The sequence below is a fragment of the Equus asinus genome, chromosome 25, assembly GCF_041296235.1.
Source record: "Equus asinus isolate D_3611 breed Donkey chromosome 25, EquAss-T2T_v2, whole genome shotgun sequence".
In the NCBI taxonomy this organism is placed as follows: Eukaryota; Metazoa; Chordata; class Mammalia; order Perissodactyla; family Equidae; genus Equus; species Equus asinus.
The window spans coordinates 44,680,629-44,823,880 of NC_091814.1; the positions used below are offsets into that span (position 1 = coordinate 44,680,629).

Sequence of the window (143,252 nt, forward strand, 5' to 3'; positions counted from 1 at the left end):
GGGTTGGGCGGAGGCAGCATGACCAGAATGGCATTTTGGAAGAATCCCTCCAGCTAGAGTGGGGAGAAAGGATTGGAGAGAAATAGACCAATAGGAGTCTGTGAAAGTCCACATTAAAGATGATGGCATCTTGGACTAAGGTGATGATGTTGGGGAAGGGGAGAAATGGACCTTGGTGTTAGATTGGGTACAGGGGCGGGGTGAGGGGGAGTGAGAGGGAAATGTCAAGAGGACTCCTAGGTTCCTGGATAGATACTTGAGAGGAGGAACATCAAAAGAGAATTGGGTTTTGGCAGTGGAAGGGAATATGATGGGGGCAGAAGATTAAGTTTTGTACATAGTGAGACATCCAGGAGATGTCAAGTATGCACTTTTATATACCTGTCTGGTGCTTGGAGAAGAAGTGTGGCCAGAGATACACGTTTGTGAGTCACGTGCATGGAGGTGCTATTGATGCCGTGACATGGCTAAGATCGCCCTTGGAGAGCCTGTAGAGAGCAAAGAGAGTCTAGACTAGCCTTAAACAGTTTTCCTTTCAATAGAACTACAGAGTGTTTCGTGAGTGTGCTGTGGACCACTGAAAGAGACTTAGAGAGGTGTAGTTTGGTGATTTGAAATAAATCCCAAGTGGTTATAAGGAAGGCTGTATCGCACAGTGGATAAAACTGCATTCTCTCCATGGAGGGCCAGCGACTGGGGCTCTGAGTCCAGCTGTTTGACCTTGGGATGGACTCATTTTTTTACTTTTCTCACGTGAAAAATGAGGATAATAGTATGTGTTTTCTACCTTATATGGTTCATCTGAAGGTCAAATGAGATAATGTATGTGAAAGTGCTTTGCAAATTATCATTTTCATAATAGATTACAAGCTCGCCTAGTACCAGTGTGTTCAAAGTCATTTCAGAGTTGAAGCAAAATGTGCATTTTTCACCATGAGCTGGGATGGCGTGGAGCAAAAGAATTGTTTGATTTTTAAAAGTCTCTCTCAAATATTTCTACATTTTATTTTAGCTGAAGTCATTGTGTTCTTTTATACAGAATAATGGACAGAGTAATGGAGGCCTGATGATCTGATGTACCTCAAAGACATACAGAGCCAGACAAGGTCTGTAGAAGGACGCCTCAATTGATCCAGAGGGTAGGGAGTGTTCTTTGTGAGGGATGATAAAAGAATTAGGGCTCTTCATTCTGGAAAGACACAGGCTGAGAGGGGAATATGATTGAAATTTGTAAAGTAATGAAAATCATAGGATAAAAATATGAACTTATTAAATCCCAGAGCACAAGAACTAGGGACAACTTTATCATTTTAAAGAAATAGTTTTAGGGCAAAGTAAAAATAGCACTTCTTTACACAGGAATAGTAAGCCTATGGAACTTAACGACTCTCAAAATTTGCTAGGACCGAAACCAAATAGAAGAGAAAGACTTAAATTGTTGGAGGATAGATTCATAGGAGATTATAAAATAAAATTAAAACTATTTGGGTAAATCTCCCTAATCTTGGAGGATGGCACCATAGGCAGTGACCATTAAGCTTTCCCATCCCTATCTGGCCTCCTTGTCCAAATCAGGAGTTCTGAGTGGATATGCCGGAGAGGACAGAGCACAGAATTTGAGCTCAGAGGGTGTGGCTGCAAGTTTGACCTCTCTGATCTTAGGGAGTCACTTCTTTTTTATGTACCTCAGTTTCCCCATATGTTAAAAAAAATTAATATCAGCAATAAAACCTGCCTAACTATTGTGAGAGATTCAAATGAAGGGATGTTTCTAGAAGTGCTTTGTAGTTGATAAACAGATATTATTTGTAGGAGCATAAGAATTTCCACTTTTATTGTAGCATTTCCAGTTCTGTGTCCTCCAGGTGGACTGACCTTCACCTTGTGCTTTCTGGTCCTGACCTCATTAGGCAGCAGTATTTCCCAACTCGGAAATGCAGGAGTGGACTGAGGGCAGGGAACAGTCCCCTGTCCTCCAGGGAGGCAGAGAGAGCGCAGACCCTCTTCTCTCATCCCCTTTTCCTCCCTGCGAAGGTGGAGAATCACAGGTAAGGAGAACTTTGCAAGCATCTCTTCTCCTTTGGATGTTTTGGGTGGTTAAATGCCACTTAAAAGACTGGAGGGTTCTGGTGTCTGGGTGACTTCCAGGATTCTTGGGGATCTTAGGAAAACAAAAAGGCCAGTACACGGGCCAGATGAGGAAAACCATGAGGACTGGTTTCTTATGGCTTCTCATAGGTTTAGGATTTGAGGGAGAGAGAAAAATATGACTCTAAAGTCTCCTTTCAAGATGGCCATTGCAGTTCACTATGGCAGGAAAGCTGTTGGAGAGCTGGACGGAGAGAATATGTCTTACTGGGAGGGTCCTCTGAGTTTCATGTGTAGCTGTTGGGAATCTGACTCTGGCAGAAGGTATAGTGACAGGAGGAAGAGAGAACTGATAACAAATAACTTCTTATTTCCTCCATAGCAAATGTGAACTGTGTTACCTGGCTTCCCAGCCCTCCACCATACAACCTCACCTGACCTCATTTCCCATGGGGTATAGTGGAAAGAGAATGGCCCACAAGCCAGGCAGCCCTGGATTTGAATTTGGCTTCACCACTAATTAGCTGTGCGAGCTCAGTTTCCAATCCATAAAATGAGGATGATAGTAACCCCCTCATCCTTGGGTTGCAGTGAGGATCAAACGAGATTATATTTGTGAAGCACTCCGCATACTCCTGGCACATCATAGGCCCTACATCAATGCCAGCTTTTGTTGTGACCCACCAGCACCTCTACTCTAGGGAGACTGATTGCCAGCCTACAGGCTCTGTCAAAGCAGGGACCAGGTTGGGGCCGGCCCGGTGGTGTAGTGGTTAAGTTTGTGCGCTCTGCTTTGGCCACGCGGGGTTCACAGGGTCAGACCCTGGGTGTGGACTTATGCACCGCTCATCAGGCTGTCTGTGGTGCATCCAATGTACAAAATAGAGGAAGATTGGCACAGATGTTAGCTCAGGGCCAGTTTTCCTCACACAAAGAAGCAGGGACCAGGATATACTTTGCTCATGTTGTGTTTGTGGTGCACGCATAGCGCCTAAAGAAACAAATCTCTTGGCACCAGGAACCTGTCGTTCCCTTTCTCTGCGAGTTGTATCCATTCAGGGCCCAGCTGAAGGCTCACTTCCTCAGTGAAACCAGCTTGCATTGCTCTTGCTCTCCTAGGACCTCCCAGAGCACACAGTTGCGCCCTGAGACAGCCATGGGTTTGCAGAGTTGTCTTGTGGCATTGTGTAGGTTAGTCTATCCTTCAATGATGTTCAACAGTTAGTGAACATTTTGCTGTGACCGGGGCGCTGGGTGAGAGATACAACCAGGGAGTAAATTCCTTAGACTCAGGACCTATATCGGAGACTTTCCCCCAACATGGGACTCAGTGCAGGAGAGTGCCCATCTTGCCTCTGGCCTGTTCTGTGCTGCTTTTGACACGTGACACAGTGGGATGCTTTTCAGGAAAGGTCCTGGGAGACAGATTTTCTGGCACTTACAGCTGCTTCATTCCTGGCATCTTTGAGTTGATGGGAAAGCTGTGCAGGGGGTTTGTATTATTGCTGATTAGTCTTAAAAAACATAAAGCAGCACTCAGAATATCTTTTTACCTCATAAGAACAGCATTCACATGTCAATTGGTGCCACTTTGCTGTAACACAGGGCGATTGCTTAAAAGATTCCCTGACCTTTCCTTTTGTTCTGAAAATTGCAAAAGCTAATGGTAGAACCTGGAACACAGTCACTGAACTTCTTTCTCTGAAGAAAGGATCCAGGGCAATGTCTTTTTGAAGGCAGATATGGGGAAGTGGCGCTGGCACCTGCGTGCCTCCTGCCTTCACTTGCTGCTCATGTCTCAGGTCCACTTTCTGATGTCGATTCCAGGCCGCCCTTCCCAGTTCTGATGGAGCCAGGAACCATTGTGACCCACCAGGGACCCCTCCCTGCGGCTTCCTAGTCAGGGTCAATAACCTAGCTGTTCCTATTGAGCGGTTCCCTTTTGACTTCAGCTTGTAAAATTTCTGACATTTTTTTCATTTTTATCCTCTCCTTTTCTTTAAAGGTTATTTTTTTTTTAAGTTAAAAATACCCATAAGGAGACCTTGTGATCCTCTTCTCACTGACCCAGATATTTTAAGAGCTGGAGGATTGACAGCAGCTTCTCATCTGGGGATGCAGGCCGGCTCTCTGGAGCCGATTAGCTAAATGTAATAATAAAATATTAATCCTATTTCCCACACATAAAACACTCTCCTCGTTTTTCCTTACCTATCCAAACCCAACTCATCCTTCAGTGCATTGTAGAAAAAGTCATGGACTCAGGGACAAAGGACTTGGGTTTAATTCCTGACTTGGAAACTCACAAGCCATCTGACCTTGGGCAAGTCCTTCATGCATGTGAACTTCACTTTCTTCACCTTTGAAACAGATGCTGATGATCTCCTGGAGTGAGGGTTGAGGGTTCAGGGTCCAGCCCAGTGACTGGGGTGCACAGAATAGGCTCCGAAGAGATACTTATCAAACTCCAGAAAGGCCAATTTGAGTAATTCTGGAATCATTCATCTCTCTTATTTTTGGAATTCTGTATTTTTGAGTCTGTCTACACTGGACAATTTAACAACGAACTGTACCTTCTCTTTCATATGTGGCTTAGTTTCTTCACATGCTCAACTGGTGGACAGGTTCTTTGCAGGATGGTGCTGTGCGTTTTATTTTTTTTGTGTCAATGTTGCAATAATAGGCTCTCAATCCTTGATAACTGATTGCCAGAGGACATTACCCATTTAACTAAACTTGGGTTCTGCAGCTCGACACAGGCTATTGTCTTTGTCTCTGTCTCTCCAGTTTCACTGCTTGTTGTTAATGGTGAGACAGCAGGAAATCTTTTACGCTTTCATTATCCTGTCAATTTGTAGCTTCTCATCAAATATATGCTATACGTGTGTGTTCAAAGATACTGCTGACCTGCCACGAACACAAACTTTGTTTGAATTGTTTACCAACTATGAGGATGGCTTTTCCCTGAATCACATTGTTTTCCTACTGGGGCGGGGTTGAGGATGGCCCACCAAGCTGCGTGTGTGCCTGGTGAGACCACCCTTTGCTCTGCCCGGGCGCTCAGGTCCATAAGGGAGGCCCAGAGCAGCCCTGTTCTGCCATGACAAGCTCTCAGCGGATTTAACAGCAGCCCGAAGTGCCTTTGTTCTTTGGGTAAGAACACTGTTCCCAGCTGTCACATCACCTCCAGGAACTGCCTGTTGTGCATTGGATTGTGTCCCCCCAGAAGACATGTTGAAATTCTAGCCCTTGATACCTGTGAATGTGACCTCATTTGAAAATAGGGTCTTTGTAGATGTAATCAAGTTAAGATGAGGTCATATTGGATTAGGGTGGCCCTCATCCAGTGACTGGTGTCCTTTAAGTAGAGAGAGATTTGGATGCACACAGGGAAGATCTGGCCATGTGAAGACGGAAGAAGATACTGGAGTGATGCATCTACAAGCCAAGGAGCGCCAAGGATTGTGGGAACCACCAGAACCTACCAAGAGTCAGGAAGGATTCTCCCCTGGAGCCTTCAGAGGGAATGTGGTCCTGCCGACGCCTTGATTTCAGACTTCCAGCCTCCAGAACTGTGAGAAATAAATTCCTGCTGTTTTAAGCCACCAAATTTCTGGCAATTTTTATGGCAGCCCTAGGAAACTAATACACTGCTCAAGAGTCTAAATGAAATGCGAAAGGGAGGCTCCAAATACAATTGGTTACCCATCTTCCCCTGAAAGTCCTTGGTACTAATTCCGTCATGTCTTCCCTTGTCATCGCTTCAATCCAAGACCCCCGGATCCTCTTTCGCCACACAGCTCTGTACATCTCATTTGATGTTATCTCCCACCCACTTGACCCCCAAGCCCTTCCCCCTATGTCCTTGGCCTCTTCTCTGAGTCTCCTCCTCACCTTTTTGCTCTTACTGATACCTGATTCACTCCTGGGGACATGGGGACACCCCTCAAGTGTCCCAGGGCCTGATGGTGGGGTAGGTGTCTGCTTTGTTCCTCATGGCCACTCCCAGGCCATTGCTCCTTCCTAGCCACCCTCTGCACCCCAGCTTTGAAGCACAGGCCATTGAATCTCCATAAACCTCCCATGCTGTGGTCCTCTACCAACCTGTGGTCACTCGTCGTCATCCAGGGATGCTTTGAGCCCCACTGGCTCACTCTCACCTTCTTCCCCACCACTTCTTCCCTCACTCTTGGTGGTTGGTTCACTTAGATCAGTTGGTCCCAACCCCAGCTGCACTTTAAAATTATTTGGGAAACTTTTTGAAAAAGCCCAGGGACTACACCCCCTGCCTCCCAACCACTTGAGCCAGAAGCTTTGGGGGTTGGAGGCCTGTGTATTTTTTTTTCCCCGAAGATTGGCACCTGAGCTAACATCTGTTGCCAATCTTCTTTTTTTCTTCTTCTTCTCCCCAAAGCCCCCCAGTATGTAGTTGTATATTCCAGTTGTAGGTCCTTCTGGCTGTGCTATGTGGGATGCCACCTCAGCATGGCTTGAGGAGCCGTGCCATGTCCAGGCCCAGGATTCATACTGGTGAAACCCCCGGCTGCCAAAGCAGAGCGCACGAACTTAACCACTCGACCACAGGGCGGGCCGAAGACCTGTGTATTTTTTAAGAGCTCCCCAGGTCATTCTAGTATGTCACCAGCTTTGACACTACTGGCCTAGGTGATCCAAGTGATATACTGGCCTCTTGGATCCTTAACTTCTTTATTTCCAACAGTCCTTTCTCCCACCTTAGCTGCCCACTCTTACGGTAATACCGTGGAGCTTGTCCTTACTAGTACTTGCCCCAACTCAGAAATGTGGGTTTCCGGCATCCCACTCTGACCGCTTGCTCCTCACTTCCAGCTCAGTCCCTCTAGAACGCCAACTCCAATCGTTCTTTGACCTCACCAGGTCCACCAGTCCATCATCCCTACACATTTTCACTGAGACGCAGCGTTCCCTACACCAACATGAGTCCATGGCCCTGGCCCAACTCCCTTGCTCTCTCTCCCTCTGCTGCTCTCCCCTGGCAAAGCCCCAGACCTGGTAACACTCTACTCACCTGTTCACGCCTGCCCCCAAGCACCAAGTCTCAGAAAGTGGCTAGATGATATTGGTCTTAATTTTATGGACACAGATTCACGTGGACTCCCAGTGCTTCCTGGCAGCGCTGCCTCTTTTCCCTGGTCAATCCCCTTTCCTAATCTTTGAGAGGCTTTTTTACGTTTTCTGTCTCGGAACCAGCTCCCTCTGCTCCCTCTGACCGGCTTCCTCCTCCAACAGGCTGAACTCGTTCCTGCCTGGGGACCCTGGCACTTACAGTTCACCCTGCCTTCCACACTTTCCTCCAGATCTTGCCATGGATTCATCTCACTCACTGGATTCATCTCCCTTCTCAGGGGAATATTCCCTGACTTCTCTACCTGAAATATCCTCCCACCTCCACCCTGACGCTCTCTGTCCTCTGACTCTTTCTCATCGTCTTTATCGTACTCACCACCGTCTGATATTACCGGATGGGTTTATTTCTGTTTGCCTGTCTGTCTCCCTTGCTAGCATGTGGGTTTCATAAAGGTGGTTCCTCCTGGTCTGCCTAGTTCATGTCCAGATCCCCAACACCAGGTAAAACAGCAAAACAATTGATAAATTGGACTTTATCGAAATTAAAATTTTTTGCTTATCAAAAGACAGTTAATAAATGAAAAGTCAAGCCATAGACTGGGAGAAAATATTCCCAATACATATATCTGACAAAGGACTCACATCCAGAACTAGAACTTCCACAAATCAATAATAAAAACAAAAATAAAGTTTAAAATGAGCAAAATTAAAGAAAAAAAAAAAAAGAGAAAGGGGATAACAGGAGCTACTCCATAAGGCTGCTGTGTGGATTACATGAAATTATATATGAAAGACAATTAGCCCAAAGCCTGGCACATTGTAAGCGCTCAACAAATGGTAAACAATAGTAGCAGTAGTAATAAGGCTATAGAATAAGGCTGATTATTAGGCTGGAGGTATGAAGCACAGACGGCAGCACTTTTCTAAGTTCTTTACCTGTAGCGATCCAATTACTCGGGGTAGTTGCTATCAACCCCATCTTACAGATAAGGAAACTGAGGCCCAGAGAGATTCAGTGAATTGCCCTACGTCAGTGAAGCTAGGGAGTAGTGGAGGCAGGACCCCAGCCTGGCAGTGTGGATCCAGAGCCCACGCACGGAACCGCTGAGGTAAGTTGCCTATGCTCAGAACCTTTTGCATAATCTCTCCTGGGGAGTTCCAGATGTTCTCTCATCACCGGACTCAGTCTCATGGTGGGTAAACAAGAGATTTTTGGTCTGTCTTATAGAAGTAACTTAGTTTAAGGGATGGAGCTTAGAATTATTTCAAGGAGAGACATTTATACCTGTTTCCTGCCACGGGTTTTGGTACAGCAAAGCCTGAGCTGGTACCTCCAGTCTGCTGACAAAGCTGGGAAGAATGTGCCTACAAGACCCAAAATGTATGTGTCTGCGAGCTCAGCAGTCACTGCATTTTCCACTTCGTGGTCAGTTGTTTAGTTACATACAGACAAGTCTGTAACTTCCTCAATTTACCCGCGATGTCTGAGCCAAGGAAAATGCAAGTTTATGAATATATGAGTGTAGGTTTTTTGCACACTTTTCAAATATGTCTGCTTTTAAGTGAGTGGAATGTGTGGAAAATGAGACTGCTGGATTGTCTTCGGATTAGGGTCATGAGTCTCGTGTAAACTAAGGCCCAATATTGTCAATAATAACCTGAACAGTAGAAAAGTTCTCTGAAAAGGAACTTTGTATTGTTAATATTCTTTCCTAACTCTTTTTTCATTGATTTCTTTTCTCACCCTCAGAATTACCTGAGATTTATCTCCCTCTCCTGATCTCTTGGAGCACCTATGGCTGCCATCACGGATTTGGCATTTGTCTACATTCTGGTTTTATGGGTATCTGTTTGTATTCTTCATTTCATCTAATTGAGTGATTATTAACAAGATAAAGGAGAATAAACTAATTGTAAGACAAGATGGCACATGCAGGTCATAGTTAACTATGAATAAATCTGAGGAGGTGCTCTATGCATACAAAGCAAGAATGTGATAATTATGAGTGTCTTCTCTAGTTATGACAAGTCAGGTTGGGGTCTGTTCTTAATATTTACAGCACAATGTTGTGGGATGACCTCTGAGAGTCAGAAGTTCTAAGGTCCTACTGTGTGAGCTTCAGTCCTACTGAATCTGTAATTATTTCTACGTAAAATGATGGATTGAATTAAAGATTCTTTTAGGATAAAAAATTTTTTGGACTCTACTGTGGATTATTTTTACAACTGAAAGTAAAAGAGCAATGTTTCTTTTTAAAAAGTTATTTTTAAAACAGTTCTATAATTCAGACATTTTACCTAACTCAGGCCTTTTCCCCATTTAAGTTTAAAATTGAGAGCTTCCCCCACACCAGGGTAATGGATAAATACAAACAAGATATGCCTTCTGTTTCATCACATATCTACTTCCTACACAGCCTTTATGATGATGGGATACCTTGAATTTTCTACGATTACTCCAGTTGAAATAACCTCTGTGTTGATGTCCATAAAATTAAGATAATGTAATGTCCGAGTACATTCATATACCTCCCTTCATTTTAATTCAGAAAATGTGGCTGTGAATACATAGTGGCCTTTCTTGTGTTCTAATTACGTAAAATGTGTTGATTATTTGGTGATTGATCAATAAGAGCTTATTTCCCTGCTCCTGGCTCTGTTGCTGAAATACAGGGATTGGTTGGTGAATTCCAACTCCCTTCTTCTTTTCCTCAATTGGCATTTTCCCGAGTGATTTCTGAGTTACCCCTAGAGGCATCATCTGAGACAGTATGGCTTGAACAGCACTGTCAGCAATATCCCTCTGTGTGCCTGTGCTGTGGGGCCCTCCCCCTGCACCACACACCGTGGAAGGGCGTGAAGATGTGACCCACCTCTGACATCAATCTCAAAGGACAGGAGGGCAGTGTGAGGTCTGGGCTAGAAAAGGGTTTTACATTTCTCTTTGGCCTGGCCTGTCTGTTCCAGATAAGCACAAGAACCTCTTTAGAATTCTTGAGTGTATTTGGAACACAGAGAGGAAAAAAACCGGATCTGTTTAAGATTCAGCAGAGGAACTCAGAAGCACAAGAGTCCAGGCGAGCTACCACTTGTCAATAATTTTTACATAATAGAAACAGCTTTATTGTTTCTTCTGATTACATAAATAAATTTTGGGAGGGCCAGCCCAGTGGTGTAGTGGTTTAGTTCACATGCTCCACTTCAGCGGCCCAGGGTTCATGGGTTCAGGTCCTGGGCGTGGACCTACACACAACTCATCAAACCAAACTGTGGCAGCGTCCCACATACAAAATAGAGGAAGATGGGCACAGATGTTAGCTCAGCAACAGTCTTCCTCAAGCAAAAAGTGGAAGATTGGCAACAGATGTTAGCTCAGGGACATCTTCCTCACCAAAAAAAAAAAAAAGTTTTTCCTTGAAAAAATTGAAGTATACGTGAAATTACAGTCATGCGTCACATAATGAGGGGGATACGTTCTGAGAAATGAATCATTAGGGGATTTTGTCATTGTGTGAACATCACAGAGTGTACTTACATAAAGCCAGATGATTTAACCTATTATACACCTAGGCTATATGGTACTGATCTTGTAGGACCACCATCATATATGCAGTCTGTTGTTGACTGAATCGTCGTTAGGCAGCACTTAACTGTGTAGAGAATAAAATAAAAGTTACCTGGAATCCCACCAGATATATATCTTTTGTATACTTTTATCTATATAGATGCAAAATACTTATATATAATCACATATATGCATATATAATAGCATATGGGATAATATTATCCTTTTTCACTCAGTAATATGCCATAGAAACCCCTCCAAGTCAACTGGTATAGCTCTAACTTATTATTTTTTATTAGATATCCTAATATTCCACAACATAAATGTCTCAATCTATTCAACCATTTCTCTATCATGAGCACTCATTTTTTCATTTTTTGCCAATCCAAGATTGTAATTTTTTTTCCAGCTTAAGCCCATACTTTTTTAATGACCTAAAATCCTATAATGTTAAGAGTCTCTAAATTTTACTTTTTCACCTTCTAATCCTGATTTTTTTCTGCCAGTTATTAACTTGCTGTCATGATTGTTTAGAAAGCTAACATAATATTTAGGTTCTCCTTGGAACTCTGATTTAAACACACAAGGGGTTTGCGTGGTTTCTTTCTGTGATCTCAGGTAGTGGCCTCTTGTACTCAGACCTTCTCATTATGGAGGTCAGATCATGTTTCCAGCCTCAGGCTCTACATACAAAATCATTCCGTTGGGAAACTGTTGCTGAAGCAGAAAGATTCTGGGCGGCTGACGTGGCAGCGCAGTTTACAGCGTCTGCCAGTTGTGAGTAACAGCAGGCTGTCATGATGGGATAGAGCAGCGGCAGCAGCAGCAGCAGCAACTCCTGATTTAGGGGCAAAAGATGTAAGTACTTATTTTACCATTAACCAGTTAACCCAAATCAAACCCAAACTGAAGAATACTAAGAGGGAATAAAGTTCCCGCTAGAGACCTTTCCAGCAGATTCATTTGAGAAGCATTTATTCTCAACCAGATTAGTAAAGCGTCAAGCCAGCACATGGTTTTCAGCAAAATGAAGAACCTCACAGGGTCTTGTTTGAAAAACAAACTTCGACAGTGGTTAATGCCACTTTCAAACCCTAACTCCTCGAAGTGCCTGCACTCTGGCAGGGGCTGTCCCTGTGGGATGGAACGTGTCGCTAAGGTGCTAAAGGACGTGTAATTTCAATTTACATCAAGATTTTAGGCAGGTGTGATTATGGGAAGATGAAAGGAGGCTTAGCAGGTTTAGCGTTTAGGGGAGAGGAGAGAGCCTGTTAAATATTTTAAGGAGGATTCAAGCTGGTTAAAGCCGACTTAGAGGCAAGTGGAAACCTCTGTTCTCCAGCTGTACAGATGACGAGGGGCATGGTGCCTGCCAACCCAATGACAAACGAAACCCTGGCAGGGATCCATTAGCAGGAGGTGGCTCTACAGCTGCTGTTCCCAAGGTTTCCAGCCTGGAAGTCCTGTCTGGAGTTTCTGGAATTTTCAGAGTTCATAAAGCATGTGTTTATGGGTTGGTGATTTTTTCCTTTTCTGTGGAGACCTTTAGCTCTGATGTTCAGCTCTGTGTGAAACCTCACAAATGACGAACTGTGATCCACCCTGAGTGTGGTCAACTTACTGACACATATTTTTGATGGTCACCCTTATGCTGAGGATACGTAAGTGACAAGATGGACGAGGTCCCTGGCCCTGTGTCATTTGCTGCCCTGCAGGAAAAACAGATGTTCTGAGAGGAGGAAAGAATAGTGGGTGGGTGGCAGGAGACCTGGATTTGAGTCCTGGCCCTGATCCCAATTAACCATATGGCACCCTGGGCTTCAGTTTATGTGCTATAAAATGAATGGGTTGGAAAGGATAACCTCTTCAGTCATGGATTCCTCACCCTCTGTGAGTTTTTCCCCTGCTGAACAGCTTTTCACACAGCATTGAGTGTGCTCCCCATCCAATACGGAAACGGGTGCTTTATTTATGAAAGGGACCTCACATCTCACCAACCAGACTTCATCAGATTGTGAGTTTCTGTAACAGAAACTTGAAGGGTCCTCCTGGATGGGCCCACATACAATATGATACTAGTAGGAGGAAAGGCTGCTTCTGAGAAAGATGTCTTAAAGCTAGCGATTCCACACAGACTCATGTTAAATATCCGTGTTCTGGTTTTCAAATGGTTACAGATTGGAACAAATACCTTTCCAACTGCTGCTGATTGTTGAGGGGCAAAGACACAAGAGCCTGACACGAAGGAAAATGAAATTGCTTGAAATAGGTGTTATTCATAGGCTGCAGCTTGAAAGAAATTAAACTGAGTTAAAAAAAAAAAAGCCAGGCTGTGGTTTCAAACAGAATAGAAATTACCGAAAAAAAAAAAAAAAAAAAAAAAAAAAGCAAATAGCCACCACTGATGACTGTGCTGTGCATCGTTAGCTTCCTGAAACTCATCACCATCAGCTCAGTCATTTTTAGCTTTGGAAATTGTGGGAGTCTCATTAGCATGTTTTAATAGAATGAAGGGTAAAATCAATTTCTTTAACATAATTAGTACGCATACTTTTTTCCCATCGGCCTTGCCTAGCCTAGCTCACAAAATATCCCCGTGGGCATTCATATATCCCTTCCTGCCTCCGTGCTCCTCAGTGGCAGACGTGTGCTTCCTGACGCCTGAGTAATCTCTTCTCTCTGGCTATGAGCTCCATGCCCCTTGGCCTCCTGGGGAACCACGTCCATCCCTCATTTCCTTTATTCCTCCATCTCTTCAGTCTCTCCCCTACAGTGGCTTTCCACCATAGGTAAAAACGCATTTGAATGTCCCCCATTTATACCAACCAACCAGCCAGCCAATGAACAAACACTCATGGTCCCTCTTTACTGTCCTATCCTTTTCTGAGCATCCCACCAGCCCTATGTAATTCAGTGGATGCTCTCAAGTTCTTATATAGCTTGATCTCTTATTGTGTTTGTTCTCTTTACCTCACTCCTCCCTTCACTTCCTGGATGCTGTTTTGACTCTGCCTTCTCAGTCTTCACAAACTTCTCTTTCTCTGCCTTTTACCTTGGACTATTATTTTCTTACTTTGAAGTCTGTGCTCTTCCTTGACAATCTCATCCATATCCATGATTTTAATTATGATTTGTGTGCTGATCAAAGCATGTACAAATCTTCAGGAAAGAAGCAACGTATAAACAAATGAGTACTACCCAGTGCAAATGTGAGTCCCTGCAGACGTCTCTCAGGAGCTCCTGACTCATCTCCATTGCCTGAGACACCTCCAGTAGACTGTCCAGCAGGCAACTCCACTCACCGTGGCCCAGCCTGAGCTTACCTTGCCTCACAACATCTGCTTCTTCCAGTAAAATGCATTTCAGTCTTGTTCAGGGACATTACCATCTACCATCACTAGGCCAGAGCCGCGTAAATCCAATCAACCTCCAAATCCCATTTTTTCTGCTTCATCACTCTCTCCTGATTCTGACACCCACCCCCTGCTCACCTTTTCCCCTCTACCAGTGCTTTCCTTTGGCTTGCATTGACTTCAAAAAGGAGGATGATGGCAACTGCCCCATAAGGCTCACGCTGCCTGCAGTCTGGGGGTCCCCAAGCCATTCTCTACAATGGGACTTGTGTGGTTTTCCGAAATGCCAGCTTGATGGAGTCACTCACCTGCTTTGATCTTTCAGAAGCTCCGTCAGTAAGAATCCAAGGCCTCCGTGACTTAGTCCCAGCTTGGCCATCTGGCTTCCTTTCTCTTACCTTCCTGAATGGGGATTATCTTCCAGTCTGATTGAATATGGTGGGTCACCAGAACTTGCCCAGCTGAACCCCCTCTCCAAGCCTTTGTGCTTACTGATTCCTCTTCTGGAACCACCCCCATGCCCAAATTGACCCGATTAAGTCCTAATTATCCAACAAGTTCAATGAGTGTTTTCTTCCCCGGGAAGCCTTGCCTGAGTTGGCTGCGCCTTCCTGCACAAATAATAATCTATGTAACGTTGATCACGTGTTATTAAAGTGATTAGTTTACTTTATTTACCTCTCCAGTTGATGGTGAAAGCCTAAAGGACAGAATCATGTCTTTTATTTCTGTATCCCTAATGCCTACAAAAGCATGAGCCATGTAATAGTTATTCAGTCAACTATTATTGACTGAAAGACTGGAGGACAGATGGCTGCCTGCAGCTTCAGGTCGGTGTTCTGTCATCTCAGTGAACCCTAATGGAAAGCACGCTTCTTTCCTAGTAGTTCAAGCATAAGTTCTGGGCACATGCTTCTTGGACATGTCCCTGGACATACACTAGCCACTGAATTAATCACTATGGCCAGGGAGCTGCAAAACTCTTACTATCCAGGTATGAATTTTGTGTCCATTCTTAGAGCAAGGGATGGGGTCAGTCCCACACATGCTATATAAACTGAGAGGGGGCAGGGAAGTTCATCAAAGGAAAACTGATGATTTATTACCAGAAGCCAGAGGTTAGGATGCTGGGCAGGCTGAAATAGCACGTGCTCACCATAAGTGTGTGCACATGATCTAGATATTGGGGAGAGCTGGGCTGCACTCTGCTCTTCTTGGCCAGGTGAGGCAGCTAGGACAGTGTCTTCAGCATCAGTGCTCAGCACTTCTGTCTTAGTATGTTTGAGCCACTATAAGAGAATAACATAGGCTGGGTGGCTTATAGGCAAAGGAAACATTTCTCACAGTCCTGGAGGCTGGGATGTCCAAGATCAACGCGCTGGCAGACTTGATGCCTGGCGAGGACCTGCTTCCTGGTTCAGAGACAGAGTCATCTTCTCACTGCCACTTCACATGGCAGAAGGGGCAAGGAAGCTCTCTCAGGTCTCTCTTTTTTTTTTCCTATTTAAAAAAATTTTTTTTATTGAGTTTATGATAGTTTACAACCTTGTGAAATTTCAGTTGTACATTTTTGTTTGTCAGTCGTGTTGTAGGTGCACCACTTCACCCTTTGTGCCCACCCCCCACCCCACCCTATCCCCTGGTAGCCACTAATCTGTTCTCTTTGTCTACATGTTTAACTTCCACATGTGAGTGGAGTCATACAAAGATTGTCTTTCTTTATCTGGCTTATTTCGCTTAACATAATTCCCTCAAGATGCAACAGTGTTGTTGTGAATGGGATGATTTTATTCCTTTTTACGGCTGTGTAGTATTCCATTGTATATGTATATACCATATCTTCTTTTTCAATCATCAGCTGATGGGCACTTAGGTTGCTTCCACGTCTTGACTATTGTGAATAATGCTGCAATGAACATAGGGGTGCATCAGTCTCTTTGAATTGCTGATTTCAAGTTCTTTGGATAGATACCCAGTAGTGGGATGGCTGGATCATATGGTAGTTCCAGTTTTAGTTTTTTGAGGAATCTCCATACTGTTTTCCATAGTGGCTGCACCAGTTTGCATTCCCACCAGCACTGTATAAGGGTTCCTTTTTCTCCACAACCTCTCCAACATTTGTTACTTTTTGTCTTGGTTATTTTTGCCATTCTAACAGGTGTAAGGTGAAATCTTAGTGTAGTTTTGATTTGCATTTCCCTGATGATCAGCGATGATGAACATCTTTTCATGTCCCTATTGGCCATCCGTATATCTTCTTTGGCGAAATGTTTGTTCATGTCCCCTGCCCATTTTTTGATCAGGTTGTTTGATTTTTTGTTGTTGAGTTTCTTTTTTTTTTTTAATGGACATATAATTGACATATAGCATTGCATTAGTTTTAGGTGTACATGATGGTTTGATATATGCATATATCCTGAAACGCTTAGCACAATATGTTCCATCACCACACATAGATACAAATGTTTTTTGTGATGAAAACTTTTAAGATCTACTCTCTTAGCAACTTTCAAATATGCGATACAGTCTTGTTAACTATAGTCACCATGCTGTCCATCACATCGCCAGGACTTATTTATTTTATAACTGGAAGTTTGTACCTTTTGGCCACCTTCACCCATTTCACCTGCCCTCCACTCCTTACCTCTGGTAACCACCAATCTGTTCTCTGTACCTGTGAGTTGTTTTTTTTTTAGATTCCACATATAAATGAGATGATACAGTATTTGTATTTCCCTGTGTTACTTATTTCACTTAGCACAATGCACTCAAGGTCCTCCCATGTAGTGGCAAATGACGGGGTTTCCTTCTTTTTATGGTTGAATAATATTCCATTGTGTGTGTATCTATCACATTTTCTTTATCCATTCATCCGTCAGAGGATGCTTAGGTTGTTTTCATGTCTTGGCTATAGTAAATAATGCCACAGTGAACGTGGGGGTGAAGATATCTTTTTGAGATAGTGATTTCGTTTTCTTTGAATAAATACTCAGAAGTGGAGTTGCTGCATCATATGGTAGTTCCATTTTTTTTTTTTTTTAAATTTTATTTTTTCCTTTTTCTCCCCAAAGCTCCCCGGTACATAGTTGTGTATTCTTCGTTGTGGGTTCCTCTAGTTGTGGCATGTGGGACGCTGCCTCAGCGTGGTCTGACGAGCAGTGCCATGTCCGCGCCCAGAATTCGAACCGACAAAACACTGGGCCGCCTGCAGCGGAGCGCGCGAACTTAACCACTCGGCCACGGGGCCAGCCCCTGGTAGTTCCATTTTTAATTTTTTGAAGAACCTCCATCATGTTTTCCATAGTGGCTGCACCAACTTACATTCCCACCAACAGTGCACGAGGTTCCCTTTTCTTCACATCCTCGCCAACACTTGTTATTTCTTGACTTTTTGATAATAGCCCTACTAACAAGTGTGAGGTGATATCTCATTGTGGTTTTGATTTACATTTTCCTGATGATTAGTGATGTTGAGGACCTTTTCATGTAACTATTGGCCATCTCTATATCTTTGGAAAAATTCAGAAACTCTGCCTAGTTTTTAATCAGATTTTTTTTTCTATTGAGTTGCATGAGTTCTTTATATTTTTGGATATTAACCCCTTATCAGATATGTGATTTGCAAATACTTTCTCCCATTGTGCAGGTTGTCTTTTCATTTTTTTGATGGTTTTCTTTGCTGTGCAGAAGCTTTTTAGTTTGATGTTGTATCACTTGTTTATTTTTGTTTTTGGTGTCAATCCAAAAAAATCATTGTTAAGACCAATATCAAGGGGCTTACTTCCTATATTTTTTCCTAAGGGATTTATGGTTTCAGGTCTTATTTTTAAGTCTTTAATCCATTTTGAGTTGATTTTTGTGTATGGTGTAAGATAGTGGTCCAGTTTCTTTTGCATGTGGCTGTCCAGTTTTCCCAACACCATTTATTGAAGAGTGTGTCCTTTCCCCATTTTTATATTCTTGGCTCCTTTGTCATAAATTAATTGACCACATATGTGTGGATTTATTTCTGGACTCTTATTCTGTTCCATTGATCTCTGTGTCTGTTTTTATGCCAATACCCTACTGTTTTGATTACTATAACTTTGTAATATAGTTTGAAATCAGGAAGTGTGATGCCTCCAGCTTTGTTTTTCTTTCTCAAGATTGCTTTGGCTATTTAGGATTGTTGTGGTTCCATACAAATTTTAGGGTTATTTGTTCTATTTCTGTGAAAAATGCCATTGAAGTTTTGACAGAGATTGCGTTGAATCTATAGATTGCTTTGAGTAGTGTGGACATTTTAACAATATTAATTTTTCCAATCCATGAGCATGGAATATTTTTCCATTTATTTGTGTCTTCTTCCATTTCTTTCTTGAATGTCTTATAGTTTTCAGTATACAAATCTTTCATCTGAGGTCTCTTTTTAAAAGAAACTAATCTCAGTCATGAGGGTTCCACCCTCAGGGCCTAATCACCTCCAGAAGGTCCCACCTCCAAATACCATCAACTTGGGGATTAAGTTTTGACATAGGAATTTTGGTGTGACACAAACATTCAGTCTATAGCAACTTCCTTTTGCACTCTAGGCTCCAACCGCACTGAACATAAACCCATTGATGATGTGCTGAATGCACACGCCCTCCTTCACCCTGGAGCCCTTCTGTATCCCTCTCTCTGCTGGGAACATACAAATTCTCTCTTGCTCTCCTTCCCCTCCTTCCAGGCTGATGCTCTTGCACCCTTCAATTCTTACTTGAGATCTCTTTCTGCTGGGAAGGTTCTCTGACTAGGTCTGGCACCTTTGCTGTGTGTTTCATCTGTTTTTCACTGGCATCCTCTTCCAGCACTGATCATTGGAAATGCCCGTTACCTTGTTTGCATCTCTATTAGGCAGTCGGCTCCAAGGGGACAAGGAAGAAGCTCACCTTGGTCACTTAGTGTGGCCTGCATGTAACACCTAAAGCAATGCTTGGCACATAGTAGGCACCGATAGATACATGATGAGTGAAGTACTCGGTTTCTCACCCATTCCTGGGTTATTAAAGAGGAGCAGGGTCTTTTTGGGTTTCTTCTGCATAGTCCAGGGGCTTATAAGCTTTATTAGAGGAGCCATGGAGAGTCAGCTCATACAGGAGAAAACACTTTTATTATAATGAACAATGACAAGATTTGTCTAAAATATTATTTGTTGAATGAAGAAAATAATTTTTTTCTCTCCAGGGGTAAGACAATATACCCCAGTCAGATTAGTTTAGTGACATCATTCATTCAATGAATGACATTTAGACCAGCACTAGGACGTGGTGTCATAGTGGCATAATGTCATGGGGCATACAAAATATTGCATCCTTAGTGAAATAGGAAATATTCTTGGGAAGCTTGTACGGAAACTATGTCACAGAAGCAATGTTAAGATATGTACTTACTCAGCACGCAGAGAATCTATAGCATTCATCTATGGGATGCTCCCAGAAAATGATGAACTTTGTCCATCTCCTTTGTGATGGCTGCAGATATTTGTGCTTAGGAAAGAAACTTCTCCATCATCTTGTTGTGCCCTTCAATGTCCTCCAGAAATTGAAATTTGAACTTTGTGTTTTTGGCTCCTATGGGAATGGCCCTGATGTGCTAAATTCAGCATTAGAATGGCACTCCTGGGGATCTTTGCTCTATCTGCAGTCACTTATTCCAGATTGAGAGAATAGGGCTGTGAGGGCCACTAAAATACGTGCATGCACTCATGCTGTGCACACACACGGGCTGTTTCTGTACATGGAACAGTGGGCAGAGAATCGGAGCAGCGAAGTGCTGTGCACCTTTATTGACTGACAAATGGGACAAGGGCAAAATACAGAAATTAATCTTTCAGTTCTTATTTTGTGATTCTCTTGCTCTCTTTATATATATCAGGTTGAATGAACCTATTTACACTGGCTGGTAGCTTTGAAGATTGTAATCGTTGTATTTGCATGGAATGGATTTTTAAATAATTGCATTTTTGTGTTAAATATATCACCAGGCTATTACTAACCAGTGTCCTTTTCTGAAGAAAGCTTTGACTAGAAGTCCTGTGATTGCTTTTCCTCCATTTGATCACTGATATTGACACTGTGTGAGCTTGGTGAAATCTCTTACCCTTTCTGGTCTCACTTCTAATTACTCCCCAAATGGACAAACTCTCTACTGATGACACTGGGTAGTGAAAATAATGAGCCAAGGATGGGCGTCTCTGGGGATGACAAGCTGTGAATGCAGTGGATTACTATTATTTTTTAAAATTAATTTTATTTTTATTTATTTTTTTATTGAGGTTATGATAGTTTACAACCTTGTGAAATTTCAGTTGTACACTATTATTTGTCAGTCGTGTCGTAGGTGCACCACTTCACCCTTTGTGCCCACCTCCTACCCCCCTTTCCCCTGATAACCACTAATCCGTTCCCTTTGTCCATGTATTTTCTTATCTTCCATATATGAGTGGAATCATACAAAGTTTGTCTTTCTCTATCTGGCTTATTTCACTTAACATAATACCTTCAAGGTTCATCCATGTTGTTGTTAATGGGACGAGTTTATCCTTTTTTATGGCTAGGTAGTATTCCATTGTATTTATATACACACCATATCTTCTTTATCCAATCATCAGTTGATGGGCACTTAGGTTGCTTCCACATCTTGACTATTGTGAATAATGTTGCAGTGAACATAGGGGTGCATCAGTCTCTTTGAATTGCTGATTTCAAGTTCTTTGGATAGATACCCAGTAGTGGGATAGCTAGGTCGTATGGTATTTCTATTTTTAATTTTTTGATAAATCTCCATACTGTTTTCCATAGTGGCTGCACCAGTTTGCATTCCCACCAGCAGTGTATGAAGGTTCCTTTTTCTCCACAACCTCTCCAACATTTGTTATTTTTTATCTGGGTTATTTTAGCCATTCTAACAGGAGTAAGGTGAAATCTTAGTGTAGTTTTGATTTGCATTTCCCTGATGATCAGTGATGATGAACATCTTTTCATGTGCCTGTTGGCCATCTGTATATCTTCTTTTTTTAAACTAAAAAAAGTTTTTCCTTTTTCTCCCCAAAGCCCCCCGGTGCATAGTTGCACATTTTTTAGTTGTGGGATGCCACCTCAGCCTCCCTTGATGAGCGGTGCCGTGTCCGTGCCCAGAATCCGAACTGGTGAAACCCTGGGCCACTGAAGCAGAGCATGCAAACTTAACAACTCGGCCACAGGGCTGGCCCCTGTATATCTTCTTTGGAGAAATATCTGTTGATATCCCCTGCCCATTTTTTGATCAGCTTGTTTGATTTTTTGTTGTTGAGTTGTGTGAGTTCTTTATATATTAAGGTGATTAACCCTTTGTTGGATGTATGATTTGCAAATATTTTTTCCCAGTTGGTGGGTTGTGTTTTTGTTTCAATCCTGTTTTCCATTGCTTTGTAGAAGCTCTTTAGTCTGATGAAATCCTATTTGTTTATTCTTTCCATTGTTTCCCTTGTCTGAGAAGATATGGTGTCCGGAAAGATCCTTTTATGACTGATGTCAAAGAGTATACTGCCTATATTTTCTTCTAGAAGTCTTATGGTTTCAGGTCTTAACTTTAAGTCTTTGATCCATTTTGAGTTTATTCTTGTGAATGGTGTAAAAGAATGGTCTGTTTTCATTCTTTTGCATGTGGCTGTCCAGTTTTCCCAACACCATTTGTTGAAGAGATTTTCCTTTCTTCATTGCATGTTCTCAGCTCCTTTGTCGAAGATTAACTGCCAAGAGATGTGTGGTTTTATTTCTGGGCTTTCAGTTGTGTTCCATTGATCTTTGTGCCTGTTTTTGTACCAGTACCATGCTGTTTTGATTACTGTAGCTTTGTAGTAAATTTTGAAGTCAGGATTGTGATGTGTCTAGCTTTGTTCTTTTTTCTCAGGATTGCTTTAGCAATTCTGGGTCTTTTGTTGCCCCATATGAATTTTAGGATTCTTTGTTCTATTTCTGTGAAGAATGTCATTGGGATTTCGATTGGGATTGCAGTGAATCTGTAGATTGCTTTAGGTAGTATGGACATTTTAACTATGTTTATTCTTCCAATCCACGTGCACGGAATGTCTTTCGATCTCTTTATGTTGTCATCAATTTCTTTCAGAAAAATCTTGTAGTTTTCATTGCATAGGTCTTTTACTGCCTTGGTTAAATTTATTCCAAGATATTTTATTCTTTTTGTTGCAATTGTGAATGGGATTGTGTTCTTGGGTTCTCTTTCTGTTAGTTCATTATTAGAGTATAGAAATGCTACCAATTTATGTAAGTTGATTTTGTATCCTCCAAATTTGCTGTAATTATTGATTACTTCTAGTAGCTTTCCAATGGATTTTTTAGGGTTTTCTATATATAAGATCATGTTGTCTGCAAACACTGAGAGTTTTACTTCTTCGTTGCCTATTTTGATTCTTTTTATTTCTTTTTCTTGTCTAATTGCTCTAGCCAAAACCTCCAGTACTGTGTTGAATAAGAGTGGGGAGAGTGGGCACCCTTGTCTTGTTCCTGTTCTCAGAGGAATGGCTTTCAGTTTTTCCCCATTGAGTATGATGTTGGCTGTGGGTTTGTCATATATGGCCTTTATTATGTTGAGGTGCTTTCCTTCTATCCCCATTTTATTGAGAGTTTTAATCATAAGTAGATGTTGGTTCTTGTTGAATGCTTTCTCTGCATCTATTGAGATGATCATGTGGTTTTTGGTTTCTCATTTTGTTAATGAGGTGTATCACATTCATTGACTTGTGGATGTTGAACCATCCCTGTGTCCCTGGTATAAATTCCACTTGATCATGGTGTATGATCTTTTTAATGTATTGCTGTATTCAGTATGCCAATATTTTGTTGAGGATTTTTGCATCCATGTTCATCAGTGATATTGGCCTGTAGTTTTCCTTCTTTTTGTTGTCCTTGTCTGGTTTTGGGATCATGGTGATGTTGGCCTCATAGAATGTGTTAGGGAGTGCTCCATCTTCCTCAATTTTCTGGAATAGTTTGAGAAGGATAGGTATTAAATCCTCTTTGAATGTTTGGCAAAATTCTCCAGAGAAGCTGTCTGGTCCTGGACTTTTATTTTTGGGGAGATTTTTGATTACTGTTTCAATCTCTTTACTTGTGATTGGTCTATTCAGATTCTCCATTTCTTCTTGATTCGATTTTTGGAGGTTGTAAGAGTAAGAATTTATCCGTTTCTTCTAGGTTGTCCAATTCGTTGGCATATAGTTTTTCATAGTATTCTCTTATAATCTTTTGTATTTCTGTGGTATCAGTTGTAATTTCTCCTCTTTCATTTCTGATTTTATTTATTCAAGTCTTCTCTCTTTTTTTCTTCATAAGCCTGGCTAAGGGTTTGTCAATTTTGTTTATTTTCTCAAAGAACCAGCTCTTTGTTTCATTGATCCTTTCTACTGTCTTTTTTGTTTCAATTTCGTTTATTTCTGCTCTAATTTTTATTATTTCCCTCCTTCTACTGACTTTGGGCTTTGTTTATTCTTGTTTTTCTAATTCTTTTAGGTGTAGTTTGAGATTGCTTATTTGGGATTTTTCTGGTTTATTGAGGTGAGCCTGTATTGCAATGAATTTCTCTCTTAGGACTGCTTTTGCTGTATCCCAAATGAGGTGGTATGTTGTGTTTTCATTTTCATTTGTCTCCAGATAATATTTGATTTCTTCTTTGATTTTTTTCAATGATCCATTGGTTGTTCAGTAGCATGTTGTTTAATCTTCACATCTTTGCCCCTTTCCCAGCTTTATTCTTGTAATTGATTTCTAGTTTCATAGCATTATGGTCAGAAAAGATGCCTGATATTATTTCAGTCCTTGTAAATTTATTGAGGCTTGCTTTGTTTCCCAGCATATGGTCTATCCTTGAGAATGTTCCATGAACACTTGAGAAGAATGTATAACCTGCTATTTTTGGATAGAGTGTTCTGTATATATCTATTAAGTCCACCTGGTCTAGTTTTTCATTTAATTCTACAATTTCCTTGTTGACTTTCTATCTGGATGATCTATCCATTGGTGTTAGTAGGGGAGTGAGGTCCCCTCCTATTATTGTATTATTGTTGATATCTCCTTCTAGTTTTGTTAATAGTTGCTTTACGTGCTTTGGTGCTCCTGTGTTGGGTGCGTATATATTTATAAGTGTTATGTCTTGTTGGTGGAGTGTCCCTTTTATCATTATATACTGCTCCTCTTTGTCTCTCTTTATCTGTTTTGGCTTGAAGTCTACTTTGTCTGATGTAAGTATGGTGACATCTGCTTTCTTATGTTCACTATTAGCTTGGAGTATCGTCTTCCATCCCTTCACTCTGAGTCTGTGTTTGTCTTTGGGGCTGAAGTGTGTTTCCTGGAGTCAGCACATTGTTGGGTCTTGTTTTTCAATCCATCCTGCCACTCTGTGTCTTTTGATTGGAGAATTCAATCCATTTACATTTAGAGTTACTATTGAAATGTGAGGGCCTAATGCTTCCATTTTATTGCTCATTTTCCAGTTCTCCTGCATTTCCTTTGTTTATCGTCCCATGTATTTTGGACTACCAATTCAGTTAGGTAGTTTTCTATGTTGGTTTTCTTAGTTTCCTCCTTATTTGTAATTTGTGTCTCTGTTCTAATTATTTGTTTAGTGGTTACCATGTGGTTTGTATAAAACTTCTCATAGATGAGACAGTCCATTTTCTGATAGCCTATTTCCTTAGACTAAGCTGGTTCCATCCATTTCCTCTTCCCCTTCTAAGTTGTTATCATCACATCTTTTTTTCTCCTTGTGTCCTGAATTTGTGGTTAAAATGACAAGATTATATTTATTCTTGGTGTTGCCCTTACCTTTATCTTTAATGTTGTACTTAAGCATTTGCTAACCTGTTCTGATGGAGAGCTGCAATTTTCTGATTTTGTCTTTCTACTTATGTCCTTGCTTAGGGTTTTGTAACCCCTTTCTTTTCTTTTCTGTTTTTTAGGTATTAGGGCCTTCCTGAGGATTTATTGTAGGGGGGTCTTATGGTGATGAACTCCCTTAACTTTTGTTTATCTGGGAAAGTTTTTATTTCTCCATCATGTTTGAAGGATATTTCCGCTGGATAGAGTATTCTTGGCTGAAAGATTTTGTCTTTCAGAATTTTGAGTATATTGTTCCACTCTCTCCTAGCCTGTAAGATTTCTGCTGCAAAATCTGCTGACAGCCTGATAGGGGTTCCTTTGTAGGTTATTTTCTTCTGTCTTTCTGCCTTTAATATTTTATTTTTGTTGTTGACTTTTGCCAACTTCACTGCTATATGCCTTTGGTCTTTTTACCTATGGGTTGGTCTTTTTACATTGATAAAGTTTGGAGATGTATTGGTTTTTGTCACATGGATTTCCAGCTTCCTCCCCAGGTTTGGGAAGTTCTCAGCTGTTATTTCTTTGAACAAGCTTTCTGCTCCATTCTCCTTCTCTTCTCCCTCTGGGATACCAATAATCCTTATGTTGCATTTCCTAATTGAGTCAGATATTTCTCGGAGAGTTTTTTCATTTCTTTTTAGTCTTAGTTCTCTCTCCTCCTCTATCTGAAGCATTTCTATATTCCTATCGTCCAGACTGCTAATTCTGTCCTCCATATTATCAGCCCTACTATTCATGGAGTCCATATTTTTCTTAGTCTCCTCTATTGTGTTTTTCATCTCCGAGATTTCTGATTGGTTCTTCTTTATAGTATCAACCTCTTTTGTGCTGTAGCTCCCGAACTCGTTGAGTTGTCTATCTGTATTCTCTTTTAACTCATTGAGTTTTTTTAATGATAGCTATTTGGAATTCTTTGTCATTTAGGTTATAGATTTCTGTGTCTTTGGGATTGTTTTCTGGGTAGTTGTCATTTTCCTTCTGTTCTGGAGATTTAATATATTTTTTCATACTGCTTGATGGTGTGGATTTGTGCCTCTGCATAGAGATAGAGTTTGGCTACTGCTTCCACTTGCTGCCAATGGGGGGAGGGGGCAGGAGCTGTGTAATCTGCACCCACCAGGATCCCTGTCAGCTGTTCCTGACTGAGCCTGGGACACTCCTTGGGATTTCAGTGGTCCGTTGGTGTCTCCTGTAAACTGTGGGCACAATCACATGGGGACTTTGGGGTGCTGCTGCCTGCTCCCACAGACCTGCCTAGACACACTCCCTCCTTAGGGACTGTAACAGTGTTGTGGGCTTTCATGGCAGCCGAAGCTTGTTTGCCCAGACTCACAGCTCTGCTGCCATCTGGTCCCTCTGGATCTCACTTGCCCCCTCTGGGCTGCAGCAGAGCTATGGGGCATCTAACGTAGCCAGTGGTTAGCTTGCCCAGCTGTGCTTCATCTGCTCCTAGGTTGCCCAGCCTTTGTGCTTGGTGGGCGGGACCTCTCCATAGGGCCGAGCCAACACTCTCCCTGGGGCCGCTGTGAGATTGTGGATTTTCCCACTGGACCAAGAAGCAATCATGCTGGGGCTCCAGATTGTCACAGCCTGCTCATGTGGTCCCACTGGATCTCACTTGACCCCTCAGGGCTGCAGCAGAGCTATGGGTGGGTAACGCAGCTGGTGGGTAGCTCACCCAGCCCAGCCACTTCTGCTCCAGCCTTTGTGCCTAGTGGGCGGGGCCTCTCCACTAGGGCCAAGTGGAGACTCCCTGGGGCTGCTGTGGGACCGTAGATTTTCCCACTGGTCCACAGAGCAATCATGGTGGGCTTAGGGCTGTGGTGACCTGTTTCCACAGTCGTATCAATGTGCATGCCCACCCTTGGGGCCATGGCAGTGCTATGAGCATGTCAACTGGGAGAGAGTCACTCACAGGTACTAGGCTGTCTGGGGGCCCCAGAGTTCTCACTTATCTCCACCTCCTCCCTGGGGTAGTCCATCTATCTTCTGATGTAGAGCAGCGCGGGTCTCTCTGGCAGCCTGAGGTGCTGTGTGAGTATCCTCTGTTGATCAACGAATGCCCATTTAGCTGTAGTTCGAAGGGGGAGAGTCAAAGAAAACTGCTCACTCTGCCATGTTGCTGATGTCACTCCTCAAGCCACAATGGATTATTTTGATGTGAGAGAGGGCAGAATAAAAATAAAAACAATCACCTCATTTTAGATTCTATGCCAATGATAAAAAAAAACAGCTGAGATAAAAATTAAATATCAGGGGCTGGCCCCATGGCCGAGTGGTTAAGTTCGCGCGCTCCGCTGCAGGCGGCCCAGTGTTTCGTCGGTTCGAATCCTGGGCGCGGACATGGCACTGCTCGTCAGACCATGCTGAGGCAGCGTCCCACATGCCACAACTAGAGGAACCCACAACGAAGAATACACAACTATGTACCGGGGGGCTTTGGGGAGAAAAAGGAAAAAAATAAAATCTTTTAAAAAGAAAAAAAAAAAAGCATTCTTAAAAAAAAAAAAATTAAATATCAATTGCTATGATAAAAGCTAAGTAAGAACAGATCCCCTGAATAGCCCAGAAAGTGCTTCTTCTGCTCTACTCTTTCCAACAACAAAATTGACAACACCATTTGCTGAATGCTTACTGTGTGTGGGCACTGTGCTAAGTGCTTTTCCTTGACCATGCATTCATCTCTTCATCGAATGTTAAGTGAGCAGCTACCACATGCCATGAATAATACATTATCTCATTTATCCTACAACAACCTTGTGATGATATCTATTGTTATACAGTCATTTAATAAATGAGAACCCTCGGCCTGAGAGGTTTAGCACCTTGCCTGAGGACTCACAGCTGGTCAGTGGAGGGACTGGGAGTCACTCCAATTCTGACTGCAAAGCCTGCCTCTTCACCACTATCTGCTACCAGACCGTGAGCTTTGGGTGCATTCAGCTTGTCACACCTTTAACGAAATGTAAGGAGCCTGGAAGAGGGAAAGGCAAAGATTGATTGAAAACCCACTCCTCTATTTAACAGACACTTTGGTCTTTTTCCATATAGGATTTCTTTTCATCTATGCTGCAGCCTGCGAGGTATTTTTAGACTCATTTTAAAGATGAGGAGACTGGGGCACATAGAGATTGTCATTTTTTCCCCCAAGTCTCATGGCTGGGAAATGACACAGTTAAAACTGAATCCAGGTTTAAATTCCTATTTCTTTTTCCCTGGGCCTTTGCTGCCACGCAAAATGATTGCGGGAAGGAAATTTTATAAGGAAACCTACTAGGATTGGGATGATGGAACCTGGAAAGGAGCAGGCTGCTGAGGGGCACGATGACTGTTTTCCCCTATTCAAGAGTTCAAATGAGAGTTTGTCACCCGTGTGTTATACAGCAGGAAGAGCATCTTGATGCTAAAATATTGGGCTGTGTTTCTGTAAGGAGCCTGAAGACCTCCCTTCACTGGAGAATAAACACTCCCTGCCCAGGTGAACCGAGAAAGTCCCTGGACTCCTGGGTCCCCCAGACTGTCTTGTATAATAGAAGATTTTCATACAGCCTTAGAGAGCTTGGAGTGCTGGGTCTGTAAATGAAAGAGCTGTATGTGCCCAAGGGCCTTGGCCCCTGGTGTGGACACTGCCTCACCTGCAGGGATGGCCTTTTTCCAGCTCATCAGTTATGCGTCTGAATGTCTGCTCCTGTTCAGAATGGGTTCTCAAACATTTCCACCAGATGGCAGGCAGAGACTTCTGGGAGTGCAGGGTGTGTGTAGGTCAAGGTGTGCATCTGTCCCATTGAAAGTATGAAATTTCTTTGAAGTCTCATTCTTCACTGTAGAAATTAATACAAATTTGAATTTTATTCCATAATAGTCAATAATACAACATTTGTTTAAAATTAAAATACATTTTAAAATTGCTTATATAATAAAATTAATGCTTATCCTGTGGCATCCTGCATTGTCCTTGGGGCTACAAGTACTCCTGTGTGAGAAGCACTGGGCTATATTTTCTTGAAGTTTCTAATTCTGATGTTCTTAACTTAACCCATTCCTTTTTCCTATGTAGTCATGTGATATAGTTTCTCTATTTTCTCCTGATCTCATGGCTCAATGGGGCACTGAATTAAGAGTAAGGAGGAGCTGTGGATTTCACAGCAGTAATGGATCATCAATCCCTTTCTGATGTCTTCTGCAGAAAACTTCCTAGACGCTTTACAGTATTTCCAGGGAAATGATAACAGTTACCATTTATTGAGCATTTGCTAAATACCAAGTACTTTGCAGGTTTTTTTTTCATTCTATTTTTGGTGAGGAAGATTAGCCCTGAGCTAACATCTGTGGGAATCTTCCTTTATTTTGTATGTGGGACGGCTGCCACAGCATAGCTTGATAAGCCGTGTGTAGGTCTGCACCAGGGATCTGAACCTGCGAACCCCCTGGCCACCAAAGAAGAGCTCAAGAACTTACCCACTTCGCCAGCAGGCAGGCCCCCTTTGTAGGTTTTTAATCTAATTTTACCCTTGTAATGACTCTGTGAGGTGGAGTGCATCATTATTCCCATCTTATAGACGAAGTAAAGGAGATACAGGATAACTTGCCGACGTTCACATGGCCAGCAGATGGTGGAGCTGAGAGACACATCCACGCAGCCTTATTCTGGGGCCACCAAGGTCTACCACACCTCTGGGGAATTTATGTCCCGTTGGCCCCGGGGGCTCAGAGAACACTCAGAGCATGCTACAGCCCTTTATTTCATTTAGGAGGTGTGTGAATCACCAATGTCTGTGCATGTGGGGTCAGAAGTCACAGCAGCATCCATCTGCCACCCCACTTATTCTGGGTTCAGGGGCGTCAATAAAATGGGAGGGGGGAAGAGAGGTGAAGTTGGGGCCGCCTCTGCCAGCCCAGGGCTGAGAAAGAAGGATGGAGGTTTTCTTCCTCTTGACGGATGCACTGCTTCTCCAGCTCTCTGCAGCAGAGGTGGAGGCAGGGGGCAGGTTTGCAGGCAGCCAGGTAGGTGACATTTAAAGGAGCCCTTTTGTTGGGGCTCATTCACAGGGTTCCTTGAGCCTGTAGGAAACCTGCATTGTGCCCAAACTTTCACATCTAAGACTGAGGGAAGAGCAACAGTTCCAGGATTGGCACTGGTAGCTTATGGCGCCTGTGCCAGGCTAATTGTCTCTGGCCCTCAGACCATGTTTTCCTGGCGCAGTCCTTCCTGATAAATGGAATACTGACTGGCGCCTGCTGCTCTGCATCTGGCCTGCCACGCAGCTCACCAGAAGGAAGAGGTCAAAGCCTTGGCACCCATCACTGGCCAAGGCCACGAGCTCCATAGCTGTAAAGCTGGCTCCAAGTGGTGGCTTTCCTGGAGTCATGAGGCTGCTCTGCACCACACCTTCACCCCCTGACTCATTCTGGGAGTCAGGTATGAGACACTTGCTGACTGAAAAGAGCCTCAATGTATCAGATGTTGTGGGAAATGCAGATGTGGACATTAGCCAGTCACTCCCAATTTGACTGAGGTTTTGTTTTGCTTTTTCAGTTGTGGTTTCATGTTTTTCTTTCACTGTCCTATTGGAGTGTCTCAAGTATCGGTAGGGACCTCAGTTTAACCAGGTATGCAGATAACTTGCATCTGTTTTTGTCTCATTTGTGTCCCAGATGGCATCTCTTTAACCATTCTCTGGTCAGTCCCCTTAACTCACTGCCTCAACTTTCTCTAGAAACTGCCTGTCAAAGTTTAATTCTGTACTTAGGATAACGAGAAGGAAAACTGCTGCATGCCATCATACAGCCAGGCTGTTGCAGCTATACATTCTAGCTGTCTATTGATTCAAAGATGAAATCTGTGAGCTCTTGTCATCTGTCAGGCCTGAGGGTGTAGCAGAGAGCAAAGCACAGACGGTCAGTGTCTCCATGGAGCTTCAAGTCTGTTAGGTGAGCACTAACGCTGCATCTCCAGCCTGCTGGTTACTCTGAGCACGTGTTCCTAGTTAAAGCACACCTCCGTCTTCCACACCGGCCAGTCCAAGTCTTCACAATGTTTCTCGAGGCTCTTGCCAAATGCTCACCCTGATCTCTAGCCAGTAGAGCTCGGCAGTCTGCTCCACAGAGAGTTCTCCGTATCCGGTCCCTTTACGTGCAAATCTATGGGCCTCCATCTATGCCCACCTTCACCTCCCTTCATTATCCCTTTCTCTGAGGAAGAGGTGCCCTTCCTCTCAGCTGGGCTTAATTTTTGCTCCTATACTCTGGATCCCATGTGACCAGCCTCTTTTGAGATTTATTCTTTTAGTAATGATCTGTATCTCCATATGAATCAGCGTGTAACTCTCTTTTGTCTTTTCCATCCTAAACCCGTTCTTCAAACCTGGCTGCCTCAGAGTCTTCCCAGCTATTGCCCCCTTTTCTTCACACTCAGGCCTCTAGAAAGATGAATTTTACTTGGAGCCTCCATTTCCTGACTTTCCATTCTCTGTGTAAGTGATTTCTGTGTCTAATTCCTCACTCCTTTGACCTTAATTCTACTGAAATTGTTCATAATATGATCATCAAATCTTCTAATTGTTGAATCCAGTGAGGAAGAGAATGCTTTTGCTTATTGCCTTTCTCAATATTTCTCCTAAGTTTTGCGTTGTTGACCACTCTCACTTTTTTTTTTAAAGATTTTATTTTACTTTTAAATTTTACTCCCCAAAGCCCCCTGGTACATAGTTGTATATATTTTAGTTGTGGGTCCTTCTAGTTGTGGCATGTGGGACGCCACCTCAACGTGGCCTGACAAGCAGTGCCATGTCCGTGCCCAAGATCTGAACCAGTGAAACCCTGGGCTGCTGAAGCGGAGTGTGCGAACTTAACCACTTGGCCACGGGGCCGGCCCCCACTCTCACATTTTTGAAGCCACTACCTCTCTTGGCTCTGGGAACACCATCCTCTCCTGGCTGTCTGCTTACCTTTCTGGCATCTGCTTCTTGTCTTTCCTAGGCTCCTCTTTCTGTGTTCAGCTCTTAAACGTTGGTGTTCCTCAGAGCTCTCTCCTAGGACCTGTCTTCAAATTCTAAGCTTTTCTTAGGCAATACCATCTATGCCTGCGGCTTCATCACATCTCTCTCCTCAGACCTTTCTTGAGCTCTACACTCTTACAGCCAACTACTTATCGACCATCCTTACCTTTGTCAACACACAGAGACCCCTCACATTAGCATGTCCAAAACTGGAGCCATCTTCTTCCCTACCAACGCGGTTCTTCTTCCAAGAGGATTATCCAAAAAAAGGCAGCGTGGTCCCCTCTTTATGGCCTGAAAATGGAGCTGGACTTCACTTCTCCTTCACCTTCATTTTCTACGTTCAACAGAGTGTGGGTGCTATTTTGATTCTATTTTATAAACATATAATGCGTGTATACGTATATATTTCTCCCTCCCCTCTCCTGCAGCCTTTGTGCAGCTGCCCTAGTTCAGGTGTTCCTTTGTCAGGAATAACCTTGAATAGCACACCTCCCGGTTTCTACTCTTGTGCCTTCTCTTGTGCATCCTTCCTTTAGAAAAATCAGTGATATATCCATAGAGTAGTGATTGCATTGCATAAGGATTGCATATTTGAGTGTCTGCTGCTCCACTGGACTGAATGATTCTTTGGGACAGAGATTGTATGTTATTTATCTTTGTATCATCAATGCATGTGACAATGCTGGGCATAGAGTGGCTGCTCCATAAACATTTGTTTAGTGCATGATTTCCAGAATCTTCTTTCTAGAAGAGCAGTGTGAGCACAGTTAACTAATCTCGAACTCTTTAGGGAGTCGTTGCCCCATTTTAGCAACTTGGGTGCGTAATTACTTAATGATGTGACAGTACCACATTTGGATAGAGTATTGATTAAAAATAATGTTGATTTTGTCTTTCAAAATGATACATGCTTATTGTAGAAAATTAAGTTAGAAAATATGGACAAGCAAGAAGAGAGAAACAAAATCATCCACAATGCCATCACCCAGACTGGAGTAATTACTGTTAACCTGCTGACAGAGAGCCTCTTGGTTTGTTTTCTAAATTTTTACTTTCAGTAGAGGAATGAGATCAAGTCTGAGGGATGTCTCAACTGCTGAGCTGTCCCTTGCAAGCGTAACTAGTCATTAAGTCATAGTGCTCAGGATTCATGGCAAAGCTGACCTGGATCTAGGTAGGTGATCACATCCAGCAGTGTTGACCTGGTGGGTAGGGATTAGCAGCATCATTAGTAGTGATGGTAATTTTGTTAGATGTCAAACTAGGGAAGGTACTCTTGTTTGAAGCAAGATCTTCTCAGTGGTCTGGCATTTGGAAAGGGGAGCAGGGTCTGGGAAAGGAAATTCAGCAAGGGGCCAGGGCTCCAATTCTGGTGACTAGTTGGGAGGCAAAGCAGGAGTCAGGCATGAGGACAGGACACTCAGGGGAGGGATCCCATAAAGACTATAGCTGTTCTGGCACCAGGGAGGGAACTGCAACCAGGACTTGGGGTGGCAAAACTGATTGTAGCCTATCTCTTGGTGGAGAGGAGCTGCTCATGTACTGTCAAGCTGGATACATTTGATTGGAAATCAGGAGGAATTGAGCTCCCAAGTTGAAAGACTTAGTAACTGTAGATATGTGGGACTGGGGAAAGCAGGGACTGATAAATAAATCCCAAGCCTTTTGGAGTGATAAGATCCCACTACAATCTATTTCATTCCATGACCCATATAACTGTTGAATGCCATATGTCTATATAAAATAATTAAAGCTAATTAAAATTAATTTTGGTTAGTGAATGTTTGAAGAGTTTCATAATAACTCTTGAGATAATTAGAGATGTTTTGGAATGTCACAAAAGGAGCATTTGGAATAACTGGGCTAGATGTTTCAACTAGAGATGTGCAATGAAGGCTAGTCACAGAATGACAATTCTGTAGTTGAAAGAACACTGAATTAGGTACCAGGAGTTTGGGGTTATAAGCAGGATGCTGGTAAACTGCCTTTCTGAAAACAACAACCTTGCTTTGTAGCATTTGCCAATTTCTGTGTAAATATTCCCATATGGTGGATTTCAAATTACCAATGTTTTAACTATCGGTACACACGATTCCTGAATATTTAATAATCAGCTCTTGTAATTCTGGTGCGAGCTAACTCCAGCACACCAATATAATGCTGCCTGAGCTTCTAGTTAGCTTTGTGATCTTGGGTAAATCACTTCACTTCTCTGGATATTAGTTTTATTATCAATAAAGTGAAGTTGCTAAAATAACCTCTAAGGTGCCCTCCAAAGTTAACATTCTGGTAATGTAGCTGGTGTTATAGGTGCAGGACTAACATCACCTTATAAGTCAAAAGGGTTACAGCAGACTCTCATGAATGTTGTTGTGACATATCAGAGCACGTAATTTGATATCTGAGTTTGTGTCATAATCAATCAAGTTTTGATTTCTGTTTTTTTTTTTTTTTGAGGAAGATTAGCGCTGAGCTAACTACTGCCAGTCCTCTGCTTTTTTTGCTGAGGAAGCCTGGCCCTGAGTTAACATCCGGGCCCATCGTCCTCTACTTTATATGTGGGACGCCTACCACAGCATGGCGTGCCAAGCAGTGCCATGTCCGCACCCGGGATCCGAACTGGCGAACCCCAGGCTGCCAAGAAGCAGAATGTGTGAACTTAACCGCTGCGCCACCGGGCTGGCCCCCTGATTTCTGTTTTTAAGGTGTGTGCCCTTCTCCAGTTATCTCTTCCCAGGAGGATTAAAAGTGGCAGTGTAGCCATTAATGAGACAAGTTTCACAGCCCACTAGTGGGGTAAGAAATCCTTAGCCACAGTCAGAGAATTCTGCACTCAGTTGTCAGGTCCTAGGAGTCAGTTGAGGATCTGAGACAAAATCATATAGTTTAGGTTCATTACACGATCTGACCACGAGACCAACCATGTGGTCTTCCCTGGACGAGTAACAACATGAGAAGTGAATTTGCTCCGAGCTTTTTTTTTTTTGCTAAGAAAGATTAGCCCTGAGCTAACATCTGTTGCCAATCTTCCTCTTTTTTTGCTTGAGGAAGATTAGCCCTGAGCTAACATCTGTGCCAATCTTCCTCTACATTATATGTGGGTCACCACCACAGCATGGTTGATGAGTAGCATAGGTCTGTGCCTGGGATCCAAACCTGTGACCCCGGGCAGCCAAAGCAGAGTGCACGAACTTAACCACTATGCCACCAGGCCAGCCCCTGCTCGAAGCTTTTTTGAGGGCAAGGACTGTGTCTTATGTATTTATGTGTGTCAAATCATGACACACAGTAGGGACTCAGTAAGTGTTTGTTGAAAAAAAGAATAGACTATTTTGGCCTTTTTAGAGCAAATTCTAAATTTTGTTTATTTTTTTCCCAGCTTTATTGAGATGTAATTGACATATAACACTGTGTAAGTTAAAGGTGTAATAACATGATGATTTGCTGAATTTTAAATAGTAACTCAAAAGTAGACATGAGTTTCTCTGTGTTTACCTTAATAATGATGAAAAAATGCATTTTTCGAACATGAAAAGTATTTTCTTGTTGTGAGAGAAAACTTTTCAGTGCCTTCAGTTCAATATTGGGCTTTGGAATTTGCCTTCCATCTGGATAACACAGTTGATATACAACCAGAACCCAGTGGATAGAAACATGGATGAAAAAATCCCAAACCAGACAAAGCGGGTATTTACTCCCCACCTGTGAGTACTCCTGCCTCACTCAGTGGAATAGCTTATCTCTTTTGAAAGGAAAAGATACTACTTATGTATAGAACATACATATTTATATATCAGGTGCCATTTTACCAACATTTAATCCTCATACTGACCTTGATACGCTAAGCATTGTTATTCTCCTTTCAGAGAAGAAGAAATTGAGACTCAGAGAGGTTAAGTAAGAGAGCCAGCCAGTGGGAGAGCCATGAGTCAACAGCCCAAAGATGGTTCCCCTCTCACCAGGCCAGGCTGCCTCAGGGCTTTCTGGATGTCCTCTCCTCATGTCCCTGTTCCTTGTTTGTGTGGGGTTTGGATCCTTTCTCATGTGAGTATGTCTGGTTCAGCCCTCGACCAGGCAAACAGAAACACGAGTCTCCGACAGTGTTCTGAGCAAATATGTCAAGTCACGTCAGTTCCAGACTGAGGTAACTGAGCTGTACTTTGCCCTAGTGAATCAGCTCCCTGGAGGCCGGGCGGTTGCAAAGGTAACTGCCAGGCTGTAGATCTGAGGGCCAGGTAAGTCTTGGTAGATGTGGCACTCGGACTTTGACAGTCTCCAAGAGGAGAGGAGACACTCTTGGGCCAGGTTCCGGAGCTGTGCCGAAGGAAGGTGGGGAGCCCTCAGAGCAGGTGTGTGGGGGCGCTGGCTCCGTTGTTTTCTGTCTTTTAGCTGCGCTTGCTGTGCTGTAGATTAGGAAAGGCGATATTACTCTTCCTGGGACCAGGGAAGGTCATTTACGTGAATGCACGTGTGAGACTTCTCAACGTAGACGTAGTTCCTTCATTTTGAGAGTCTGTGGTGCTTTTCTCTTGGTGTCTTTAATTATAATCCGAGGTCTAACCTACTGGAGTTGAAACATCTTGGCAACAAGATGATGTGATTCTGGTGGAGAGATCCGGTATTGTGCCTTTGCAGTCGGGGAAGGCTGGCTGATGAAAATACGTGGGGACAAGGTGAAAGAGGCTTCCTTCTTGTTAAGATTACTTGCGTCCAAACGGTGCCGAGTTCCGTGGGCTTCCAGGGAAGAACTACTCACCCTTTTCCTGTGTCTGGGGCATTTGGCCTTTGCTGGGGTTTACTGGAAAAAGCTTTTTTGCACCTGGTTTTTTCAAGGAAGTGGGCTGACACGGAAGGAAAGTGCCAGCTCCCTGAACCGTGATTGATGTTGAAGTGGAAGTCACTTCTGCGCCTTGCTCTTCTGGCATGTTCTGCTTACAGCTCTTGGCTCAAAGCTGCGGACCCCGGCTCCACGGCATTCAAGCAGAGTGACGTTTTGATTTCGACACACACCCTTTGACCTTTTGTTCCAACAAGAATTTTTATATTGGTCTGGGAGTTTCAGGAGCGGGAGCAAGTTAACTGGATTCAAGCAGAATCTTGCAACCGAAAACAGTCCCTGGGAGAAAAAACGCGGGGTCTGACTGAGCTAACGTGTGTTCTTGACACAGGAGGATCCCCGAGCCAGGGTGGGGTCTGTGTGCTTTCCTTTTGGGAGCAGCTGGAGGCAGGCGCTCCTCTTGATGTGGGCAGATGAGCTCGGAAGGCAATCCATGCTCTGGCGCTATGTCCCATTTTGGAGGATAAGTGGAGAATATTAGTTTGATTTGTGGAGAATTCCAGGGTTTAAAAATCTCCAGCCAGGAAGATGACTGAGACGTGACTCTCTGGTTTTTCATGTAAGCAATCCCAAACCTAGAGGGGCAGGCGTGCCCACATCGTAGGGCCTAGTTTTTCTAAGAGGTTAATTTAAGGATTTAGAAAAGAGGTCTCCGAGGTCAATTTAAGTTTCTTTTTGTTTAAAATGTCTTTAGCCACTCACACTACCCTGTCTTTATCTCTGATAACACCACTATTTATTGAATGATTACTGTTTACCAGGCAGTGTTTTGGGCAATTTTCATATATCTCCTTTTTTTTTGGTGAGAAAGATTGGTACTGAGATAATATCTGTGCCGATTTTCCTCTATTTTGTATGTGGGATGCCTGTCACAGCATGGCTGGATGAGCGGTGGGTAGGGCCATGCCTAGGATCCAAACTTGCGAACCCTGGGCCACCAAAGCAGAGTGTGCGAACTTAACCACCACGCCAGCAGGCTAGCCCCTCCTACCTTATCTCTTGATGGAGGCTTGAAAAAATTAATTTTCTAGTAAGTGGCAGAGTTAGGATTTGAACTCTGGTCTTTGAAGGATCTGGACTCTTTCCAAGGCCCACTCTATTTCTCTGATAGCATGGGGCCTCCCTGGGAAGTGTTGAATAAATATTTGCTGGTGGAGTAAATGAACAAACGCTTATTTAACTGGAATGCTTTGACGGTGTTTTGGAGTTTCTCTGCTCTGTCTCCCACGCCTCCCACATCCATTATTGCTCCAAATAGACTTTAACATCTTTTAAGCCACATCAACGTAATCGTCTAGCCTGTTAATTATTTCATGTATCTGCCTGAGATTTTTTCCCCAGATATCTCTGTATCAGTGCCCATGTGGTTTGTTTTAGATAGAAGATTTTGAGGCTCACAGGTGCTTTTTTCATCAAACCTAATCAACCATCACATTTGGATATAGGCCTAAAATGATGATAATTTTTTTGTCTTTTTGTTTTGTCTACAGGAAGATAAAATAACTATACAACTGACTCAAAACACGAGAGAAATTCTGAGAGTCAAGGATGGAACCTTGGGTCCCCCAGTGGCCACCTCGGCCCCGGGGGTGGCCCACAGCACCGTCAAAGGATCCAGACCGAGGGCTTTGGAGAGATGGATATCATCGGCCTGTTCCTCGCTCTTGGCACGATGGAGAGAGGTTCCAGCAATGGCAAGACATCCGCCGGAGCCCCCAGCCACAGCAGGACCCCAGGGCAGACCACCAGCAGCCTCCTTATGCATCCAGGCCTGGGGAGTGGCGTCAGCCTGGGTCTGAGGTTGACTATTATGAAGGCTATTATCCCAGTCAGATATATTCAAGGTACGGTTTTAGAGCTTGGAATTGACCCAACTCTCCTAAACGCTTATAAACAGATTGTTCTTTTCCTTCTTCCTTTTCCTTTTATTTCTCCTCTTTTTCTTCTTTTTCCTTCTCTACCCTCCGACTTTGACTTAGCTAAACCCTTTCCCCTCCCAAATTGGATTTTGGCGACTGAAGATAGTATTTCCCTCCTCTGTATCCCCTAGTGGGGCTTCTTAAGGAAGCCATCATAATGCGATTGGGTGTTGGGGGCTAGGGAGAGGGTAAGAACGGTGAAATTCAAGATGGCACAGGGGTCCCTCTTACTCTGGGATTGCAAAAGGCAATGTTTGTAGACTATGGAAAAGCCTTTCCTCCTAAACAGAGTTTTGTGCCATCTTTGGATGACTCTGACCCAGGGGGAGCGTGACACCACCAGCACCAGGAAGAGCTGTGGTGCCTGGGACAGTACCTAGAGTGATGGGCAAACAGAACAACGAGCGTGGAATGAAGGAATGGGAACTTTAAAAAAATCAGCCTCTGAGAAAGCAGATAGAAGCGTGCAGCCTCCAAGTTCAGAATGAAGAGGTCTCGGTGAGGTTGTTCTGGGAGAATCTGGAATTTCTGCTCCTAATTCTGACTGATAGCACTGGACTTAATATTTTATGGAATATTGTAAGCCATCTATGTTCTAGCTTTTGAGGTAGGGTGATACTTACCTGTCTACAGATTTAGGGTTCAAATTATGACAATTATTGTGAAGAATTTTGCCCCTATGAAATACTAAAGAATTATTAATTGGTGTAAACACTAACAACAGGATGTTCCTTTCCCCAATCTTTCTGTATTGTTGAGTTCTCGATGGAAGATAGGTTAAACCCAGAGGTGTTAAAAGCAATCAGATTTAAGGTAGTCCAACTTAACTTTTTCATCTCTTTCCATCTGCGACATGCATGGGAATTACGATGGCATATTGAGCACTTATACTGTCATCCCAGGAAGGGGTTTTCTAAGATAATATCAGGGCAGTGTTTTCTAAGATAACATTGGATGTGTGTATTTGAGGAGAAAGCGGGATCATGGGGAAGGAGAATGAGACACTTGGCTACGGTTTTGCTATAAAAATTCCAGCCTTGTTCTGAAACAGAGGTCCTACTCCTGCTCTGGTTCTGAATTTTGTGTTTATAGGATCTAGAATTAACTGTGGTTTTAAAGCAGATTTTTTTTTTAATTTAAAGACTTTATTTTTTTTCCTTTCTCTCCCGAAAGCCCCCCGGTACATAGTTGTATATTCTTAGTTGTGGGTCCTTCTAGTTGTGGCATGTGGGCTGCCGCCTCAGCGTGGCTTGACGAGCAGCGCCATGTCCGTGCCCAGGATTCGAACTGACAAAACACTGGGCCGCCTGCAGCAGAGCATGTGGACTTAACCACTTGGCCACGGGGCCGGCCCCTTAAAGCAGACTTTTGAGTGGGGTAGTAATTCTGTCCTCTAAAATTGTTTAGTTTGTCAAGTCCTCCAATGGTTTCTCTCTTTACCACACTCATCCTTGAATGACCAGCCTTCTTTGTGCTATTTTAGGCCAGGCATCGAGGATCCATATCAGAGCTATCATTCTCCAACCCCAAGGGAAGAATATGCTTATGCAAGTTATTATTACCACGGATATCCACGGCAGCTACAGGAAGAAAGAGGTATGGAATAATCGCCAAGAAGCCTTTGGGATGGTGCGGCTGGTCTGATAGGCAGGGCAGAGGCCAGAGGAGCCGTGCTCAGAGCCTCTGCTTGGGCATCCTGCTCGGCTGATGTACAGCTCCTGCCCCCAGCTGCTTCTTTCTTGGCCAGACCAGGCCATGACAAAGACACTGCTGCTAGATGTCCTGAGGAGAAGAGATAGAAAGGAGTCATTTTTGTTTGTACATGTAGATGGTAGTACTGAAACTATCATTATGTTACTAGTATTGTGGATAGTTTGTACTTCATCCACATCTTTTGTTCTGCTCCTGATTATAGCCAAGATTATAGTCTCTGACCAAGTAACAGTGAAGTGAGTTCTTAACGGTGATGTCATCCAGTGTGTGGCTGAGCTGTAATGAGTCTGACCATTATTTACCTTGAGGGTGGCAGAAATGCACCAATAGAAATTTATACCCTACACCAAGAGTAAGGCTTTAGGTATGTGCTAATGGCAGCTTCTGACCTGCTGGCAAAGCGAAATCTGTTTCAAGATAGAAAACACAAATAGACACACACACACGATCCCCACCGTTGTACAGTTGTACAAAGCCATGCTATTGGTTCAGAGAGAACTGAGGGGCATTTATGGACTTTCATTGGTAGCTCTCACTTGTCAATTTTATTCCATTTGGCAAATACGTTTTTATACCAATAACAGCCTCACAGCTTGCTAGTGTCTTTCTGAACTTCTAGGAAGAGGAAGTGACCTGTCTTTATTTTGTTTTCTCTGAGGGTGCAGTGCCAAGGCAAGGGAGTCCTTATATCTGGCATGAGGATTATCAAGATCAAAAGTACCTCAATGAACATCATCATGAAACCCAGAATAATCTGTTTGGAACAAACAGTGAGACCCGGTTCCAGTAAGTGTGAAAGGAGAGGCTAGTTCAACACGATTCAGCCAAACTCAGACTATGTTAGGCAAATCTATGGCATCTGGTGCTGGTCCCTCATCTCTGGATGCCTTGTTGCTTTTGTTCTGGCCACAGGGACATGGGAATAGCCTAGGATGGCCTGGGACTCTTAAGAGGGACCCTGGGAGGAGAGATGCTTAACTCTGAGAGGAAGTTCCCACACCTGGGCTAGTCCGAGTCCTGGGAGGTTACTTGAGGTCCATCCTAACGGAGGGCCTTAATTTACGTTGGCCTCACAACAGATGTGGCCTTGCAAACGTCCTCATGATTGGGTCCTGCCTGGGGCTGGGGTGCTTCTCCTCTACCCACTCCTGTGCCCCGAGAGTGGGATGAGGCGAGCAGGGAAGTGTCTTTTGCGCAAGTACCTGTCCTGGTGCCCTTAGGCCTGGTGACTTTACCCTGCTTGGAACTCACCTACCCAGCTCCTCCCATAAAAGCCATTCCTGGCTGTCGGGCTGCAGAGGCCAACCCTTCTCTACGGGGTTTGGGGCCACTTCTAGCAACTGCAGTATTGAACCCAGGAGCTCCTGTTTTTCTGGTGTTGATAGATTGAGGAGCTGAACAGCAGGACAGTGCTTTTTGCTGTGGCACACAGGCTGACCTGACACCTGCCGGTGCAGAAGAACAGCCTCCAGCAGAGAGCAGCTCAGCCTTGCTGGCTTGCCCAGGACCCCCTCTCATCTGCTCCTGTCATTTTGCTGCAGATCTCAGAGTCGGAACCCTTATAAAGACAGTCCTGCTTCTAACTCTGGACAGGAGAGGCCTGGGGACCTGCTTCCAGAAAGTCTGCTAACTGGGGCCCAGAAGAATAAGGTAACCTGAAGTGACATGGGGCTTGGTGGCCTGTGACAGTGCATCAAAACTGACATCGTCAGTGGTGGGAGGGCAGGGCCCTTGGGGATGGGGGTCTCTAGCGGCCATCAGTCTGAGAGGTCCCATTCCTCCTCTCTCGGCAGAGCCTCAACTCCCACCTCCTCCTTTCCCTGCGTTCTTGTCTCAGTATTGTGGGTCTGGGGCCCTGATCTGACCTTTTTGCACTTATGTCAAGTTGGCTGGATCAGGAAATGTCACCCAAGTCACTCCAAGGTGCTGGGAAAGAGGAGAAGAGGCTGCCACCAATACTCCAGTGGACTAGCAATTGGGTTTACCCAGGGAGTTGCAAGAATCTTTTAATTTAGGTCTGAAAAGCAGAGGTTGAAACCTTTCTTGACTTTTCCATCTCTTCTAAAATCTTACTGTGTGTACCAGCTGGGCTTTAATTTGGAGATCTTAAATTTATAAAAATAAACTTTTATTTTGGAATAATTTTAGATTTACAGAAAAGTTGCAAAGATACTATAGAAACCAGCTCTTTAATTTTTGACAGTCTTGTGTTAATTTTGTTTCCCTGATTGGATTTACATGATTTTGAGAACAGTTTCTTCCGTATAGCTAATGCTGAACAGGGCAGGGCACATCTCATGTGACTAAGAGTGACAACCACAATAACAGCAGCCACACACGTGTACAGCACTTTACAGTGCACGGAGAGCTTTTGCATCCATTATTTCATTTGTACCCTCCCAGGATGTAAGTTCCGTGAATTTCTCATACACCTGTATTGTCAGGGGAAGGACGGTGCCTGCAGCATAGTGAGTGCTCATTAAATAGTTGGTGAATGAATGCACGAGTACGTACTTGAACTGTAGAGGGCAGATGTGATGGCTGTGTTACAGATGAGGGTACTGAGCTCAGAAAGCCTAAGCCGCTTGTCCAAAGTCACAGCAGCTAGGGGTTGACAAAGCTGGGATTTGAATTCAGGCCGCCGGACCTGCACTCATTCCCCTAGGACATAATGGATCCTTTAGCAAACACACGTCAGTTGAATTATCCCTTCTTCTCCTTTCAATACATCCACCTTAACTGTATTTATTTGAAAGTTTGAATTTTGTTGCTTTGGAGGAACCCTTGGGAGAACCATCTCTTTAAAACTGCTTCTGATTCTTCTCCTATGTTCTCATTGTTTTTAACTCTCAGTCATCACTGACCGACGAGTCCAACCTTCTCCGGCAGCACGAGTCTGGTCTCAGCTCCAGCAGCTATGAGCTCAGTCAGTACATGGCAGATGCCTCTGAGCCGTATGACCGCATGGCTTCAGCAGCTTGGAGTCCCATTCAGGCTGGTGGGTCCTGAAGAGATCAAAGGAGTTGGTTGAGTCTGATGAGAAGAGGGTTGGGTGGCAAGTCTCTTGGAAAGTCGCCCTTAGCCTGTGTTTCCCAGAGTGGATCATTGTCCACCTCATTTGCTTATGTAGGTCTCCTGGGCAGAGAGGCCAACTTTGGCTCCATTTCCCACCTTTTCTCTTGAACTGGATATTGCATCACAGCTGATTCTTGGAAGGGAACAGCGCCCCTAGCCATCTTCAGGCTGGGAGAGGAGGCCCTCGGAGGTACTTTTAAGGACCAGGCCAAGACAGTGAAGACCAGAGTCAAGGTGGTAAAGCAAAGGCAGCCCACAGGGCGTAACTGCTTTGTCTGGATATAGGAGACTCGTCAGGAGTATCGGGGCTATGAAAGCCAGCGAGTCCCCAGCCTCTCCCTGTCACTGAGAGTCTGGGCCTGATGCATTATAATTTGGACCAAACCATCAAATCCTTGCATTATATTCTGACATAGTCTTAGAGGCTTAAATCTGACTTGAAGCATGGTCTTCTTATAATGATGTAGCCCTTCCAGAATCTTATCTTGGTCCCAGATGGAATTTGGACAGAAAGGTGTCTGTGGTCTATTTCTAAAGTAAAAAAGAGCAGTGCCAGTAATGCTCACAATGTCCACCTGTGTCTGTTGGTCAGAGGAAGTCTCGGCAGCTGGTCCCAAGGCACCCATGAAGTTCTATGTCCCTCATGTGCCTGTGAGTTTTGGACCAGGAGGTCAGCTGGTGTGTGTGAGTCCAAGCTCTCCCCGTGATGGACAAACGGCCCTTGTTGAACTGCACAGCATGGAGGTAAACAAGATTTGGTGTCCCTGGAATGCCAGCATGCTGCTCCCTGCTTCCCTTTACCTGAGCCTGGGCATCTCCAGGAATGGGGTGCTCTCATGGGGAGCTGGGCCATGCACCCTGTGGATTGGGGAGTGTATGTGTGTGAAGGAATGGGTGGGGCTCTTCTCTGAAAGAAGTGACGCTAGACTTATGTTTTTCCTGATATGCTATTGGCTCATTTTCAGCAACTGGAGAACTCACTTTCATCCTCTGCTTTCTCCATGAGGCACTGAGCCACATCCTAGGACCACGGCTTGGCTTCTGATACTAGACTTGGCTGAAAGGAGCATTGAGTGGCCATAGTCTTGAAGACCAAATCTTATTTTTGTTCCAGATTATTCTAAATGATTCTGAGGAACAAGAAGAGATGAGGACTTTCTCAGGACCCCTGATCAGGTAAACTGCCATACGAGCTGCCGAGTACGGGCTTTTGAAAGCTGCAGAATCTTCCGGCACAGCAAATGTTTCCAGAACAGCATTTTGGGATTTGTTCTCGGCTTCCTGGAAAGAAAATGTCTATCCCCATTGGAGTAGAATTCTCTGTGCTACAAGATAGAGCTCAATGTGGCCTGAGCCATTTTGACAAGCAATTCGATAGTTGAAGGGCAGAAAGAAAAATTAACTTAAAGGTTTAAATATCTGAAATCAGTTCCATTTTGCAGGGGCTACATGACAGGAAGTTTTAGCATTCCGTGTACTTAATAGATATTAATGGAAAAGCGGAGGACAGCCTGGGAAATCATAGTCAAATGGATCACAGTGGAAAAAGCGCTTGCCTTGTTCTAGAGAGAACACGGTCAGTTTGTTACTGGATAGTGTGCAAGTCTGCCCTCTGCAGGATTGAGTTAGAACTGCTTTTAAATTCCTAGTCATTTCTGCTAAGTATTTAGGGCTGCCATTGTTGTGAAGAGTCCTGGCCTGTGTCAGAGGACCTGGGTCCTAGGCCCAGGCACCCTGCTAGCTAGAGGTACCATGGCGGACAGGTCAGTTAGCCGTCTCCGAGCCTTAGTTTTCTGTTTAAGAAATGATGTAAAACCGGCTGTGCCTACTCCAGGCAGTGACTGTGCACGTGGAAGCCCTTTAAATATCATCACTGTTATATAAATGTATTCTTATCCTGAATCTCCTCCTCCAAGAAAATCCCACATAGTATTTTGACAGTTCCTTCTAGTGAAAATGAGTGTTGTCTCCATTTCTTCCACACAGGTACACAGATGTGGGGTACAGACGAGTTGGGTATTTTGACACTGGAGTACTGGGCCCAACTTGGCGTTGATTTTATGGGATGATCTGGAGTAAATTATAATGCCCGTTTATTGAGCACTTCAAATATGCCACACAATTTGCTAAGGCCTTTTTGTATGGAGATAGATTTTTTAAAAATTATCCCTATCTTGGCGCTGGCCCCGTGGCCGAGTGGTTAAGTTCGCGCACTCCGCAGCAGGCGGCCCAGTGTTTCGTTAGTTCGAATCCTGGGCGCGGACATGGCACTGCTCATCAGACCACGCTGAGGCAGCGTCCCACATGCCATAACTAGAAGAACCCACAGCGAAGAATACACAACTATGTACCGGGGGGCTTTGGGGAGAAAAAGGAAAAAATAAAATCTTAAAAAAAAAAAAAAGTATCCCTATCTTAGGGGGAAAAACTGAGGCTCAGAGGAGAGAAGAGATCGTGTAAGCCTAGAAGCGCAGGCCAGATTTAAGCCCGGGGTATCTGACTCCAAAGTCTGTGCTTTGACCTGCTACCTTCTGTAGTCATTTCCGGTACCTGGGCATCAGCCTCCTCATCCGGAAAATGGAGAGGGTGTGTGAGAGAATGTCTGGAGTCCCCTCCCGTTCTACGAGGAAACCACTAGCCTGTAGCCAGAGGCTCATTCCCCAGTCCCGGGTTGTCAGACTTGCACCTCAGTCCCAGCGCCCCCGGCGCCCTCATGCTGTGGGAGGGGCCCCCGGTCCTGTACGGGGAACCGTCTGCCCCTCACTCTTTGCTCCCTGAATCTCTCCCCAGGGAAGACGTACACAAGGTGGATATCATGACGTTTTGCCAGCAGAAAGCAGCTCAGAGCCGCAGAACTGACACACTGGGGAGCAGAGACTCGGCTCTGCTGTGGCGGCTGTTGGTTCTTCTTTGTCGGCAGAATGGGGTGAGTGTCACCGCCCTGACGCGTGGGTACAGGCAGGCTGGGTTGAAGTTGAAGTCTTCCCGGGACGGATAAGATTCGGCTTATGGGATGATTATAAAAGGTGATATTAAAGAAGCAACAAATGGCCTCAAGGGAAAAATTGCTCAGATGGCAATGCCAGTCTGCTACTGCTAACCTTTCCCCTGCCCTCTGCCGTGGCCTGGGGTTATTGTACGGTTCTTGGGTTACCGCCCCAACCAAGTAATACACCTGTGAGAGTGTGAATATTTCACAGAACCTTTGTGGCCTCTGACAGGCAGAGAACAACCATGAGAATGAAGCTGCAGCTTGAAATACAGCAATCCAAGAAAGGACTGCCTTGTGTTTGCCTGTTGGCCTCCTCATGAAGGAGGCAGGTGTTCTGGCGCCTCCCTTCTCAGCCTGCGCTGCCAGCGTGGGGACGAACAGGAGTGTTCCTCAGGATGTCTGTCTCTCTTTGCCTTGCAGTCCATGGTGGGGTCTGACATTGCGGAGCTGCTGATGCAAGACTGCAAGAAGCTGGAGAAGTACAAGAGGCAGCCCGCTGTGGCCAACCTCATCAACCTGACCGATGAGGACTGGCCGGTGCTGAGCTCGGGGAGCCGGAACCTGCTCACCGGGGAGATTCCCCCCAGCGTGGAGACGCCCGCGCAGATCGTGGAGAAGTTCACTAAGCTGCTGTACTATGGAAGGAAGAAGGCAAGTCAGGGCCCCCGCACGCTGTTTTTCAAAAGTCACCACCATCCCCACTACTCCCCCCTCCCCCAATTATATGAGTACCAGATACTCATTTTACAGCACTGTAAGTTCAGAAAGCTACAAAGAAAAAAACATCCACAGTCTACCATTAAATAATCGTGCCTGTTAACATTTTGATATATTTACTTCTAGCATTTTTCTATGCATATATATTAAAAATCAAATTAAGTTACATACACAATTATTTCTGTTTTTCACTTAAGATTATGTGGTGAAATACTCTCATGGCATTAAAATGCATCACTTAAAAAAATGGTTGGACAATATTCCATTGCATGAGTGTATCATATTTTTTTTAACCAATCCACTATTGAATAGATAGGCTAGCTACAATTTTGTCACCCATTATAAATTATTCATTTTGAACATCTTGTTACATAAGTCATTGGCAGATCTTTTTATTATTTTTTTTAGGATAGATTCCTACAAGTGAAATTACTGGGTTAAAGGGTATGCACTTTTAAAATGTTCTTCCTATATACACTAAATTAGTTTCCAGAAAGTTTGTTTACAAATGATACCCCCACTAGCTATATCTAAGGAATGCCTATCAATATTGAATACTTTAATTCAACAGATGAAGAATGATGCTTCGTTTAATTTTTTGATGTATAAATTGGGCTATTTTTATTAAAAAATTTTTTATTGAGGCATATTTGACAGATAACATTGGAAGATATTTGAAATGTCCACTGTGATGATTTGATATATGTATATATTGTGAAAGGATTCCCCGACTGAGTTAACACATCCACCACCTCACGTTTACCGATTTTTAAATGCCTTTTTAAAAGTTGAAGTTGAACTCACATTTCAGAAAAGTCTTAAAGCAAACTTAAATATTTGAATATATGATTAAAATCAATTTGATTCAAAAATCAAAAGATAAAAGATATAATAGGGGCCATGATGCTCCCACCCCTAGCCACTCAATTTCTCTCTCTGAAATATCCAGAGATATTTTACATATATCCAATTATTTCCTCTTTTTTTTTCTTATAGCATACTATATTACCACCTCTTTAACTTCTTTTTTATTAAAAAAATATCTTAGAAAATATAGTGGCTTGGCAAATTTTTTTCTGTAAAAAGACAGTCAGTAAATATTTTCAGGTTTGTAGACCATAGTGTTTTTGTTGTAATTACTCAATTCTGCCCTTGTAGTGTGAAAGCAGACACAGACACTATGTAAATAAATGGGTGCGGCTGTGTTCCAATAAAACTTTATTTATGGACATAGAAATTTCAATTATATATAATTTTCATGGATAATGAAATACTATTCTTTTAATTTTTTCCAATCACTTACAAGTGTAAAAACTATTCTTGTCTTGTGGGCTTTACCAAAATAGGCAGTGGGCTGAATTTGGCCTTCAGGCCACATATTGCTGACCCCTGTTCCTTATATATAAATACCTTCCTCACTATTTCTTATAGCCACACAGGTTTCTATAGATAAATTATAATTAATTTAACCAAACTCCTCTAGATTGATGTTTAGATTCTTTCCAGTCTTTTGCTATTACAAACAACAGCTGGAGTGAAGAACCATTGTCATTTTGCCCAGTGTGACGGACTCTATCTCTGAGAGATTTCTAGAAGTGGAGGTGTTGGGTCAATGGGTATGTGGTTTGTAATTTTGATAGATAGTGACAAATTGCCTTTCTAGAGGATGTACCCGTACCCTACCAGTGCTGTACGAGGCTCCCTGTTTTCCCACACTCTCACCAACCCTCTGTGTTTCCAGTCTTTTGATATGTGCCCATCTGTGGGGTGAAAAAAATATATAATTTAGTGTAGTTATTTGCATTTCTCTTGTTGTAAATGAAGTTGAATATCTTTTAATCTGTGAATTTTTTTGTCATGGATTTTCCACATTTTTCTGTTGGGTTTTTTATCCTCACTTATTGATTTGTAGAAGCTCTTTATTTTTTTATGACTGTCTGTCCAAAATCTAATTTGGGGGGGCCATATTTAGAAAGACTTTTCCTACTTCAAAATGAATTTATGAAAATGAAGTTGAAGTACTTTTTTTTTTTTAAAGATTTTATTATTTCCTTTTTCTCCCCAACACCCCCCGGTACATAGTTGTATATTCTTCGTTGTGGATTCTTCTAGTTGTGGTATGTGGGACGCTGCCTCAGCGTGGTTTGATGAGCAGTGCCATGTCCGCGCCCAGGATTCGAACCAACAAAACACTGGGCCGCTTGCAGCGGAGCGCGTGAACTTAACCACTCGGCCACGGGGCCAGCCCCAAAGTTGAAGTACTTTTGTACTTCATTTAAATCTTTAATCTCTGGGTTTTTTGGTATATGATATCTTTTTTTTTTTTTTTTTAAGATTTTATTTTTTCCTTTTTCTCCTCAAAGCCCCCCGGTACATAGCTGTACATTCTTCGTTGTGTGTCCATCTAGTTGTGGCATGTGGGACGCTGCCTCAGCGTGGCTTGATGAGCAGTGTCATGTCCGCGCCCAAGATTCGAACCAACGAAACACTGGGCCGCCTGCAGCGGAGCGTGCGAACTTAACCGCTCGGCCACGGGGCCAGCCCCTATGATGTTATCTTTTAAATGAGTGTTAGACATGATACTCAGTGAAAATTAGTGGGATCAAATTATAGCCATCCTATATATATATATATATAGGTGAAACAGCAATATATATATATTCACTATGTAGTAGAGACTTGCAATTTCACCAGTGATTTACTTATTCAATAAATATTTATTAAGCAGCTCCTACTTCTAAGGTATTGAATCCAGTGGGGGACACAGAGATATATCAGTGATGATCTCTTTAGAAAGATAAATAATGACCACCACCACCACAATAACAAAAGCAAAAATTTAACAAGTTCTTTCTACGTGCCAGATGCTCACTTAACATGTTACATACATTATTTCATTTATCTTCACAGAAACCCTGTAAGTTAGGTTCTAAACTTGTTTTAGGTATTTACAGATGAGGAAAGTTAGTAAGTGATAGAGCCGGGGTTTAGATCTAGGCAGTCGGATGCCTGAGTTTGGGCTCCTCACCACCCGCCACACCAGTGTCATCACATTGACCCAAAGGTGAGCGCGGGATAGATATGGGAGATCAGAGAGATTCATGAGGAACTGGATACCAAAATATCTTTAAAAGCTTTATTAATATTTGACTGGGGTCTTATTTCTGGCATTGTGCGAGATTGATAGCCTCGATATAAATTCTCAATTTCTTCACTTATTCTTAAATTATATGTTTTGGAGGAGCAGATTTTTGAGTAAACTGGTGATTCCCAGCCAATCATTACTAACTCCTTTTTAAAAAAATCCTATTATGAAATAGTTTAAACACACAAACAGAGTAACTCTTAATGTCATTTTTTATTTACATTGGATGTAAGGCTGAATTCCCTGTGGCTGTTTAAATTTCTTCTCTCTTTCTTTCTCTCGTCAAATAAGAAAACATGGGGAGATGTTGAGATGATCAAAGACATCTTCATTTGGAGGTGGAATTACCTCATTAGTGACTTCCTGTCCCAAAATCACATTATTTGGGGGCACTAAGGAAATTATTAATACCAGGTCAAAACCTCACAAGTAAGTTAAGCCCCTACTAAAGAGTTCTGAAAATTGAATGAAAAGGTGAATATGTGTATGTTTTAAAATTTACAGCTCTAGTCCATCTTGCTACATTAATGGCGTCATTAATTTGGCATATGAAGGCACTTGATAGTTAACAAACAGTTATGGTGTTCGGTGGGCAGGTTAACTGCTATGTGTACTGGCTCAAATGTAATAGCTTCTTTCTATTTGTGTGAGAGTACTGGGCAGGAAGTCTCCACGTGTGGGCAGCCCTCCTCCATGTCGTCGTTCAGGGACTGAGGATGTAGGAGGCTCTACCATCTCAACACATAGTCTCTAAGGTTTCTCAGAAGCATCTTCATTCCAGCCAGCCGGCTGGGGAAAAGGCCAAGGAGGACTGAGCGGGGGGTGGGGGTGGGTCTATGACCAGACCGGAAGTGGCACGTGTCACTTCCGTTCCCATCCCACCGCCTAGAACTCAGCCACATCTAGACACAGGGGAGGTAGGAACATGTAGTCTAACTCTTTGTCCAGGAAGGAGAACGTGGATTTTGGTGAGGAACTAGTGGTTTCTGCCACAGTTATAAAGAGAAACTCATCCTTTGACATGCCTCCACGAATGCCATCTTGGCACTCATGATCTGAGACTCAGTCCTAGGGGTGCGGTGCTTCTCTTCCTTTTGATGCTTCGATTCATAAGAGTTGTGTGACTCTTGCTAAAGAGATAAAGCTAACTGGAAACTATGTTTGAGGGGGAGACATGACATGCTAATGAAATAGCACAATGGATTTTGATCAAGTGAAGACTGGAGAAGGGGACAACTTAGAGAGAAATATGTGCCAGTGAGGCCTCTTTCCCCACTATTGTTTTTCACATTCACCTGTGATGCTCTCAGAGTCTTCCTGGAAGCCCAGCCCTGACTGCTCGGGAGCGGCAGGACCTGAGCACAGTCATTTGTTGCTGTTGTTAGAGGAAGGCGAGTAAGGCAGCACTGAATGTGATGCTTCTGTTGTCAGGAAGCCCTGGAATGGGCCATGAAGAACCATTTGTGGGGCCACGCTTTGTTCCTGGCCAGCAAGATGGATGCAAGGACCTACAGCTGGGTTATGAATGGGTGAGTTGAGGACTTGCAAAGGAGACCAACGGAGCAGAGAGACCCCCTGCCAAAGGTGGGGGTGAGGGTGGGGAGAAGTGCCAGATGCACTGAGAAGCCCCATACTCAAAGCATCTTTCCAATTTCTCTTTTCTGAGCTGGACATAGCGTTTCTCTTCTCCAGATTCATACAACCTAGACACAGACACATTCTTTCTACCTGCTAAGTTGAATAAAAGATTTTAGTAGTATTTCCCAGGGTCAGAGTTTCCAAAAATTAAGTTTCTGCGTTGCAGTAGCCCTCTCTCTTTGGGAGGGGCTGTTCTAGATAGTTCCATCAGTGAGGGAATAGGTGATCACTTCAGGTTAACTGACGGAGCCTTAGGACTGACAGTGAGTAACTGTCTACAGCTTAGTCTTGCAGTGCAGATGTGGGTGCTGAGAAGAAGGTAGAGATACTGGGTAGCAGGACCATGAACTCTGGCAAAGGGGTTTATAGGGCTGGGAATTAGACCCAGAAGTCTTCCTCTAGGGCAGTGGGAGATGACGAGACTGAAGGGGTGCATTTAGTCAGAAATCACGCTGGCACACTAAGATCCAGGAGCCAGGCTGGACCAGGAGGAATGCCCAAACCGGGACGAGATAGGAATGGAGTGAGTCCAGAACCAGGAGTTTGGAATTAGCGGGGTGAAACAGCAAGGAGAATCAGGATCGAATGGAGATGGTGGGTGTAGGGGGAGCTGCAGTAAGTCCTTCAGGCTGCTCTAGTATGTATGGGTGGCAGGGACAGATACGTGGCAGCAGTGGGGAGACCGGAGTTGGGGGACCCTCCTATAAGGAGCAGGCTTGGGTCAGACGGTGAGAAGGATGTTACCTCAAAATGTCTATCTTCTAGTGTTGGTTAAAGCTGTGAAGCTACCCTCTCAGCTTAACCTATATTTGAAGCGGCCACAAACCCTGTTGGGTGGAGATCTGGCTGAGAGAGCGACACTCTAAGTTCTGCAAGGGTAAGGGCTGTCACACTCTCAGAAGCCTGTTCTTCACGATGGCCCCCGTCTTCATTCCTCTAACCCTCCGTCTTCCAGACTAGGAACACCACTGTGCACTTCATTATGTTCAGAGACTGGAAGGGCAAAGGGCACTGAATTTTATGATAAGTGCTCCGAGCTCCCGGGCAAGGGTGCTGTGAAATAAAAGATGCTGTTCTGAGGGACGATTTTCCTCTGGGTTTTGGAAATGAACATCCCACAACCCCACGTTGTAGCATACATCTCCGCTACAGATTTTTGCCTTGGGCCATTGATTTTTGATGGGGCCCAGTGAATTGTGAAAAATCTCTCTTACTGAGTATGCTTAAATCTCAAATCAGCTATAGAGCTTATTATATCCTTGTTAGACATATCCCACAGTTTTTCATCAGCAGGATCATTTCTGGTCCCTGTTCTACGCCTCTTTGGTTACTGAAATGGCTATTTAGTGCTTATAAGTAAAAGCACTGCAGACCTAGGCTAGTGATGAGCCAGAAAAACAGCACCGAGCGCTGTGGGCTTGTCGTGGAGGAGGGCTGCTGTGGGGGAGGGGAGTGGAGGGTCGCTGGGCAGGAGGGGCCCACAGAGAAGAGGTCAGGTTAACTGCGAGGGCTCTCCAGGGGTCTCTGAGATGTTGGTGGGTCATCTCTGTGATGGAAGAAGGCCCACAGAAATGGTTACTCGAGAGTCAGGGTGTCAGTGCCAACGTGCAGAAAATATCCCCCAACAATGAGATCTACCTGGCGTGTGCGGTAGAATAAAGATCCTGCCAATCCCTCACTCCCTAGGAAAGGGGGTTGACAGAGGCACAACTGAAAAGCTCCCTTTCCAGAAGAAGCCGCAGGAATCAAATAGAAATTCACGAGGACTTATACCTCGCTGGTGATGGTAAAAAGCTCTCTGGCGTGGTCCCCACTGATGGTCCCCTCTCTCTGCAGTTTCACCAGCACGCTGGCGCTCAACGACCCGCTGCAGACCCTTTTCCAGCTCATGTCGGGGAGGATCCCACAAGCGGCCACGGTACCCTTTGTGACAGGACTCCTCCAACACCCCAGCCTCCTAAGGGTTTCGGGGGTGGGGACCGCTCAGGCACGAGGTGATGGTTTTGAAGACGAAAAATAAATAGTAGTTCTTTGTTAATCACCTACCATGTGCCCGGCCCTGTGCAAAGGGCTTTGATGCGTATCATTTCAATCAATGTACAGAGGCAGAAATTCTCATCCCTGGTTTGCACACTTGGAAACTGAGGTGCAAAGGTGTAAAATGACCCAAGATCACAGAGGTAGCGAGTCGTGGAGTCAGGATCAGCTCAGGTCTGTCTGATTCTAAAGACCCTGCCCTTTCCATGATACCTTGGCTGCCTGCTTTGTCGTGAGAAGCGAGAAAACTGCCCTCCAGGCTTCCCCCAGCAAGGTTGCCCTTCTCCTGCACCGCTGCTCATGGATCCTTCACAGCTGGACAGAGATTTGACCTCTCGTCTAGAATTGCCTATGGCTCAGAAGTCTGAGGCCAGCTGGATAGTTTTCCCATTGTAAGAGACTTGATCTTTTTGCCCCTAAGTATTCCTTCCTTATCTTTGAAGTCCAATAACTGTGCTAGGACATATCTTGGTGTTGACTGTCTCGGTCAGTTTTTTCTTGGGACACACCCTACTCTTTTACTAGGTGCATTCATATCCTACAGTTCAGGAAGATTTTCTTGAATTATATTCTCTAATGTTTGTTTTGTTTCATTATTTGGTTTTCTTTTCAGGAACTCCACTATATACTTTACATATATATATGTACATGACATATATGAACTCCGTATATATATATGTGAATTATATATAATTTTCTCTTTAAAAAAACCTTTTTTGTTTCATTTCTTCTTATTTGCTTTTTTTTTTTTGCTTTTCTCATTTCCATCCTGTAGCCCTTACTGTGTTTTCATCAGTGTCTCCTCACTTTCGTGCTCTTTCCCTTTCTGTCTTTATTTCTTTGATTTTCCTCCACTTCTTTCCTGACCTCTGCAGGTCACATTTATCCCCTCGTGTTGTCTGCCGTCTCTTTCCTGAGCTCTTAGAGCTCAGCTTGAGGCCCTTGCTTCAGAGAAGAAATGGTTTCCGTACTTAAATTCATGATGAGAGTTTGGTGACCATTTTTCGTCTGTTTTGTGGTAACATTTTTTCTGGCAAATGTTCTCTCCATCTTCTGTTTATTTTTCCAGTTACCTCCCTCCTTTTATCTTTCTAGGATGTTTGTACAGATCCTGTGCTTGTCCCTTTACAGGAGCCGAGTCTTCCCTGGACCAGTTATTTATGGGAAGTTTGTGCTGGTGAGGGGCTGGGGCCAGATTCCAGGCTATCTGGCAAGTTCCACACGACCTAGAGTTTTCTGGGAGCACTTGTGTAGCCTTTGCTTTTCCCCAGCCAGCGGAGATGGCTATGGGGTCCTCTCCCTCTGGTGTTCTCTCTCTGCTTCCTCTTGAACCACCTCTGTTCCATCTCCGTTACCTTTGGCCACCTTTTCTTGTATTTTGAGGCTTGGGCTTTTGCTGACAGCTAGTTTTAATGAAAATGGACTTCACGCTTTTGCTTTTTACTCTTCTTATTGCTTGTGAACAATTCCAAGAAAAGAAAAGAGAAATGATAACTTTCATGCCCCATCATCAAACCAACTGGCTATATTGGAAAACAGAACGCGCCTCACAATTCAGCTGAATGGCCTGTGTTCTGCAATGAAATTCTGTCATGTCCTGAAGCACTAAATGCAGGAAATGATGTCATCAGCTTATGGTCCATTGGGTCTCACTGCAATGGTAGAGTTAGCTAAATGTTCCTTATTTTTAGGTGAGAAAACTGATGAGCCAGAGTTGATGTGCTGATGCAGTATTTGATCTTAGTGTCGGAGAGTTTCCTAGCATCGTAGCATCCAGTAGAAGGCTAGACTTTAGCTACTTGTAATGAGTGGTGAAGTGGAACAGACATGGCAGCTGGAAACAGACTTGGGCTTCTATCTCAGGTTTAAACTCCACTCTTCTTACTGCTGTGTGAACTTGGCCTTGTTCCTTAACCTCAGAGTCTCAGTTTTTCATCTTTATAGGCATTTTGGTGCCTAACCAATAGAGTTATTGTGGAAATTAAAGGAGACAATATCTGAACATTATCAACCACCACGCTCGGCCCATTGCTCTCTCTCTCTCTCTCTCTTTCTTTATAGTTCTGCTTCTCATAGTTTGACTTTTTTCCAAATCACTTGGGGAGGAGACAGAAGAATGACTTCCAAGTTTTTGTTCTTTTTAGCAAAAGGGCTTTTCCTTTGCTGGTTCCTTTAGTTCTAGCAAGAAAGGGCCTGGCTCACATGTTCAGTGGTGATAATAATAGGACCCTGTCCATGTGACTGTTCACAGGAGAATTACTTAGCACAGAGAGGGTCTGGTTCATGGTCAGAGGCAATAAGTGAGACCGGCTATTATTTTTGTGAGTTATTATTATCATCATCCTCATTCACACTGCATTGCCCAGATAAACAAAGAGTAACTATAAAATGGAGTGGAATTAAGCATCTTTTGTTCCTTGGGATAATTGCAAAGACCAAATCACTGTGAATTGTTTGACCTCCAAGTCTTAGCTATTACTGTCAATCTCCTGCTCTACTCATTCTCTGCAACAAATTGGAAGATAGACGGGTCTGCAGATCACCTCTTTCCTTTGCTGGGCTTCCCTCCGTGTGCGTGCATGGGTGTGTGTGTGTGCATTTATACCTACATGTGATTTATAAAGTGCAAACCTAGTGTAAAGCATTATGCTATGTGCTTTACCTACCTGTCTTATTTTATTATCAACAATAACCCTGTTAGGTAGGAATATTATCTTCATTTAAGAGAGGAGGAAACAAAGGTTCAAAGATATTAGGAAACTTGCTCAAGGTCACACAGCTAGTAAGAGGCAGGGCTCCAGTTGAACTCAGGGCCTGGGTTGTTTCTGTGACATTATGTTGTTTCTTTATTGATATTTTCTGCCCTGAAATTCCCCTTCATTCGGGAGAAGCGTGGCCCTGGCCCCATTTGTGTGGGGCTTCTTCCCACTTCTCTGCTAGCATTCTATTGCCCCCTTGTGGAGTTCTGCTGCTGCATTGTCACCAGAGGGAGGCGGCACAGTCCTCAGTTGGGAGGAAGATGACTGGGGACTGAGTGCTGGCTGGGCCACTCGGCTTGGTTTTCTCTTTCCTCAAGTTGCCATAGGAATTAGACTTCATGGGGTTGTTTTGAAGATTAAATAAGGTGATGTGTGGGAAAGGGCTTTGTAAAGCCAGAAGACACAAGCAATTGGGTAAGGTATCGAGGAGCTCAGTGTTCCCCTGCCTTCTAACAGGCTAATGTGGGCTCTTCTTCTCATGAGCCAAGGATGCTTGATCTTCCTTCTCTCACTGGAACATCAGGGTTTTTCAAACTTTTTAATTTTTAAAAATTTTGTCCCTAGCTATTGGGTTTAGGGGCACCAGGAAGAAATTTGAAAATTAGTAAGTGAGCAATAGTGTCATTTTATTTATCTCCCAATATCCCTATGTATGTATGTATGTATATATATATATATATATATATATATATATATATATATGTATTTGTCTGTCTGCCTATCCATCCTTCCAGAATTTTTGCTTTTTTAAAAAGAGAACTTGAAATCAATGACTAGCAGCATTGCAGGCGGTATAGCGGGCGTTCCCTGAACTCCTCCAAACCAGGAAATAGAAAACAACCTTTACCTACATTGTGTCTAGTATGACATTATTCAGTAAATCTTCAATTTTTTCTGCTGCTTTTCAGTGTTGTGGGGACAAACAGTGGGGAGACTGGAGGCCTCACTTGGCTGTGATTCTGTCAAATCAGGGTGGGGACCCGGAGCTGCATCAGCGCACGATTGTCACCATGGGGGACACCCTGGGTAAGCAGAAGGCAGCACTGTCCCCCTCTCCTCTAGGGTATCTCCAGGCCAGCTTTAAACATCCTGTCCTTGGGTTCTGGGGTTCTGGAGAGGGCCCAAGTCTATGCCTCAGGCTTTCCTTTGATGCAGAAGCCTCAGTGTTTTGGGAACAGAAACTCCAGGGAAAGGAGTGTCCTTCTTGCCTCTCTGTTTCCTGGAATTTCTGCTGCAAGCCAGAACAGGCCAGACCCTGAGACTCTGGTGCTGTGCTGCGGTGGGAGGCTCCCCTAGGCCCCTGATCTTCTGTCCCTGTCTGATTCCCCTGAAGACAGAGTTAACACATGGGCATCTTGCCTCCGGTTACCGTTAGTCTCACAGTGACCCAGCTGAGTCAGAGAGGAAATTCTATTATTGCCTGAACTGTCTGGGTCATTGTATAATCTTTATTTCCGTCATCTCCCTGTGAACGTGGCCTTGGAAACACTTGGGGGCTATTGAATGTTCCAGATCAGTGGCTCTCAAATTTAGTCAAGAGACAGAACATCTAGAAAGCGTGGTACTCTTTGTGGAACTTTGTGAAATATTGCTTTGTTAAACTTAAAACAGTGATGTGGGAGGTTGTGCCAAGTCAGAGGGCAGATTGTTCACCCCCCGGGTAGAAAGGGAACTGACTTTTGTTGAGAATTTCTTGGATGCCAGGCTCTGCTGGCTACTTTATCTACTCGAATTAATCCAATTTGAGGTAATGGAAAATGTACGGGAGAGCATTTTAAAATTGGGAACAATTTGGTAATTAATGTGATTTTTATGGGCACTGGGAAAAGTCTTCTATTGTTTGATTTTAGCAGGGGAGGCGTTAGCGCCCCAAGAAGCCTAGTCTAAGAAGTGCTGCTCCCAGTGGCCCGCATCCTCGCTCAGGTGTAGGCATCTCTGCTCACTTCTCACCCTCAGGAAGGACTGAAATGCTTAGAGAATTCCTAATCGAAAACCCCTTAGGGGGAACGTGAAATGGTGTCTTATTCTGGTTGAAGAGAATTGAAATGTAATGTCTGAGGCCACAGATGCGGGTGGGAGAGGGAGCGGGGCTTGGGGTCTGTGACTCATGCTATGAGAAATTTATTCTTTTATTCCCTGAGGTTTCTCCCCTCTGATCTCTGAGCCCACACTCCCCTCTCTCTCCCATCCCACCCAGAGGATGGGTTCCCACGTGGGCGTGTTCCATGACTGGGGCTTGTTCTCCTCCTGCAGCTGGGAAGGGGCTGGTGGAGGCAGCTCACTTCTGCTACCTCATGGCTCACGTGCCCTTCGGCCACTACACCGTGAAGACAGACCCTCTGGCCTTGCTGGGCAGTAGTCACAGGTATGCAATCTTCTGGGGGGAAAGGCAGCGGAAAGAACATTTTCCATGGGATTGTTTTAGCCCTTGCTGGGTTTCATGGCTCCATTTTCCATTTTCTCGTGTGAATTTCAGCAACCGCTGGTCCCCTCCTCTGCGGGTCTGGGCACAGGTCGGGGCAAGGAGATGCCCAGTGGGTGCAGCATCACACCACCAGGGGGCCTCAGACCCCAGGTCCTGTTCCCGGAAGCTGCGAGCTGGTGTCTTTGGGTTGTGTTGTGCCCCTCTGGCCACTCGGTGGCGCCCTGGCTCCACGACCAGAGACTGTCTCCTAGAAAATACCGTGAGCATAGTGGCTTGTGGCTCTGTGTTAGGCAGCCCTGAGGCTGATCTGAGAGCCCACTCTGGGCAAAACTGGAAAGTGGGCGAAGTTTCTGTTTAGCTGCTACAGTCCTATACTGACTGGGTGCACGAGCTCCTCAAAGTCTCCTGTCAGTTTTTATCTCTTGGCCATAACTTTAGGCTTTTCACACAGAAGGACCTTAATGACAGTGGATAATAGGCGAAAAGACCAGTTTGCTCCCTGGTGCTCCTCCACGTTCTGGATCTCTCCTTCCCCCTCTTTGTAGCAGTTATGATTTCCTAAGCTCTGATGTTGCGTCAGTCATTTTATTTTCACTATTTAATTTAATCATTTCAAATTTGCTCTATGAAGGTGTATGTTTAATCTTCACTTTATAGAGGAGGGAAACCGAGGCACAGAGAGGTTAAAGAACTTGTCTAAGATAGCATAGCTGATGGGGGGGTCAATTTGGACTTGGGATTCAGACTGTCAGGCTGCAGAGCCCTTACTTTCAGCTGTTGCCCCAAACTGCCCGCACTGTGGAAAGGTCCCTCTCATGGTCTGCTCTCTCAAGGCCCTGGGCTCTGACAGTGCGTGGTTAGCTTGTCGAGGAAGCCGATCCGCCACATGTGACAGTCAGTGTGCCTGGGTTAGTAGCTCTCCCTCCTGTGTCCATGTCGTACGAGGATATTTCTGAGATACAGTCGTAAGCCAGGGATAGCCCTGGTGACTGTGACTTCAAACACCGTGTTGTTGAGGGGAGACTGGGGTGCGTGGGGTCTCCGATGACCTCTCACATCACATTCACGGGGTCTGCTTCCTCATTGGCTGCTTGAGCTTCCAACGCAGGGATGTCATTGATTTCGGCCTGGCAGTCCCCCCATTCTCCGCCTTGCCTTCTTTCTCCAGGGCTCCTGAAGCCTCACATTGCTCCCTCTTTCTTGCTTTTCTGCTCAGGCTAGGAGGGCCCTTTCACAGGGGCACATCCTAGGCTTCCAGGGCACTAAGGTTGGCCCTCAGGGCATTTAAGAGGAGGACCCAGTGCCCCGCCGAGCTGGGATGGAGAGCAGCTTGCCTAAGTGACCCCCCAGCAAAGAAGGCGGAGGACCCCTCCCCGCAGTCTCTGCCTCCAGCGCCTGTGGTGCAGGCTCTGTTCTGGTCCTTCCTCAGCCTCCAGGAGGTGGAGCGAAGGAGGCAAAGCTTTCCCTCTGGGAGGCCCAGAGTCTCTCTTCTCTTTGGAGTCTCCCCAGGGATCGGCTGCGGACAGAAACTCCACCAGGAGCTGGTGCAGCTGGTGTTTGGCTCTCTATGAGGATTGAAATTCCTCCCCCGCCCCCACCTCAATCTCTTTTATTGTTATTCCCTGGTTTTAGTCAAGAGTTTTTGAAATTTGCAACAACTGAGGCTATCCAGAGGACGGAAATCTTCGAGTACTGTCAGATGCTGGGCCGCCCCAAAGCCTTCATCCCTTCTTTCCAGGTAACTGATCCCACACGAGGCCCCTGCCTTAGCTGTGTCAGCCGGCCGCGGGCGGCTGCATGTTCCACTTTGCTGTTTGGCGCACAGTAGCTGGGCTGAGTCAACTTTCCCTCATTAGCCTGAGAACGGGAAGGGTTGCAATTTGTTTCTAGGTCCCCTGAAAGTCTGCATTTTAAGACATGAAAGCACAACGCTGCAGTGGCGTCTGTGGAGGCTCCTGCCTCACTCTTGACCGATGAGAACCATGTGGAGGCCCGGGGCCCGGCGCTGGCACCTGCAGCTCCTGCTCTTCTCTCCCCAAACAGCCCTACTTCTCTGCGGCCCTCAGGAGCAGGAGCATAAAGGCCTAACCCTTTATGGGCTGCTCCCCTGCTCCCTTGCCTTCTGACCTGCTCCTCCCATCCTTTTTGGACCTCTCTGTCCAACTCTGAAGTTCCTCCCTGCTCTGTCCGTGGCCCCCATCCTCCTTTCTTCCCCTCGGGGCTTCAGCTGTGCAGGTGGCGTCCATGTCGCACGTTCTAACCTTTCTTCTCAATTTCTCTACTTGAGGCCTGTTGTCCCCATAATTCATAAAGACTCCTTCAGTGCCCGTTTTGAGAGGGCGCACGACAGCGGCAGCACACTCACACACAACACGAACACAACACAAGCAAAACCTTGAAAAGGAATGAATTACTGTAACCGTGTGTAGGGAAATGAACCAGTTAGCATCTTCTTGAAGAATCTTACCAAAGACTCGCCTTCTCCAGCAAAGCCTTGCCCGACCAGCTCCCTCCGGTGCAGGCCTTCGGTCTCCCTCCCTTCTTCAGTCATCCCCCCTCTCACTTATCCTTGGCTGATGGTAATGAGATTACCTAGGGGTAGTGATCGTGTTCGACATGCCTATAGTGTGCTGTCGTGCTTTCAGTGCGTCATTTCGACCCCTGTGAGGCCGGCTTGGTTCCGCCCACCTGTCGCGGGAGGAAGATGAGGTTCGGAGGAGTTACATGCTATTGGCTCGCATCTCTTGCACACCATTTGTTCTAAGTACTTTATGTGGATTATCTCATTTAATCTTTACAAACATCAAGGTGTAAGTAGTATAATCCCCATGTTATAGTGAGGAAACTGAGGCACAGAGAGCGGGGATAACCAGCTCAATGTTCCACTCCCAGCACAGAGCTGGGATTTGAACTTGGGTCTGTCTGATTCCCAGGTCCTCATGTTCTGTCTCACCCTGTCACTCATGCCTCTGTGAACGATCAACTGTATTTGTCTGTACTCTCTCCCTTGGCCTTTAAGCCTTGTACCAGAGTCATTTTTTCTTCTTTTCCCTGTCCCCCTGGGGCCTGGTCCTGCCCCACATATACCAGGCTTTCCAGAGATGTGGGCTGTCTGATAAGAAGTGGTCTGGCACATTTCCATGGTGACCAGGGCCTAGGGAGGTTGAGCTGATGGGACTTCATCTGTTTCTCTGTGATGTGGGAACTGCAGGCTGGGTTTGGAATTGTGCCCACACACAGGTAGAATGCCCCAATGGCACAGAGCCCTCCTTGATATCTGGATGCCAGAGTTAGAGGAAGCTGGCAGTCAGCTGACGTCCAAGAAGTCTTATCTACATTTCCCCCTTTCTATTCCTGCCTGGATGGACGAGTCACCGGCCCTGTTCCTCTTCACAGGTGTATAAGCTCCTTTATGCTTCCCGTCTGGCAGATTACGGCCTTGCGTCCCAGGCCTTGCATTACTGCGAAGCTGTTGGCACGGCCCTCCTTAGCCAGGGAGCGAGCAGTCACCCTGTGCTATTAGTGGAACTCATCAAGGTGAGCTTCGCAAAGCGTTCCCTGCAGGTGTTTTATCTTCAGTCTTCAGAGAAAGCTAAGCAAAGCAGCTTAGACTCCACATTTCATCTTCTTTGAACGTGCTGTAAAATTGGAGCCCGTGGCTGTCTTTGACCACGTATGCATGCCCAGATGTGATAAGCAGAGGCCTGACACTGCACAAAGAAGGATGCTGTGGGTGAGGGGTGGCGCGACTGGGGGCCTGGAAACCAGGCGTGTGCTACGCAAGAAATTCCTTCTTGCATCTGCTTTTCTGGTACAGTCAAACTGCATTTCTAGTGAACCATTCTAATTATAAGCGCTGGGCTTAGAAAGTATATTTTAGTGATTAAAACAGGAAATGATCCTTATTAAAATGCTTTTAAATGCATGGAATATTTTATCACATGTGGGATACATTTAAAAAAGAAAACAAAAACAGATCAACTTTTAGTTCCCGGGGAAGAAAACAATCAGGCAAATAGTTATTCCACTTAATTGAAGAAAAATCTATTCGCTGGAGAGTGAAAAGGCAGCCTACCATCATTTTTTGCTTTCCTTTAGGTGAGGCCCAAGTATTGGATGCTGTAACCAGTGAAAGCCATGGTGCTGAGCCCCCTTACCCAGAAATTTTGGCCAACAGGATGATGGTTGTAGGGAGCTGAGGGACCCAGACTGGAGGAGTAGGGGACTTCATGATGGAATTGAGTCTTGCAACACAGAGTAGTCCCTGGACCAGCAGCATGGGCGTCACGGGGGAGCTTGTTAGAAATGCAGACTCTCAGGCCTCACCTAGATTTCTGGAATCTGCATTTGCATTTAACAAGGTCCCAGGGGGTTCCTCTGTGCACTGAAGTTTGAGAAGTGCTGCTACAGGGCAGACACGTTTGCAGAAACATAAAGCCGAGTCACAGTTTCTCCTCGTATTTTATTTAGTATCTAACACCAAGATGGGTTAATTGTTTATGGTGCAATTTGGGGAAGATATCTGCTGAATTTGCTCCCTCTTAATTATTCTTTATAATCTAATTCACAAGTGAGTTGAGGCGCTCTTTCTTCTTTTCCCTTCTTGCCTCTTTCCCCGTGGTCTTTGCATTTCTCTCACTTCTCTCTCCCCTGACCCCCACCCTTTACTGTCTGTCCCTGACCCGCCTGGAAACCTGGCACAGCTAGCAGAGAAATTGAAGCTGTCAGATCCTCTGGTTCTGGAGCGACATCGTGGAAGCACGGACTTGGAGCCAGACTGGCTAGTGCACCTTCGGAGGCGGCTCAAGGAGCTGGAGGTGAGTGGGATTGGAGTCAGGTCAGTGGGGTGGGCCGCTTGTTTTCCTCTTGGCTCCTCTAGACACAGAGGAGGCAGGCACTGACCCCATGGAGCATCGTGGGGTCCTCCGTCACCCAGGAGGCTCAGTCTGACCCAGGAAGGGGTGGCACTCAGCTTCTTGGCTGCCGCCTCTCTCCTGTGTTTGCTTGTGAGACAGTGGGGCCCTCTTCCAATTCACCCTTGCCACACTCTCTGTGGTCCCAGAAAATACTTTTTATGACCATCAAAGCTTCCATCTCTCTGTTAGGAACAGTGGATCACAGTGGACCCGTGTCACTTTCATGTAATGTAGGGCAATTGCCTAAAAGACTTCCGGGCCTTTCCTTTTTGTTCTGACAATTGCAAAAGCTGCTGGTAGTAATTGCAACGGTAATTGGGACAGGCCTCCTCCGTTTTCTTTCTCCCACTTCTCTGAAGAGAGCACGGGGGAATTTTTTTTTTTTTTTTAAAGATTTTATTATTTTATTTTTTTTTCCTTTTTCTCCCCAAAGCCCCCCAGTACATAGTTGTACATTCTTCGCTGTGGGTCCTTCTAGTTGTGGCATGTGGGACACTGCCTCAGCGTGGTCTGACGAGCAGTGCCATGTCCACGCCCAGGATTCGAACCAATGAAACACTGGGCCGCCTGCAGCGGAGCGCGCGAACTTAACCACTCGGCCACGGGGCCAGCCCCGAGCACGGGGGAATTTTTAAAGGCACACATGCACGGCCCTTACTCCCTCCATGCACTGCACGCTCTGGGGCCCACACTTTGGTTCCTTCCACTTGCCCCTTCCCCTGGGAGACGATGGATGGCCCTGGTCTCCTGGTCCCTGCCTGTTCTGAGCAGACCCGAGGGACAGGAGGGCTGAGCCCCGCTCCCATGACCCTCCCAGTTTCTTTTTGGTTTAATTTTTAAACCACTGTTCCCTGTTCTTGTTTTTCTCTGTGTTGCTTAAAAGGATTGTACTTTATTTTAAATAGCCAGGAGATGCTGGGGATCCTTGTTCTGCTCACTCAGCTACTTTGGGAGCCACAGGAACAACAGGTACCCAAACTGACGAACTCAGTGTGTAAATGGCTGACTCTCAGGATCTGATTATATGAGATAATGTACACGCCCTTCCCTTCCCAGAATGCCTTCCATGCGTGTGTCAGTCTGACCCTTGGTCCAGGCATCTTCTCCACACAGCTCCAGGGGCCACAGGCATCCTGACACTTGTAACTTCCTGTTTATTAGTTTCTGTTTCACATTCAGGTTTTAATACTTGTTGCATCATGTTGTTATCTAATTGTTTCACCTTCTCCCCAGCTGAATACATTTCTTGAGGCCAGAGATGGTGGATTATCTGTATTTCATGTTAGTGTTGGGGACCTAGAAGCTCTTAAGATGTTTGAGCTATCAATTTCCATATAAATGTGAAATATGTTTCGAAGTGTTTTCAACACATCCTTCCTTTCCCCTCAGGATGCCTCTGAGCGTGGCGTTGGGCAGACATTGTTACCCCAATTAATTCCGTGCCCTTTTCCCAAAGTACACTCCATGGTGACGTCAGGACGGCCTCATTTCTTTACTTGCAGTCATTTCCCAGCCTTTAGCACTTCCTTCGGTAATGAGCGAGGGCAGGCCTTGGTTTGTGTTCCTTGGCTTTGCTGCTCTGTCTCAGAATCTGTGCAGGTGAAGGGCTGGAGGAGAGCCATGCTGGGTGTCTCTGAATGGCTGCTTCTGCTAGGAAGCAGCAGTGTCTCCTGTCACTCATCTGAGCAGGTGGGTTGGCTGCTGACACCATTCCCGTGACCTTGGGGCAATCATTGAACACGTCCACACATTAGTCCGCCTCATCAGCAAAATGGCAGAGCCAGAATGAATATCACCAAGGTCCCTTCCAGGGCCGACGCTCTGATCCTTTGAAAGCAAAATCATCACTTCTGCAGTCTGATTTGAGTTTTAACTGGAAGCTTACTAAGTTTCAAATATCTAAGTCCATTAGGATATCCTTAAAGGAGAAAGTGTATCCAAAAATAAAAAAGTGTGGAGTTAAATGAGATGGTAATTTCTGCCTTCCCAACCCCCTGGTTTAAGGCTCAGAGATCATACAAGGCAGTGAGGGGAGCGATTTTGTCAACTCCCAGTAATAAGCAGCGAGGTGTTACAGTCACTGCTGTGTGGTACTTGCCATCAGAGTAATGGCAGCCACATTAAGCGGCCTGTCCTTGTGGTTACTTTCCAAAGAGGACACAGGCAGGAATGCTCCTGTCCATGCAAAGGCCACCTTTCTGGTCTCACTTCTTCTTTGCCCTGTGTCCTTAGAAAACACTTTCTACCAGGATCTTTCGGGACTTCAAGGCCACTCAGAAGCCCTTGGGGACTGCTCGGCCCTGGGGCCAACACCGGAGCAGACGGGCCCAGCCTGGTCCAGCCCACAGCTGCACTTTCCCCTCCAGCCCAGCTCCTATCCAGCAGGAGGAGGTTCTGGGCAGATGGCAGTCCCAGTGCCTCTGTACTCAGTTCTCGAGACCCATCTGCCAGGACATGGTGGCAGTGAGGCAGTGACAGGGACTCCTGGAAGAAGGTCCTGGGAGGAAACCCAGCAGATACACCTACCCTCTGGTAAGACCTGCCAGCGAGGCTGAAAGCCTTGAGAGAGAGGAGTCTTGAGGGGAGGACGCAGATAAGGAAGGTGCAGAGACCCAGGGGAGGAGGTGGGGTTGGAGCTGGTGAGACCTGAACAGTGGGTATGCAGATGACTGAGAGCCCATGGTGTGTCAGCCGGCCGCTGGCACTCTGCATGCATCTGAGGGAGACTGCGCTCTCCGTTCCCATCTGCCTCTACTGGGACAAGCATAGCAAAGCCAACGGCCGCCACTTCCACCCTTCCCCGGGATCACATGGTTCCTAGGAGAAGAGGCTACAGAGTGGAGAAGCCAAGAAAATGCCACCTGCCCCTCAGGCTGCAGTTGAGGCTGTGTCCTCCTTCTGAAGTCACCCTGCATCCAAGAGCTCACTGGCAGGGACTGCCAGGCAAGGCCCGTGCTTTTGTCCTGTCCTGTTTCTTCAGGCCCATCAGGCCTTGGACAGCAGGGGCTAAGTGGGGTGAGCAAGGCTGAGTGATGCCAGGAAAGTGCTGGAAACCAAGGAGGAGGATAAGGACCTTCTAAGAGAGGGTCCTGTCCAAGAGGGGAGACTCAGTTGGCTGCTGGGTGGGAGGGTGGGGGAGGATCCCTGTGATGTAGCACGATGTGGCTCTGATTTCCATGATTCCCAGGGAACGACCTTGGTGTTCAGGGTAGAGGTTGGGTGACCAGCATGTCCGGGGGGCGGCTAGAATTGAGAGGGCCATGCACGTGGACTTCATGTTTACTGTGATCTGCTTGGGGTTTTGGGCTCAGAGCTCCAGCTGCTTTGCAGTTAGGAAAGCTGACAGTGTCCCCATCACCCTTCTTCATGATGGATGGAGAAAGCACAACTTCAAATCACTATTTTTGTTTGTGTTTTGTGCCACAGGAGAGAACACAGTGTCTCAAGAAACCTTCCAGCAGCCTCATGATCAAAAGGGCATTTCCAAACCACAGGTGAGAGGACAAAGCTTAGGATGCCCACCCGAAGCTTCAGGTTTTTTCCAGACGCCCTGCTTTCTTAGCCACACGCAGACTCCTTCCTGGGCCTTGCACCAGCTCTGTCTTCCACATTGCGCCCTGTCCCTCCTGTTTCTTTCTACACGGCATCCTGAGAGGCGGGCAGGAGGCTGTGTGTTTATGTTCAGTCTCACCCACCTGTGTCTGTGGGGACGGCAGGGCTGGGCTTAGTTTTGGCCTCACAGATCTGCCCCCTCTGACACCTTATTGCTGTTGCACCAAACCCTCCCCATGCTCAAACCCTCGCCATGCCCTGCCCCATCATGGAAAATTCCTGGTATTTCTTTCTTCATTTTAATCTTTACCTTGCTTTATTTCAAAGAAAGATCTACAGTAGCTGTGTCTTTGCTCCTGAGTTAGGCTGTAAGGTCTTGGAAGTGACCGTGTCTAATCAATCATTCTATTCAGCTGTTGAATGAATGCCCTTCTTCCCCCAACAATGGGCAGTGCTGGTCCCAAATTTAAGAAGTTCTTCAGCTTTGCCTGGCTGGAGGGTGATTTCATGTAACTTTCTCAAGTAGTAACCGGGCTACAGGCCATAAAAAACTTTTATGCTTTACAATTTTTTTCTGACTGAAAAAGTAGTATATTATTGTTATAGAAAACTTGAAAAATAAAGAAAAAGCATCCTATAAAGGACTCAAACATCTTTCATAATCCCACAGTCAAATATTTTGGTTATTTCCTTCCAACATCTTTCCCATGTATATGTATGTATGTGTAAATGTATATATGCACGTGTTTTTTTTTATTGTGGTGACATTAGTTTATAACATTATATAAATTTTGGGTGTACATCATTATATTTCGATTTCTGTGTAGATTACATCATGTTTACCACCCAAAGACTAATTACCATCCATCACCACACACATGTGCCTAATTACCCCATTCACCCCCCTCCCTCCCCCTTCCCCTCAGGTAACCGCCAATCCAATCTCTGTCTCTGTGTGATTGTTTGTTGTAGGTTTTATCTTCTACTTATGAGTGAGATCATATGATATTTGACTTTCTCCATCTGACTGATTTTTGCTTAGCATATTACCTTCAAGGTCCATCCATGTTGTGACAAATGGTCAGATTTCATCTTTTTTATGGCTGAGTAGTATTCCATTGTGTATATATACCACATCTTCCTTATCCATTCATCCCTTGATGGGCAGCTAGGTTGCTTCCAAGTCTTGGCTATTGTGAATAATGCTGTGATGAACATAGGATCTTTATGCATTCTTGTTCTCATGTTCTTTGGATAAATACCCAGCAGTGGGATAGCTGGATTGTATGGTAGTTCTATTCTTCATTTTTTGAGGAATCTCCATACTGTTTTCCATAGTGGCTGCACCAGGTTGCACTCCCACCAGCAGTGTATGAGAGTTCCCTTCTATCTGCATCCTCTCCAACACTTGTTATTTCCTGTCTTGTTAATTATAGCCATTCTGATAGGTGTTACGTGATATCTCATTGTAGTTTTGATTTGCATTTCCCTGATAGCTAATGATGTTGAGCATCTTTTCATGTGCCTGTTGGCCATCCATATCTCTTCTTTGGAAATGTCTGTTCAGCTCTTTTGCCCATTTTTAAATTGAGTTGTTAGTTTTGTTGTTGTGGAGATGTATGAGTTCTTTATATATTTTGGATATTAAGCCCTTATCAGATATTTGGTTTGCGAATATCTTCTCCCAGTTGTTAGATTGTCTTTTCATTTTGTTGATGGTTTCCTTTGCTGTATAGAAACTTTTTAGTTTGCTGTAGTCCCATTTGATTATTTTTTCTATTGTTTCTCTTGCCCAGTCAGACATGGTACTTGAAAATATGCTGCTAAGACTGATGTCAAATAGTGTACTGCTGATGTTTTCTTTTAGAGGTTTCATGGTTTTGGGTCTTACATTCAAGTCTTTAATCCATTTTGAGTTAATTTTTGTGTATGGTGGAAGATAATGGTCTACTTTCATTCTTTTGTATGTGGCTGTCCAGTTTTCCCAACATCATTTATTGAAGAGACTTTCCTTTCTGCATTGTATGTTCTTGGGTCCCTTGTTGAAAAGTAGCTGTCCATAGATGTGTGGGTTTATTTCTGGGCTCTTGATTCTGTTTCATTGATTTGTGTGTTTGTTTTTGGGCCAGTACCATGCTGTTTTGATTGCTGTAGCTTTGTAGTATATTTTGAAATCAGAGAGTGTGATAACTCCAACTTTGTTCTTTTTTCCTCAGGGTTGCTTTGGCTTCAGGGTCTTTTGTTGTTCCATAAAAATTTTAGGATTCTTTGTTCTATTTCTGTGAAGAATGTTGTTGGAACTTTGATAGGGATTGCATTGAATCTGTAGGTTGCTTTAGGAAGTATGGACATTTTAACTATGTTAACTCTTCCAATCCAAGAGAATGGAATATCTTTCCATTTCTTTGTGTATTCTTCAATATCTTTTGTCAATGTTTTATAGTTTTCAGTGTACAGGTATTTCATCTCCTTGGTTAAGTTTATTCCTAGGTATTTTATTCTTTTTGTTACAATTGTAAATGGGATTGTATTCTTAATTTCTATTTCTGCTACTTCATTGTTAGTGCATAGAAATGCAACTGATTTTTGTACGTTGATTTTGTATCCTGCAGCTTTACCATATTCTTTTATTATTTCTAAATGTTTTCTGTTGGAATTCTTTAGAGTTTTCTATATATAAAATCATTTCTGCAAACAGTGACAGTTTTACTTCTCCCTTTCCAATTTTCGTCCCTTTTATTTCTTTTTCTTGCCAGATCGCTCTGGCTGGGACTTCCAATACTATGTTAAATAAGAGTGGTGACAGTGGGCAGCCTTGTCTGGTTCCTGTTCTTAGAGGGATAGCTTTCAGTTTTTCTCCATTGAGAATGATATTAGCTGTGGGTTTGTCACATATGGCCTTTATGTTGTGTTACTTTCCTTCTATCCCCATTTTATTCAGAGTTTTTATCATAAATGGATGCTGTATCTTGTCAAATGTCTCTGCATCTATTGAGATGATCAGGTGGTTTTTATTCTTCATTTTGTTAATGGGGTATCACATTGATTGATTTGTGGATGTTGAACCCTCGCTGGAATAAATCCCACTTGATCATGGCGTATGATCTTTTAATGTATTGTTGTATTCGATTTGTTACTATTTTGTTGAGCATTTTTGCATCGATGTTTATCAGTGATATTGGCCTGTAATTTTCTTGTGTTGTCCTTGGCTGGTTTTGGTATCAGGGTAGTGTTGACTTTGTAGAGTGAGTTAGGAAGCTTTCCCTCCTATTCAGTTTTTTGGAAGAATTCAAGAAGGATAGATATTGTCTTCTTTGGGTGTTTGGTAGAATTCACCAGAGAAGCCATCTGGTCTTGGACTTTTATTTTTGGGGAGGTTTTTGATTACTGTTTTGATCTCCTTGCAGGTGATTGATCTATTCAAATTCTCTATTACTTCTTGATTCAGTTTTGAAAGATTGTATGATTCTAAGAATTTATCTATTTCTTCTAGATTATCCAATTTGTTGGCATATAGCTTTTTGTAGTATTCTTATAATCTTTTGTGTTTCTGTGGTGTCTGTTGCAATTTTTCCTCTTTCATTTCTGATTTTATTTGAGCCTTCTCCCTTTTTTTCTTGGTGAGTCTAGCTAAAGGTTTGTCAATTTTGTTTATCTTTTCAAAGAACCAGCTCCTAGTTTCATTGATTTTTTCCTGGGTTTTTTTTTTTTTTTTTGGTCTCTATTTCATTTATTTCTGCTCTGACTTTTATTATTTCCTTCCTTCTACTAATTTTGGGCTTTGTTCTTATTTTTCCAGTTCCTTTAGGTGCACTGTTAGATTGTTTATTTGAGATTTGTCTTGTTTGTTGAGGTAGGCCTGTATTGCTGTAAATTTTGCTCTTAGAACTGCTTTTGCTATATCCCATAAATTTTGCCATGTCACATTTTCATTTTCGTTTGTCTCCAAGTATTTTTTGATTTCTCATTTGATTTCTTCATTGACCCAATCATTGTTCAGTAGCATTTTGTTTAATCTCCACATATTTGTGGTGATTTTCTTCCAGTATGTGATCTATCGGAGAATGTTCCATGTGCATTTGAAAAGAATGTGTATTTTACAGTTTTTGGATGGAATGTGTATATCTATTAAGCCCATCTGGTCTAATGTGTCATTTAAGGCCAATCTTTCCTTATTGATCTTCTGTTTGGATGATCTATCCATTGGTGTAAGTGGAGTGTTAAACTCCCCTATTATTGTGTTGCTATCTATTTCTCCTTTTATGTCCGTTAATAGTTGCTTTATATTTACGTGCTCCTATGTTGGGTGCATAGATACTTAACAAGTGTTATATCCTCTTGTTGGACTGTTCCCTTTATCATTATGTAGTGTCCTTCCTTGTCTCATTACAGTTTTTGTTTTAAAATCTATTTTGTCTGATGTAAGTATTGCTACCCCAGCTTTCTTTTCATTGCCATTTGCATGGAGTATCTTTTTCCATCCTTTCACTTTCAGTTTGTGAGTGTCTTTAGGTCTGAAGTGTGTCTCTTGTATGCCGCATATATGTGGGTCTTGTTTTTTAATTCAGTTGGCCACCCTATGTCTTTTGATTGGAGCATTTAGTCCATTGACATTTTTTTTTTTTAAGATATTTTTTTTTAATTTTTTTTTTTCCTTTTTCTCCCCAAAGCCCCCCGGTACATAGTTGTATATTCTTCGTTGTGGGTCCTTCTAGTTGTGGCATGTGGGACGCTGCCTCAGCGTGGTTTGATGAGCAGTGCCATGTCCGCGCCCAGGATTCGAACCAACGAAACACTGGGCCGTCTGCAGCGGAGCGCGTGAACTTAACCACTCGGCCACGGGGCCAGCCCCAAGTCCATTGACATTTAAAGTAGCTGTTGAGAAGAATGTACTTATTGCCATTTTGTTACTTTTTTTCCGGGTGTTTAGTAGTTCTTCGCTGTTCCTTTCTTCTTCTCTTTCTCTCTTCCCTTGTGGTTTGATGGCCTTCTTTAGTATTATGTTTGGATTCCTTTCTCTTAATTTTTTGTGTATTTATTATAGGTTTGTGGCTTGTGATTTACATGAAGTTCATGTATAATAACCTACGTATATAGCAATCTTTGTGAAGTTGATGGTCTCTTTAGTTTGACCTCTTGCTAAAATCTCTACGCTTTTACTCCCTTCCTCCCACATTTTATTTTTGACATCATGTCTATCCTCCTTTTCTGTTCATGTGTCTCTGTTACCCTCTTATCATGGAAATAGATAATTTTAGTACTTTTGTCTTTTGACCTTCATGTTAGCTTCATAGGTGGTTGATCTCCTTCCTTTACTGTATATTTGCCTTTACCAGTGATTTTATTGCCTTTTTTTGGTCATAATTTTCTTATTCCAATTTGTGGTCTTCTCTTTTCCACTTGAATAAGTCCCTTCAGCATTTCTTGTAAGGCTGGTTTCTTGGTGATAAACTCCTTCAGTTTTTGCTTATCTGGGAAACACTTTATTTCTCCTTCCATTATGAATGATAACCTTGCCAGGTAAAGTATTCTTGGCTATAGGTTTTTTTCTGTTCAATACTTTAAATATACTGTGCCACTTCCTTCTAGCTTGTAAGTTTTCTGCTGATAAGTCAGCTGATAGCCTTATAGAATTTCTTTTGTATGTAACTTGTTGCCTTTCTCTTGCAGCTTTTAGGATTCTCTCTTTATCTTTAATTTCTTTTTAAGATTTTTAATTCTTTTCTTTTTTCTCCCCAAAGCCCCCTGGTACATAGTTGTGTATTTTTAGTTGTGGGTCCTTCTAGTTGTGGCATGTGGGATGCTGCCTCAGCGTGGCCTGATGAGCGGTGCCATGACTGCGCCCAGGATTTGAACTGGTGAAACCCCAGGCTGCTGATGTGGAGCACATGAACTTTACCGCTCGGCCGTGGGGCTGGCACCTTTATCTTTAATTCTTGACATTTTATTTATAATGTGTCTTGGTGTGTGCCTCTTTGGGTTTATCCTGTTTGGTGCGTTCTGTGCTTCCTGTACCTGGAAGTCTGCTTCCTTCTGTAGGTTAGGAAAGTTTTCAGCTGTTTTTTATTAAATAGATTTCTGCCCCTTTGTCTCCCTCTTCTTCTGGGACACCTGTAATACGAATTTTAGTGCCCTTGATTTGTCCCAGAGATCCCTTAGACTGTCTGTTCTTTTTAATTTTTTCTTTTATCTGTTCAGCTTGGGTGACTTCCTCTAGTCTTTCATCCAGCTTGCTGATCCGTTCTTCTGTATCATCTACTCTGCTATTGAGTCCCTCTAGTGAATTTTTCATTTCCATTATTGTATTCTTCATTTCTGATTGGTTCTTTTTTTATATTTTCTGATTCTTTGTTGAAGTTCTCACTGTGTTCATCCATCCTTCTCCCAAGATCAGTGAGCAGCTTATGACTTTTTGTTTGAACACTTTGTCAGGTAGATTGTTTATTTCTGTTTCATTTAGTTCTTTTTCTGGAGTTTTGTCCTGTTCCTTTACTTGGAATGTACTCCTTTGCCTCCCCATTTTGCCTCTTTCTCTGTGCTTATATCTCTGTGTTAGGTATGTCAGCTATATCTCCCAATCTTGGAGAGGTGGCCTTATGTAAGAGATGCCTTCTGAGGCCCAACAGTGCACTTCCCTCTCATCACCAGTTCCAAATGTTCCAGGAGTGTCCCTGTGTCGGCTATGTGTGTCCTTCTGTTTTGGCAGAGTTGCTCTTGCTGTAGGTGCCTGGGGAGGCTGGGCTGTCCCCCTGGCCAGCTGGTTGTAATGCTCAGTTGCATGTGGCTGCTGTGGACCCTTCAAACACTTCATTGTGTGTGGGAAGCCCCAGCACAGTTGACTGCAAGGTCTAATAGCACTTTCCTGTTGCAGTTTTTCTGTTAAGTCAGTAGGCCCCAGGGGGACTGGGTGCAAGGCTCAAGGGCTTACAATTGCTGCAGGCCTCTGGCCTGCAAGGCTGTTGTCAGCTCTCTCAGGATGAAGCTGAGTGGGGCCAACCTCAAGCATGGGAGCACCCCATTGTTTCAGGCTTTGGAAGGTCGGGCTGATCTGCTATATGGCTGTTTGAGAAGCACAAGTCTGCTGCAGCTGATAAGCCCCACTGCCCACAGGGCCAGACACCCTATCAACCCGGTCCTGTCCCTTGCGTGTGCCCCGACCCACTGAAGCAGACCCAGTTGACCCACTGCAGAAGCCCCACACACTCCACCAACACAGACTGGCTCCTTCTGCATGCCCTGCCAACAGAGGCAGACCCACTCACCTGGCTGCAGAGGATCCAGGCATCCAGCCTATGTGGGCCCACAAGTTGCCTGAGGGCTTGCTGTTAGGCGGGGCCATCCTAAGGGTGGGCTGCCTGCCTTGTCTGAGCTGGATTAAATTGGTGTTCTAGTGGATGGGGCAGACCCCTGGGCTAACAGACCAGGGGAAGAACTCCAATGGCATCTTCCAGCATCTGTGTCAGCATGCCTGTACTAGCTCACAATAATGGCTGCCACCAATGTCTCAGACCCTGGGGAGGTCCCACCTCTCACCGTGATGCCTCCAGAGCCTGTCAAGTGAGTTTCTTTTCACCAAAGGACTGTGAACCTTTCTTGTGATTTTAGGTTGCTTTCTGAAACTGGTGAATTTATCCATGGGCCCTTTAAGAACTGGCTTTTCCCCTCGTATGTCCGATAGATTTTCTAGGAGTACTCTCTATTGTAGTTAATAGCCAGAAAAGCCAGATATTGTGACCCTTATCTCGGTTGTGCTGAGTCCAAAAGCTGCTTATTGTGGTGATGTTCCCCGGCTCACATCCCACCCCCCATCGTGTACCTTGGGATTGCTCCCTGCTGGCTGTGAGGTGCCGCAGCTCAAAGGGGACTTTGTTTCTCTCCAGAAGGGAATTTCTGCCTCTTCCACCTCAGTCAGCACTGTCCCTTGTTGTGGGGGTTTTTTCATCCAGTTTTCTGTTCTCTCAGGGGTAATTCTTCCAAGAGTAGTTGTAAATTTGTTGTGTCTGTGGGAGGAGGTGAGTTCAGAGTCTGCCCACGCTGCCCTCTTGACTTAAATTCCTCTACACATGTTTTTAAATTGTTAAGAACATGTTTATGTGGAAGCTTTATTTCCTATTTGTTATTTAATACTATATACTGAGATTTCTATGTCATTCATAAATATGATTTTTAAGGTTGGAATGATACAATCTATTGTATGAACGCATTGCCATCCGCTCATTCATTTGTCCACACATGCTGAGTTCCTCGGTGTGCCTGGCCCTGTTACAGGTGCTGGGGACACACAGGAACCAGACAGAGTCCACCCTCCTGGTGCTCCACTTAGTGGTGGTGACAGCAAGTGAACAGCTGACGCCTGGGGGTTTACCTAGATGGGGTGGCTGGGGGAGGCGTCCGGGGGGAGGCGTCTGGGAGGACGCCTCCAGCTAGGTCAGGCTGGGCCGTGGACATGAGCCAGGTGAGTGTGTAGGAACAAGTGTTCAGGCAGAGGGAACAGCAAGAACAAAGGCTCTGAAATGGGACTGACCTGGTGCCATCAAAGAAGAGCAAGGGACTCAGTGCACCGAGAAGTGGGAAGCCACAGCGGGGAGCCCTAGGAAGCCAGGCCAGAGAGGTGGGGAGAGGCAAGACCACCCACCGAGGGCGTGGTGGGACCTGCTGAGGAGCTCAGGTTTTCATTCTCATTCCCACATGCGGAGCTCTGATGCTAGTTCCTCATTCTCACATTGTTAAACCTTTCAAGTGCGTTGCTTTTCGTTTCCTTTTCTTTCTTCCCTCCTCTTTCTCTCTATCTACCTGTTCCTTCCTTCCTTTCTTTCATATAAAACACAGTGATGGAATCCTAGCATATAAACCCTTGTCTATTTCTTGAATTTTTCCATTAGGAGAAATTCTTAGAAGGAGAGCCAGACTGCTTAGGTTTGAATCCTTGCTCTGCCATTTACTAGCTGTGTGACCTTCAACAGGATCCCTAACCTTTCTGTGCCCTAGTTTTATCATACGTAAAATGAGATGATAATAATGGTACTGACCTCACAGGACAGTTGTAAGGTTAGATGAGTCACTATAGAGAAAGCACTTAGGACAGTGCTTGTACGTAGGAAATTCTCTGCTCAGAATAAAAACGAAAGCTTTTTCTATATTTGCCGAAGTGTTTTCCAAAGGTTGTACCAATTACCCCCCCTTTTTTTTTAAAGATTGGCACCTGAGCTAACAACCGTTGCCAATGTTTTTTTTTTCTGCTTTATCTCCCCCAACCCCCCCCCCCCCCATACATAGTTGTATATCTTAGTTGTGGGTCCTTCTAGTTGTGGCATGTGGGACGCCGCCTCAACGTGACCTGATGAGCAGTGCCATGTCCGCGCCCAGGATCTGAACCCTGGGCCGCCGCAGCGGAGTGCGTGAACTTAACCACTTGGCCACAGGGCCGGCCCCCCAATTACCCTTTTTTTGAGAGTGGGAAATGTAAATACAACACAAAAGGGCAAATATAGTATGATTCCACTTATACGCGGTACCTAGAATCGGCAAATTTATAGAGACAAAAGAGTAGAGGTGACTAGGGCTGGGGGAGGGGAAATACGGAGTTGGTGTTTAATGGGAATAGAGTTTCTGTTGAGGTTGATGACAAGTTCTGGGAATGGATTGTACAACATTGTGAATATACCAAGGCCACTGAATTGTACACTTCAAAATGGTTAAATTGGTAAACTTTATGCTATGTATATTTTACCACAATAAAAAAGTTAATATAAAGGGATGTGGGCACACTGTACTCCCCTCTGGTGCATTTATTCACAGTTGATCCGGAGTGGGTCTGTTAGGAAGTGAGCTCTCGGATGAGTCAGGTCCAGTGGTTGGTGCATTCTCTGCTTGGGTTCATGGGTCCCTGTGGAGTGTTTCCTGGCTCTCTTCATCCCTAGCAGTTCCACACCCCCTGCTCCAGGCCTTGGTGTGGTTCTGGAAACCTTGTTTCTGGGGAGGTAGCACAGCGAACAAAACCCCATAGGATTAGGGATAATATGAGGGCTGGGTTTGGGCTCTGGCCCTGTGCTGAGACCGTCAGCAGATCATCTCTCATGGCTAAGCCCTGCTCCGTCATCAGTAAAATATGATCCTGTAAGACAATTCCCCCGATTTATTGAGCAGGTCAGGCGAGGGAGTACACAGAAATGCGCCTTTGGAGCCTGTCAAGTGTCACACAAACGTTAGTTCTTATTTTCTTTAATTCCAGGCACCACTGATTCCCAGAGCACGAAATATTTCCGAGAGTTCCACCATTTCATTCCAGGAGGATGAGGAGGAGTCCTCCAATGAGGCAGATAAAAAATCTTCCCAAAATACTGCACACAGCGAAAAGCCAGGAGACGTGAAAGGGAACACGAAGGTGGGGGACTTGCTCTTCTCCTCCCTTCATTTCCCTCCCAAAGGGTGGAGCAGACGTGGGAACCTGGGCTTTGGTTGTGTCCCCCCGCTGTCTCACCACCATCATGTTGGGGGGGTTAGTCTCGTATTTAGGGGGAGAAGCAAACCTGTGGGCCATGAAACTTCCCCTTCCCTTCCAGAGCTCAGGGTTTGGCTGGTTCAGCTGGTTTCGCTCAAAGCCCACCAGCGTCGTGTCCCCCTCTGGAGACGAAGACTCATCTGACAGTCCCGACTCGGAGGTAGCCTCGCTGGGGGATGGGAAGCCTCCTCCCCTGTGGGCCTTCAGAGGAAGTGTCCTCAGCACTCGGGGCGCCCAGAGCTGGCATAGACTCTATGATGGGAGATTGTGGGAAATAAATTTGTCCTGTGAGGGGAAAGGCAGATGACGAAAGGCCTTACAAGTTAGGATGAGGAATATTGACTTTACAGGGCTGGCAGTAGTTTGGATTGTTGAGCAGAGAAGTGGCACGATGAAAGTGGAGTTTTGGGGAGAGGACCCAGCAGCAGGCTGTGAGGGGAGGCCACCGTTGTGTGCGCTGCAGGAATCCAAGCAGGACGACGTGACTTTGTTAACCTCCAGTGCTGCCTTTCTTTCTTCACTAAGTAGGAGACCCCCAGAGCATCTTCTCCTCCCCAGGCTAGCCCGGGCCTCTCATTGACACCTCTCCCAGGGCCCCAGTCTCTGCCGGGCACCAGCGCCTTCTCCAGGGGCACAGGTACCGCCAATCCCATGTCCTCTGGGCTGTCTGTGGTCCTCTCTGTGCTCCCTGGGGGTGGAGGGTACCTTCTGGGAGTAGGGAGTCTTTAGTCCTGAGCAGTGGAAACAGGTCTGACCCATTGCTTTCTAGGTGAGGGTGAGGTCCGAGGATCAGCGTCCAGTGGGGAAACAGCCGAGGCCACTGGGAGTGGAGGCTTGTCTGGGCCTGAGGTGAGCAACCCATAGGCTAAGCCTAGGGCCCCTCCAGATGCCTGTGTGTGTCAGGACTGAACTTTCAACCTGGCCTGGAGGTGCCACCCTGTGAGGGCCTGACTCACGGGGGACACGGAGAGAGCTTTTGTGTTAGTCTGCTAGGGCTGCCATGACAAGACGTCACAGACTGTGCAGCTTCAACAACAGAAATTTATTTCCTCACAGTCTGAGGCCGGAAGTCCAAGATCAAGGTGTCAGCAGGGTTGGTGTCCCCTGAGGCCTCTCTCCTTGGCTTGCAGATGGCCGTCTTCTCCCTGAGTCTTCACATGGTCTTCCCTCTGTGTCTGTGTCTAATCTCCTCTTCTTATAAGGACACCAGTCACATTGGATTAGGGCCCACCCCAATGACCTCGTTTTACGTTAGTCACCTCTTTAAAGACCCTGTCCCCAAATACATTCTGAGGTACTGGGTTAGGATTTCAACATAGGAAGTTTTGGGGGAACACGATTTAGCCCATTACTGCTTCCTTAGGTGGAATCTGGAGAATGGCCTCTCTCCCTGTGCCAGGAGGGGCCAGGATTCACTGGCATCCTTAGCAAGGGCTGTGATAAACTCTCAATGAATTGTCCACACTGGTATGGTTTTCATGCTGAGTGTTAGGAAAACGTTTTTATTTCTTGCGGTCTGGTTAGAGCACTCTTGCAGTATATTAAGCCTTTCATGAATATGATATTACTTTTTATGATGCTATTAATATAATTTCTTTCTTCTCATGTGCTCCAGCAGCACCTGAGCCTCTGCAATGCCACCCCACACCCCGGGGTCAGCGGTGCCCTGGTCATTGAGCCACGTTTGCTTGAGATACCCTGAGTTGTATCAAGAAACCCTTCCCACTTGCATCTCTTGGCCAATGTTGATGCTCAGGGAAGCCCTTGACGTTCTGGAATCTGGGAAGTGGCGACTGATGGCACTTTCTATTGTTTTCCATCACAGGGTGTCTCCTCTGAGCTCTGCTTCAACCCTGGGCTTCTGCCTCCCTCGCCTGCCTTGAAAGGGGCTGTTCCTCTCTACAACCCATCTCAGGTCCCCCAGGTAAGGAAGCCCTGAGGGAGGGGGTTAGGGGCACAGGCTTCAGATTAGGGAGAACTGGGTTTACAATCCTAGTTTATCACTTCCTCCGTGTGAGTTCTTGAGCAATGACTTAACCTCTCTAAGTCTCAGTTTCTGCATCTGTAAAATGGGGTTGGTGCTTGCTACCTCACAGGGTAGTAGTGAGGATTAAATGGGAGCATGTGTGTGAAGGGCCTGGCACATAGAAGATGCTCCATAAAGGTTGCTATGATTAATATTGCTTTTGACCTTTCATAAGTCTCAAGACTCAAGAGACATGATTGGTGTTGGTATCACTGGAGTGGTTGCATTGTCCCTCTGTCCTGGGCATGGAGGGATCATTGCAAACTGTGAGAGAAGCGGAACTCCCTGTTTCTCAGTGAGCTGGGGCAGACCGATCGCTCCAATGCATCATTTGGCCTCCCCCTTCATAAGATCCACCTTCTTTCTCCATATTTAAGACGGCGTTGGGGGAAAGTGAATAGTTAGCACACCACCACGGGAAGCCAAAGGCAGCTGCTGTTCTAGACGCTCAGGATGCCCTAGCTCAATGCAGCCAGGCAGCCCCAGTGGAGTCATGCTTGGGGCAATAATCTGATGCAACATTTGTTGTTTTCCAGCTCCCCACAGCTACCAGCCTGAACCGGCCGAATCGCCTAGCTCAGCGCCGCTATCCAACCCAGCCGTGAGGAGAACGGCCACCCGTCCCAGGCTGGTCTCCCTGAGGCACAACTTTAATGTTGCTCTCCTTTCCTAACCTCCCAGCCCCTCTGCCATACTGGGGCCCCCAAGAGGGTGGTGCTAGCCTATTGCCTCCACTGGGCATGGAGAAGGCAAAGGGACAGGGTCTCCCAGGACACAGCTCAGGCCAGTCTCCTAAGATTAGCTTCAGAACCACGGAAGGTACTTCATCAGATGGAAAAGCTGAGTATAGCAGCAGCCTGGGGGTGAGCAGAATGCCATGGCGGCAGCTTTTGGGTGGTGGCTTCCGATCCTCAGGAAAGTCAGAGCCTATGAATACCACTGCTGGGATCAACGATGACACCTCTGGGCTCTGCTGCAGGAAATTATTGAGGGGGGAGGTGCTTAGAGCAATATTCTAAATGAACTTTGCCTCCTCCCTCAGTCTTAGTTATAGACTGATTCACGGCTCTAGTTAGCAAAGTTTTTATCCTGAAACTTGGTTGGCACATCCTGTCATCATTCTCTCTCCAGTGACATTTCAGCAGTTTCCCTCTTGGTCCCAGTTTTGTGCACATTTTTTATGTGGTTCAGATTAATTATATTTCTCTCACTTTCTTAGCTGGTCCTATTTTTTCACATTCTGGCAACTGGCTATCAAGTTAGATTGCTGTAGGCATCATATCGTCATGGTAACTACTGAACCTAATGATGCAGATGGATGGAACATCAGTATAATAAAGATGGAAAATGTTTCCTAAAAATTCTCTCCTTCCAGAAGAGAGGAGGAATAAGTGCCTGATATTGTTAATACCTCCCTTTCTACCTCAGGCCTTTGCAAATTGATGTTCGGAGGGTCACTGGAGCCAGAGGGAGGGGGGAGACCTCTTGGAAATTTCCATTTCTCCTTTCAAACCCAAAATAGGAATGACTCTTGCTGTTTGTCAGGTTTGCTGAAAATTGCTCCTCACAAAGAACATTTTTTTGCGTGTGTAATTGTACATACAGGTTTTGTACTCTAATGTACTACGGTTCTGATGTCAATGGTGATTAAACCAGATAATTTTATAGCAAAGGCTTGTCTCTGGCTGGTTTTTTGCAGAGGGAGAGGACAGAGTGAGTGTGTCCTGAAGTCTTTCTGGAAATGGTTTCATTGTGTGATAAGGAGCGAATGGCTGGAAAGAGCCCTTTGTTAACGAAGAATCTAGGGACCGGTCTCTTAACTTGCAAGTCTGTTCTAATGTCGTTTTTTCAATTAAAAAAAATATGGACAAAAGCTCCTCTGATGCAAATTAGTCATTCCATTAACTAAACCGTGCCTATTGTGTTCTCTAAAGAGTTTATTCATCTCTCAGATTAAATTAGGAAATGTATGCATAAGTATTTTGCACTGAGAAGGCCCTCAGGAAAGGCTTCCTTAACAGACTGCTACTCCTTGGGATGTTATGCTGACACCCAGTGGTGGCACTGTGGCAGTAGGATGTGAGTTTCATGGGAACCAAGCTGTTTAGACTTGAATCCTGGCTCATCCACAGTTCACCTTGCAGCGTTGGGCAAGGTGACCTAACTGTCCTGTGCTTCAGTCCTGCTATGTATAAAATGAGATGATAATTACAATCATACCTACCACGTAGGGAGCTTCCAAGAATTAGGTGAGTCAAGGGCTTAGAAAAGTTCCTGGTACGTGCTGAGCACTCTAAGCATTTATTATTAGTATACAGTCTACTGAGTAAACTCTTGACTGTCTTGTTGCCTACCAGATTAAACTGTGGACCTTCATTCCTGGTATAGGTGTATAATGGGAATAATAATTTAAAACTGCTTTTCAATATGCGTCCTTATTACTAAGCCAGTTTTTCTTCCTGCATCCCATCTGCCACCCATGCTAGGCCATGTGGCTCAGTGCCCGCGGGAACAATGACGTAGGGGAAGACCTACCGCCTGCAAAGGAGCACTTTGGAGGAGGAGAGGGAGGACGGAAGAGCAAGGCAAAGACGTCCGATGCCTGTGTCCTCACTTCCTCCTCCTGTTGGGATGATTGATGGAAAACCAGTGACCACAGTGTCCACAGAGCAAGCGCTCTGCTCAGTTACTTCCCAGGCAAGGTACACAGCAGTGAAGAAATTTCTGAGGGGGAATGCCAGGGGGTTTTATGCACAAGAAAGGGAGGAGGTCACGGTATTGATGCTAATTCTTGACTGAAAGCTTGGACTCTGGCAAAGTCAGAGTGCATCCCTGAATCAGTGTGTGATTGGCTAAGACGAGTCCTGTTGTTCATTGGTCATTTGGGTCCAGTAAGGGTCTGACGAACCCGGGTCACTTGGAGTTCTTAGTTGTTTGTCAGTTTTAGTGGTGGTGAGGTTGCTAAGGGTCATGACCATTTTACAGTTTCAGCTGGTTAAAACCAGTTGTGGTGAAACAAAGCAAGTACAGCTATAAGAGGAGAATTTTTTTCTGCTTTACAAGGTAGAAGCTTGGGGAGTAGGGGAGGTTGTGATGGAAATCTGCTGCTAGGGGTGGGAGCCTGAGAGCACTGGGCTCGTGGCCCCCTTCCGCATCCATGACTGGGGAAAGGCTGCAAGCCTTGAGCAGAAGCTGGCTTTGCATTGGCACTTTGTCCAACGTGGCTCGGGAACTGTAGAAGCTTGACCTTGGGGATGACCATGGTCTGAGGCAGAACCTCTAGCTCCCTGCAGCCTGGTGTATGTGGACAGGGAACGATTGCGTCAGTGTCCCAAAAGGCCACAAGGGACCAGTCATGTCCCAGCAGACTCCGGATCAGCACTGGGCCAGGCCAGCCACTGCAAAGAATAGGGCCCCCCGTATGGGCCACTGGCCCTCCTTCCTACCACTATGAGCCATTTTGGGGAGAGAAAACAAATAGAATTCTCTCTCTCTTAAAAAAAAGGAATCACCAAAGACACTGTCTAAAAGGGAAGAGACTGAGATATTATTAATTGGCAAGTTTGTCTTTTTCCCTTACTCCTCAGTGGGGTGTGAGCTTGGAGGAAGAATGGTTATAGGAAATAAACAAGCTACATTTTCCTTAAAAAACTGAGTGGTAATGTGAAAATTTGCCATCCGCTATATACATATAATTTAATATTTATACGAAAACATTTAAACTTAATGTTTAATAATTTGGAAGAGAACAAACCGTTGAACTCCATTTGTGTCTGTCACATATCACATTCCAGCCTTCTGTCTAATCCCCTTATATGGCTATAAAACTGCAAACAAGCCTTGATTCCTCAGTCACCTATAGAGGCTCCCCTTTCAGCCTTAACTCCAGCTTCAGGATGCTCAGGATCAAAGCCTCTGCTGGCTTTTTTCCCCCTAGAAATCTTCTTTCTCTTTGGTCTCTTCCTCTGAGCAACCAAGAAGAAGAGCAACAGCCTGCATCCACATCTTCACTAAAATCAGAATATTTTCTTCCCAAGAGGAAATATGCAAAATACTCTTCTGCTTGAAAAGAATAATAGGTGTGGAATTTGGGTCTCTCCACTTGCAGGAATTTCTCTGACACTTTCCCCCTCGGAGAGTAGAATGGCAGTGACTTTCCCCTCATCTATTTGCCATCATAACCTGGAAATTGTGTATAGCATGACCTGCACACAGTAGGATGTCAGTATGTACCTGAGGTTCCTCTGCACACGGCCCCCAGCGCTGCCCCCTATCATGAAGCACCTACACCGGGCGCCATTCATCCAGGTCCTTCGGAAATGGTTTCTTAATGAGATTTGAAGTTATTTTGAATGAGGATTAGCAGCATATTAAAATATTTTTGTTACAATCTCAGTAAGTAGAGGGATCTGCTTCCCCCACTTTCTTTCCGTTTTGTATGTATCTCCAGGTGATAGTACTTCCTTGGAACTAGGTCAACAGCAGAGTAACTCAAACTTGACTGCCCGAGCCAACTGCTTGTTACTTTAACGTGAGATGCTCTCCTGGTCTTTATCCATCTTTGAGCGAGCTGGTTAAGTATCCAATTTTTAACGAATCTCACGAGAGGGGACTCCATGGCTTCCCTTGAGGCTTCCGCCTAGAGTTCCGCACTCTCAAACACTGGGATACCATTCCTGATACTTTATACCCAAATCACTCCTGTTGCTCTTTAAGGCTCTCAGCTGGTCCTCAGCGGAGATGGAAAACAGCTGCTCACTGCCACCTGCACCTGGAACTCTTTCATGTTCTGGAAGGCCATTAAGCCATGTCTCAGCTTATGAAATAAAGGCTTACAAAATGGCTTTTTCTTGACTAAAGTTGGGGATTAAACGAGCTAAATGCGTGTTGTCTTTTGGTGGCTACCTCGGCCAGACATTCTGAAGTTCAATTATAATAGTAATAGTATTTATTGAGTATTTACTTTGTGTCGGGCACTGTGGTATGCATTCTATGAAGTATATAGCATTATTGCAACATATTATAGATGGGAAATCTGAAAACTCAAGAGAGAGATTAAGCAATTTGTCCAAGGTCACACAGCTACTAAGGTGGAGCTAGGATTAGAATCCAGGCAGTCAGACCTCCGAATCTGGGCTTTTAGCCACATTGACCCCGGACATATGTACATTTATGGGTTCACTTATCCATCAAATATTAACTGAATGATGTGTCAGGCTTTGCACTGCTTTCCCAACAAGATGGTCTTGACACTTAAAATACTTGTAGGCTAGTGAGAGAGATAGACATATAAACACAGAAATTACTGCATAATTTGAGAACTATTATACTTAAAGATATATTCAAAGAACTTTGTACCTTGATATCTCTTAACAATATAGGGGTTTCATCTATTTATATAATCTGGGGGCTAACATGTAATATGTTCACATTGTACCACTTCTTGTAGGTTAAGATCAAAGTTAAGTTCACTGCTAGTGTGTAGAATAGCAACCCTGTTGGCCAGAGTTTGAAGTGGTGTTACTATGTGGCGGATGTACATGAAGTCTAAAGGAACAGGGGTAGTGGTCACTGTGACCACGAATAACATGGAGCAACGGCATCTGAAAGGCAGGTAATGCGATTTAATCTTGCTGAAATGCTATCACAGAATCCCTTCTTGCTTCTTCCTGCCCTTTACTGAGTTCTGAGTTAGGAGAAGACAGTAAATACTGCAGTGGAACTCTCTGAAGGGAAGGGTCCAAGGTGGGGAATGTTGTGATTGTGTGTGTGCACACACATGGATGCCGTTCCCTGAGGATCCCTTTGCAGTGCATCTATATCTCTTTTCACCTAAGCTCCATCCCCATCCGTTTATTTCCTCTTCTTCACAACTACTACTAAGAGAGGATTATCTAGAAGATGGCCTCTCCAGTAAGCATCTTCCAAGTGGCTGATACTATGTAAGATATCCACGGAGTCTCACATACCAGAAGAGGATGTAACAGATCCTCTGTCAATAAATCCTAACTTTTGGCTAGAAAATTTTAGCTACTTTTTTATGTTCCCCAGAACTGTGTTCTTGGAAATCAAAGGCCTTGACTTTTAAAACTTGTCTTTGATTTCTAAGAGGCAATTTTGGAATATAAAAGACATCAGCTTGGAATATAAAAGAACAGTTTCTTTTTCACTGTTCTTGTGTTCTATGATCATCATTTGGGATCATAGGAGATCTCATTGTCCTGGAGTAGAAATAATTTGATTTGGGCTTCAAGATTTCGTTTCCACTTCTTTGGGTATTTGGGTAAATATCCAGGAATTAAGAACAAACCAGAGCCTTCCAGCCATGACTTCTTTATGTAATGTTTCAGCTTCTCTTTGCAGACAACGACAACAGACCAACCCCCCAAGCCCACAGATGGTGCCAGTCATCCCGATAACGTACACCCGTTAATTCTGTGAGTCAGGATCCAGCCGCACTTGCTTTGTGCAACAGGTCTATCACCGACAAGTTGCAGATACACTGACGTTTGCTAAATCAAATTAGTTTTTAAAGTAGCTTTCAATTTAAAAGTAATTGATGTTAAGCCCCGAAAATAAAGAATTCTTTGCAAAGAAAACAATCGCTCCCAATTTTCCTCTCTGTAGAGGCTGACTTTGTAGTCTCAGGGAAGACGTTGTAATCAGAATAAGACTCTCAGTTCTAGGCTCACATCTTCCTCTAGCTAAACTGGTGACTTGAAGGAAGTTAGTGGAATTTCTCAGTGTCCCCAAAGTTCTCGGTTAAAAACTTGGATTTGCTCATTCAGTAAACATTTATTAGGACCTCTCATGAGGTGGATAGGTGAAAGGAAACACCAGCTCTCAAAGCTCACAGGCGAGGGGGGAGACTGCCGCCAGGCTTATCCCAGGATAGGCGTTGCTCCAGGTGCCGTTGAGGAGGCCTTGATTCTGCCTACCAGGCGACTGGGTGGGTTCTGGAGGAGGTAACTTTATCCATGAAAAGACCACGGCCCAGAGAGGTTAATCAATTTTTCCTAAATCCCCTTAATTAACTTTCTGATTTCCAGGCTGATACTCTTTTCCTTTGAATATGAGAACATAATTTAAAATGTAAAGTTTTTAAATTATTTCATTGAGAGTGTTTGTAGTAATAAAAACATCAATAATAATAACTAAGATGTGCTAGGCATTGTTACAAGAGTTTCCACGTGTTTATTCATTAAATTCTCTTAACACGCTATGAGGTAGGTGTTTTGAAGAAACTCAGGATAGAGTTAAACAACTTGCACGACATCACACAGCTCACGATGGAGCCGGAGAGCACTGTGCTGGGTGCCTCACATATGTTGTCTTCTTTGATCCTAAAACAACTCAGAGAGGTTGCTTTATTAGCCTCACTTTACAGATGGGGAAATGGAGGCACAGAGAATTTAAGTAACTTCCCCAAGAGCGCACAGTAATTGGAGGAACTGGAATTTGAACCCTGGCCCCAGAGCCTAGACTCTTACCTCTTGTTGACTTAGTTTAAAATCCATAGCAGTTGTACCTGTTCTGCAAAGCAAGCAGGATCACTGAGCCATATTCCAGTCTTATGGTGCTGTCTCAGCTGGGGCCAATCTCTGTTCCTCTGTTTCCCACCTGCAGCTGAGGGCTGCTACTCACTACCTTAAGTGTTTATGCATATGTCTGTTTTTTCCATTAGACTTGTGACTTCTCAGGGACAGGGGCGATATAACTTGCTCATCTTTATATTTCCAGCACCTTGCACAACGCCTATGCCTAATAAGGGCTCCATATTCAAAATAGACCTGAATGAATAATTTCCTACCAGGAGAACCTCAAAACTGTTTGCAGGAAAATGCCTAAGATTATTTCTGCCAGGAGATTGCCATTTGGGTCATCCTATTTGATCCATCTCTGCATCTTTAGAAGCTGAGATGGGTCTTGATATATAGTAAATGCTCAAAAAAAAAAAAAATCCATGAATGAACGAATGGCTTAGTAAGGGAGGCAAGGGGCACAAATGAGAGGCTCATTGCAGCTTTTGAGAAAGTGTCCCTAGGAGAGATGACAGTTCTTCAGAAGAGGGAGCCCCATGCTCCTCGCAGAGACCCTCAGGCAGGCCGCCTTGGTGGCAGCTGACGGGAGGGTGGTACCCTGCTTGAGTGATGGCCTGCATTTACACTCCTCCCTTGAGCCTCAGGGGTGCTTGTTTCTGGCAGAAGCATTTCTTGGTTTTAAAAGGTACTTCACCCCTTTACAATCTGTGTAATTGCTATTGGAATGCTTTGCCCCGGTAGTGTCTTAATCAGGTCAAATTTAATACCAAGGGCTTTAGCTTAATGTTGCATTTTCAGTTCTAAGGCACCCTACTCTTGACCCTGCCAGGAAACATTCACATTTTCTAGACGTGGGGGCACCCTGACCCAGAGCCCATTTTTGCACTCTTCCAGGAGGCAGGGTGGGGATGGGGTCCAGGGGAGATAGGCCAAAGGAGATGTGTGTGCCAGGAGAATCATCTAAATGCTTCTAGAAAGAAAATGCTCTCTGAGTTACCCTGCTCCAAGCATCGCTTGGAAGTTGCTTGGGTAATTGCAGGATCCGAAGCTCTTTGCGTTTGGTTAAATTATACAGTTTTGTTCTCGGTGTGTTAAAAAAAAAAACTCCATCCTCTTTTTTCCTGCCTTTTATCAGGCAGAACACGCCCCTAGAGTTACACCCTTCTTCTCCCCACCATGCCACCCCAATAATGAGAAGTAAGCCATCTGCCAAGAAAACAAACACAGTATAAAAATTACACAAATGCGTCATCCCCAACGCAGAAGGAAAGGAGCAGCCGCCACCTGGCCCCCAACAGAAGAGAGGGCCCCCTACAGGCTGCCATTCCTCTGTGGGCTGGGGGAGGCCGAGGGGAGGTGAGGGACGGAAATCACTGCACAGGCCCGGTCTAAAAAGGGACACGGTGGAAATCAAGTCAGCGAGCTCAATGTTGCCGTCCCCTGTCACGGGTGCATTCAGAAGGTGCCTGAGGAGGCCATCAATCTGTCACTGGAAAGAGGAGAGGAGGGGGGTAAAGGAGGTAATTGGAACTGAGGTTCGCTGGAGCCTGTTCCTCCAGCTGGAAGTGTAGCTAGAGAGATGCAGAGCAGAGCCAACCCCACAGTAAGGTAAACTGGGCCTTTTGCCCCTGGTCTTGGGCAACAGTGCCTGTGAGAAATGAAAATCTGCTCTGACTATACCATTTCAGACAAGCCTCTTTGCTAACTCCGGGTCTGGTCCCGGCTCGGGATAAAATTTTACTCCCCTCGCCTGAGAATGCACTTTCCATTGCCCCACTCGACTCCAGGCTTGCACTGATTTGTACATAATTTGTATCTAACTCCTCAATCAAAGGTTGTCTGAGGGAACAGAAATTCCATTATTAGAAATTGTGCAGTGCATGGAAGCTAGTCAATCTTCCGTTTTATTGATAAATTGGAATGTTAAAACAACTATACCAGTCGACATGACAGTTCTTTCTAAGAAAGAGGCAGTTTACAGAGCTGTGCAAATCAGAAGTGTCCTTAAACTGTGGTTGGGGAGACATGATCTGGCAAAACATCTACCAATAAAATGGAGTATTACAGCAAATTACCCCGTTTACACATGCAGGCAAAGCTTCACTTCTCATGCCATGTTTGAGAGCCAATAAAGCTTGCAAATGTGATGGGAGCCACCATTTCTGCCTTCGTGCAGCTGTTTATCAGCAGCTTTTTAACACATTTTCACGTATTAATGAGGTGGCATAGCAGTTCCAGAATTAGAACAGTGGGATGTATCATTGTCTGCCTTATCTGAAGATACGCCTGCTGTCAGCATCGTTACCATGGTGTGTACAACGGCAGATGGAAATTTCGGCGGATGTAGCACATGCACAAACCCCCTCCCTCCCTGTGCCCCAAACCCCCTCATCTTCTGACCTCACCTGTGTGGGCCCTGGCACTGCTGTTTGCAGGTCTTGCTGCATTTTGCAACGTTGTCTCCTTGTTTCATGATTTATGTGCCAGTAGGGCTTGAGAATTCTTCTTTCCTTCCCTATTTCCTAAAATAGTTCCTGGCATTCAGCAGGTGCTCTGTAAATGCTGAGTGAATGAATGAGTGGGTAGGTGGATGGATGAAAGCGTTTGTTCCCCCAAAGACTACCCTGTGCCAGCACAGTCTACCTGTCACTGTGGCTTCAAGGCACAAAATAGGTACGTGACTCGGCTTTCCTTGAGTCTGGATACAAATGGTAAAATGAGATCTATAAACTGAGAATCGTCAGAGGGCTCAGGAGCATTTAACCCGGAGACTTCCAAACACAGGTCTGGCCCTGAGGCTAGAACATTGCAAAGTTTTCACCAGTCTGCAATGAGATGAGAAAAATAAGGACAATGTAGTGTTTTCGTAGATCTACATGAATTCTCTGTTAGAATTCTGAGATTAGGTCCTTTTACTTTATTTGACATTAAAACGCCCTTTCTTTTACAGAATAATGGTCATAGCAGATGATAGCAACTTTTTAAATGCCTTCACTTGGCAAAACAAAATTTCCTAAGTCCCCCACATTTATTTTGAGGAAGGAGGGGAAGTTTAACGGGTCTGTGAAATCCCAAAGTCTGGACCCACTGGTTTAATTCATTTCCGTCCTTCTGAAAAAAATTCACTGAAATCACCTATTGGCCTTAAGTGAGACACTAAGCTGCTTAAAAGAATTAGCTCATTTTGGCAAATGATAAGACACTTCCAGTCCTACAAGTACCTCTCTGTCTTGTCTCTTCGGAGCAGGGATCTGGGCTGGGTCACATAAGTCTTATAGTAATGCCAACGCTAAGCAATAGATTTCTTTAATCCAGGTCACTCACTAGGACAGAGGAGCACAGAGGCCCGAGCTCCTAACGTCTAACACATTCTCGTCTGTTGTATTGTCTTTAGGGAGAACATATACGTGCTCTGACCAAGGAAGGACGGAGCACCTCCCTGAGCTACGAGAATTCTAGTTGGTATGAAACGTGGGGAAAAAAGGCATAGACACACCTCCACAGTCACACGAATGGCAGCCACAGTCGCACGAACGGCAGCCACAGTTGCACGAACGGCAGCCACACGCCTTTCTCTGAATTCCTGCAGCTCTTACTGTCTATGCCAACCAGCATAGCCCGTGGTTTCTACACTGTCTTCTGTTCTCTCATTATTATTCACGTCTTATCTCCTCTAAAGAATGGGGACACTCTACTTGAATCCTGTTATTAATTGATACTTCTTTTTGTAAACACAGTCTTTTCTGGATCTTGTTGGCTGCTGCTGGTTCTACGTATGTTGGAAAGCTCTGAGACCCTGTTGACCTGGTTTCCAGCCTCGGCTCTGTCACTGATGGGTGACAAGTGTAGGAGTGAGGGCTGTGTCTCCCAGCAGCTGGATCCCTGTGGCTAAGAGGGAGTAACAGAACTGCCCTGGCACATCGAGAGAATGTCGTGTGTTTAATTTCCTAATGATGCTGATGCTCTCTGGGAGTATAAACGCGAACCATTATCACTATGGGTAATACTAGTCTTTGGTTTTCAAATTTCTCTTTCTCAAGGAGGAGAGGCAGAAAGATTATTTAAAGAAACAGTGAATAGAAGCCTACAGTTTGCTCTTAGTTCCTGGTCGACTTTGATGAGGACGGCATAAGCAGCAGGAATGCGGTCTCGAAGGCCTGAGGTAATTATTTCTACTTCAGGGCATCAAGTCTTTTCTTTCTCCTCCTCCCTTTGGGGAAAAAAGAAAGAAAGAAAAAGCTAGGAGAGCTAATGCTCTTAAAAAAAAAAAAGATGATTTCTGTATGCCAGGTCTGGAAATAGTGTTTCCTAAAGCTTCTGCTACAAAAGAGGCCAAGCTGAGTAGACAGGGACTGGCCCAGGGCTGGCTCAGCCTCCACCGTCTTGCCGTGGAAGGAGACAGGAGCAGGAGAGACTGCAAGAATTTTTTAAAGTTCCTTTAGTTTCTTAGAATTTCAAGAGTAAAAGAATTCTTCTTTTGTGTGTGTGAGGAAGGTTGGCCCTGAGCTAACATCTGTTGCCAATCTTTCTCTTTTTTTTCTTTTTGCTTGAGGAAGATTGTCACTGAGCTAACATCTGTGCTAATCCACCTATGTTTTATGTGGGATGCTGTCACAGCGTGGCTTACTGAGTGGTGCTAGGTCCACATCCAGGAAAAGAATTCTTGCAGATCCATCAAACTTGTCCAGTGCCCTTCATACTTGTGACAGACATTGGTGGTTCCCCAGGTGTATCGGTTCTCCATTGCTGCTGTAACAAATTACCAAAACTCAGTGGCTTGAAAAAACGCAAATTTGTTATCTTACAGTTCTGGAGGCCTGAAGTCTGAAATGAGTCTGAGGGAGCTAAAATCAAGGTGTTAGCAGGCTGGTTCCTTCTGGAGGCTGCCTGCATTCCTTGGCTTGTGGCCACATCACTCCAATCTCTGCTTTCATCATCACCCTGCCTTCTCTTCTCTGTCAAATCTCCCTCTGCCTCCCTCTTATAAGAAGCTTTTTCATTACACTGGAGTTGCCTGGATAATCTTCCCATCTCAAGATCCAGGCCAAGGGAACAGCAGGTGTAAAGGTCCTGAGGTAGAGCAGGCTTGGTGTGTAACAGCAAAGAGGCCAGCATGCGGGGGGAGATGCAGGGGGTGGGCGCAGTAGGAGAAGAGCTCAGAGAAGGGGGCGGGGTCAGGGCATGTAGGACAGAGAGGCCAAGGTAAGGACTTCAGCATTTACTCTGAGTGGGAGGAAAACTCCTGATGGGTTTTGAGCAGAGAAGTGGTTGACATGATCTGACTTACAGTTTTCAAGGATCACTCTGGCTGCTGGGTGGAAACTAGTCTTGGGGTGGGAGATGGGAGGCTCTTGCAATAATCCAGCCCATAGATCATGACGGCTGGACCACGGTGGTAGCTGCGGTGGGAGATGGCGGTGGGAAGTGGTGGGATTCTGGGTATATCTTCAGGGTTGAGCTATTAGAATTTGCTGATGGATTGGCTGTGGGATGTCAGAGAAAGAAAGAAGTAAAATTGACACCCAGGTTTTTGGCTCTGCAGCGGGAAAATGGGGAAGACGGCAGGAAGAGCAGATGTGGGGAGAAGATGGAGAGTTTGGTTTGGACATATCAGGTCTGAGATGTGTATGAGAATTACAAGTGGAGATGTGCCCAGTCCATGCAGCTGGATTTGCTAGTCCAGAGCTCAAGGGAGGGATAGGGGAAGTCTTCAGAAAACGAATAGCCACAGCCTGTAATCTCTGCCTACTTATTCAAGGACAAAGGCCAAGCCCTTTAATGTGACCATTAAGGTCTTTCTGTGGGCTGGTTTCAGCCTCATGTCTTATTGAGCTCTTATACCCGAAGCTTCAGTCATTGATATTCTTCAAGACCCTACACCCTTTCATGCTTCATAGCCCTTACTTGTGTTGTTCTCTTGACCTAGAGTGTGCCTCCCCTCCCTTGCCATCAAAATCCTGTCCATTCTTCAAGGCCTGTGAAGCCTCTTCTGACGCTTGAGTGGAAGTCCATCATGCCCTCCTCTGTGTTCCCAGCTAGACAGACTGTGTGTTCCCTGTCTACCTTATAGCTGACCTCTTGCATTTGTGTCTATAGCCCCACCAGATTTCTAAGTTCCTTGAAGGTGGGAAAGGATCACAGTTCGTTGATCCTTATATCTCTAAGATGTCTCCAAGATGGAGATGGATGTAGATGGGATCCTGAAAAGCAGAATCCTCAATCAGGCACAGTTCACCACTACTGGTTTTGAAGTAGACCTGCATGGAGGACATGGAGAGACAATAGCACACTGTGGATTACTACAGGGTGTTGGCCAAACCCCCGTGCGGAACCCACAGCTCGGGTGAGCAGGCTTCACCGTGTGAGTCACAGCTGCTTCTCTGGCCTTCCAAAGAGCTCAAAGACTAGACTGAAAACTTGTTTCCTTGGTCCCTTTCTCTGAGGCCCCCACTCAAATCTTGACCAAATCTGAAGGTAAGAGGGCAAGGACAACTGAATCTATCAGAGAGATGCTCTGGGGAAATACAGCCTAGAGCAGAGCTGGCCTAAGTCATCCCCCGAGGGACTTGGGAGAAGCACGTTGGTAGGAAGCCGAAGGTTTAACTTACCACCCTCACCAAATATGAGGACACAATCTGGAAATAAAGTCAGGGACTAAATAAGGAAGGGAGAGAGCAGGTCAGGGATGCAAGTGCATTTAACTTCTTGCTCATCGCACAGAATGTGCCACCCTGCCTTACGGTCCAGCGGGGTTCTAAACCATATCCCACATCAGTGCAGCTCCTCCTTGGAAGGGAGCTGCAGTGTGGAGAGCCCTGTCTCCCACACCAGAGGGAGCCTGCCCCTGTATCTAGCCCTGATTTTCACCTAGCACGTGCTGAAAGGTTTCAGTGGATTTGCTGAATTGAATAAATCCTCAGGAAGACATATATATTCCCAGTGGAAAGACCAAGGGGTCACTCTGTGCCGATGACTGTGAGATAAAAATCTAAGACAGTTTCCCTGGGATCCTAATACAAGACACAGTATAGTGCAGTGGGTAAGAGAGAGGGTCCCGGAGCCATGCGCTCTTGGACAAGTTAACCTCCCAGGGCCAGTTCCCTCATCCGTGAAATGGCAGTAATGATATTTCTCACCTTATAGAATTTTTTGCATTTATTAAATGAGTTAATACTTGTGAATACTTATAACAGCACTGGGCACATAGAATGTTGGATGTTTTCTGGCTGTTTTAGAAAAGTGAGTTAGCTGTATAATGGTAGAGCGTAGCCATGTCAGAGGACATCTCTAGGTCTTTGTTCCAAGAAGGTTTGAAATTTCTGAGGAAGAGAGAAAGAGATTTTATCACATTGTCAGCCTCTTTTACATGAATATTTCTTCTTGCCTTGCAACCCATATCCTGGCAGCATAAATGACCCTTCTCATCCAGTGGGAAAATATTCCTGGAGCTGGTTATGGGGCTGTTATTCAGGCAGCTGCTTTTTGGCATGATCCCAAGTGAAATGTTTGAGCTGGCTCTTTCCTCAGGCTCAGAAGTCACCTGGCAAATGTGAACTCCGAGGGTCCTGGGATGCTCAGCTGGAATAGCTGGCTTGTGTCACACCAAGCAGGTGGTTTGAGACCAAGGGCACAGCATTGGCAACAATGGTTGTTGGAAGGTTACCAAGGCCTGGAAACAGTCTCATCAGTTGTGTGCGTGTGTGTGTGTGTGTGTGTGGTCTCTCCAGATGGGTAAAAAGGGTCTTATTGGGAATCTTAGAAACAGTATTTTCTTCCCCGTTTTCCTGGCTTTCATTGTTCGGAATTTCATTGTTGTCCTGGTAGTCCGAGGGTCTTTTGCAAACGCAGCCCTCTGCTCTCTCTCCCTCCTATTAATATTTGTCTGACCACTCAGAACTTTGACCTAAAAAGCCCGCCTGCCTTTCTAATGGTGCCCTTTTAACTCTTTTATTTGCCTTTTCAGGCTGCATTTCCCCTCATTTCTGCGAGGATCAACCCTGAGAAGTGGAAGCTCTTCACAGTCAGAGGCATCTGGCAGGAGCAGAGGGACTCAGGCGAACCAAGATTTCTGTTTGGATACCGATTAATTCAGTCTCCCCGTCCCCAGATTCCAGTGTCAATACCTCCTGCCACTTTCTGAATCCTGAGAGGAGGACTTACTTTTGGAATCAGAAAAAAAAAAATCACTGCTTAAAGGCTTCTCTTTTTTGAACCGTGTTTAGTTGGATCAGTTATAATCTCTTATTTCCCATGATAGATTTTACACAAGAATATTCATTCAATGAATATTTACTGAGTGTCTGTGGGAGGCAAGGCCTGGTTCTAGCATTGAAGGGGGATGTAAAATATATAACACATCTCTTTCTCTGTATCTACACATGTAATATAGATTATAATCCAGTGGCGGGACACAACATATGCAAAGGTGGGAGACCCTAGCGGAGAAAAAGTTGAAAAACGCTGCTCCTGGACCTCATGACTCCAGCTTGTAAGAAAACCTCTCTTTCCTTTCCTCAGGGGGAGGAGATAGTTCTGATGTCACTGAAATGTGTGAAGACTCATTCCCCTCTCCTACTGTACCCATGCAAAGGGGGTGGCCCAGATTTAAGCTCTTCATAGGGCATTGTTGCTCATTGCCGTGAGCCCCATGGGACGTACTATGTGGCTGACTGCGGGCCCCATGCCGTCATGAGAGGAGAGCAGCTCAGCGTGAAGCATGTCCAGGTCCACGCCCAGCTCCCCCACCTCCCGTGGGCCTTCGTGTGAGCTGTTTCACTTCTTTGAACCTAAGTTGCATCATCTGCAAAGTAGTAGCATCTACCTCATGATGTGAAAATTAGAATGAGATCATGTATGGACCACGCATGGGACATGGAAAATGAGCAGTTCACGTAAATTCCCTCTGTTCTAATATCAAGATTTACTTTATCTTTTCTTTCTTCTTCTTTTTTTTAAATTTCCTCTTCTTTTCTCTTGGGGTGGGGGTGAATGCCCGAATCATCTCAGTTAGTCCTTCTGGGTTCCAGGCACATCTGAGATTAATCTTGGTCAGAATTTGAGCATCATGGCCAAATTGTCAGCTCCTTCTGCTAACACGTGGACCACATGAAGGGACTTTTCTCAGTGCTAGGTGATGCTAATTGCCGTCTGATCTGAAGCCAGAGCTGCTTTCCTTTGTTTAATAATTTACATCTTCTCTGAGAACACTGAGCTGAAGTTTAAAATTACAGAAAGGGATGATATATCTAAATGCCAACAAAGCTAAAGCATAGTAAAATCACCCAAAGCCCCTTTGTGGGCTGCCAATCACTCACCACCCAAACACAGGTGGCATTTGAGGGAGTGCACACGTGAGACAGTAAGAGCGTTAAGCTCTCGAGATGCTGGGTCTTGGTCAAGCCTCGCTCTGTGGGCGTCACTGGCTCGTGCTAGCTGAGAAGCATGGCAGGTCATCGAAATGAGCACAGTGGGCGTGCCCCGACTGTACGGTACTGCACTGTACTTTCCATTTATTTTTTCCTCAAGAATTTATTGAATACCTACTACGTGGTAGCTCCTCTGCTGGGCACTGTGCAGAGTTAGAAAGTTCTGGAGACTGCTGCTTCAAGCTGCTCACAGCCTGGCAGAGAAAATACACATTAATAGCCAGTTAGCCCTCCTCCCCCTCCCGACCCATGCTCCCCATGTAGCAACAGAGCAACAACCTCCTCCAGTATTTTTTCTGCTTTGTAGCACTTTGGAAGTGTGGAAGTTGGGGAGGGTGAGGGAATAAGACGAGAATAACAGGAATAACCGCTTACAGCAGTTACAACGTGCCAGGTTTAGCACTAGGCATTTTTATATAATATCTCAATTAACTGGCGTATCCAGGAGGGAAAGAGATTTATGCTCCATAGATGGGAACAGATCGGGAATTTTCAGCCGTGTCCCTTCCTGATCAGATTGAGAAATCCAGTTTCACTCTACAAACACACTTGAGTTAACAAAGTTGGTGGTACTCTGACTTTGTGGAAAACTCGGTTCTGTAAGCTGACTTTGATCACTCAGGTGCTGAAGGCAATACTCCCCGTTTCAGAGAGACTGTGACAGCTGTCCCTGAGGGGCCACCAGTCAGAGCGCAGTGAAAATGAGCTGATCCTTGCTCTCCCAGGTCGCTCTAACTGGCAGGCTCTAGCCCTGCATCCCTGTGGCTGCTCCCTCACTCCTCAGAAGTGCAAGGGGCCCCCTGTCAGGCCCGTCTCCCCTCGGCTCTCGGGGTACACTGAGCACCCCTGCTCCTGGCATTCTTGCCATTCAGTTTTTCTCCATAGCAGAGACCATCATCTAACATACCTACTTTACTTCTTTGTCACCTCCCTCCCCCTATGAAAGGTAAGCTCCTCGAGGCCTTGTAATTTCTGTTCCCCTGCTGTACTTTCAGCTCCCGGAGAAGGACCTGGCCCAGAGAAGGTGGCCAACAAGTATTTGTGGAATGAATTGATGACCTGACAGTATTAGGAGGAAATGACTCTGCAGCCAGAGGAGGGAGAGAGCCTTTCCTACACGGCAGGATGATGGAACGTACCATTCATTCATTGATTCGTTCATTCACTACGTGTTCACTGAGCAATTAAATGGTGGCTGGCACAAGGCTAGTCTTTGGGGGAACAAATATAATGAGACACAGTTCCTGCTTTCAGGGAACTCAGCCTACTGAGGGCAATGGACACAGAAAGAACGCTAATAGTAGTAATGACGATGACTCACGTCTATGGAGCGTCCTATGTGCCGGGTGCTGTTCTAAGCACGTTTACGTGGATTAACTCTTCTAATTCTTACAACAAAAATGAGGTAGGGACTACTCTTATGGCCATTTTGCAGACGAGGAAACAGAGGCACAAAGAAGCCACCCTCCTAATTACAGTGCAGGGTGAGAAGTGTTCTGAGGTGCGGATGGGGTGTGTGAAAACAGCTTCCACTTTAACCGGGCACTCCCAGGGTGGGCAGGGGCAGGTGGCAGCTCTGAGAAGCCTGTCGGTGATAATTGCTCTCCTGCCCCCATCCCCACTGACCAGCCCTTTAAGTTGCTGGACGCCTCTACCCTCCCTCCTCACTCCCATCCAGCTGCTGGACCTGGTCTCCACCCCGCCCCCACCCCCAGCTCAGCGAATGCTCTCGCTCTGACGCTTGCGACCTCCTGCTGTTCTGATCCTGAGTCTGCAGGCCCCTCCAGTGCTCTAAAGCAGGCAGATGGCTCAGCCCAGATGCCCCAATTCCCCACCCTGCGCTCTTGAAGCTGTGCCCTCAGACACCCCGTATTGAGTCCTGTTGCCCTCTGTGAGAGGGGAGAGTGTCAACAGCCCCGGATTCTGTCACTGCTCCTCTGCCCCGGCCCCTGGAGGTCTCCATTCCCTGAAAGGGCCTTCGGGAGTCTCCCAAAGGAGAAAGTTTAACCCCTTCAACCTCTCTCCTTCTCTGCTCTCCCCTCAGTCCCTTCTGAGTCTTGGGTGACCACCCTTTGTGCTTCAGAACTCTAGGAGGCCACTTGTCTTCCTCGCCTAATGATGTGTTACAGAAAACAAGCTTCTATTACTTGCAAAAGTGTGACGGGAACATGAATATTAATAACTCCCATGGGTTTCCTGCAAACATCCATCACCTCGGCTTAGAAGGCTTGTTCTGACTTGCCTGGCATGGGGGTAACAGCTCCGCCGAACAATAATAAAGCATTCATGAGCCCAGCTTAGGCGGAGTCTTCCTGGGGCTTTGAACTCCAGTGCTCCTGCAGGGCCGAGGTGGGGAACATGCGCTCCTCCACCCGGATTCCGGCAGGAAGATGTTGGACTTCAGTCGGGGACAGGACTTGGCAGCTGTGCCCGGACCCGGTGGAGCTGGGGTAGGGATTTCTCTTTATCAAAAAGAAATTCTCCTTGGTGACAGAATCTTGGTGAGCAGGTGCATTTGACCTAAGCTGAATCCGGATGCTGAATCCGGAGCTGGAGAGCTACCTGGTCCAGTACAGACTTATAGAACTTCAGGGCTCAGAGATCATCATTTTGGGTAAACTGAGGCCACAAAAGGCAGAAGAAAAAGCAGCGGCAGGGTCAAAAGTAGAGAATCTGGAGATGACCATTTCCTTTGGAGAACCCTAGAGCAAGGAACATCAGGACAATGCCGTCCTTGTCCTTTACTCAGTGTTTCCATCGAAATCTGCTGACATATTCTTCTCAATGAAAGTCCTTGTCTCCTGGGAGTCTCCAAGTAGGAGCTGTTTTCTGCTCTGGGTCCCTGGATGCCGGATGAGGATCTCAAAGCGTAGGCTGAGGCTGTGCTAGAGCTCACAGGATTCCCATCTCAGGCAGTGCCCTTCTAGTAAAAAGGGCTCCTGGGATCTGAAGGGAATTCCTGGCAGGGCTGTAGAGTGGAGAGAGCACAAGGAGATCAGAGCCCCCGAGGCAGAGAAACACGATGGTCCTGTTTCTTGGGTTCTGTTGTCCCGGAAACCCCATGTGATCTTTGGGGGTTCATCTCCTGGTTTGATGGCTGTTCAAGAACACTGCAGCCTGGGGCCCCTAGCTGAAAAGCCACTGTTGATATTTATTTTAATGTCTTGTGTGTGCTTTTTTTCTTATTAGAATTTAAACGTCATCCATATCTCTAGCTCACAAAAGTAAAATAGAAAATCATTTGGATTTTCTAGAGAAAAATATCTTCTTAGGTAATTTCAATGTGATCAAGCTAGCATCTCTTCTGCTGAACTTTAGGTCACTCATTAAATCCATGGTGTTAATGAAAATGCTCATTTTCTTGGGCAGCAGCACGCAAAATCTCTCTGCTGGACAATTAACAGTGGTGGGGTGATCTCTGCTATTTCTGCTAGCTCTCAGATTTTCTTGTGGTTAGCATTCCAATGTCTTGCGTCAGGGCAGGCCATGCAGATGGAAGTCATGGAAACAGTAATGGTTTTCCCCCTAAAAGCCTTTATTGCAGGAGGTCCTGCCCCCTCAGGGTTCTGACATAGGATGCTCTGGGTCACAGCAGCTTCTGCCTAGCTATGTTTACTTGGAAGGCAGCTTGGTGTCCTCACGGAAGGAGTGAAAGAGTTGGAGCCAGAGGATCGGTAAAGTGAACCCTGGCTCTGAAATTTGCTAGCTGTGTGATTCTGCCCTGTCTGAGCTTCGGTTTTCCCATCTGTAAAAAGAAAATAAAAGTAACTACTTTTTCTACCTTATAGAATTGTCCTGGGGATAGCATGAAACCGTTTATGGGAAATTGTTTTAAAGACTGTGCATTGCTAAAGGGTTATTGTTTTGGTTGGATATAGAAACAGAGTTAGTCAAACTTTTTCTAAGGATATCCAAGAACATTCTTTGAAACATCCATAAAGTGGTTACAGGGTATGTACAATCAAAGCTTATAATACAGGAAGGCTATTTTCCAGTCAAAAAGGATGAAAATTAACATGGGATTATAACAGATAATGTTGGCTATCTATTCAACATCTATTCTTCTTTTGCTACTTCATAAGAGAACCCCCATTTTGTTTACATATCCATCCTTCGTGATGACCACATATTTCAACGGAGGCAGATTTTAACCCAGAAGAAGGTCTGGATTGAGCCAGTAGTTCCTAAACTTTAGTGTGCATCAGAATCACGAGGAGGGCCTGTTAAAACACAAACTTAATTGGCAGAGTTTCTGATTTAGTAAGTCTGGATGGGGTCAGAGAACTTGCATCAGGTGATGCTGATGCCGCTGGTCTGAAGACCACGCTTTGAGAGCTGCTGTCTAAGCCAGTCATGGTGGTCCCGTTCTCTTCTCCAGCTGTTGGTTAGATAGAGATACATGAGGCAGTTCTGGCCAACGAGATGTGATAAGTCTGCCGGGGGCTTGTGGAAACTGTTTTCTCACTCTTCAAAAGAGACACAAGGAAGAGGTGGTTCCTTTTCTACCTCTGGACCTTGTCTCGGGATGGAGCACCCGGGACTGCTGCAGACATTGACGGACTATGAAGGGAGAAATCCTAAGGACAAAGTGGACACTCTGAGGGTGACCAAGAGAGAAAGATGAAAGGCATCTGGGTCACTAATGATGTCCTTGGGCTGCCAAATTAACTGTGGAGCTGCCCACCTCTTATTTGCTGAACCATTTTGAGTTGGAGTTCTCTGCTACTTTCAGTCAAAGGGAACTTAATGGATAAAGGATAACGTTAAAATTTCTTTTCCCACATGGGGACATGGGCATAGGTTATGGAGCCCTGAGCCTTACCAGAGACAGTGGGAGATGTCTGGCGCTGAGATTACACTCAGCCCGAAGCCATGTACCTGCGTCAAGGTATAAGGTCTATCAGAAGAGCTGGGAAGAAACCAATTTTAGGAAGGCCTGCAGGTAGCGAGACTAAAGGACTCACAACCTGGGAGATGTGGCCACATTAGAATAGTTTGGGAGCACATGGTAGGCGGAAAGGTATACCGGGTGTCTTAAGAACAGAAACTTTTGAGGATTTTGTGGTCTGAGTGGGACATGATGGGTGGGAAGACAGACCCAGGTTTGGAAAGAAAAGCTGAGGAAATGCAAGCTAAGGGGGTCAGGATTGCCAAAAAAATGGCAAGGGGACTTGGGAGCTTGGGTGCTGATTGGGACATTATGCCCCCACATGATACATAATTTTCTTCTATTTTGACACAGTAGAGCTTGTCTCGGTTAAAACACAACGTGGGGTCCTGAAGTGGTCCTCATCCAGGGGTATGCATGCCATCAGGGTGGCCAGTAGTTTCACAATACTTATGAAAAATTCTCTTTTCCTCAAACTCTAGGACTTGTTGTGAGTGTTTTCTTCCAGTAACCAATGGGCCTGGTCTGTGACCTTCTGGGGTTTGTCCCATTTCCTTCCTCATCTCTCCAGAGCATCTTCAATGGGCCAGTACCTACCAACCCCACCTGTAAACATTATCTACTGTGGTTCTGCCCCTGCCCGTCTGCCCAGAGCCGGGTCTGAGTGTGTCTGCTCTCAGCATTGGTGAGGCAATAATGGCAGGCGGGAGCCTTGATCTCAAGGTGCTCAGTCTAGGGCAGCGTTGTCCAGTAGAAATACAATACCAGCCACAAATGCAAGCCACATGTGTCATTTTAAGATTCCTAGTAGCCACACTAAAAACAGTAAAATGAAACAGTAATACTAATTTTAATAATATATTTTATTTATCCCAGTGGTTCTCAACCAGGGAGATTTTGCCCCCTTGGGGGGCATTTGCTAATGTCTAGCAACGTCACTTGGCAACGTCCTTAGGCAATTCTTGGTTGTCACAACTGGGTTGCTACGGTATTTAGTGGGTGGAAGCCAGGGATGCAGCTAAACATCCTACAAAGCACAGAGGACAGCCCCAACAGCAAGGAACTCTGGGGCCCAAAATGTTAATAGTACTGAGGTTGAGAAAACCTGATTTAACCCAATATATCCAAAAGATTTCATTTCAATATGTAATCAAATATAAAAAATCAATAATCTGATATTTCACATTTTAAAAAAAATCTGTTTTAAAATCTGGTGTGTGTTTTATGCTCATAACACATCTCAATTCAGGCCAGCCATGTTTCAACCACTCGATTGCCACGCGTGGCTAGCAGCTACACCATAGGCGAAGGGAGTGTATAGTTACAGGGCAGAAAGCTCTCCGTGACCCCTGTTCCCTGGGCATGGCAAATATGATGAGACACAAAGCCCTACTACCTTTAAGAGACCCACATGATAAGGAATTAGGATAAAAGAATTGCACGAGGTCTCTCTGATCGTCAAACTAGGTAGGAAAGAAGTACTCAAAACAACATCTATCCAACCGCTTGCATTATTTCCTGCAAAATGCCAGCGAGAGGTTGCAGTTTATGATTCCCCTGAGGCAAAGGTCACCGGACCCGGTGGGAAGATTACTGAGCGAGACAGCTTCAGCGCAGCTCTGAGGATTTAGATATTGATCACTAAGGCTTTCATGTAGTTAAAACAACCAGCCGAGCAACACCCTTTGCCTCCTCCAAAACAATCTATAATTTTTCCCTTTTGAAAAATGAGAAATAAACGTTTTCAGGTTCAAAAGAAGGCTATCATGTAGTAATCAGAGCTTTAGAACAACCCAAACCGACCTCAGCGCCACACGCTGCACTTGGTAATCCCCGACTTGAAGGCTTCGCAGCATCTCATTAGTCTGGAGTTGCAGCGCAGATAATTCTGTATTGAGTGAGTAATTAAATGTGACACAGAAGCAGGCGAATGGATTAGCGACACACCCAGGGGTCCCTCTGAGCAGGCCTTCCCTGTCTCTGCCCGTGAGGGAAGGCGTAGGGAGGCTTAGCAGAGTCCCTATGAGGGGGATGCTGGTGCAAAGGCAAACCAAGGTTTTGTGCATTATCTGTGGGCCAGGGCGGTGTGCCAGTCAGCGTGGGGACAGGAGCTTGTGGAAGGACCCTTATGGAAGCCAGGCCCCATCGTGAGGCAACAGGGTCTACTCTGTGGTGCTGCTGATCCTTCCCGGGCTAAAGCTAGGGGTCCGCCCTTAGCTTTCTCGAGTGGGCTGCTCTTTCTGTCCTCGGTGGGACGAAAGCCTGCTGTGTTTACTTTAAGTCAGAGTGGAGAATGCTACCCGTTATTCCAGAGCCCTGGGAAACCTGAGCATCTCTGACAAAGCCAGGCTTTGTCTAAAATGAAGGAAGACAAAAGAGCGTTTTCTCATTTTTACAGTGTCAACATGACACTTATTTTCATAGAATTGAATGCTTGGAGAGCGACTCACCTAGTTTACCTTTCAGTTTCCAGAAAGCTTTTCACTCAGCTTTCCCACACACCTGAAAATCTATCCTATTTCTCAAAGTCCGCCAGGGAAGGACTACATAAAAATCTTTTTGGAAACAGTCCATTTCTTGTCAGCTCTCGATGAACATATATCGGGGAGGGACTCTGTGCAAGGAGTTAGGAGCCAAGAGATTCAAGGAAAGAGAAGACACAACTTCTGCTTTTCAGGAGCTCATGAGAGAGACATAAACAGATGGGGTGACAAGCGCACAGCCATTAAGGCCTGTAGGAGTTGAGAAGGGGAAACTCATTTAAGGCTGTGGTGGAGAAGAGAGATTTCCTGGAGTAGGTGAAGTTTGAGTTGGGCTTCAGGGCTTGGATGGAGGGGGAGGGCTTGGCGCAAGGAAATCCCGTCTCATACTCTCCCTTCCCCTGTCCTCCCTTTTTAAGTTGAGTCACTAATGTCTGAGCAGCAACGCGGGGCACCACAGCTACAAGAAGAGTCAGGCTCAGTCCCAGCTTATAATCTACAACGGACAGATGCAAATTTCCAAAAACGTGGTCTTCCATAGAGACGTGACTCATGATTCACTTGCTCACTCATTCAACAAATATTCATTGAGCATCTCTTCTGTGCCTGGTCCTGCTCTTGATGCTAAGGATGTGGTGGGAAAGAAGACAGACACAAGCCCTGCTTTATAAAGTCCATGGTCTAAAGGGGTGAAGACAACGAACTAATAATTCCAAGTGTGATGAGAATTATGAAATGGGAGCAAGACGTGCTGTGGGTGGACATAGCAAGGTATTCGACCTGGTGTGGGGAAGAAGGGTTCGCTTGGGAAGTGCCGTTTCAGCTGACCGGTGAATGCAGAACCGAGTACCCAGGTGAAGGGAGAGGGGGCAACGAGGGAGAAGAATGTGCCCATCAGAAGGAGGAGACTGGGGAATGTCCCAAAGTGGAGAGAATGTGGCACTTTTGAGGCACTAAAAATTGCCCAAGATGGCTATAGCAAGGATGGAGATGAAGCCCAGAGTTTGGGCAGGCCCTTCCTGTGCTGGAAAGTGACCACATGTTCCCCATGGCACAAGGGTCAAAACAAATCAAAGCTGAAACAAACATTCTCTCTTGTCTCCCACCGCTAGCTGGGGGAGAGGAGGCTGCCTCCTCGCACGGTTGCGGAGGGCTAGTGAAGACCACGTGCATGTTGTCTAGGAGGGTTCCTGCACCCACTGCCTCCTCTCTTCCCCCACCAGCCCCTCAGCACAGGACTCATGGATGCCCTCCACCAACAAGGTCCGCCCCCGTGTCCCTAGGTTGATTCTGACCATGAAGGAAGTGCTATGAGATTGTGAGTTTCTTGAGTGCCTGGAGCCGAGTGTGCTCTGTGAGTGTGTCTCTGCTGAGCCAGGAGGGCGCCTGGTATTCAACTCTTTCTTGCAGTCGAGCTGAGTCCTGAATACCTGAGAAGGCTCCAGGTGGCCGTCTTTTTAAATGCCACTGACTTAGTTCATAACTGGGCTTCTGCCTCAGTTTCCCTGCTTAATATTCCACTTACCTGCTGAGGCTGGAGTTCTGCCCTGAAACTTCAGTCCCCAGTGTTTACTGAGTACCTGTTGAGTGTAGAGACAGTGTCAGGATGTTGAGGACTGCGTACATGACAAAAAATAAACGCACTGGAAGACCTGGCCTGTGATCACTTATAGCTGAGTGTTTGTAATAATTTAATGTGCTGGATTATCATTAGTATTTTGAAAATGTGAAAATCATCTTTTTCATTACTTCAAAGGAAAAGATGATTCTTATTATAAATATGACACTTACGCAATTTCACCCTTTTTAAAAAAAAATTTGGTCTTTGTAGGTGCCAACAATCGCTTCTTTCTTTTTTCACTTGACAGTTTTCACATTCATTACATTTTTATGTTATGAAACCTACATGAAGTAAAAAGTGGCACCGGTTCAGGAGACAGAGTAGAGTTCAAAATTCTTAATTAGACACTGAAAGCCTTTCACCATCTAATTCCAACCTCTTCTATTCCTTTTCACTTTCTCTACGCTTTTGGCTTTCTCCTCTACATTTTTGCTCAAACCCTCCCCTCTGCCTGGAATGTCCTTCCCCTTTATCTGCGCGCGGCCACATTCTCTTCCATTCCCACCTGCTCTCACTCTTCCTTCTCCATCTCTGACTTCTTCCTCTATTCTTGGTTCCTCACTTTCCATCTTCATCTTTCTCATCTATTACTTGGTCCCCAGCTCAGACACATGTTCTCATAAATCAGCTGTGTGTAGCTAACATCAATTTTTGAGGGCTAGCCTAGAAAGCTAATGACAAAATATCTTCCTAATTGTACAATTAAAACTGTTTATTTTTAAATTTGAGAAATGTGGAAAGTATGAAGAACATAAGGGTCTCCACTGACTATGGAGCAGTGGTGAAGAGCTCAGGTTTCAAACCTCAGCTTTGTTGCTTTGTGATATTGGGCAAGTTACTTAGCTTCTCTGAGCCTTAGTAATCTCATCTGTGAAATGGAAATGATGAACCCTATCTCATGAGTTTACTGTGAGTATCACATGAGGATTACGTGCAAAATGCTTAGCACACTTTCTCGCAAGTAATAAGCACTCAATACTTGGTAACTATTGTTATTATAATAATCATGGTAACATTTTCAAACTCTTATTTATAATGTCATTTCTATTAAAAACACTTTTCACATTCCAATCAACAATCTCGAAGGCAAAATTTGGATCCATTTCATTATCAAGCTGTGGACTGCTTTTTCTCCCAGTGTGGACAAATGACTGGCCTTACATCAAAGAAGAAATCACAGGTGTCACCAGGAAATGGAACACACCTACTTGACTCTCTTATCCGTGCCTTCAGATCGTGTTGAGGTGCTGAACACAGTCATCTTGGTGTGAAACCAGCAGAAGGTGAGTGCTGAGGGCTCAGTCACTTGACTCAGTAACAGGTGCCATTTATAGCACCCAAATTCTTCCCCGGAGCCTCTTTGCATTTGTGACATGGACCGTGTGTGAAGAGTGCATGCAAACCACATTTTGTCACACGTGACACACCGACGGTAGAAACGACCTTTGGTTTTGACAATGCGGTGGAACCCTGTGGGTCGAGCAGGGGCTTCTCCTCCACCACCCAACCTTCCACCCCATGCCACTGAGGCTGTCGGGATAACTGGCTCACCTCCCGTTAGGAAGAATTACCATGATCACTAATGGGTAGTTAGGGACAGCATTTCAGTTTAAAGGTTTTCATGGGCTGTGAAAACTAGTGAGTAAATAACCATTTATCAGCCAGTCACTTAGAGGACGCAGCACGAAACGATGTTCCAGGACTTCCAAAGGCATAGGAGCCATACATCATAACGGCGCATAAAAGTTATATGGGAATAGGCTGTAAAACTGAACAACTGTTTACCTCCATGAAGGTTTTATTTACATGCCCTCTAGCAGATACTTAAATGCGCTTCATTTGAGGCTCCGATCACAGCTTCAAGCAGAGCCTGTAAGGCGGCGAGGCGTCGGGTAGATGCCAGTTGCAGCGTGATTGCAGGGGCCCAGGGAGAGCCTCTCCGGCTCCCTCCAAGTCTCATTTTGCCTGCTCGATGCTTAAAACTTCTTGAAACTAGAGCTTTATTTCTATAATTGAGGAAATTTAGTTTGACAAGTTCAACGTTGGATTCAATACGAAATACTGTGTAATGCACGGACAGCCGACATTTGTAGTGCTATATTCTTTACAGAGCGCGTCTATGTGTGGATTCTTCTTTGTCTCTTATCTGAATTTCTGCTTACACTCCGATAAGTGGAATCGTTGCCCCCAGTTATGAGGAGGGACCTGTGACGTGGAGAAGTTAGATGGCCTGTCTCAGGCACATACAGGTTATGGCAGAATTGGGACTGGTAAACACTGTACGGGAGGAAGTCCACGACTGCAATTTATACCATCCTGGAAGGCAGTTTCGCAAGGCAGAGATGTGAGCGGGAGAGTGGGTCCTCAGTCTTCCTGGGCCCTGCTCAGCTGGGGCAGCCCTGAGCTCTCCTCCTCTGCAGGGCTCCATGCCCCCTCCTGGTTGATCCTGCCCCGACTGGCTGGGAAGTGTGCACACACTTCCTCTAAGCTTTGCTGAGTGGACTCCATTCCACACTGGCCTTCCCTGGGGATTGGAGCCCTGTTCCCATCCTCACTCTCCTTGCCTGAAGTCCTGGAAGCCTGCTCCTTCTTTGCCCGTCCTCTCGCCCAGGAAGCTAAGCTCTGTTGCTTCTGCTCCCACCCTCAGCTGGGGTTGTATTCCTCTGGAGAGATCTGCCAGAATTGCATGCTGATTGTTGTATGTTCCCTCTGACTCCCGCTATTGCAGAGAACTGCCAGTTGTTCATTATTTCTTCACTCGTGGAACACGTTTTCATTCAGCACCTACTACATTAAAGACACAATCCAGAGTTGATTCCCCCGGCCTCTCAAGGTAACCCTAATGAAACACGAGTTTGCCACGTGCCTTTGGAAACCGTACTTTGTGCTACCGTTGACCAGTTCACCAGATGCCTTGAAGCTGGGCCTTGGTTCCCTACCTCTCCCACCCACTGTCACTCACGGGAATTGACAGCTTAATGGGAGCACTGAAGAGGCTGGAGGGAGGGTGGGTCATGGTTGGGGCAGAACACGGGAAATGGGTTCTAGGAGACCCTGAAGACCTTATGGGGATTTCTTATTATCACAAGGCCTGGCTGGCCTTAGCTCCAGGTAAGTCAGCAAGTGAGTGACTCTGCCGAGTGACAGTCGATGAGCCAAAGCCGAAGTGGGATAATTTATAGAAAAGGGTAACAAGGAATGACCTTCAGCATCATTGTTTAATAACATTACCTTCACAAGCTGCAATCTTTTAGTTTCGCAGATACCAGTGACAAGATTTAGGGAATTTTATCTGAATTTCTACTTTATTTATCTCCCTGCTAGCTTCATTTCTAAAATCACCTTTTCTGAATGACAACTCAATCAATTCAATAACATGCAATTTTACACAGCAGGAACCTATTCCCGTATTCCACCTCGTACTTGTAATTGTCAGCTGCTTTCCTGAATAGCCTGTGTGTGTTTCAAAGCCGAGTTATTTTCATCTCTGGACTCCCAAGGTGGAACGACACTGTGAGATGGATGGAGTTCTGAGGCTGGAGCTGAAGAGTCCCTCCTCTTCCCCTCTTTGTTCACATTCATCCGTCGTTTGTCACAGCCAGAGCTGCCAGCTCACGTCCAATTTCCCATCAGTTCAGTTGTGTTAAGGATGCTTCGGCTTGATCAGCTTCATTTTAGAAGCTTTCTGAGATGCTGGGATTTTTCACTTTGTTTCCCATACTTTTGGAATCCTGCCAAAGTAAATGAAGGTAAAATGAACACGTACATTTTGGCTTTGTTTTCCAGGGCCAGGTAAGGCTTTGGACAGGACTGTATTGCTAGAGGAATTAAGGAGGAGAAGGGCAGCACGCATTGGTTGATCCACAGAGTCTGCGGGTAATGAACTGGAAAAAAACCTGCTGATTGAAAATTTGAATAATTAAAAGCACTGAAATCAACAGCATCTTTTAGAATTTCAGTCTCCTCTGATTTGCTTAGAGTCAGTGCTGCAATGGTCTGAGCCACAGGCCAAATTGTCAATCAAAATGAGCACGGTTTGCTCATGGTCTCTGTGGTTTCAAAGATTATATTAAACACTTAAAAAGGCTGCAGGAACTCTTCCAGGGCACCCAAGTGGTCATCACCGCATAGCGTTCCCCCGACTTTCATTGATTTAGAATTTGCATTTCTCATTGTTTGCAAATGACCCTCTAGGTTCAAAATATATTATCTTCTGTATTTTTGTTGAGGCACGAATTAGAATTGCACTTGCTGGCTGGGATGCTGGAGTGTAGTAGTTAGTTACCATGGCTGGTGAATGAGTCTAATACCCTGCCCCCAGCCACCCAAAGAAAAAATGTTTTTCTCTCATTGTATACCAATACCATAGGGGTATTATGTGATATAGTGGTTCTTTGTGAATCGGAGGGATTCGTGAAGGTCTCGGATAGAATTACTCTCGACTTTCAGGCTGTTCTGTAAGTATATCTTATTGTAATGAAACTGAGGAAGGCAATGCCCTTCTTATCTGTGGATGACTTATCTGGACATTACGAAATGATTTCTTTTGTCATCAGTGTGTAAAGAGAAAGGGCTGCTGAGCAGGTAATGTAGATGTTCCCACACCTATCCACACTAAAACTCATGCTCTTAGCTCAAAGGTGATCTCCTCAAGTTCTCATCCGGAGCTACCCTCTGCCCCTTTATCTCCAGTTTGGACCTCAGGGGCAAAGAATTGAAGTCAACATCCTAAGACGCTCATGGCATCTGCCTGTTCACGGTCTCACCTAGGTTAGTTTATTTAGTACGCCCCCTTCATGCCCATCTCTATGCCGAGTCTCTCCCTTCATGTGTAGTAAACATGCATACTGATATGTTTAGAATATGGCATTGAAATGTATGACATTTAGATCTATATAATGGTATTTCAGTATATATCTTTTTCTCCATTTTTTCTTTTTATAGTTTCCACTCAGCATAGTTTTTCAGGATTTATCCAGGATTTGTCCACATTCACCGCATTGGTGAGTGTGTATCTGGTTAATTTTTCTGCTGCATTGTCTTGCAGACAATGCGTCCACCATGTTTTGCTTAGAACCCCAGTTATAGACATCACTGTTGGCTCAGTGCTTTGCTACCACAAACCACACTGTGAGGACCATCCTTACCGTCCTGGTGAGTGTTCCTGGCGTGTTAGCCCTAGAGTGGGATTGCAGATTACAGGGGATATGCACACTTCATCTCACATAGTACTGCCAACATGCTCTCCAGAAGGGCTGTTCTACTTTCCTCTCCTACCGGGAGTGAACTATTTCTCCTATTGTCTCACATTCTCATCAATATACACTTTTTCCCCAAATAGATTCATATAAATTTACTTCTTTAATTTTATTTAGCATATTTCTGGTTACTAGTGATGTAGAACATCTCTTCATATATTTATTAGTCATTTGAATTTCCCTCCTGGGAATTGTCTAGTCATATCCTTGTCCATTTTACCATTGGGTTTCTTGTCTTCCTCATTAATTTGTTGGAGTTCCATGTATATTTTAGACATCAATTTTTGTCAGTCTTATTTGATGCAAGTTTATTCTGACATCTTTTGTTGAAGAGCAATTATTTTTTATATGGCAAGTATTTTATTTTGGAATAATTTCAGATTTACAGAAAAGTTGTGAAGATACTATAGAAAGCTCCCATATTATTTTCACCAAGCTTCCCCTGTTGTTAACATCTTGTATAACTTGGTACATTTGTCAAAACCAAGAAATTAACATTAGTATGATACTATTAACAAAAACACAGATTTACTCAGATTTCACTGTTTTTTTCCACTGATGTTCTTTTACTGCTCCAGGATCCAATCCAGGGTACCACACTGCAATTAGTTGCTGTATCTTTTTCATCTCTTTTGTTCTGTGACAGTTTCTCAGTCTTTCCTTGTTTTTCAGGACCTTCTCAGTTTTGAAGACTATTGGTCAGGCATTTTGTAGAATGTCTCTCAATTTGGGTTTGACTGCTGTTTTCTTATGATTAGACTGGGCTTATGCATTTTTGGAAGAAGACCACAGAAGTGAAGTGTAGTTGTTATCACATCATATAGGCGGGTACACAATACCAACATGACTTATCACTGGTGTTGGTAGCATTGAACACTTGGTTAAGGTGATGTCTGCCAGTTTTCTCCACTGAAAAGTTAAACTTTTTCCTTTCCTGTTCTTTGTTCTTTGAAGTACTCTGTTCTTTGAAGTAAGGCACCAGGTTCGACCCACACTCAAGAGGAGAGGATTTAAGCTTCACCTATGGACAGGAGAGTATCTACGTATATTATCAGGAATTCTATAAGAAAGAAGAAATCCTTAATTTCAATGTAATCGAAATTGCCCAGTTTTCACCATACAGCTTGTGCTTTTGAGGTCTTGTTTAAGAAAACTTTTCCATCCCAAAGGCCATGAAGATATCCTTTTACATATTTTTTCTTTATACACACACACACACACACACCTCAATACACTATCGTTAATATTTAGGTTTTTAATCCATCTGGATTTTAGCTTTATATGAGATGTGAAGTAGGGCCCAGATTAAAATTATCTCCAAATAGTTTTTTTAAAACTCTTTTCTTAGGGGCTGGCCCCATGGCTGAGTGGTTAAGTTTGTGCGCTCTGCTGAGGAGGCCCAGGGTTTCGCCAGTTCAAATCCTGGGCGCGGACATGGCACCACTCATCAAGCCATGTTGAGGTGGCGTCCCACATGCCACAACTAGAAGGACCCACAACTAAGAATATACAGCTATGTACTGGGGGACTTTGAGGAGAAAAAACGAAAAAATAAAATCTTTAAAACTCTTTTCTTAAATAGAGCTTCCCCACTGATTTATCACGTCAGCTGTCCCATATATCCAATTTCCAACTTGGAACTCTTTCTGGGCTCTATTTTGTTCCATTGGTCTACGAGTCTGTTATTGTGCCAGTACACAATAGAGTTATACTATAGCTTTACGGTATGCCTTCATATCTGGTAGGGTAAGTGTTGTGGGTTGAATGGTGGCCTCCAAAATGATGTGTCTACATCCAGATGCCTAGAACTTGTGAATGTTACTTTATTTGGAAAAAGACTCTTTGCAGATACAAATAAATTAAAGATCTTGAGATGAAATTAGCCTGGATTACCTGGATGGGTCTTAAATCCAATGACAAGTGTCCTTCCAAGAGACAGAAGAGGGGAAGATGCAGACATACAGAAAAGAAGGTGATGTGAAGACAGAGGCAGCGATAGAAGTGATGCAGCCACAAGCCAAGGAAGGCCAAGGAATGCTGGTGTCCAGTAGAAGCTGGAAGAGGCCAGGAATGGATTCTCCCCTCGAACTTCCAGAGGGAATATGGCTCTGCCAACACCTTAGTTTTGGACTTCTAGCCTCCAAACTGTGAGAGAATACCCTTCTGCTGTTTTAAGCCACTCAGTTTGTGGTAATTTGTTACAGCAGCCCTAAGAAACTCATACAGCAATTGTCTGCTTCTGCCCCGTGTTTTGCAAAGTTGTCTTTATTATTCTTGGACATTTATTCTTCCATACTCATTTTAGAATCAGTTTGATGAGATGTGAAAAAAATCCTATTGAAATTTTCTTTGTGATTTCATTAAATTTTGTAAATAAATTTGGGGTGAGAATTTACATCTTCACAGTGTTAAATAATCTCATCTATAAAGCATTAGGTTTTTCTGCATTAATCAGAACTTACATGATTTAATGGGTTTTAAGATGTTCTGGATAAAATTCTTGTGCTTTCCTTGTTTTTTGCAAACAATGGCAGTTTTGCTCTTCCCTTACCATCTTCATGTCTCACTGCATTGGCCGAGACATTGAGAACTATGTAAGGCAGTGGCAGTAATAGTGAGCATCTTTGCTTCTTCTCGTATTAAAGGAGGTCTATTTAAAATGCATTGATTATGTGTGAAGGTTCCTGTGGGTCTTTTTGGTAGATCTCCTTTCTCCTTTATCAACGTAAGGAATTTCCTTTTCATTCCTGATTCAAGAGGATGGGAAAATAGACCCCACATCTTGATAAAAGTAGAGGCAAAATTACATTGCAAGGTCAAGGACATAGTGACTAGTGGACAATTGTGATCATTTTTGCCCATTGTGACCATGTATGTACCACGCCCCCACTGGGTAAGTTATCAGCTATATTTGGCGTAGTGAGTTTCTGGATGGAAGAAAGATGAAGAGATTGGCAGGTGTGGAGTCAGGGACTCCTTAGTCTTGAAGGAAACATCCATGGCTTAGAGGTGGGTGTTGGTGAAAGGAAACTAATGGCAACAGGGACATCATAGGGCAGAATACTGAAAAATGCAGTCATATTTTGTGAAGATTTTTTTCAGAGTAAATTACCAATAGGTAAAACCTTGTGTATTATGGAATTGACCATTAACTTGAGCACCAACCCATCAGCAAATATTTACTAAATCATTACCATAGGCCAAGCACTGTCATTGTGTCTGGAGGAATACAAAGAAAAGGACAGTTTACCCTCAAAAATCTTTCAATCTATCGGGAAGATATGACATTCCCCCGGAGAGGGTCAATAATACAAAGTAAAATGTAACAGACATCAAAAGAGAGGCCCATAGAGCTGGCAATAAAGCATTCATCTCTTTAAAGAGGTTTAAAAAAACAGGAATACGTCTTCAATAATGTAACGAAAACCAGTGGAGAGGAGATTCACTTTTCATAACTAGGCCACCAAAGTGTTTAAATTCCAAAAAGCAAAGAACGCTTATATTAAAATTTCGTCACAAATGGCACCCTACTAAGCGAATTTCCTAGAGGTTTGAAAGAATTATTGTGACTTTGAAATTAGCTTCTCACAATCCGGCTCTATGAATTAACTGTAAGAGACATGAAGAGGTTCCCAGACCTTTTGTATTTGAGTCTCTTTACTTGCAAGCCACTAATAACAAAACTAACTCAATTTATGTGTTGATGTGAGAATTAGCTAATAGAAGCCATTGCAAAGCCCTATGGGAATCTTAAGTGCCATGGAGTTAGGTCAGTAATGGACTTTGGCTTGCCTCCAGTTGCTCCTGAAAGGGAGAAGGAGTTTGATGACAGTTGAGTGACCATTTAACCTGCTAAACAGGTGACTGGAGGGTTGCCTGGTGACAAGCGGAAGAAGGAAATTTGTAGAAGACAAAGATGGTGCAGCAAAAGAGATCAAATACTATGCTTCTCAACAGAGGCACTGCTGGCGTTTTGGGCAGGACGAGTCTTTGTTGTCCGGACTTCCCAGTGTGATGAGGATATTTGGCATCACTGGCCCTTGTGGAACTAAATGCCAGTTTACCTGCCCTCCCTCTCAACTTATGAATATAGCAACAAAATAGAAGAAATAAGAAATGCCAACTAATTTTCAAATCCTTTGCCTCTCCACTGGTTGGAAATCACTGAGACAGAGAGCTGGGAATCCTTAGGAAACAATATTGCCAGGGAGTTTTGAGGGAGCAGAGTTTGAAGATGCAATGAACGGGGAAAGTGAAAGGTCTGGTTAGAATGACAGCAAGGCTTTAGTGTTTGAGCCATTTCAGTCAAGTTAATCCGTTTTGCACAGGACTGCCAGACTATTCTCAAACATTTGCTTGCATCTCATCATGGCTCTGCTCTAAAGCCTTCAGTGACTCCCTATTGCTAACAAATGTAGATCACATTCCAAGGCCTGACATTTACCTTCCCTCCAAAACTCATTTCCATCCCCCCATCTTCCATTTTCTCATGTGGACTTTTCTGGTTCAGTTAATAGAGCCTGACAAAAGAAGCTTGACTGATCCAGAATGACCAAGATGGGCAGAGAACTAATGTTGAACTATTTTGTGATTGAAAGTGTTGATGAAGAGTTTCAAATGGGCTCACCCCCTAGGCGTAGTCCTTTGGTGCTCCGTACTGGGACTCGTTAGCAGTAGCACCCTAAGTCGCAGCAGTTCACTTTCTCCTTGCAGTTGCCTCACTTGAAATCACCTCTCCAAAGTTGTCCTCATCACAGTCCTCCTATCTGGACGTTTGTTCTGAACCTAAGAAGCTTTGCTTCCGTATGTTTCCCCCAGCCCTTCCATCTGGTCTTCTTTGTGTGGGTTGTCATTTCCAGGGGACTGAACTTCAGAAGAAGATGCTTCGGTTGACTACAAGATCCATTGCTACCTGGAAAATTTGTCCATTTGAGGCTTCAGGGTCTAGAAATTAAGTTTGTTCTTTGTTATCCGGTTGGTAAGATTAAATCTGTATTTAACATTGCCTTGAAATTAAGAATAAGTATCATGTAAATCCAAATACTCTTAGGATTTCTAACTCATAAATTGAATCTGGATTTCTCATTCATGACAGAAAGCTGGGACTCATTCACTTCCATCTCCTCTCCCTTCTCTTCCTAACCAGTCCCATATCCTGAGGATCTAACCTTCTAAATAGTTCTGAAATGTTTTCACTACTTTCAATCCTACCGACAGGTCCTTAGTTCGGGTTCTTACCATCTCTCACTTGGATTATTATAAATAATCACTAAATGGTTTCTGCTTCTAGATATTCTCCCTACTCCCTGCCCTCCCCTCCCCCCAGAAAAACCCCCTCACTTCTACCCCAGGCCAGCTTTTATCACATTGCTCCCAGCTAGAACCCTTCAATGTTTCCTCTTTCATCCCAGGGTAATATCTACAAGACTCTAGTCCTTTCATAGTCCGGTATCTGCCAATTTTCCCAGTCTCATTTCCTACCCCTCCTCCTTACCCTGTGCCCTCCAGTGGTGCCAAATGACCATAGTTACAAAATAACATTATATTTTTCATGCCATATGATGCTTTCTAAATATGCTATTCTTTTGTTAATGACTACTCATTCTTCAAGACCCATCTCTGGAATCACCTCCTCCTGGCAGCCTTTTCTGACCTACCTGTCTGGGTGGGATGCGTCTTCTCTGTTCTCTGCGAGCTCCCTGTGCATTTCTCTGACTTAGCTCTCATCGTACTGCATTGAAGCGATCTGTCCAGCTGCCTGTCTACCCCCCGACTATGACCTGGAAGCTAATGTATGCCTCTGATTTAGCCTTACATCTGCAAAGCCCAGCACAGTGCCTGGCACAAAAATGATGCTCAATAAATGTTCCCTGAAAGGTTGAATTCAAATTTGTAGACTTTATAGGCGAGAGAGGCCAAAGAAAAGTGTGACGTTGAGAAATATCTGGTAATTTGAGTGATAGTGACAATTCAGACGTTTCAGGCCAAAAGACACCACACAATGTTTATGGTCTCTCAACAAAAGATTAGACCAGGAGTTTCCATTTGACCTCTGACCTCTCCTCTGCTGAGATGGGAGAATTGAAGGCAGGCCCCTGAGTTATGCAGGTCTAGGATGCTTCTGAGGACTGACTGAGCTTCATCAGCAGAGGGTGGCAAGGGGTGCTTATTATTGAAGGTTCCGGGGAATCAGTCTTCTCTTGTCTTGGGGTCTGTTGAGGGGTGTGCATGTGAGTGTATCACACACATGCATGTGGTGGTTATGACAGCAAACAGGGTGTTTGGAAGAAGCCCGTGGGCATTGAAGGAGTCATCTCAATTGGCCTGATTATAAGGTGCCAGAGACCTTGAAGGTGGAGGACTTTATTCACCAATTCTATCAACCAACATTTATGGAGCACCTGCTATGTGCCAGGCAATGTTCTAAGTGCTTTGTGTGTATTGACTCATTTGATCTTCACAACAACCCCATGATGCAGGTACTATTATTGTCTTCATTTTATAGATGAGGAAACCAAGCCACATAGAATTTAAGCAAGATGTTCAAGATCTCCCAGCTAAGAAACATCAAAGGCAGGGGCAGTCCCAGGCCCTCCGACTCAAGAGCCCAGATTGAGGCTAACCTGCCTCGAGCATCATTCTATCCTGCCTGTCACACGCTGTGATGGTCCAGAACCAGTGCTGCTCACTCTCTGGGAGCCCAGGCCTACAGCCAGTCACTAGAAATTACAAAGGGATATTGCTCTCTGAGGAGATGTGGGGATCCCTACGCGGTGGGCCTCTGGGTGCCGGGGCAGCCGAGCGCAGCCAGAGAGGAAGTCTCCTTGGGAGTGTATCCAGAGCTGTGATCTTTGGAGGAAGAGCGGTAATTGCTGGCCAGCCAACAGGCTCCCAGTGCACCCTCCAGTCCTGGTTAGAAGTTGGACGGGACCATGGGAGGCTGGTAGAGTGAACCTGCCCCGTGAGAACTGTGGAAGTGGAACCCGCTGGGTCCAGAGGTGGTAGTGGAGTAACACAGTCATGATCGAGAAGCTAAGTGCCAAGATCCGTGCCTGGACTCTCCACATGCTTACATGGACTCTCACACCAACCCTGCAAGGTGGATATTCACCCTGTTTCACTGATAAGGAAACAGTCTGGGGAAGGCTAAGTCACCTGCCAAGTTACAGCATTGAGAAGTCTCTGAGCTGGAACCGAAGCCAGTCCTACTCGATTCCAAAGCCCATCTTTTAAACCCATACCCACTCCCTTTCCTACAGAATGCCTGTTTCTTTTCTTTCTTTCTTTTTCTTGTTTTGATCAAACTTCCTTCTGAATCATTGAGGGAGCGCTGTGGCCTGCCTTGTGGACTATGTGGTGGAAACACTTCCCCAAGATCTGGGGGAGCACCAGAATCAGGAGGACTGTGACACTCCCCGCAAAAAAGTAGAGTAAAATTCACTTTTAACTCCCAGGTGTCTGCAGTAAGAATTCACCTCAAATTCGGTGTCTTTCCTTTTCCAGCTTTTCACATGCTTGGGAAGTCGGTATGTGAGCAAAAGCTGCGAGTGTGGAGCCCAGAGTACTCTCCGTGCAGCTCTAGAGAGGGCTCAGGGGGCAGCAGTGGGATGCACAGCCGCTGGGGGGCTGGAGGCCTGATGGCCGAGAGCCTGCAAGTCAGCGAGGGCCTGGAGACCTAATCCTGAAAGCAACAGGCGCTCCTAGAGCCTTGTTGACTTGGAGATTGGTAAAATCAATACACACTTTCCGTGGATTATTCTGGAGACATGTGCATGGTGGGTGGGGAGGGGGAGTGACTGAGAGATTGGAGGTGCGGCAGGAATAGAGACAATGTGATCTGGGGCTGAAATTAGACAACGGAGGGGCCCTGGGAAGCCAGGGACAGATGGGAAAAGCATGAAGATGCTGCAAGGAAGGAGTAACAGGACTTGCTGGAGTGTGGGGAGTGATGGAGAGTGCCGTGAGATGAGAAAAGTAAGACATCACAACAGAACAGAGGAAATCAGCATTGGGAACTCCTTTGGGGAGAAAGAGAGGTTAATTTTAAACAGTTTTAGCATTTTGGAGTTTTGGGGGTATTTTGAAAAGCGTCAGGTTGGCAATGTTTCCATTGCAGAGATTGTCTCTTGCCTTTCAGAGACCCTGTAATTTGGGAAATGTGAATCTTGTACCCATCTATTCAGGACTCCTGAAGACAAAGATGAGCCTTCTGTTTCCAGTGATCATGGGCCCCAGATGAAGCCAGCCTAGGGGTAATAAACCAGGTAATTATCTCCATCCTTCCTGTGACAATAATGGTGTAGAGGCAGGTAAAAATTCATCAGAGGTGGCTTCGCAAGTCCCCAGGGAGACTCACGATAAAGAGGCTGATTGTCAGAATCCGCCTCTGCAGCATTACACCAGGGCTCTATAATGACGGCCCAGGGCCACATTGTGCCTCCAGAGTAAAGAACTGTGGAGATGAAAAAGAGACAGACACCTACATTCCAGCACGGTACCCCACCAAGTCGGCGTGGATGGCCTGGATCAGTAATTAGAAACACAGTGCCATAAATATTGAAAGAAACTTCTGTAAACATTCTAGAGGACAATGAAATTAGAAATAATAAGCAGATGGGCTTTTATTCAAAGCAAATCCTGCCAGATGGACTCAGTACTTCTTCTTCTTCTTTTTTTTTTGATAAAAGTACAAAGTTGGTGATGAAGGGAAAATGGCACGTTTGATGTCATATGTTTGAACATTGTTAAAACATTTGAGTCTTCCAAGAAGGCTGATTTGCAGAATTGGCTCAGAATGCTTGGAATAGAAGCACATACCTGACAAAAAAGTTGGATAAATGCTGCTAATTGGGCAAGAGAAAGTGCTGGAACACTGGGCTGGCGGGACAGCCTCAGGAGGGCTCCTTCAAGGAACCATGGAGCTTTGCAACCTGAAAGGACCTTAGAGATCATCAGTTCCAACCCTCTCATTTAAGGCTAAGGAAACTCAATCAAAAGGAGACAATGACTGCACACAACCAGGGCTAGAAGAGCTTACTTGACAATTCGTTCTACAGAGTGAGGGCTAGGTCTCCTCTCCACCTGGCAGCTCTCTTATGTAGGAAAAGAAATAAAATGTGGTCAAGTACAATTCTGAAAGGATTCTCAATACGCAGATGAAATAATTGGACCCTGAGCAAATCAAGGCCAAGATATAGATCATGCACCCTTAACATGGTGCGGCCTCAGACACAGCGGAGATGGTGGTTGAGAAGTGGAAAGTTTTCCTACAGACCATGCTTCCAAGGTCCCTGCAGTTTTTAAGTCCCTTTCAATGGTATTAATTCATCATTGCTGTGAAGCTGAGAAGATGTCAAAACTTGGGGAGATTTGATGACTTGTCCAACTAAGGTCAAACAGCAACATGTAGTTGATCGGGGACAAGAGCACATGTCCTCTGAGTCTAGCCAGGCTCCACCTCACCCAAATTTGGCCTTTGGTAAAATTCTGATGAAGGCCTAGCCTTCTCTTCTGCCCTGGGACCCCCTCAGAAGTCTCCACTCTTTCTCTGCTGGGCGCTTTTCCAACTCACGTTCCTGCCCTTACGCAGTTCCCCAGAAGCCCGTTGTTCCTAACTTCACAGCCCTGCCCGAGCCCTTCTCCCGTTCCCTCCCCATTCTTCTCCAGAACCTCTGGGTCTCCTTTCCTGTTTCTGCCCAGCTCTGTGCTCAGTGTTTTGTCACCCTAAAATGCATAAAGCTTGCATAAACTAATTTCCACCATTGCCTTCACAGGTGATAGTTTCACCTTCAGGAAGTCATTTCTCCTCCCAAGCCTGCTTCCTCATTAAAAAACAGAACACAGCAATGATGTTTGTGACTTACAGTGTGTTGTGACCTACAGTGAAGGAGCGTGTGTGAACACCACCTAGTCAATGCCTAATACAGGTAGATGCTCATAGTGTATTTATTTATTGATTTTTTTAAAGATTGGCACCTGAGCTAACAACTGTTGCCAATCTTCTTTTTTTCCCTTTTTTCCTGCTTTTTTCTCCCCAAACCCCCCCAGTACATAGCTGCATATTTTAGTTGTGGGTCCTTCTAAGTGTGGCATATGGGACGCTGCCTCAACATGGCCTAATGAGCGGTGCCATGTCCGCGCCCAGGATCCGAACCCTGGGCTGCCGAAGCGGAGCGTGGGAACTTAACCACTGGACCATGGGGCCGGCCCCAACATTGTGTATTTATTAAGAGAATTTTAGGTTGGGAACTTTCCTCAAGGCACCTCACAATAGCTCTTCCTTTCTTATGTAGAGAAATTTATTGCCCTCAAGCCATATCCAAACACCCCTACTCTACCCGCTAAAGAGGAGACCCTCTGCTTAACAGGACCCAGTCTTTTGGGTGGGTTGCAGGGTGAAGTGGGAGGTAAAATGTTCACAAATGATTTTGTTCCTTTCACACATAATCCTTTCTCTGTCAGGGTGTGGAAGAGCTTTTTTAACAGGCAGCTTTTTTTTTTTTTTGAAAGAGGAGTTACTGAAATTCAGGAAAAAAATGGAAGCTTGTCTGCATTTCCTGCTACTGCTGAAAAATGGCTCCTTGGTCTTCATTGGTCCAGGTTTTCTGCTCTGGGTGACCCATGAGGCAACACAGTTAAAATAAAACTCTTGCAGTTATTTTTTGCCTTTTCTTTTCTTTTTTTTGGAAATAACCTTTATTGCACTCTTACTAGGAAACACTCTCTTTACCATCTACTATGGACTGAATATTTGTGTTCCCCCCCAAGTTCATATATTGAAATCCTAACCCCCAAGGTGATGGTATTAGGAGGTGAGTCTTTGGGAGGTGATTGGACATGAGTGTGGAGGACTTGAGGCCTTCTAAAGGAGGCCTAGGAGAGACTCCTAGCCCCTTCCGCCATGTGAGGACACAGCGAAAAAATGGTTGTCTATGAACCAGAAAGTGGGTCCTCACTAGACTCTGAGTCTCCTGGCCCCTTGATCTGGGACTTCCCAGCCTCTGGAAATGTGAGAGAGCAGTTTCCGTTGTTTTAAACCAGCCACTCTACGGTATTGGTTGTAGCAGCCCAAGTGGACTGAGACACCATCTGATGACTGTGGTGTTATTTTTTCTTTCACTTACCTTCCACAGAGGGGCACAGCAGCTAAAGAAACGTCCTTTCCCCGCTCCTCACGAAATGTGAGCTATTGGAAAGAGCGGTGTCTGGGGGTTACTAGACCTGTGTTTGCGTCCCGTCCTGCCACACGGGGAGCCTTGGACAAGGGTCTTCACCTCTCTGTGCTGCAGCCGGTCCTGGGTCTGTTGAATTCAGTGCACTATGACCTCCCTGAGGGCAGGAAACATAGCGCGTAGATTGTTTATCTTTATAGTGCTTGACGTAAGAGGAACAAATTTAGTCAATGTTTGGGAATCAGACCTCTAAATGCTGCTGGAACACATCATCACACACACACATCCATCGCTAACAAACATCGCTCAATAGAGTGCCAAATGTATGCCTTTCACTGCTTAATCTAACCATCGTAACAACTCTGCGATACAGCTGTTACTATCACTATTCTGCCGATAAGAAAACTGAGGTGTAGCGAGATTAAGTGATTTACCTCTTTGCTAGTTGGTAGCAGAGTCAGGATTTGAACTCAGGTCCATCTGCCTCTGGTCTTCTATTAACCTGCTTTCAGGGTCTATGATGCTCATTTAATAACACTTTACAGTTGCAAAGGGCTTTCGACTTTTTACGTGTAATAGCTAAGAGACTTCTTTGCTCCAACACTGAGTAAGAAGAAGCCACAGATTCTGAAAAGGAAGCTCCAAAGGGCTTTGACTGGGAAGGGGAAAAATCTAGTCTTTGAGATGTTTTTCTCCAGGACTGCCCCCCTAGGCCCCCTCCCTCTGCGGGTCCTTGACCTGGTTTACCTTGGCTGGCTGGCTGGCTGTTTTGGGGTTTGCCCCACACCTAGGTTCAGATGCTCCATCTCTTCCACTCAGAGACTTCAATGAAGTCAGCATGGTTATTGAGCCCCTGAATGTGCAGCACGTGAATGAGCTATGCCTTTTCTGTTTCTTTTGGAAACTTCTAGTCTAGTGGGGAGACGGAGAAGTGAACAGACAGTTCCTACGAGGAGGTGATTACAGGGAGCCGTGCAAACACGTGGCGTCACGTAGCTCAGCCTTGGGAGCTGGGGAAGTTGGGCTACGCAAAGTGGGCTGTGTGCAGAGACCACAGGATGAGTGGGCTAGCCTGGGGTAAGGCAGAGGCAACAGCCTAAACAAAGTCCTGGAGGCCGTAGAGAGCAGCTTAGGTTTGGAGACTGAATTTTGCATTATTTTCTTCTGATCCAGAGCAGCAATATTCCGGGAAAACATTCACCCCCCCAACCATACCCCAGTTTCACTCAATAAGGCCACTGTACTTATTTTCTGGATTCATCATCAGACACTCCATCTCCTTCCCTGTCCCCGCTGGTGGTGTTTGCTGGAGTCCAGGCCTCTCAGGCGCCGACTCCTCTAATGAGGTCGTTTCAGCACTTTAGGAGCTGGAGGGCTCTGTGCCACACCTGCTCTGTATAAAATTCAGCTCAAAACCAGTACTATTACGCCTGGGAGCTGTCAGTGTATTTATCTGGCCTGCATTTTTACTCAGAGACAACTGGGTGCTTAGAAGGAGGCTCCGATACTCAGTTTATGTGTTTTTTTATGTAGAAAATGTATAAAGAACATCCCAAGTGGGTTTTACTCACTTAATTATCGTGTTTCCTCTTAACCTTCCTATGCTAATAGTAAGCAAATCCTATATATTTTTTTCTCTTAAACCTTTCATTGCAATCGCCACTTGAAAGTTTTTCTCTTTCTTTCTTTTTTGTACTTCTTTGATAGGTTTGATTAATGTCTTTAGAAAAAGAAGAGATTGGTTTTTCTTACTCCGTAATTAGCATTACTGCAGAGGGAGACAGAAGCTGGAGCCCAGGGAAGAAAGCCTGGGACAATGGCTTCATCTCCAGCGTGACCTCCACACCCGCGTGGAGCCAGCAGTAATGGAGCAGCCCTCATTGTGTTGAATCTTTCGTCTGTCCTATTATTTACTATCTTTGCGGCTAAAGACAGAAATCCTTCCATTTTCCCGTATGCTCGGAGAGGTCTCTCCAAACGTCCTGCCTATTGTCCCCAGGGCAAAACTATTCCTCACAATGTGAAATATGGCATGCACAACTTTTTCTAGTTTTCTCCTTTTTTCTCCCCCCAGGTTTTGCAAAGTAACTCTGAAAGCAACTTCTGCAGTGATGTGAATCTGCCCACGGGGTATTTTTACCCTGAATAACAATAACTCCCCGTAGAACCGAACGGCTCCTTTTGGCAGAGCTCTATTATTGTTATTTGGGACTGACTGCCTGTCAGTCTTTTCTTCCAGAAACAGAAATGCTAATCAGGCCTTCAGCATGATGGGACTGAGGACTCACACTCCTGTGCTTTGCTTGGGCCCACGTGGACAACGGTTTTGCTGAATCTTGTTTTTGGAGGTCCTTCTGGAGAGGCGGCCTGAAAGAAACTGGCAATCGAGAGAATGTTGTTGTAACCCAGCTTGCTGTACGACATGGTTCACCAAATTACATTAGCAAATAAAACTTGGACTATTGATTTCTTCTTGACTTGTTGCGGTTTCTGGGCAAAAGTCCAGTTTATAGAAGCAGAGAGAACATACACACACTTGAGTTGGGAGTCGTTTATTTATTTATTTTTTCTCTATTTTAGAGACTGCTGACATGATCCAGAAAGGGAGTACGACTTCATGCTCTGATTTTCCCCACCCAATGCCTCCATCAGGCTGCACTCAAGCCTTCCATGGTACAGGCCTTCCAGACTCGAGAGGGAGGAACAGGCAGGGGACCATTTGCCAAGGACAGCAGAGAACTTGCCTGTGTTAAGCACCTACCACGCATCAGGCAGTGAGCACACTGTGCAGTGAGGGTACAATGAGAAAGTACCCTCATTTTGCAGATGAGGAAATTGGGGCTTAGTGAGGTGAAGTGACTTGTTCCAGGTCATCTAGAAGCAAGGGCAAGATTCACGGCTATTTACTGTGAGAAAGAATCTGGCAGTTCTTCAAAAGAACTAGACATAGACTTCTAAGTGTATACCCAAGAGAAATGAAAACATATGTTCACACAAAAATTTGTACACCAGTGTTCATAGCAGCGTTATTCATAATAGCTAAAATGTAGAAACAACCCAAATAGCCATCAACTAATGAACGGATAAATAAAATGTGGTCTATCCATACAATGGAATATTATTTGGCGGCCAAAAGTAAAGAAGTATTGATACGTGCTAAGCCTGGACGAATCTTGAAAACATTATATGAAGTAAAAGAAGTCAGTCGTGAAGGACCATGTATTGCAAGATCCCATGGATATGAAATGTCCAGAATATAGAGGAGGTAGATTAGTAGTTGCTGGGGGCGGGGGGTGAGAGCTGGGGGGAGGTGGAGGGTGATTGCCAATGGATGCAGAGTTTCGTTTTTGGGTGATGAAATATTCCCCAGAATTAATTCTTTGTTTGGTTCTAAATTCTAAATTGGTTTTAAAATTGATTGTGATGATATTGTACAACTCTGAGAGTATACTAAAAACCGTTGAATCGTACACTTCAAATGGGGAATGGTATTGATATATGAATTATATCTAAATAAAGTTATAAAAAAATTCATGACTCCTGTCTACTGCTCTTACAGTGAGAGCCAGCGACCATGCAGACTGGGGAGTAACCCAAGATGCTCCTCGTGGTAGAAAGCCAAGTACCACGTAGCAGCAGCAGCATCTAGCTTTTATCGAGTATTTACTACATGCCTGGCACTGCGCTAAGTGCTTCATGTGCACTGTCTAATGTAATCGTCACACTAACCCCATGAGCTCAGTGTTATTCTTACTCTCCTTTTCTAGAAGAGGAAACCAAGGCTTAGAGAAGTTTAGTAATTCTCTCAAGGTTATGTATCTCGTAAACACTCCTGCTGCCTCCTACTGAATAAGAACCTTGGAAACAACTGTGTTTATTTGTCTAAGTGCCAGCATTGTACTGTAGTGGCTAAGAGAGTAGGATCAGAGCTAGATGGGCTGGAGTTGAATCAGAATTTTGCCTCCCGTGTCTTGTGTAAATGGAAACAAGTTGCTTGGGTTTTGGACTCCAGTTTCCCCATCTGAATAATAGAATAACGAAGTGTTAAACTCATAGGGCTGATGATTAAATGAGCTAATATGAAAACCGTCTGGACAGCGCCTGGCACACAGTAAGTGCTCAATACACGGAAACTCTGATTATATATGGTCTTTGTTGGGGGATGGGCGTAAGACACAGACTGTGGTTCAGCTAGTCCAGCGGGCAAGACAGATGTAGACATAATTGGAATCGGGACCGATGGTGACAGCAGGCAGGAGGCAGAGCAGCAGCACAGAGGCAGAGTGACGCGTGATTAATTAGAGCCACTCGTTGTTGTGGTCCTAGATCTTTGGTCTTTCAGGCTCTGGTAAGAGTCTTTACAGCAGCAGGATTTTCTTCCCTTTCCCTCAGGGTTTCAGGCATACACAAGAATTATGAAATCTGGTTGGGGAGTTTCATGATTGTGTATTTCCTGACAGCTTGGTAAAAATTTAACACTTGAAAGGGCAGAGCAGAGAGAGTAGCAAAGGTTCTTTGTCTGGGCTTCTTGAAAATTTAGCATCAGTTAGATCTTTAGGCTAACACAATAGAAACTTGATCAGGAGGTGGAAAGTCATGAAAGGAGGGTGCGGGAGGTGCGTTCATACTCTATGTGGGCAGTTCCTCATATTTTAATTACACTGAATCTTAGGAATCTGTTGAAAATTAGTCTTTTATTGATGAGCATGAACTGTCAGATTTATAAGTAAACGTCTATGTATATGAAAGTATATGTAAAAGTCAAGAAAGAGAGTGAGAGAGAGCAAGGGAGAGAAAGAGAGAATGAATTTGAAGCAGAAAACTAGGTCTCCAAATATGAAGGGGCCAAAGGGAGAGCAAATCAAATGGAGAAACTGATGCACATGCTGTGTCTTATCTCCTAGCAGAGCATCTGGTGCATAGTAGGCATTCAACGAATATTTGTTTAATGTGAATAAATAGATGGTTTGTATTCTAGTTCATGTAGGGGAGGAGGACATTTCCTCCCCCAAATGGGGGTTCGTCTGGCCGGAGAACGAATTAAATTCACATGAGACAGAATAGCAAGAGAAAATTAAACAAAGCTTTATCAGGAGCCATGGCCCGGGGCCTTTCTTCCCGAAGGAAGAAAGGGCACCGAAGAAGTGGGGTGCACTTAGTGGTTATATACCCCCAAACAGGGTGTTTCACATATGATTGAAATGTCCCTTTTACAGTAGTCACGAGGCCGCTCTGTCAGCACAGAACTCGATGGAAACGACAGATAGGTCTGCTGTCCCAGTGAACGCCGTGGGGTGGCAGGTGTGTTGCCTCGGGCTGGGGGGGGGGGGTGGTCATAGATGAGTGCCACAATCGGTTCCCAGCCTAAAGAAAGATGCTTAATCTTTAAGGAGATGCCAACGTTGGGAGGGGGAGGGAAGTCAGTTACAGGAGGTTACCAGACTAGCACAATAAACTGCAGATTTTAGTCCTTGCCTTTGGTATTGATGAAGAGTTTTTGGAGAGAAGGTCATCTCCTTTCTTCTTCCTGGTACGAGAGGGAGGCACCTTTTACAGATAGAGATTTACCTTACAAATGTAAACGTGTCCTAACAAAGGGCAAGTTCCATTCCTCAGAGCCTCCTTCCCTGTCCCAGTTTATCAAAAGCAATCAGCCTCAAATAATCCTGATGCCAAAGAGACACATCTTGGGGTGGCCAGTTCCAGGTCCCCACATTCATAGGTTGAAGACGACCTCTATGGCCCTCAGATTCTGGGTTTAAGTTTACCCCTGGAGGGTTTACTCAGGAAGACAGTGATAACTGAGACCACCTTTGTCATGTATTCCCAAGAGCAGGTGTCTGTCCTTGCAAAGAACAACCCAGAGGACCTGGGGGTGATGTGAGCCCACCTTGGCTGCACGTTAGAATCACCTGGGGAAGTTTTGAAACACACAGCTGCCAGGCTGGACCTCTCTGCAGACCAGTGAAACCGAATCTGTAGGGGTGGGGCCTGGGTGGTGGCCTTTTTCGTCTCAATCACTGCCCAGGTGATTCTAATGGGATCCAGGGGTGAGAAGTACTCCACTAAGGGATCTACAGGAGGGCTGGAGGAGTCTGCCAGAGACCTCTGCACATAGTTGGCCAGAGGTAAACCACAGGTTTTTCCCGAAGGAGCGTGTGGAAGTGTGTCAGTCACCCTTTAGATTTCCAGGGTCGTTTTCTGAGAGACCTCTCTGAGCTTGGACTGAAGACATCCCAGCACAAGGACAGGAAGGGCGCCGGGAGGGTGGATGCAGAGGAAGGAGCTAAGCTTCAGTAACTGGAACAGGCACTGAGCTTTCAACTACTTCGTTGCTGTAATTTTGTGATTTCGCATACCCTGAGACTAGGTACCAAGAGGAGAGTGTGAGGGAGAGAAGGGCGCTGAGGAATCCTGGAGCTCCGGACCTTGCCTCATTGAAGGTACTGGGCTGGGTCAGCAGGAGGTTCAACTGCCTGTTGCAAAGGCTGCAAGCTTTCCCTGAGACCCGGCTCCCACAGTGCGCTGGCTGCACCGCACCCTGCGACTCCCACTGTCACTCTACAGCAAGCCCATTAAGATGATCAAAGAGTCATCGGAGAGTTGTGAGCAGCTCTGGAGGGTCCGTGGAATGTGACTGTGACCTTGGGAGCACATTTCGTCTTGCCCTGAACCAAACTTCTGAGGGACAATTCACTGGTATTTTCAACAGGATGGGGGTATCAGTCACCAAATAGCTTGGAGCACTCCTCTAGTTAGCAAACAGCATCCTGAAAAGACATTAGAAGTTTCTATAGGCAGCCTGTCTCATTTGAGATCTAAGCGCTCCCTTAGTGAAGGATGTTGTTGGGTTCCATGCTGAGTTTGGGGAGATCAGAGAAAACGTAGGCTTAGGGAAGGAAATTTTCATTGTACTTGAATCAGAAGAATTAGATTATCAACATAAACCCTTCTCTAACCGGCATTTGAGCTAACACTCTGCTTCCTGCTGGCTGCCTCCTTCTCCAGAATCTCTCTGCAACCCTTCCCCCTACTCCACCTTGGTCCCTTCCCTCTCTCCCTCTCTCCTCCCTCCCAACAATTCCATCTCAACCACATGCGCTTGATAGAATCTCGCACATGGGCACATTTATTATTGACCGGCTTCTTTATCTTGGATAGTATGTCACCAGTAGTCAACACTACAGCTCTTGAAGGTAGTTTCACAGATTTAAGATGAAGAAACAGTATCCATATAGTTCTGGAGTCAAGAAAGTCTGATAGCCAGCCAGTGAAAAAAAGCAGACTGTTGTTGGAGGGTGGAATTTTCCTCCCTGGAGCCGGCTTGGACTTTAGATATGAAACATTTGATTTATAGTTTCTATTTCACTCCACTAGAAGACTCGGCTTACCCTTATTGGAAGGTCGAATGTGTTGGGTTCTTTAGCTAAGGTAGCTGTTAAAATTTATTTCACAGTCAAGGAAAGGGGCACTTGTTATTCACCATGTTGCCATTTTAATTATGATTTTCCTGGCGTCATTTTTAACAAGAATAACCTAAGGCCTGCAAGGAGTGATTTCCCTTAATCAGTTCTTAAACCCGCCCTCCCCCCTCCAACTAACCGCCAGAGCTGGAGCTACACAGATGAAATGAAATGGAGAATTGAGCAATTACCTGAGGATCTGAGCAGCGTAGAGTCAGCTGTCAATTAGAATAGTTCAATTAAAAACTCCTCTTTTCGGGGGCTGGCCCCGTGGCCGAGTGGTTAAATTCGCGCGCTCCGCTGCAGGCGGCCCAGTGCTTCGTTAGTTCGAATCCTGGGCGCGGACATGGCACTGCTCATCAGACCACGCTGAGGCAGCGTCCCACATACCACAACTAGAAGGACCCACAGCGAAGAATACACAACTATGTACCGGGGGGCTTTGGGGAGAAAAAGGAAAAAAATAAAATCTTTAAAAAAAAAAAACTCCTCTTTTCTCTCTTCTTTTTGCTCCGTAGAATTACCACCTTAACTCTGGCCACTCTGTCTGCCCCATGTTGAAGCTCTTCCTTACCCTTCTGGCCCTGCCGACCCCAGAGCCCTTGACTGGATGGCCTTGGCCTCTCATCTCTACTCCTCTTGGGGAGAGGCCTCACATTCATCATCCCCCAGTTGAGTGGGCTCAGAATTGAGCACTCCCTCATGGCAGGCTGACCCCTGATTTCTCATGTCGTTTCCCGAGTATGAGTCCGCATCCCCCTTGCCTTCTCAGATTGTCGGCCTGGGCTTCTAGAACTTTCCCCATTCTGAGACTCTCTTTGCACACCTTGTTGGCTCCTCAGACTCTTTTACTGATGGGGATGCTACTTAGTTTTGCCAGCTTCCCTCACTGGGGACTGATGCCTGACCCTGGCCAGTGTGAGGAGGGGGCCTGCTCCCAGGCACAGTGCTCTCAGATAAGGGCGTCCAGCCCCAGAGGCCTTCTGAGTACAGCTGTGTAGCCTCCAGTTGGGACCTCCAAGGACTTCCTTTTCATCGCAGTGTCAAGCACTTGTCTGCATTTTGATTAGAGATAGCCAATTCCACATTTGACGGATCCTCCACTGTCAGCCACATCTTCTTCTTGGCACCAGTCTGGTTGTGGGCCTAAATATCATTCCTCTGGCGTGTTTTTCTGGGAATACGAGGCACCGTACTAGACATTTATTTATTTGTTAACATGTATTCACTTAATACATGTTTATTGAGCAGCAAGTATTCCCAAGCCCTCTGCTAGCAGCTGGGCACTCAGAGTTCAACAACATGTACTTCTTACCCTTGAGGAACATGTGTAGTTCGCTGGGGCTGCCATAACAAAGCACCACAAACTGGGTGGCTTAAACAACAAAAATTTATCTCACAGTTCTGGAAGCTGGAACTCTGAGATCAAGGTGTTGGCAGGATTGATTCCTTCTGAGGGCCGAGAGGAAGAATCTGATCCCGACCCCTTTCCTAGGCTCGTTGATGGCCATCTTCTCCCAGTGTCTTCACATCGTCTTCCCTTTATGCACGTCTGTGTCTGCGTCCAAATTTCCCCTTTCTCTAAGGACATCAGTCATATTGGATTAGGGACCCACTCTGCTCCAATATGACTTTATCTTAACTAATTACATCTGCAATGACCCTATTTCCAAATAAGGTCACATTTGGAGGTACTGGGGGTTAGGCCTTCAACATATTGTTTTGGGGGGACTCAATTCAACCCTTAACGGTGTGCATCATTTTATTGGGGCGATGATGATAGTGAGACATGTATATATATGTTCACTGTGGATCCAGTGGGTTGACTAGTTCCTTTTCTTCACTTTTCAGAGCAAACACACCCTCAAGATAGCTAAAATTTATAAAGTGCTAACCATGTACCAGGATCTGTTTGTATTTCTTTTTTTTTTTTTTTTAAAGATTTTATTTTTTTCCTTTTTCTCCCCAAAGCCCCCCGGTACATAGTTGTGTATTCTTCGTTGTGGGTCCTTCCAGTTGCGGCATGCGGGACGCCGCCTCAGCGTGGCTCGATGAGCAGTGCCATGTCCGCGCCCAGGACTCGAACCAACGAAACACTGGGCCGCCTGCAGCGGAGCGCGCCAACTCAACCACTCGGCCACGGGGCCAGCCCCTATCTGTTTGTATTTCTTGAGCACTTACTCTGTGTTGAACACTTTTCAGTGATTTACATGCACGGACACAATCCTAGGAAGAAACCGAGGCCCTGAGAGGTTAAATAAACAGCCTAACTCCAATGTGCTTGACAAGTGCTTAACACTGCAATGAAGAGGAAGTCCTTGGAGGTCCCAAATGGAGAGAAGCAGACCAGGCGTATTTTGTGGGAACTGAATCACTTACACCTTCTCCCCCACCTCCCAGCGACACTGGGCTCTGCCATGGAGGATCTCTCCATTGCTTTAGGCTCCACCCCCTACAGGGCCTGGCTCAGAGGGATTACCATGTGAGGAAGCTCTCTGAGTCGGGCAGTGCAGAAGCCCTACTGCTCCAGGCTTCTAATCCTTGTGGTCAGAACCTCTGCCCCTATGTGCCCTTAAAATAAGCACCTCCAATTTATCTCAGGTCCTGTTTATTGCCTTCACTATATCTGTCAAATATAATCCTCATTCATTTGCTAACTCATTTGTACACAGAGTGTAAGCCCCATGAAGCAAGGACCAGCATCGCTGGTGCCTAGCACTCTACCTGGCCCACAAAGACATTCCGGAATGACCTTCTGGTAAGTGGATTTTGCTACAGATAAAGCAGATTTCTTTGGGGACGTCTCAGAAATGAGATTTTATTTTTTTTCCAAGTGCAGGGCACAAAATGACTCTAGGAACTCATATATTAAATAAGTACCAATGGGACATTTAGAGCATCATTACTCATCCCCAGCACAGCTGTGGAAGACACTGAAGATGTGGCTTTCTACACCAAAGCCATATTACAGGATTTATTGATAACTATCATCCTAAGTGGAGCAAAGAACCTTCACACAGCTCTAGCAGTGTAGCTACAGGTGTCAGTTTCACTTAAAGTACTGCCTTCCCATCCAGGGCTCCATCAGCATTTTCTCTCCTAACAGCAGCTCACTCCCACTGCTCTGTGAGAAGAGGCCAATATTCAAGGCAAACTTGACCGGACTGAGTTCATGTGTGGGAGGGTGATGTAATTCACGGACACTCCGCTCGGCTGAGGTGGTAGAGCGGAGAGGGTGGGGCTGGCAGCCGGAAGGCCTGTGTTCTTACTCTGGGCCACAGGCAGCTCACCATTTATGTTGAGATCGAGTGTCCTCATGTGGAAAAAAGGGCAAATGATTCCTGCCCAGCGTGCCTCACCAACCACTGCAGGGTTCAATTAAGATAATGCACAGATAAGTGCTTCTGGCCCAGCATACACACATGTAAAGAATAATTACCTGGGAGCAGCATGGTGTAGTGGAAAGGGCAGGAGCGTTGGTATTTGACAGGCCTGGGCTCAAATCCTGATTCTGCTACCAATTAGCTGTGACTTTAGCTCTTTAAAAATCTCCGTGCTTCAGTTTTGTCGTCTGTGAAATGGGGAGAACAACACCAACCTTGCCTGTTTATGAGGGTTAGAGGGAATGGTGTGAGGGGCTCTCGGTACATAGTCGGTGTAATAGTAATATTTTTCCCATTCATTTTACTTGGTCACTTAATCAGATAACGCCATTCTATCAGTTTTCGATTGCCGTCATGACAAATTACCACAAATTAAGCTGCTTAAAACAGTACAGATCTATTGTCTCACAGATCTGGAGGTCAGAAATCCAGCGGGCTCGGTCGGGTTGGTTTCTCTGCCTGTCTCACAGGCTGAAGTCAAGGCGTTGGCAGGTCTACCACCAAGCAGGATAGTCTGCTTCTGGGCTCATTCCATTTGTTGGCAGAACTGAGTTCCAGGTGATTGTAGGACTGAGGTCCCCCTTCCCTTGCTGGCTGGCGGCTGAGGGATTGTTCTCAGCTGCTAGGGGCCACCCGTACTCCTTGGCTCGTGCCTCCTTCCTCCATCTTCAAGGCCAGCAGTGGCAGGGGCAGTCCTCACATTTCATCACTCTGACCCCCTCTTCTGCCTCTCCCCTTTTTAAAGGCCTATGTGATTACACTGGGCCCACCCCGGTAATCCAGGATAATCCACGGTCCTGTCTTCAAATCAGGAACCTTAATTTCATCTGCAAAGCCCCTTTTGCCATGTAACCATATTGTACCAATGTAATACATTCACAGGTTCCAGGGATGAAAATATGGACATCTTTGGGGGCCAGTATTCTTCCCACCACAGCCATATGTTGATATCCTACTGTTTTGTATGTATTAACAATGTCTCCTCCGCAAGATCTAATATTCAAAGTAATTAGCTCAATGCCTGGCATAGAGTAAGCTCTTGACCAATATTAGTTTCTGTTTTTGCTATTGATAAGCAGATGACAATAAGTCTCTTTTTCTCCACAGATCCTAGGAAACCCACCTGGCTGAGAGATACCTCCTGTACTGCTTATCTTCGATTTTCTCCAGAAAGCCTTTCTGATCTCAGTGCTTGCCCACCAGGCTGGGTTCAGGGCCAGTCTTCTGTGTTACCGAATCATAGTCCCCATCTTGTTTAATTGTCCCTGTCTCTTTCCTTGTAACTTTTTTACCAGACTCTGAGCTTTTTGAGGATAGAAACTAACATTTTTTCTGGTATCATTTAGTAGAGTGTCCGGTACATAGTAGATACTCAATAAGTGTTTATTGAATAAATGAATGACGAGAAAATCTATTGCACTCTTAAAAACAATTGATCAAATAACAGCTGGTTGGGATGCCTCCCTTAAACGAGAGATACGGAAACATTCCTTCGAGAAGGGTTAATGCATGCACATGGATGCCGTACTTCCTAGGAGAATTATCTTTACACAGAGGTTTCTTGAAAAATAAATATAGGTTGTGTTCGTGAATTGTCTAGATCCAGATCTTTTGGGGGAAGGCAGTTCTGAAATTGCTGCAGACTCCTGGCAACTATTTCACTTGGAGTTTACGGAATGATTTTGTCACTTTTTTTTATCTGAATGCATCAGGGAACAGACACACACAGTATTCAAAGAAAGCCACATCAGCTTGGCTTACTTCTCATTTGCATACTTACTGGGACTTATTATATCTAACAGCAAAATTGGACCCAGTGTTATTTCTCTTGGAAATGCACAAGTAGCTCTTCCTTCTGCTTTTTTCCCCCAGTATGTCGAATGCTCATTTTCTATCCATTTTGTGAAGTACCCTAACAATACTGCAAAGAGTTAGGGACAATAACGATCAAATAAGAGCAAGGTTCATTGGCAAGTACATTTACTGTTGCTCCATGCGTGTTTGTTTTCTGTACTTTAAAATTTTGCCTATTTCAGTTTGTCAGTCGGCCCACGTTGACTCAGATCAGCCGGGAGGCCGGCTCGTCTTGCCTGGGCCAGCATCCTTTCACAGCTGTCTGGAGCTTGGCCGGTCCTTTGCAATGATTGCTCCCGCTCAGGGACTTTGGTCTTTTGATACTTATTTTTAGGTTCAATATAGTCTCCATTATTTTAAAGGAATAGTTTTATTATCTGAAACGAACAACCACAAATGGAAAATTGGAGCCAAATCACAGGCCTCAGGACCCAGATGAGGAATAAAGAAAAATTGTTTATAGCCATAAATGCTTTCTTTGCAGTTTTCCTTCTGTCTATCAGGCTGGGGTACGTTTGCTATGATCACAGACTGGTGATTGGGCATCAGATTATGTCTTGGTGTTACAAATGTGCTGCCCTCTATTGGGAGTCTGGAATCCTAATTTCCTTTGGATTCAGCACTCCATTTTGGGATTGTGGACCAGCTCAGATGTGAGTCTCGTATGTATCATGGGATAGTTTTAGTGAAGTCAGTTCTCAACGGCCACCTCTGATTGATCTTGCTTGCACAATTACTTTCAATTCAGCAAATATTTATTGAACACTCACTGTGTGCCAGACATCACATGAGGCACCTGATAGGTGCGCAGATGCCTAAGACGTAGTTCCTGATTTCAAGAAGCTTATGACTTGGTAAAGGAGACAGACTTATACACAAATAAGTAGAATAGAAAGCTGACTCTGTGAAGTTCCATGGCTCCAAGGAATTTTAAGTGCTGTGTAGGCAGAGGCACGGCCAAGGAGAGTCCGGACTTAGTACTGGACCAATTGTTGGCTCTGTGCCTGACATAAGGTAGGTATTTCACTGTGTGGTGTGCATGATTTTGGGAAGGTGACACAATTAGAACATGGAGGTCAGGAAGGGCTGCGTAGGAAGGGACGCAACCAGAACCTCATTGGCATCTTCTTTTGCTCACGCTCTGAGCCTTACAAGAACCGTGATGGGTGACTTCAGCATCAGCACAGTAGGGTGGCAGCATGATCAGGAGCAACACACTGATGGAGTGTCCAGCAAGACCTTGTTCATGAACAGACATGGCAGACTGGTGTCACACATAGCAGTACTGTGCAAGTCTGAATATGTGTATGTAGAGGCCCAGTTTACTGAGTCTGGAGAGCGGGCAATGGGGGACCCAACCACACCAGCCACCCAGGTCCCTTTCCTAGCCTAGAGTTCTTGCTCCAGTGTGACCCCTCTCTAGGAATTCACTCCTCCACAAAGTCTCTGAACAAAGAAAAGTTTTAGCTGCAGTTGAGGCAAGCTTTGCAGCAGGGCCTACAAGGCCTTCCTTGATCTGGGCCTTGACTATCATCCGTATCTCCCCACTTGGAACTGCTCCTCCACCCCTCTGCTTCCTCTGACTGATCCAAGCTGCTATAGTTTCTTCTTATACCTCCATGCCTTTGCACCACCTTTCTGTCTGCTTGGAATGACTCTTACAGAAAGGTCCTACATATCTTTTAAGATGTAGCTCAAAGGCTACCTCTTTTGCAAAGCATACTTTGGCCTTTGTAGACAGTGAAGCATCCCTCTGAATCTCCATAACCCTTGGTCATATGTCTGTCCTCGTACTTACTCCAATTCTCCAACTAGTTGGCTCTATGGTCATCTCCCCAGAGGTCAAATACTCTGTCCTATTGGTCATTTTAGTCCTAGGGGCCTAACACAGTGCCTGGCATGTAGCTAGCATTTAGTGAATGATTTTTTAATAAATGAAGTGGATTTGTTGAAAAACTCTACCCGAAGAAAGGATTAATGGAATGCTTTTTATCTCTTATGTATAAATGTCTACCACAGTAAGATGGGCCCATTCTCCATAACCTGTAGTGGATCTCAAGGACTGACAAAGGGAGAACCCTTCTCAGAGAGCGGAGGAAGGAAAAGGCCAAGCAGGCAAAGCCAGAAGGCTCTTTAGCAGACAAGGAGAGCAGAAGGGGTGTGAATATTTGTTCACAGCTGGTCTTGTGAAATGCCTGATGAAAAAGGAATTTGTGTTAGAATAATTTTGGGAAATGCTATTTACTCTTTTATATTCATTCATCTCTTCATTTAACAAATATATTTAAATGCCTACTATGTGCTAGGCATTGGTGTAGACACTAGAGATACAGCAGTGGACAGCACAGATCAAAGTCCCTGTCCTCATGGATCTTACATTCTATCTAGTGTGACAGACAGGCAATCAAAAAATAAGAACTTGAAGTTCGTAGTGTTTTAGAGAAGGTATTAACTACTACGGAGAAAAAAAATAAAGTGGGAAAGAATATTGAAAGTGTTGGGGAGTGGAGTGTTGGAGTTTTGAAGGGGAGGTCAAGGAAGTTCTCATCAGAAGGTTACATTTGAGTAAAGACCTGAAAGCAGAGAGGGAATGAGGTGGGTGAATCTCTGGCTAGAGAGCAAGCCAAAGAGAGGGAGCTGTGTGTGCCCAGGGTTTAGAGAGAAGAGTTTGGAGGCCAGTGTGGCTGCAGCCCAGGAAGGAGGGGAGAAGATGGAAGATTTGGGTAGAGAGGTCACTGAAGAGTGATCGTGTAGAGTTTCAGGTCATAGAAGGACTCTGGCTTTCATCCTGAGTAAAAGAAGAGGTCATTGCTCATCATTGCCAAAACCCATCAAAAGAAGGGTTTTGAGGAGAGGAACTGGGCATGGAGAGAAAGAATCAGATGAAATGGGTATTTAAGAAGCTTAGACTCTACAGGGTTTGATGGCCTATTAGCTATTGCGGGTGATGAACAAGATTGTATGATAACCCTGAGGGTTCTGGCTTAAATTGGATTTTCTGTGATTACCTGCATCCCTTAGAGAGGGCAACCAATGCACGCTGCAAACTAACAATCTATGCAATTAACTTTTATTTTTAACATGGTTCAAGTTATATTCTAATGAAGAAAAATGTGAACTGATTTAATGTTCAGACAATGTTCCCTTCCACTTTTGTTATTCATAAGTTCATATTAGTTTTTTATTAATAGAAAAACATTTTAAAAAGGTACTCGATAGAGTGACTATGATGAACTGCTTGAATGTGTGGGGGATTATCATGGTATTTTCTTTAATATTAACAGCTATATTTTGGAATTGAGTTGTTCTAATCTTTTATATGGAGAGTGCAGATTTAAAAAAAAAGCAGATTATACTGACCTGGAAACCATTCCTAGTGGTTGGGTTAAGGACCTTGGATATATGCTTAGGCCCTGTTCTCCAACATTGGGAAAAGGTGGCCTACACTTCTAACGTTGCTCATTTTGATTTTTCTATGTTCAGAATGCTGGTATTCCTTTGGCTCCTCCATGGACCCTGGAAAGAAGGCATGTTTCTCTAGTGTAGCTCTGGGATGTTTGAAGCCTTTTACCTTTTTAAATAGCCTCGAGCTTGCAATAGTGGCATCTCCCAAATAGCTTAGGCTCCAAACACCAAAATGAGAAGCAGAACCAAGTTGTCTAGGGTCTTGTGAATGATGCTTAATGTCACCTCTTGTCTGCTAATGAGGCACAGAGGAAAGACCTTCAGTTTGACATCTAGTTAATTCTTAAGAATAAAATGAACATTTTTTTTTTTTTAAAGATTTTATTTTTTCCTTTTTCTCCCCAAAGCCCCCCGGTACATAGTTGTGTATTCTTCGTTGTGGGTTCTTCTAGTTGTGGCATGTGGGACGCTGCCTCAGCGTGGTCTGATGAGCAGTGCCATGTCCGCGCCCAGGATTCGAACTAACGAAACACTGGGCCGCCTGCAGCAGAGCGCGCGAACTTAACCACTCAGCCACAGGGCCAGCCCCTAAAATGAACATTTTTTGAGTAGTAAATATTGGTTCTGTTCATAAATATTTCTAGTTTTCTTCCCTCTAGGCATATTTAGTAGGATTAAACTTCCCAATCTGCCTTATGAAAAAGTAGTCATGTGACTTACTTTGGCCAATGAACCGTAAGTGGAAATGACTTGTCTGGATGGAAGTCAGTAAGAGCCACTGTATTATTTGCCATGTTCCCTTTCCCTTGTCATGGCGACCAGTGGTCCTCCAGACGATACAGGCTCCGTCAGTTTCTGGTCATGAGAATCCTTTATTTACATCATTTTAAAATGCTGCTTACATTTTCTGATTACCATATGTTCCTTGTGGAGAATTTTGAAAATACAGAAAAGTATGAAAAAGGAATAAACATCCACTGAAATCACCTACACAGAAATAATTTCTGTTAAAATGTTGATGTATTTTCTTTCTTTCTCTCATATATATATTAAATTTTAAAAATTGGGATCACATTACATATACAATATTGCCTTTTTGCTTCATAGTATATCATAGTTTTTAAAACACATAAATTTGCTGCATAATATTAACTAGTGAAGGAATGTTGCAATCTATTTTTATATTTATATTGTATATTTTATATTTATATTATACAATTTATAACAAAGTAATTTTTTTGTACTTTTTCTTGTACTTTTTTGGACTTTTTCTTGTTGAAAATAACTTCTCAATGAAACATTTGTACCCAGCCTTGCTTGGATTACTGCTTATGTCCATAGGGTGGATCCTAGAAGTGGAAGGCCATGGAATATGCATATTTTCAAGACTTTTGCTACATACTGCAGGATTGCCCAGGAGAAGGGTTGTACCAATGAACACTCCAGCAGTGAGAGATGGGCCATCTCACCACCCTTGTTGAGTAGTAGAGTTCCTTTTAATCTCTGTTAATTTGATAGGTGAAAATGCTATCTTGTTGTTTTATATTTGCATTTCTTTGATTGTAAGTGATGTTGAACATTTATTTCATATGTTTATGAGTCATTTGCATTTTTTCTTCTGGGAATTGTCTAAATGGATTCTCGAGCCCCGCCAACACCAAACTGTTAAGCAGAAAGCAACACAGGAGGCAGGCAGCGCCGCTCGGTTGCCAAGGAGCCTCAGCGTTCGTTTTGAAGTATGACTGTTCAACAAGCTTCTCTTATTCCCTCTCATCTTCTTGTTTTGATTATTTTCTCTCCAGTCATCTCCCTCCACAGGCCATGTCTCCCTCAAGCCTTCGTCCCCCTCCAAGCATGTTATTGCACCGGGCTCCAGTCATGGCTAAATCTGAAATTTTGGAGACAAAGGGACGAATGTGACCAAAGTTAGTTTTGAGTGAAACAGAATGATTGTGGCAAAATCCATCACGTGTTCCCCTTACGAAGGTCCCTCCCTACCAACTGATATGTTCCCATGGCAGAGGCAGTGGGCACACCCTCTCCTTGAGAGTCAGTGATGAAGAGCACAGCCTGCTTCTCTGGCTTTAGGCTTGAATCCCTGGTGGTAAAGGTGAAATTACTCTTCCTGGAAGCATTCTTATTTATTTCATAGATGTTGCATTACCCTCGATTGTCTGTTTGGTGCTTTTAAGAAGGGAGAAGAAAGAATCTAAATTTCCCCAAAGTGAGTATTACTTTTTAGCTAGTGTGAGATAAAAGACAGATCGAAATGGAGCCAGAGGGAGCTGCCCTTCACCCTCCATCTTCATTGGAGTTGGAGGCTCACATTGGTATGTCAGGCAGCAGCTGGCAGCCTCTTTTATCATCATTAATTGTCCGCTGAGTTGTCACAAGGAGAGACTAGAATTCAGGTTTAATTACATCTGTATCATCTCCGATAAAGTTCGGGAGATTCTGGTGGTGCAAAAGAGGCGTGGGCCAGTGATGTGCCAAGGATACTCCGTGAAGCAGAAACCGTGTGTATCCTTGAGGGGAAAGGTGAATTAGCTGAATTCCGAGGGAAGTAAGGCTTTCTCAAGGCTGGGCAGCTCTCCTGCGATGTTGTGGAGGGGAGGGGTAGAAGGGAAGCCGCTAGCGGCATTGAGCTGGTTAAGGGTAGTTTAGTTTCTATGGGGCAGGTGCAGGGGGCCTTCCCAGGGAACGAGCAAAGATTCGTTGAAGGAAATTTCCTCGTTATTATGGATAATAACCTACTGCCAGTCAGGGAGCAAAGAAATACATTAGGTTTTAGATAAAACAGTGGCACTCCCACTTCTTTTATGGGCTAGATCTCTTTGGATGGGCTCTGATTTAGTCCTGGAAATACTGGTGCAGAGTGAGGCTTAAGGGACAATGAAGCTGGCTTTGGTTACAGCGAGAACTGATGTGCAGCTTAAGGGAAATTGCAAGGGGCAGGTGGCACGGGAGCTGAGTGTATCGGAAGCTCATTGTTTCACGGAAGAAGTCAGCAAGTGCTAAGAGCCTTTGCTGCACTTGTGACAATGGCCCCCCTGCCTAGCTTAGCCCACAAGGTCTCCTGATCGTTTATCAACCCTTAGGGTCCTCTCGTTCTGCTTCTGGTCATTTAGTTACTGAGCAACATCTGAGCTTTGTACCTCAGGTAGAGCTTTGGCCCCTGCTCCATTTCCCTTCATTGGCGCCTGGGTCTTGTGCTAAGAACGTTAACCACTCAGCTTCATCTCAACTCTCGCTTCCTGAAAGAAAATCTGAAACCATCTCATGAGCCATCTCTTGTGGAATTAAGTGCTTTCAAAGAATCATATAGATAGGCCATCTGGCCCTCTGCTTTTCAAAAGGATAATTTCAGTGCTACTCCCACATCTTAAGAAGAGCAATTTATTTTAGTCCTTAGGCCCTCTTTCAGCCTTAAAAAAAATAGTAGGTCACGTAAATGAAACCTGAGAAATCTAAAAATAATAATTGTATTTGTGTGCATGTGTCTCTGTAATACTACACACAACAAAAGGGTTTTGTACACATTTGAAGTCTCCAGTAAGAGAAACTCTTCCCAATCTAAAGTTTGTGGTCTCTTATGTTAAGCTTCTCATTCAAACCACAAAACTAATCTTTGCTCTGATTTTTATAGCCAGGAACAAAACTCACAGGGGTAACTTTGGAAAAACAAGTAAATCAAATTCAGAGCTCTAAGAATTTAAAATACGTGTTGACCAAGAACAGATACATAAGAGGATTAAAACAGAATACGAGATATATATAGGCATACCAGAGTGTGCATTGATTGGAAGTTTCTTGAAGCCAGAGGCTCTACATTTGTACTTCTATCCAACAATCCTAGGCACAGGGTAGCTGCTCAACAAATATGTATGGAATGTGGAAAGTATTTATTGAATGTGTTAAACAGCTTTCGCAGTTACCACATACCCTGGTGGACCAATTCTGTTAACTGCGATATGAGCAGAAGTGGAAGGAGCTGCTGTGTGCTGAAACACGGAGCTGTGGCTGAGCTCGTCCCAGTTCATGGAGCCTTCCAGAGCCACCCGTGAGGTACGGAGAGCACCTGCCCCCAGCCCTAGGGCTGGGCCTTTGTGCTGCAGGGGCTGGCAGCTGGTATAACAGCAGACCTCCGATCATGGAGGAGGATATATATGCACATGCAACCATGGAGGGGAGTCAGGTAGTCACTTTTGTTTGTCTCCCACTGCCTTTCCAGGTCCACTCTGTGGGACTAATTTTTTCTTTGTCCCCCGGTGAAATACAGACACATGCTATGACACATGACACATGCTACAAGCCAGAGTAGCACAAAGAGTTCTCCCATCACTTCTAGGCATGCAGCATCATCTTAGGGTGGTAATTAACATATCTGCTCCCGTGCTATAGTTAAAACTCTAATTTTGTTTTAAAAGAAAAAATTCTCCCAGTTCACACTTATTCTAGGCAGGAGGCCCTCATGGGGACAGGGGATGTTCTCAGCCCCTTATC

General features: G+C 44.8%; 1 protein-coding gene and 3 long non-coding RNA genes across 16 annotated transcripts; all 4 read left to right on the plus strand.

Annotated features, from left to right (window-relative positions):
- Positions 1 to 223: 223 nt before the first annotated feature.
- On the plus strand, positions 224 to 9,346 carry LOC123280850 (uncharacterized). Its single transcript, XR_011498174.1, has 3 exons — positions 224 to 1,106; positions 1,911 to 8,303; positions 8,945 to 9,346. It is a non-coding gene; the product is annotated as an uncharacterized lncRNA (long non-coding RNA).
- Positions 9,347 to 11,495: 2,149 nt separating this feature from the next.
- SEC16B (SEC16 homolog B, endoplasmic reticulum export factor) lies at positions 11,496 to 81,940 on the plus strand. Of its 12 annotated transcripts, none has more exons than XM_070497307.1 (27): positions 11,496 to 11,617; positions 34,470 to 34,713; positions 38,336 to 38,689; positions 40,248 to 40,360; positions 41,143 to 41,263; positions 42,019 to 42,127; positions 43,331 to 43,475; positions 44,145 to 44,296; positions 44,667 to 44,728; positions 46,343 to 46,478; positions 46,965 to 47,199; positions 51,842 to 51,935; positions 53,881 to 53,962; positions 57,749 to 57,866; positions 59,094 to 59,205; positions 60,898 to 61,003; positions 62,662 to 62,802; positions 63,969 to 64,082; positions 65,087 to 65,150; positions 66,414 to 66,713; positions 67,608 to 67,675; positions 77,965 to 78,117; positions 78,296 to 78,394; positions 78,763 to 78,871; positions 79,004 to 79,083; positions 80,060 to 80,158; positions 80,797 to 81,940. In XM_070497307.1, the coding sequence occupies exons 3-27, from the start codon at positions 38,394 to 38,396 to the stop codon at positions 80,863 to 80,865; spliced, it is 3,177 nt and encodes a 1,058-aa protein (XP_070353408.1). In that variant the 5' UTR covers positions 11,496 to 11,617; positions 34,470 to 34,713; positions 38,336 to 38,393; the 3' UTR covers positions 80,866 to 81,940. The 12 variants fall into 12 exon arrangements, with proteins under 12 accessions (XP_070353408.1, XP_070353411.1, XP_070353409.1 ...); XM_070497308.1 differs by having other exon boundaries at positions 11,512 to 11,617; positions 34,466 to 34,713; XM_070497309.1 differs by having other exon boundaries at positions 11,600 to 11,617; positions 34,475 to 34,713.
- A 17,611-nt stretch (positions 81,941 to 99,551) lies between these two features.
- LOC106833994 (uncharacterized) lies at positions 99,552 to 125,905 on the plus strand. Of its 2 annotated transcripts, none has more exons than XR_011498204.1 (3): positions 99,552 to 99,676; positions 107,354 to 107,498; positions 124,719 to 125,905. It is a non-coding gene; the product is annotated as an uncharacterized lncRNA (long non-coding RNA). The 2 variants fall into 2 exon arrangements; XR_001398740.3 differs by lacking the exons at positions 99,552 to 99,676; positions 107,354 to 107,498 and adding exons at positions 119,323 to 119,737; positions 121,247 to 121,399.
- A 637-nt stretch (positions 125,906 to 126,542) lies between these two features.
- On the plus strand, positions 126,543 to 140,598 carry LOC139042046 (uncharacterized). The gene is made up of 5 exons (XR_011498248.1): positions 126,543 to 126,755; positions 127,861 to 127,945; positions 129,015 to 129,087; positions 132,780 to 132,865; positions 134,598 to 140,598. It is a non-coding gene; the product is annotated as an uncharacterized lncRNA (long non-coding RNA).
- The last annotated feature ends 2,654 nt before the right edge of the window (positions 140,599 to 143,252 follow it).

Coding starts and splice junctions, on each gene's coding strand:
- SEC16B (XM_070497307.1), top strand. CDS start 38,394: ATGGAACCTTGGGTCCCCCAGTGGCCACCTCGGCCCCGGGGGTGGCCC. Junction 61,004..62,661: donor CCTTCATCCCTTCTTTCCAG/GTAACTGATCCC, acceptor TCCTCTTCACAG/GTGTATAAGCTCCTTTATGC. Junction 78,872..79,003: donor CGCCTTCTCCAGGGGCACAG/GTACCGCCAATC, acceptor ATTGCTTTCTAG/GTGAGGGTGAGGTCCGAGGA.